The 139,394-nt window shown below is 40.0% G+C and overlaps 2 long non-coding RNA genes across 2 annotated transcripts; one reads left to right on the plus strand and one right to left on the minus strand.

Moving 5' to 3' along the window:
* Nucleotides 1-24,318: 24,318 nt before the first annotated feature.
* Nucleotides 24,319-114,267, minus strand: LOC136013770 (uncharacterized). The gene is made up of 5 exons (XR_010612364.1): nucleotides 113,868-114,267; nucleotides 33,107-33,237; nucleotides 31,389-31,606; nucleotides 30,205-30,317; nucleotides 24,319-25,551 (listed from the first exon to the last, which is right to left on the minus strand). It is a non-coding gene; the product is annotated as an uncharacterized LOC136013770 (long non-coding RNA).
* Nucleotides 114,268-125,363: 11,096 nt separating this feature from the next.
* LOC136012762 (uncharacterized) lies at nucleotides 125,364-126,946 on the plus strand. The gene is made up of 2 exons (XR_010611945.1): nucleotides 125,364-125,956; nucleotides 126,435-126,946. It is a non-coding gene; the product is annotated as an uncharacterized LOC136012762 (long non-coding RNA).
* The last annotated feature ends 12,448 nt before the right edge of the window (nucleotides 126,947-139,394 follow it).

The following is a 139,394-nucleotide window of genomic DNA, read 5'->3' on the forward strand; positions in this document are numbered from 1 at the left end:
AGAGGCCAAAGCTAAAGCTCACTGAATTCTTTTCCATCATTTAGGACTTCACCCTTTCTAAAGCAGTATGTTCTTAGAGAATGCTTTTTGGAGCAATCCGGGGACTGCAATAAGAATGAGGCAGCGTGGACTACCCTCACTTTCATTAAGCATGGATTCAGACTTAGCTGTATTTTCCGTTCAAGACTACTCACAAGATCAACCTATTTAATATGAAAATATGTTCCTATTAAAACCAGTATAGGAGCTAATTTCCTGGATGTCAGAGCTGCAACTGAATTGTGAACATTTTCTAAATTATCCTGTCAGATGAGCATCTCTAAATTGTGGGTAATCTGTGTGCATGATTTAAGCCTGAAAAACAAGGTAATAACAAACATTTAAATTTAAGCTAAATTTGCATGTACCCCAGATCAGTAAACAACAGCTGATAACTGATTCTCAGTTGCATACCCATATACACAGATTCATTTTAAGAAAAGCAGATATCACTAAATAACTCATTTTTAAGCAAAACTCATTTTAAGCTAAAGCAATTTAATGTGCCTACGTTTTAAGCTATTTAAGTCATTAAGGCTATTGAAACTTTTCTAATTGAGACAAAACCTACACTACACCCTGACCTTGTATGCACCTGTTTTTTTTACAGATGTTGAGCTGTTTGGCCATGTGGTATCTGTGCACTGAGTATATTAATTATTCCCATTTTACGCAGCTGTTCTGTGAAGATGAAGAATGTCTAACCGAATTCAACAAATGTCATTCAAGCACCATGACTGTGGTGTCTACTTCCAAATTCCTGCTTCCCCTTGTCAATTGTCAGTATTTAAATAACTTTCAGCACTTGGACTGTTGGTTTACGTGATCAAAAACAAGATCTAAAAAGACACCTTCTGGATACCAAGCATAGGATATATCATATCAAGTGGATATCTCTGTCTAAACCTGTCACTAGGGTTCACTTCCCAGGCAGTGAAGAGAAACAGTCACTGTTAAGGTTTGGTTCTTCTAATTTAAGGCATCTGTATTACGATAAGATCCATATCACCCATTATTTTTCTTGTATAATTACTCAGGTATTGAAAGCTTTATGCCTGTACAAGGAATCTTAGACAAGCTGACCATAACAGCAATATGAAAATTGAGGTTCACACATCTCCAGAAGAGACTAAACTGCTGTGTGCACTCACACCCACGAGTATACAACTAGTCATGAATTCAGTACAAAGCATATTAATTTGTGCTATTTTCATTCAAAAGGTGAAAGGAAGTAATACCAGTTCCCAGCTTTCATGAGAGATATATGATTGCAGCATTTTCCTGAACATGCGAGAGAACTTGGTTCTGTGTTGGCTTTAGCTAAGAAGGCTGCAATGTTATTATCCACGCCACCAAGGACCTGAAATAGCCATTCTTTCTATGTCTTCTGCTGAAATCATAGAACTGTAGAATACTTTGGGTTGGGAGACAGTCTGCATTTTCCTCTGAAGTTCTCAAACTGTCCTGAGGAACTGCCAACTGATTGTCAAGCACTCACTGTGTAGGTTGCCAGAATGGAACAAATGGCTGCTATGTTGCAGGATCTGGGCAAGGAAGGCATGCCTCTGTTGAGAAAAGTGAGTAAGCTACGTGAATAACAATAACCCTTGTTAATGCATTTTACAACAGCTCTCAAAAATCCCTTGTCAAGATCTATGTCCAGTGGGCTGTGCTGTGGGGTGCAGTCTGGTGGGATCCTGCTCCAAGGAGAATGAGAACAACGTTCAAAACAAAACTGAGCTAGCAGGTTCCTTGATACAGCTAAGTAAAGAGTGAAAAATATTTACCTGTTATCCAATGAAATCCAAGGAAAAATATAATTGATCATAAGAATCTGAAGTAGCAGTCTGCCCCTTCTGAGAGAGCAGGTATCTCAAAGGCAGTTACTAACTCGATACCTTTCTCTCTTACAGGGTGATTGCATAAACTAAGGATTAATGTGATGATTGGAGGAGGGCTGAATTTACTGCTTAACCAGTCCTTTTTTAAACCTCAGTCTGGCTGCATGCCAGACAAGGAATCATTAACATAAAATTTACTGGGGAAAAAAAAAGTAGTATCTGCCAGCTGCTCTCTCTGGTTCATGTCTAGGTCAAAACGAAGAGAAATAGGGAAGACTACAAAAAAAATATGTCAAAATCCATGTTTCTCCAGTGCTCTGCACTCTCTCCTTGTATCTGTGTTCCTGAAACATGGAGACTCTTTAATTTCAGAAATATTAAAAATGAATGTTCCTGAATTATGCTTTGCATGGAGTATGTCAAATAAAAGCCAAACAGTTTAAGGTTTGTTTATTTTTTTTGTTAACACAGACTCTCACAGGATTCCAGAGGTTAATAAATGCATTAACATGCAGAGATTAGAAGCTGATGGCAAATAAAGCTTTAGTAAAATGAGCTTAGGAAGTAACAGCATTAAAAATCAATGGTTCCTTCAACAGAAACTAATGGAATCACTGAAATTATTCTGCCATTACAAGGTTTCTTATCTTAACCAATTAAGGACAAAATAAGCAAATTAGATTATTAACAGAGGCCAACAGATTTCTGTAACTATAAGAAGATTTTTTTCTACAGATATAGTGGGAGAGAATAGAACCACTTTGATGCAGAGGAATGCAGCTGAACCATTTCTTAAAACCTTTGTAGAGCATCTCAAAACTGTCACTTCTGTTCACATAAGGAGAGAGGAAGCTAATTTTTAGACCCTGTTGATGTGAAAATTATGCAGATTTGGGGTCATCTGAATGCTAGAATTAGTTTTCAAAAACATAAAATTATTTCATAGCAAAATTACAGAAATATTTGCTAGTTTATTGTGTCTTATATCCTTGTCAACAGAACAGCAAATATGGTGAAAGGTACTTCCTTGTTGTCTTCAACAAATGAGATTTACCATCTTTGTGAGACTTTTGACTACACAAAAGAGATTCTGAACAAATATTATTTGTTTTTCATTATTATCATTGCTAGTAGGAACTGGAGGAAAACAAGCTAAAAATAGGGATCAACTAAATGCAGATCAATGAACAGTTCAAGAACCTGAGAGTAATGGAACAGAATGGGTGAAGACAGGAGAAAGTGTAAGGGAAGGAAATATAACTTCAAATAGTAGATTTTAAGGAGTTTTCTATCATTATAGGATGGAATGAAGTTTTTGCAATGTTTTTACAAGACATTTCATTCTTTTAACATCAGAAAGATGACATCAGCACCTCTTGTTTTTTCCCTTGAGAGAAGGATAAGTGGCTGGTCTTCTCAAATTAAATGGATAATTTTTCAGTTACAAACTCTCTACATCTGGTTGCCAAGATTAAAGAGGGAATTTTACTCTTCTAAAGCTTAAATAATGTCTCTTCCTTTTTCTCAGTTTCTTTTTTATGTGTTAAAGCATAAAAATCAGCTTTTTATAAAAAAAAAAAAAATCAATGAGATTTTAAGTCTTTTGCCATGTAATTAGTTGCAAAGCTTGGGCAGAAAAGGCAGGATCTCAAAGATGTACTATGATTCACTAGTGCAACCCACCCAACCATGCTGTAAAACTACCGACAGATCCTTCTTTTCCATACATGCAGAGAAACCCTTCTTGAAGCCATAAATTCACTTTCATTCACAAAATTAAAGATATATATCTGTAAGTCAATTTCAATATATCTAAAGACTAGGATCATTCTGAGTACCTAAGATGAAATGTATAAATTCAAGCTAAACAATTTCTCAAGTCTTTACAATGTTCCTAACTATGTGTCAAATGTTATTTATTCCCTTCATTTCCAGACACCTTAGTCATCTTGCTGAAAAGAGCGAAAACAAAAGCAAGCTCTTCTTGTCCTGTATTGAGTCTGAAGTTTCAAAGTTTGGTTAGTTTTTCTTGCAAGTGCACTCTGAGATTGCAATCCCCATTTTTACATGCTTAATTTTGAGGTGAAGGAGGACTGTGGTTAATTACGTGCCACATTCTCAACAAGTACCTCAGATAAGCCCAGAAAGCAAACTGTATGCTGGGCTGCATCAAGAGGAGCATGGCCAGCAGGTCGAGGGAGATGATCCTCCCCCTCTACTCCACTCTCATGAGACCCCACCGCCAGTACTGCATTCAGCTCTGGAGCACCCAGTGCAAGAAGGACGTGGACTTGGTCGAGCAAGTCCGAAGAAAGGCCATAAAGATGATCCTGGGGCTAGAGCATCTGTCCTGCAGAGGCAGGCTGAGATGGCATTGTTCAAACTGGAGAACAAGCTCCATGGAGATCTTGTAGCAACCTTCCAGTCCTGACAAGGGAGCTTACAAAAAATCTGGAGGGACTTTTGGAAGGGCCTGTAGGGATAGAACAATGGGGAATGGTTTTAAACTGAAAAAGGGGATATTTAGATTAGACATTAGGAAGAAATTGTTTACTATGAAGGTGGCAAGACACAAGAACAGGCTGGCCAGAGAAGCTGTGGCTGCCCCATCCCTGGCAGTGTCCAAGGCCAGGTTGGGCGGGGCTTGGAGCAACCTGGTCTAGTGGAAGGTGTCCCTGCCCATGACAGGGGCTTGGAACTAGATGATGTTTAAGGTCCCTTCCAACCCAAACCATTCTATGATTCTATGTAGCACACAACCTTGTCCAGACTGCAAGGGATCCTAACCTGGGCATCTGTCTTTGTCTTATGAAGACCAGACAGCATGTCTGTTTGGCATCTTTTATAGCTCTGATACCGTATTACTAAACAAAAAGCTGGAGAAGCCGGCTCTGACTACTTTTCTTTGTCGTATCACTACTAACAACCCAGGCACAATACGTTCCGTATTGTGTACACAGTATAACCATACTCAGGACAAAGGAAAAACAAAAAGGCAAATTACTTCAGTTCTTCAGCCCTGACTTATGGATACTTTATACTATAGAACAACAGATGGAAAAAACACCCACCTCAGATTTCATTAAATGCAAAAGCTACAACACTAAACTATCAAGCGCAAAACTTTTCTATACATTAATGGATCGTGATAGCCATTCTGGCCTCTCAAAAGTATTATTATTCATAACCTGAAATTCATACTTATGCATGAATAAGAGTATGTTAGAGATCCATGCCCAAAAGCAATCCAGGAGGTTCCTCAATTGTGTGGAAGACAACTTCCTTCTGCAAGTAATAGAGGAGCCAACAAGGAGAGGTGCCATGCTTGACCTCATGCTCACGAACAGGGAAGGGCTTGCTGAGAATGTGATGTGCCAGGTCAGCCTTGGATGCAGCACTCACGAGATGGTCGAATTTGAGATCCCCAGGAGAGTGAGAAGAGCGTGCAGCAAGCTCACTGCCCTGGACTTCAAGAGAGCAGACTTTGGCCTCTTCAGGAGCCTGCTTAATAAGGATCCATGGGATATAGCCCTGGTGGGCAGGGGGGCCCAAGACTGTTGATTGATATTCAAGGATCACCTGCTACAAACTCAGGAGTGCTGCATCCCAACTAGGACTGCTCCAGGAGGGCCAGGAGACCTTGGATGGATAAGGAGCTGCTGAGGAAAATTCAAATGAAAAAAGAGGCTTATAAAAAGTAAAAGCAAGGACAGGTGGCCTGGGAAGAATACAGGGATGTGGTCAGGGAAGCAAGGGACCAGGTTAGGGAGCCTAAGGCCCAGTTAGAATTAAACTTGGCAAGGGATGTTAAGGATAACAGGAAGGGATTCTATAGGTATGTAGCGAATAAAAGACAGACTAGGGAAAATGCAGGCCCCCTCCGGAAGCTATCAGGAGAACCAGCTACCCTGGATTTGGAGAAGGCTGAGGTTCTGAAAGACTTCTTTGCCTCAGTCTTCACTGGCAAATGCTCTGACCTATGTCTAGGAAGGCAGACGCAGGGACTGTGAGATTGAAGACCTTGGGCCCACTGTAGGAGAGGATCTGGTTCGAGACCATCTTAAGAACTTGAACATACACAAGTCCATGGGACCTGATGAAATCCATCCGTGGGTCCTGAAGGAGCTGGCGAATGAAGTTGCTAAGCCACTGGCCATCGTATTTGAAAAATCATGGCAGTCAGGTGAAGTTCCCGACGACTGGAAAAAGGGAAATATAACCCCCATTTTCAAGAAGTGGAAAATGGAAGACCCGGGGAATTACAGACCAGTCAGTCTCACCTCTGTGCCTGGCAAAATCTTGGAGCACATTCTCCTGGAAGGCATGCTAAGGCACATGAAAAACAACAAGGGGCTTGGTGACAGCCAGCATGGCTTCACTAAGGGGAAATCCTGCCTGACCAATTTGGTGGCCTTCTATGATGAACTGATATACAGAGGTAGAGCAGCTGACGTCATCTACCTGGACTTGTGCAAAGCATTCGACACTGTCCCACACGACATCCTTCTCTTTAAATTGGAGAGACATCAATTTGATGGATGGACCACTCAGTGGATAAAGAACTGGCTGGATGGCTGCACACAAAGAGTTGTGGTCAATGGCTTAATGTCCAGCTGGAGACACGAGTAACGAGTGGTGTCCCTCAGGGATCGGTGTTAGGACCAGTCTTGTTCAACATCTTTGTCGCTGACATGGACAGTGGGATTGAGTGCGCCCTCAGCAAGTTTGCCAATGACACCAAGCTGTGTGTTCCGGTTGATACGCTGGAGGGAAGGAATGCCATCCAGAGGGACCTTGACACGCTTGTGAGGTGGGCTGATGCCAGCCTTATGCAGTTCAGTCATGCCAAGTGCAAGGTCCTACACCTGGGTCGGAGCAGTCCCAGGCACAGCTACAGGTTGGGCAGAGAACAGATTCACAGCAGCCCTGAGGAGAAGGACTTCAGGGTGTTGGTTGATGAGAAAATGAGCTGGCTTCAGTGTGCACTCACAGCCCAGAAAGCCAACCGTATCCTGGGCTGCATCAAAAGGAGCGTGACCAGCAGGTCGAAGGAGGTGATCCTGCTCCTTTGCTCTCCTGAGATCTCACTTGGTGTATTGTGTGCAGTTCTGGTGTCCTCAACATAAAAAGGCCATGGAACTGTTGGAACAAGTCCAGAGGAGGGCCACGAGGATGATCAGGGGACTGGAGCACCTCCCGTATGAAGACAGGCTGAGGAAGTTGGGGCTGCTCAGCCTGGAGAAGAGCAGGCTGCGTGGGGACCTCATAGCAGCCTTCCAGTATCTGAAGGGGTCCTATAGGGATGCTGGGGAGGGACTCTTCATTAGGGACTGTAGTGACAGGACAAGGGGTAACGGGTTAAAACTTAAACAGGGGAAGTTTAGATTGGATATAAGGAGGAAATTCTTTCCTGTTGTTAGGGTAGTGAGGCACTGGAACGGGTTGCCCAGGGAGGTTGTGAGTGCTCCATCCCTGGCAGTGTTCAAGGCCAGGTTGGATGAAGCCTTGTGTGGGATGGTTTAGTGTGAGGTGTACCTGCCCATGGCAGGGGGGTTGCAACTAGATGATCTTCAGGTCCTTTCCAACCCTAGCTATTCTATGATTCTATGAAAAGACAGCATGCTAAAATACCATTTTTAGTAAAACAGCAACATATTACGATCTCTGAGGCTGGCTTTTAAAACATATTTTAAGGGAGCCAATTTTCATATTTTGTGTTTGAAGTTAGAAATCTTCATTTAGTCATGATTATTTAAGTATTTAAATGTACACTTAGGCCCATTAGTTTTATAGCTAAGGGCTAGTTTATAGCAAGCACAAACAACCATGATACTTGAATCAAAACCACCAAAGGGTGATTTCTAGTTTAAAAGTGACAATGATAGAGTACAGTGGAAGAATATAAAGGAATGTAATGCAGCTTTCTTTAAAAATGCACATAATTTTATCATATTTCATAATATAACATATGTCCAGCTACTCTTGCTGAAGTGCATTTTTCCTTTTGCCATGTCAGTTTTGATTTGGGAGTGCTCCTACGTAATTTCTTAAGTTATCCTAGTGGGAAATTTATTTGGGAAGAGAATCAGGAAGGATTCAAGAGAATTCAGCTTAAACTGGGTTACACTTATAGCATATGCACTGTTTTTTTCTAATGTGCCTCACACATGAATACGCAGAATTACAAAAATTGTTTTTTTTTTCAAAACAACTAAAATAAAATGTGAACGGTACACTATAGAAAAACAGATCCCTTACAAATGGATACGAGAATGTCAGACATAGGAGTAGATATGAAGGAATGCAATTTACACATTTGTATTGCAAACTAAAATTTTCTTTATTTTTTCATCTTATATAAATTTATCCATCTAAAAATACATTTTTCTGTAAATTATCATTTAGATTATTCACAATTAATATAGTGAGACATTACCTCAAGAATGATTCAGCCCATCATAGCTCTGATGCCAAAAATAAATGGACTAAATCACTTTTCAGATGTTTATCCCTCTCCAATGACTACAGAGTGTCTAGATGACTGATTTAGACTTGTAACTTTTAGATAGCTAGAGTTACACTAAATATTTTTACTCACACTAGAATGATTCACTGGGGAATAGAACCCATTGAGGTAACTCTAAATTAAAAGAAAGCTGCTATATGAAGTGATTATAGATAACTGCCTGGATACCTATACTTATCTGAAGTAAGACAGCTGAAAATAAATGTTAAGGGGGAAAAAAATAAAAGGGGTAAAAATATTCAACTTTCTGCAGGAAAGTTATGAGGTATTTTTTTGAGTTTTATATTAATCTTAATAAAATCAATGGCAGCACCTTTTCCCGAGGATCAGTAGTTTTATTTCCCAAAGGAGACTGTGGAACAATACCTGGTGTGAAATCTCATAAATGCAAATTTTAAGATAGCTTTAGATTTCATTATCTGATATCTTAACAGATCAGATCTCATCTTTCTACCAGCAAACCCAGTCCTTTAATTCACATGCAGATTCCAGCTAAGCCCCACATACCAAACTGGGGATGTAGCTACAGGTACACACCGTCCTTGAAACAGGAGCTCAGGATCTGTCCCTATCAATGTTAGGGCCCTGGGGTCATTCACAGGCTTCATCGTCCCTTCCCAGCCCTCACTGGGGCCTCTGCACCCTGCCCATGGCCCAGGACCCCATTTTGGCTCATCCCGGATCTGTGAGTCCGTGCTCCAGCAACCCCACAGGAGCATGGGTCTACAACCCTGTCCCTTGTCCTGCTTCCTGAATGGGCTTCAATCTGTGCCATAGCTTTGTCTCTTGCCTACCCTCCTTTTGCTTCAGACAGCAGCCTGTGGCTGGACTCTGGACCTGGTGTACCACCCAACATCCCAGGGGCTGTCAATGCGCTCTTCTGCCACCACCTATGCATGGCACCCCTTCAGTGCAGGCACTGCCCATGCTGGGGTCACCCTCAGCACCCAGCTTATATTCCAGCTTGTGGAGCAGCCTGACTCCTGTGGTTCCCAGAAAATCACCAAGAAGGGCGGAAGGACAGGAGCAGATCTTAAAGATCAAATCTTGCTCCTTTGAGGGACAGAGCTCTGCGTTCTACAAACAAAACATGGATTGTCCTAGCCGAAAGAAACAATGTTTTCCCTTCATCTGACAGGCATATTACAGAGAAACCCAGTGCAAAATTCAGTGCAAAAGCATTCAGAGGGAAGAAACAAAAGGTTTGTTTTAACTTTGATGGGATACCTATGCTGACATAGCGAAATTGGGAAGAGTGCAAATACTGCACTTTGTAGCTCAGACCTACGAGCCCATGACAGAGACATAGACAAAAAGAAGTTTTGCAGAAATGCAAAATAATTTCAGAAGAATATGCTGAACCACTAAACTTTTTATAAAATGATTATCAATTTTTTATTATTATCTGATTTTTATCAATTTTATGATGGCTGATCTCCTGCTTACACTAAATTCTTATACATACACATACGTATATATACATATTCAAGTAGGCTACTGCACATGTCTAGTAGGGAAAAAAAAACAATTACTCAGGTACACTGACCACAAATAGCAAAACTGGCAGCAAACAAGACAAGACTCCAAAGTACAAGTATCGTATAAAGATTTGCCTTCGTTGAAACTATATACAGACCGGTAGCCATCAGGCTCAAGAACTCTTCGAGACGAGAATTTATTTAAATGATCTGAAGGTGAAAATTCTACCATTTAAAGAAAAAAAAAAAACCAATACCTCTTTGTAAAGTGTGTGGCATAAAAAACAAAGTACTCCATGCAAAAAGTCCCAGAAAAACTCATTAAAGTTTTCATTTTTAGCGTCAAAAAAAATGTAACACAACACATATCGTGTAATACAATAACCAAAATAAATGTAAAATATAGAATCCAAAATAAATGTAAAATATAGAATCCAAAATAAAAACTGTTTGCAAAATAAGAAAAGAAAAAAAAAAGTTAACATTATTTGTTCAGCTTCTTCCCTTCTTGAAACAGACATGTTCCAGTTGAAAGTTTCAGTTCCAACAAAGCTTCAGTTTCCAGTAAAATGACAGCTTTATCAAAAATTTTCAATTACCTTTTGGTGATACAGCTGTAATACTGCTTGGCACCTACTCAAAGGTGGAGGAACTGTTTTTATCCAGTGCAGTTCCATATGGCCATACAATCTGTCCTGCAACCCCTCTTTTGGAAGGACCTTGGGGTGTTCTTTGACAGCTGCTGAACGAGTCAGCAGTGTGCCTAACTGGCCAAGTAGACCAACAGCATTCTGGCCTGTATCAGCAACAGTGTGGCCAGCAGGACCAGGGCAGTGATCATCCCCTGTACTCAGCACTGGTGAAGCTGCACCTTGAATCCTTTGTTCAGTTCTGGGCCTCTCACTACAAGACACTGAGGTGCTGGAGCACGTCCAGAGAAGAGCAGCAAAGCTGGTGAAGGGTCTGAAGCACAAGTCTGATGAGGAACAGCTGAGGGACCTGGGGTTGTTTGGAGAACAGAAGGCTCAGGGGGGACCTTACTGCTCTCTGCAACAAACTGAAAGGAGGTTGTAGTGAGGTGGGTGTTGATCTCTTCTTCCAAGTAACAAGTGATAGGACAAGAGAAAACGGCCTCAAGCTGCACCAGAGAGATCAGACTGGATATTAGGAGAAATGTTTTCACCAAAAGGATTGTCAAGCATTGGAACATGCTGCCCAAGGAAGTTGTGCTGTCCCCATCCCTGGAGGTATTTAAATGATGTGTAGATGTGGTGTTTAGGGACAGGGTTTAGTGGTGGACTTGGCAGTATTAGGTTAACAGTTGGACTCAGTGATCTTAAATGTCTTTTCCAGCCTAAATGATTCTATGAATTTGTTTACCAATAGCAATTAAACAATTAAATGTCTCTCCTCAATAAATAAGACAGGAGAACTAGTAACAACTGACACAGAGAAGGCTGAGGTACTCAACAATTTTTTGCCTCAGTCTTCAATGGAGATCTCTTTTCCCACAAGGACCCCAAAGAGTTGCAGTCAGTGGTTCAGTGTAAAGTAGAAACTTAAAAATTGGTATTCCTTAAGCATTCATACTGGAACTAATGCTATACAGTATCTTCATCACCAAGCTGAGTGGTGTAATTGATTTGCTTGAGGAAAAGAATTCCATCCCAAGAGACCATGAGAGGCTTGAGGAGTGATCCATGTCAACCTCATGAAGTTCAACAAGGACTAGTGCCGTAGCACCTCCGCTATGAAGAAAGGCTGAGACGGTTGGGCTTGTTCAACCTGGAGAAGAAAAGGCTCCAAGGACACCTTATAGTACTTTTAATACTTAAAGGGGTCTGATAAGAAAGATGAGGATAGACATTTTACGAGGGCCTGTAGTGACAGGACAAGGGGAAACAGTTGTAAACTGAAAAAGTATGGATTTAGATTGGACATGAGGAAGAATTTTTTTACAATGAGGGTGGTGAGACACTGGCACAGGTTGCCCAGACAAGCTGTGGTTGCCCCATCATTGGAAGTGTTCTAGGACAGGCTGGATGAGGTTTTCAGCAACCTGATCCAGTGAATGATGTCCCTGCCCACAGCAGAGGGGTTAAACTAGGCAATCTTTAACATCCCTTCCAGCCCAAACCGTTTTATGATTCTGTGACTGGTTTTAAAGAGTCAGTCCAGTATTTGTAGATTCAAAATACTTTCTCAGCAAGAATGGGTGGGACTTGATCTGCACACATTAAGACAGAGCACAGTGAATGTGCCTATTGTGACTTTGCAATAATTCAAACATTAAAACTAAAGGGCTAATAGTGTTCCTATGGTACTTGCTGTATTTTGTTCTTTGTGATCCAGAATTAAAATGGAATACTTCTGTCAATTATACATTGACAGTAAAAAGATGCATTGAAATTGGCTTAAGTGTAATCCCAGCAGTTTAGGTCAGAGAATTAGATGTGACCTCTCTGACTAAATAAAAAAATAAAAATAAAAATAAATAAAAAAATAAAAAAAAAAACACCAAAAAGGATTAAGTCATATTAATGTTAGAAAAATATCTTCATACATCCAGCTTAAATGGCAGCATATTGTGCAGCTAGAAAAAATAGCTAAACCTCAGAGGAATCAGCCACATACATCATCTATATCTATAAATGAAACTTCTGTAAGAACATGCTTGCTTTTACCTGATGACTCCCTATCCTTTTCCCCGGTGATCTGAATGCTTTCCAAACTCTGCCACTGAACTTCATTAAAACAAAGCCCACAGTGCACAACCTAGCCCTCATTTTAGCACAATAAAGATGTAAAATGTATTATGTATGCACAAGGCAATCTAAATAAATCATAACTTAAATGTCTGCAATCTCCAAGTTAAATAACCTAATTTACTTGGAAACAGTGTGTACAACTGAAACATAAATTAGATAAATCCAGAATCAGGGATAGAAAAAGAATCATTTTAGTTTATTTGAGCAAATAGTTCTGCCCTTAAATCAAAAGAAATCAGACTAAACTTCACCCTTCGGCCTTTTTGTTTCCAAAATTACTTCATGTTTCTCTGATTCCTTTTCTGTCTAACTAAAACTTATTTCAGCATTTATTTCCTCAGATAAAACTCATCACAAGGCAAGTATACTTCCTGAAAGCCTTCATATTTGCTTCTCATATATCATGTCCTACCAGTAATTCCATCAAATTTTCATATACGTCTTCTTATCTGCCAGCCATCTAAAACCAAGACTAATGGGTCCAAAGAACTTGTTTACTTGAATTCTGTATTTTCTCACTGAAGACCCAGTTAAATCACATTCATTAACTTCAAAATGTCTTGCAGCAGATCCTCAGTGATACATAAGATATACAGATCTGGTTTCCCTTTTTCACATCCGATTTCTTTTTCTTCATCTGTTCCTTTGGCTAGCTCTCAGTGTTACCTTCTCATGTTTCCCAACCTTTTTCCCAAATCATACACTTGTTGTGTTCTCCCATTCACTGTCATCTATCTCCATCATTTTCTTTACAGCACTTTCTTCCCACCTGTGTTTCAAACTGTGTTGACATGCCATACCTTGCAGCTATTCCTCCTGATGCTGTCACTGTCCTCAGCTCCCCTCTGAAATCTGTTGCCCTTCCCAGAACACAGTGAACAACAGATCAGAAGTCATGCAAAATGAACAGGAGCCGACAGCATTTGAGTGTAATCATAAAGTGTGGGGTGAGGTGCACTCACATTTGAAGCAGCGTCCGGATTTCCACCCAGGTCTATGCTACAGTACTGTTCACTGATAATCCAAGAGCATGTTCACTTCTATTCTGAGGTGCTGGGCAGAAAGTTAAAGTTGGTACTTCAGGTTTCTAGTAACATAAAACACGGTAACACCTAATCTGAATACTAAAATCTATTGCTAAATTTTGTATAGTTCAAATATTAAGAAAGAATATTGATAATCTTCCATAAATGAGGGAAGGATAGCATAGGTTATTGGTTTAAGTATGAAATCTAAGTATTTTATACTAACACTACTGTCTTTCCTTTTCTTTCTCAGTAAAAAAACAAAAATACTATGCATATTAAATTCAGCATCTGCCTCACTAAGATTTCACAGTAATTTTACACATTTCAATTATACACAAGGCTTGAAATCCCCATTGTGAAAATAAAAAGTTAAAAATATGTAAGTACTGACACTGCATATTTAAGCAAAATAAAAATGGAATCATAGCAAAATACTGTGTTTCTGGCTACAGAAATGCCTTTTCACTCCTGTACAGAAGGATAAAAAGGCAAAGTTTACCATCGGATGTATCACTCTTCATTTGGTTCTAAAAATCTTTCTCTACTGTTTTCAGTTAGGAGCACTGATATATTATTTCAAGCCCACTAAAAGGAAAACAAAAAAGGTGGCTTAGAGCTAAACCATGCCACACTGACCCTATCAGCTTGGTCCAGTGCCATGAAAGTGAAAAATTCACATGGCTGCTGTCAAAATGGTGGACACTGAACTGAACCCCATCCCTGGTTTTGACCAGCAACACTGCACTTCCATGTCAACAGATTCTATCCAAAAACCTGGCGTAATTTGCTGTAGGGGGGTCATCTCAAAGTAGAAACATTCTTTAGCTGAGTAACACTTTGGTTGCATGGCAAAGGAGACATTGCTGGACCATCCCCAAGATAGTCACCATATCCACTGACAATACAGTCTATCTATCTCCATCATTTTCCTGACAGCACTTTCTTCCCACCAGTGTTTCAAACTTTCACAGTGATTTTGGTTTTGCCAAATAATGGGGTTTTTTGTTTCCTAAAAAGTGTGCATGGAGCCTGTGATACTAACACAGCTGGATAGCTCTGCAGAGCACAGACAGGGCCACATCCAGAATAAAGACTCATGAAAAAAATTACTTGTAACAGAGAGAAGAAAATGAAAATCACCATGGAACTAATGTGTAATGGTGTAACCTAACTTCTGGGATACAGAAGATTCATAGCTGGTTCTGGCCATGTTAATCCTGAGATTAGTATTCTAAGGTCCCTATACAACCAATGGAAAGAGATTACATTTCACTACATGTAAGGTGACAGGGGAGTTTGGTTATAGGGACCTAATGGAGCTCACCAGGTGCCTGGTTTTCTTCAGTGATTTGACTAAAAGCCACTATCACCATGTATCATCCCCAGAAATAGCCAGTGTTGTGACTGCGTTACACACCTTGAAATGGCAGCTGAGAAGAGCTATTCTGTCACATAATTTAGATACATCCTGTGAAATCTAGGGTGGACAGCTCAAACCAACTAGCTTATATATTCTTGTGCAGAAACTGAGTCCTTCTATAGGCAAACCAGACTTCTCTAGGTGACGACTTTTCTTCTTTCATGAGTAAAACCTGTTGGGTATGAATAAGGGGTTATAAGAAACAAAAAAGGGTAGGCACAGCTGTCAGTGCAGTCATATAGATGTTAAGACTCTCTTGAGCACAGAAGTTGTTTGAAAAGATGGCAAAATCAGCATCCTCCACATTTTACATAATAGCCTAGATTACTGGCCCAAGAACTGCAAGATCTTGGCTTAGGATCCCAAAGTCCATGCTCAAGAGGAAGGCCCTAACCACAGACTCCAGAGATTTCCAGGAAGAGATGACACTGCTTTCAGAATTGGGTCACTGTGTCGTAATGAAGGAAGAAAGCAGGCAAGAGGGAACCATAGTTGGCTCTCACCTTGATGGAGTACAGCTAATACCACCTTCTGGTCTTTAATATACAATTTATACACAAGTTGTGACTTGTCACACAGCATTTACAGCTCAGAACAGCAATTTTTATATTCAGCTCATTCCTGAGAGAAACCCTGGGTAGGTAAGGTTTCTGATACTGATAGTTCAGTTTCACAGTTGTAAACATGCTGCTTTTTTATGGTTAAACTGTTGAAAGTTTCCTTTCAACATACAAAGCATTAATTCCTATTAATTTTTTGGAGAAGCAGCTTTTTGCTTTTTTCTTTTGTTTTTGTTTTAGGTGACCTGTTTCACACTGCTGCATCATTAGTTATACCGCAATTTAAGCAAACAGTCTCAACTGACTTTTCTTATTTTAGAAACCAACAATAGTATCAGGTGACATTATTTATAAATTAAGCATCCAACTGTTTACAGACACTGTCTGTTAAACTACAAATAATGCAAATAAACATACCCTAGAAGTTCTTCTATTTCTAAATATTATTATGAAGTAACTAAAATATTTTAACCAACGTATTTTCCAGCACAACATATTTTCCTGAATTTTCCAAAACACTCAGAAGGGTTTGTAAAAAATGCCTTCTTCAATAAACATTTCCTAAAACTTTCCATATCAGGTAAAACCAGGACATTTTGTGAACAATGAAGGGCACACAAAAAGGGAGGAGAAGAGACAAGTTTCTTGTCTCAGTGTTCCGTAGTTTTAGAAAATTCTGTGCTATACATTATTCATCTCTGAGATCCCACTGAAGTAATGTCATTGCCTGGCCATCTAGTAAGCCATTGCTCATGGAAATTTGCTTCCCAACTACATCTGAAAGGCAGCAATTAACAGTTGCTTTACCATAACTCAGACTTAAAAGTTCTTATCAAGTACTACATACAAAATAGGTACGTATTCAAATATTCAATTCTGCCACATCATAAAATAAATTGCACAAACTACTTCAACTAAACAGAGACTGCAGAACTGCACTCTAGCAACTGCAATTGGACCAGTAAGTCAATTGTACAGATTTATGGGCCAGGAGGACATATTCTTTATAAAGCTCCACGTCTTTCTTGCATGGGAGTTGCTTTCAACTAGGCAAAACATTCTCTTCAGTAAAACAGACAGTTATAAATAAATATATGGATACTTTACATGCAGCTTGTATATAAGTAGGTTTTTTCACTTCTAATAAAGGTTGCAAACAACCCAGGTGTAGCAGATGCAAAAATTTAGCATGACACTGAATGCAAGTTTTCCACTCTCCACGTCTTGTCTACCATGCATGGTAGAATACTCGATATAAGCATTTAAATACACTTTTGATGGCAATGCCTGTATTTTAAGGCATGTAATCAAGGCACAGACAACACACATATGACACTATCACCATGGAGAAAAGATCCCAGCAGTCATGAAACTTGCTGAAAATATCTGTATGAGTGTATCAAGAAATGCCTAGGACACAGACTGACCATACACCTTGCTAGCTCTTTTCCAATGTCAGAAGCAGTTCAAGGACAGCAGAAGACAATGACTGCTCCATTAGGAGTTTTAGGTGTAGCCACCATGCTTTGGCATGGTCTTTGGTGTGTGGTTACCACAATGTGCCATGCCATTTGCATCTGACCTCAGAGCTAGACAAAGAGGCCCTGGACTCACTTATTTGCTAGTACAGAGGAGTCACTGTTTCTCCCTCCCTTCAGCCTTCAAGCAAATACTGGAATTAGAATTTGCTCATCTGTTGCAGACTACTTTGCTTGTCAAAGAAGGCTTGCCTGGTCTGCTTCTGTACCATGACTTCCACGGATGAGTGGTTTTCAATCACTGTTAGGCAGAAATTATATCTCTGAATACAACTGTGCTATGTGCAGCCACCTGACAAGAAGTTTCAGCAACATGAAAGCATTACTAGCCTGGGATCTACAGAAAATGTCTGTCTCCTGCTGCTGAGATGAAGTAATTGGCCCATCAGGGTATGCCTGCCATCAGGGAGAGTCTGCTGATACGCTTGATGGCTTCCATTCTCCCCTCTGCCTCTTTATTTACTCCCAGCTCTTTATCCCAATCCTCCCTCTCTTATCTCAGTTTCCAAACCCAGCATGTCACCCTGAAGTTGCTTCTACTTCAGAGTTGTTTCAGGCCAGTGCTTACCCAAAAGTTGTTTCAGGCCAGTGCTTACCCGAAGAAACGGAACAGCTAGATTTCTCCCATCTCTGCACCAGGATGGAAGGAGACTGAAGGACCACATCTGGACATCTCAAAACTACCAAACATGTTTTGAACCTAGCAGGAGGCTTCAAAAGGGAACAGAAAATTTTTCTTTTGTCCAAATCAGTTTGTGTTTCCTCAAAGTGGAAAAGAAAGACCTAATTTTATATTAATTATGAACTCTAAGTTTTTAAAAGAAAAATACCTCAGCTGGTTTTAGCATTTGGAAGCTCCCCAAAGATTACCAGATTACTTATTTACAAAACTTAAACTAATTTGTGTCTGCAAGGAGAAATATGATTAAAGCAGAAAGCAGCATTAAGTCTTCTTAAGAGCTATTTGCAGAACAAACATATGGGGTGCAAGAGACTACTTGTTTGAAAGTGCCTACAAACCATAAATACAATTTTTCATGAATCATGTTTAGAATTCTTCAGATTTCATTACTTGTAAGTATTACTCTTAGGCACCAAACTTATTTTTCTGTGTTAGGCCTTGCGGCAAAAAAATAGAACTCTATACAAACATACAGATTTGACATCAAGGATTCTTTCCCACTCCAAACGTGGTAACAGATAAAGTCAGAATCTTACTGCACTTTTGTTTCTGTAACATAAAAATATCCCAGGCACTAATTTCATACTCTCATGGGCTGCATTTTCACTCTACTGTGGCAGCTCTGTAGGTGCATGCAGAAGCAAAAGCCCTCGACAGCTCTCAGAATTCAGGAGGAGGTGCAGACCTTAAGAGAAATTCTGAGAGAAAGCAGTGGGTATCTGCTCATGGTACATGTCTCTTCTTATATTCGAACTACATCCAGCCACATATAAGCTTATCACAGGGCTGGGAGCAGTAGTGTATCATCTGCCCTGTAGCTAACCTCTGAACAGATTAAAAAATGGACATCATGTTACAGGGACATTCATGACTGTCTTGACCTTATAGACAACGCTAGCAAGTCTTGAATCACCAGAAGGTATATTTAACAGCTTGCAAGAAAGAATGGTTGAACTCCATATGAATACTCATGTCATCAAATTGGGGACACAGAAAACTTGGATAGCTAGAAGATATAATGATACAGGTATCCCTGCTCAATCAATGTTAACAATCTTTGCCGGGAGCACAGCAACATTTTTGCCCTGGAGACAGAAGTTGCAGTTCTAAAACACTTGGTCATCATGTGTTAAGACTGATGTCCACAGAGTTCATGTATAAACAGCTACAGTCATCAGTGAGGTTTTAAAATATGATAAAACAGAGTGTATCATGAGCCCCTCTTAATGAAGATCCTGCAACAGACCTGGGGACAACAGGTCCAGTGGGAACACTGCTTTAGCAGGTCTTTGCTGCAGATGTCACAAGTTTTATGGGCCATGTCGTATGCCCAAGACTGCTCCATGCCCATGGGCAATACTGGAACCATCAGCGTTGTAGGGCAGGCATGAAGGAAGCATTCTGGAGTACCATCCTCATTGGGCTGTACTCTTCCTACAAGAGTGACTGAACACAGCAGCACAGCCATGAGAGGCTTTTCTTTTTTAGTAGACTTATCACCATCTCAATTTAAATTTATAGGAGAGCTGCTGTTGATTTCAATTGAACAGACAACTTCAGACACACAAATGCAAGTCAGAGAACTATTCTGTCAGGAACACATACAGAGAAATCAATAAGGCAGTGGTGTGGAATGGGCAAAAACACTGGACTGAATTTTGACCAAATTAAAATCATGTAAGTGCATAGGCACTGCAAAGCATATCAGTGGATTTCTTTTGAGTTATCTCCAAGAGCACATGAGAAATAAATATAGTGACCCATGTCTCCACCAAATTCCATTTAACTAGGCAAATCTTGCATTTAGCAGCATTATACTCAACAGAAGAAGAAACATGGTGAGGGAGGTGACTACGAGGGACGTGGTGACTTAAATCACTATGCATCCTCCCTTAAGGGTGCATAAAAGACTCTAGTCAGGGCAGATTATTATCACATACCTTGGCTATATATATATATATAAATATATATATTGAACAAAAAACCCTCTTCCCTCTGCTCCTGAGTAAATTACTTCTCATGAAAATTCAGCATAAATTCAAGCATCTAATTTCAAAAATCTTCAGAACAGGGTTCCACTTTCAGCCTTTTTGTTACTGGAGGCATTTGCATGAAAACAGGAGCTTTGTTTCCAGGAGTTTATATGTTTGTGTCTCATTTTAAGCCATCATCTTCTAGGTATAACTGCATAATCACAAACACTGTATTTCTGTTTTACAAAAGAATAAACTGCAAGAACAGATAAACTCTTAAAAGTGGCAAGGGGACACAGGGACAGGGTTGCTGCAGGGGTGGCTTCTATGAGAAGCTACTAGAATCTTCTCCCATGCCAGACAGAATCAGTGACAGCTGGCTGCAAGATGGACCCACTGCTGGCCAAGGTGGCAGCACCTCTGTGATAACGCATTTAGGAAGGAGTAAAAAAGGTTGTACCGCAGCTGTGAGGGAAGATCGAGAAGGTGTGGGGAAAATAACACTACAGGCACCAAGGTCTGGGTAGAAGGAGGGGAGGAGGTGCTTCAGGCACAGGAGCAGGGATTCCTCTACAGCCCATGGTGAGGCAGCTGTGCCCCTGCAGCCCATGGAGAACTGCAGTGGAGCACATATCCCCCTGCAGCCTGGGGAGAACCCTGTACTGGAGCAAGGGGACATGCTCTGGAGGATTCTGCAGCCCATGGAGAGCCCATGCCAGAGCAGACTCCTGGCAGAAGCTGCAGCCCATGGAGAGGAGATGATGCAGCTGCAGATTTCCTGGTAGGACTCATGGCCCACAGCAGACCCTGTTGGAGCAGTCCATTCCTGAAGGGCTGCACCTTGTGGAAAGGTTCCATGCTGGAGCAGTTCATTAAGAACTGCAGCCTGTGGAAAGGACCCATACTGGAGAAGTTCATGAGGACTCTATCCCATGGGAGGAACTCCACAGTAGAGCAAGGGAACAGCATGAAGGAAAAGGAAAGGCAGAGACAAAGTGTTAGGAAGTGACTACAACCCGCATTCCTCATCCCTTATGTCACACAAAGGGAGGAGGCAGGAGATTCAGGGGTAAAGTTGAGCCCAGAAAGAAGAGAGTGGTGGGGGAAATTTGTGGGGTTTTGTTGGGTTTGGGTTTTTTTTTCTTTGTTCTTATTTCTCACTGTCCTGAACTGTTACAAGTGACTGGCAACATACTAATTTCCCCGATCTGAGTTTGTTTTGGCTGTGAGATCAATTGCTGAGTGATCTCCCTGTCCTTGCTGTGATCCACAAGCTTTTTGTCACATTTTTCTCCTCCTGTCCTGTTTGTGGAGAGGGAGTGACAGAGTGACTTTGTGGGTACCTGATGTCATTTAAAACTCAAAAAACAGAAACCTCACTACTAAAAAATTATTGGAGTTTTTCATTCTTAAAGAACAAAGTAAAATCTATGAAATCTAAACAATAGAATGGGTATTGTGGGTACAACCTTACAGGCTGTAGTTTCTACTTGTTCAAGATAAAATGGTAACTCTGGAAATAGGCCTAATCTTCTTTATCACTCTTAATTTATTTGTGGATAATAATTCTCCTGCAATAAAAATACAGAAAAACACTTCTACATTTTGCCATCTTTTCAAACGCGATTTATAAGAAATCCTTCAGCCTGGCTATGAAATGTGCATTTCAGACTATTTGCTTGCTTGTTATACTCCCAGTACCTAAATATACCTGTTATGCTTAATTTAGCAACCTGAATTTCATAAAAGATTAGATATTCCTGGTTCAGAATGTTTCCAGGAATAAATTGTAAAGGTTAGCATCATCCTACACTCATAAGAATTTCATCATTGCACATTATGAGTAATTTTAGTATTTGCCCAAATTAAGGAGGGGTGGTTGGCAGCAGAGACATCTGAGGGAGAAGGAAGAGGCTCTCAAAGAATTTCATCCCTTTCTCTGCGTGTAGTTTTGCAGAAGTTGTGACCACCTCACTTTTACAGGCAGATGGCAGGATGTTCAAAAGATGCCTAAATCACTGATGTTAAATACATGATCAATCGCTGGCTATATTTAGACAACTCAGGACCTTAGGATTTTCTTAGGAAGTTAGTTGAAGTGGGGCTTAAATATTCTTTACATGTTCAGGGAGTGAGGATCTCCCAGTGTCAATCCTGTTTTTGGGAAACGTGTTTGCAGCTCATTAGCTACCCTGACTGTATCCAAACAGGGACCTTTCACTACTGATTACCTTGACTGCTTTGAAACATTTTGTAACCCCTACCCTCCTTCCATCCTGCCTATGAATTCAGAAAATATTTTATATAAGGATACCTTGATTCTAGATTTCTGCTTGCATTGTGTGCAGTTTGCGTTAACATTTCTCTGAGGTATTAAAACCTACAGGGTATAGTTATAGCTACTGATCTTATTGCCTCCTGTGACACTCGCAGCACTTCAGTAACTTAACTAAATTCTTGCAAAGTCTCTGAAGGCTAATAAACATTTTCTCATTCTTAGGATTTATTTGTTTACACTACTTTAAATTGCTAGATATCATAAAAGATAACCCTTCATCCTCCATGCCATCGTGCCCTTTCTGAATGAGAACTGCCATAAAATAAAACACTGCAGCATTTCAAATCTTTATGACACTGTCTGGCTGACTGTTCTTTCAACAGCTTGCTGGTTTCCTAATGATCCCTCTTTCTGTTTTATTTCTTCAATGCCATTTATTTTCAGGTTGATATTATCTGCCAAGGACATACAGTCTCTCTCAATATGCCTCCTTTCATTAAGTGAATAAAATGAAATGATAACACCTTCCACTAGACCAGGTTGTTCCAAGTCCCATTCAACCTGGCCTTCAACACTTCCCGGGCTGGGGCATCCACAGCTTCTCTAGGCAACCTGTTCCAGTGCCTTACCACCCTCACACTAAAAAATGTCTTCCTAATATCTGTTTGAAATCTACCCTCTTTCAGTTTAAAGCCCTTTGTCCTATCACTAACTTCTCTTATAGTAAGCCCCTCTTTATCTTTCTTGTAGTCTCCCTTTAAGTACTGAAAAGCTGCCCTAACTGAGGTCTCCCTGTAGTTCTCCAAACTGAACCACGCAAACTCTCTCAGCCTGTCCTAATAAAGGAGGTGCTCCAGCCTTCTGATCATCTTCATGGCTCTCCCTTATAATAAATATATTTTTAAATACAAAAGCACTTCCCCTGAGTAACAGGCAGGCAAACTCCCATTTCGCCAAAACATTTTTCCAAGTATTATTGCCCAAGGAATTCAGATGTTCAACCACTTATGAACATGTGTAATATTTCCTTTACAGCAGAGAAATTCAATATAGACTATGATCCATATTCTTATCTAATATCTGTAGACAATAGTGGGACACATCAGTCTTACTAAACTGAATCTACAGTTTGCAAGAGAAATGCATCTCTGACTTGAAAATTCAGTATGCTAACTAGCCAAACCTGGGATATTTGAAGGAAATTATTAGCATACTAAGAAACCATCTAGAAATGTTATTCTGTCTTTAAAGGATATAAGTAAGGCCAGGTTTATAGGAAGAAATAACCTCTTACATTAGACCAACTGACATAGGAAAACAGATACATAAGCTCTTCTTTAAATCCTGAAATTTGTATGCTTGGAAACATGTCAATGATTTCCAGCTACATCAGCTGGTTTACTGAAGTTTATTACCTTTTCAAGACAAAATGAAGTATAGGTCAGAGATTGATGACATCTCAAATGACAGCATTATATAATTATGCAAGTGTGGCCTGCATTTATAGTTTTTCTATATATATATGCATAACCATATATATATAGTTTTTCTATATATATATGCATAACCAACCAGCTTCCTGAACTATACTCCTGCAATCACTTATGCCTCTGTTCAACATTCAACACAGAAGTATCGTCAACAATGGCAAGAGCACGGAAAAGAAATGTTTTTGCATTGGAAATGCTACAATGCCCTTAAAGAAAGATTCTTCTAATTCTTTTCCTCTGGTATGAGTGGGAAGAGAAAGTTCCTTTCTATGACTGTATTATCTTGTAATACATACCAAAATGAGGCCCTGATTTCCTTCGGAATGTACTGGGTGGCAGAAACAGGTATGCAAATTACACATGCTTTACAGGATGCCATTTACTTTGAATGTCTGACCTCTAATTTCCAAAAACAGTCCGTTCAATTAAGTGATGTTATTATTGTACTCCTCATTAGAACCATGCTCCTAAAATAATGACTGTTCACAGAGCCCCATCTGTTCTATTTGACTTCTTGCTTTTAAATACTATTGGGTCTATCAGTTGTTCACAGAAATACATGATTCATTTTGGCATACTGTACTAAGGAAAGGTGAAGCCCCCTTTGTAAGCACATAAGAAATTTCAGCAGCCAACTTCAATCTTTTTTTTTTCTGATAAAAAAAAAAACACAGCAGTAGCAACAGTATCAGGAGGATATTTTAAAATACAAAAAGAAGTCTTTATTTTAGAATAATGTGACAGGTCCAAGTTTAACTTTAACATGCTGTCAGTTATAGAAAACTACATACAAATTTTTACTTCACTGTTTCTGTGTCCTACATTTCTTCCTTTCTTTTTTTTTTTTTTTTTATCCTACTGTTTTTCTTCTGAGAAAAATCAGAAATTATGTCTGGGAGAACTTTTATTGGGAAAATTCTTTGAGTTTTCTTCCAGTATTAGGCAAAATCTGAAAAAAAAAAATATTATTATTTATGCATAACCTCAACAATTTGATTGAAATCATGCACATTTTATTTCTGACACTTCTAGTAAAAATAACTCTTACACCAAAATGAAAATGTTCTTTTCTTCCTTTCTTGTCAGTTTAACATGAAACATCATTTAAAGATTCTGGTATATTTCCTCATAAGAACGTAAGTATAGAAACATCCATGATCTTTGAAAAGCCAGGTTCTAAATGTACCAAGAGCTTCACGGATATCCTCATTTCCCCACTTGTGAAAGGAAAGTCTGCATTCATTATGGAGGGACTCTCCTTTTCAGAGGCTACAGGCTCTTAAAAAGAACTCATGACCAAACTACAATCTGATTGAGATAAACACTAACAAAAAATGTAGTTTAATGTTTTTCTTAAGTGATTTGAAACGACATGTTTTGCATCAATTCACAAGTCATATGTTTCAGACTGGTATCAAATTGAGAAGAAAAATTTTCTAGCCACTGTCATGGTGGGAAGTTGCAATTTGCTTAACATTTGTGTGTGTGTGTGTGTATATGTAGAAACTTCATTTTCTACTAAACTACATTCCTGACTACCTGCATTAATGAAACCATAAATTAGCATAATATTGTAATGCTGGCAACAGCCACATGAATCCACAAAATATCGCCTCCGTTATTGGTGCAGAATCCTTTAATGTGTAACATTTCCATTAGATTTTTCCCTTCCCGCTACTGAATCATCACCTAAGAAAGAAATGGAGTCACCAAGAGCAAAACTTAGCAAAGTGACCTCATGTACAACAGCATATGCACATCACATTTATTTGGTCTCTGAGTCTTACATAAGGTAAGAAAACAAGGATTTCCTAGCACCATAAAGCATTCATAATGAACGGATTTCATTTCGACCAAGTTACTCGTTATGTTGCAAGCAGCAGATGGCAGAACCAGTACTTCAGAGGTATATTTTCATATTTTTCATGTTCTGTGTGATGAGAAAGATAATAGAAGTCACGGTTACATGTTGGGTAAATAGGAAAACAAGGAGACACCAACACCAAAACTATTAATTTTCTTACTGGATTGCATATTAATTACCTTCTTCATTTTCAGTGCAGATTTTGCTGTACCGCAAATTTACCTTTCTTCAGAACCTCTAATTGTAGCCAAACTTACAAGCTCTTAAAAACTATGTCTCTGTAGTAATTTCTGACTGAATTTCTGGAACTCAATTTTAGAGGCTAATCTCAATCAAACTCCCACACCCGCAATAGTTGAGATATAAGTAAAATTGTAACTAATCCACTTTATTTTAGAGATTAGAAGAGGTTTTTGCTGTTTTTAAATGTTCTGTGGAAGTTATTACTGTATGAACTAAACTGCCAAGGCAAATCTCAACTCTTCCACATACCCATATAACCCCAATGGTATCAGTGCCTGTAAACTCACAGAAGTCTGCCCTTTCCCTGCCCATGGCAGGGGGGTGAAACTAGATGATCTCAAGGTCCTTTCCAACCCAAACCATTCTATGTTTCTATGACTCTTCTTTACTAGAAAACCTTTGGAGTGGTTGATCTGTAGGACTAAGACAGGCAGACCTTGAGTTCCTGTATCTAGGAAGAAATAGCAGAGAGACTACACAACAGAAATATTCTGAAGAAGACAAGAGCCAGTGTTAAGAGTTTTCCTTAAGCAAAGGAAGCATAGTGGGACACACATACAGACAATTCAATAACCCAATGAGTAGATGAAGAGCTTAGCCAAACCATCAATAAATTTAGCAAATACCCAGCCACCAAAAATGTTCGTGAAGTCTGAAGTACAGTCTGAAGAATGCTACCCCATTCCCTTGAAAAGGTGTTATATCATCATCAGTCTAATCAAGATTTATAGTTCATGTTGGATTACTCTAGGGTTTATATTTTTATTCTCTGACTTCTAGTAGAGGCTCACTTTACTGGAATAATAATTCATCACTTAAAATGGGAGGCTGAGCTGTAGGACCATAGGGGTCTTCTGTATGTATCCCACCTAAGTATTTTGAAATGTCATCTAATGACACACATGACTGAAAGCATTGTACATCTTGGCAGCCTCCTTAGTAACAACTCACTCTTCTTCTGTACTCACAGGAATATCTCATCAGTGTCTTTTCATGTTCATGGAAAAATACCATTTTCATTCTTCTGAATGGAGATATTTATAGCCTCGATCTGACAAAACCCACCATTTTGTCTCAGTTCTAGTCACTGGTTTTGCAATTTCATCAACAATTAAGATGGATTCAAAGTAAAATCATGTACATTAAAACAGAACATGGCTTATAGCGAGACATCACAGAATTTCTCAGAAACAATTTCTCACATTACTTTGGAAGTTGAATATGAACTGAACAGTGTTGTTTAGGAAGATTCTCAACATCAAAGATATATATGCATCATAACTCAGTTTCTTCCAGTCTGTTTTTCGATTTGGTTCCAAAGGCCAGTGCCCACATGCTCCTCAGTAACAGACTGCATCACTTTCCAGCAATGATTCACCAACTGCATATGTAACTCAGACTTGCTAATATCTCATTCTTACAGTTGCAGCAGATATTTGTGTCTCTTTCTCCTTTCCTTAGAGGGAGAATAAAGGCCTTTTCCTCTATTTTCTGCCCAATTTCTCAGAATATCATTAAAATAGAACATTTTTTCCTTTCAAGGGCAGAAGAAAAAAAAAGGATATTTTTGCATATTTTCTCCAGATGAAGGAGAATTCGTGCTCTGCCTCCACTTCTAAATGAGTTAATATGAATTGCTGGAAGTCCTGAAAAATAACTAGGTCTAAATTTTTTAAAGTTGCCTGATAAAGTGCCCAGGTAGCTTACCCAAGGCACCAAGAGATCCTGCTGTGTTCATAGCATAAGCAGCTGAAAAAGACTTGTGAGGGCTACAAGATATCCTATTCTAAAAGACAGGAGGGAAGGCAATGGCAATCCATCATGACCCACTGGTTTGAAGATTTGATAATATTTGACACTGAGATTATGATGCTACAAGGGGATATTATCAAATATTTGGAAGAGTGTGATTTACCACAGCCCTACAGCATCCCCGCCCAGTGCTCATTTGCACTGCTTAACTGCATCCCATGACATCTTTGCTCATAAGTCATGAGAGTCAAATAAAAGTTCGGGAGACATCGAACATGGTGAGATTAGAGAAACTTGAAGCAGCTGTGATGTACCAAATACTGAGTAGTACTGCATATTTGACAGATTATGAAACTCTGTTCATTTACAGCCAAATTTCTGTTGCATTTCCTTCTCCTCAAGATTTACATCCTTATTTGCATGTTGATGCACTCTGAGTCAGAGCAGAGAGTCACTAAACAGATATGGAATTACAGCCCCTTTAAAATAAGACCATGAAGTGCACTGTACACCTGCTTATATAATCTTTAAAGATAATGCTGCAGGCTGTACTCAGAATAAGATTCTGTTTACTTATGTATTAAATAGTCTTCAAACATGGCAATGTGATAATGCAAAGGCCAGTTCAAGCACTTTCTAATCTGATTCTCCCCTTTTCAGTAAGAATCATGAAACTGAGATTTGGTCCTCCAATGGGTTATGTATTCCTTGTCTGAACATTCAAAGCACTGTGCCAAAGCCAAATTTAAGAGGCCAGGTAGCACTTCATGAAGAGAAATTACATAAAATGCAGCTAAATAAAAAAAAAGGTCTTGACAAGGATATGTGTCTTTTGGGAGAATATTGGATACATGGCAAGGACAAGAAAATGAGATGTTAGGAAAGATTTTCTTTATTGTTTTCCTCTATAGGATAAACTCTGAAGGTGTATCAAGAGTATTTCATTTCTGCTTTTGAAATGAAGCGGCATGGTGGGGGAGGAATGGTGGATTATATCTTGGCTAACTGTAAAAATGGCTTCCAAAACAAACGGACTGCCTCAAATGCCAATCTGATAAATACACTGAAATTACTTTTTAGTTTAAACTTTTCAATGCTAATGTATTCCCCTTTCTCCTCTCACAGATCAATTGCATGTCTCATTTTTCTCTACTATTTAATTAGATTTGGGCTTTGCAGCCTGCACAGAAGAAAAAGCAAGATAGCTAAACTGGTCTGGCAGAACAGAAGAGTCATTCAGTGCAGCTGTGTCAAGAGTCTGGACTTTCATTCCTTGTCAGATTTTCTTTCTGTGTACTTGTACAGACAGGGAGGTTGCCCTCTACATGCTAAATTCGCTGTAGTAGAAGACAAAGCTGACTGCAGCCACAGCAGAACAAGAGTTCCCAAGTGTTTTGAAGTGGAAGTTTCTGTTTGTAGAGAAGAGAGTATATTCGTGGAATTCTCTTGGGATTCTCAAGATACGGAAATAACAGCAAAATATAGTATAGCCTTCTGAAGGCAGGTAAATCTTTTTAAAGGGAAAACACTTACAGCCGCTGTAAGAATATGGTGATGGATAAATCTTTCCAGACAGTAGATAAATCTGATGAATAATTAACCTACAGTCACTTTTGACCAAAAAAGAAGATAGATAGTTTCTTTGGCACTGTGATAGAAAATAAGCCAAATTCAGAAGACAGAAATAGAATAAGAGTTGTCAGGGCTTTTAAAAGAAACTTGGGTACTTATTCAGAGAGAGTAAACATCTCTGAGCTTCTGGGAAATAAAAAGCACAGTCTTAGAAGACATTTACCGTTCACTCTGAAATGACCCACCCACATAACACAACCAATAGCAGCCCGGATAAATCAACAGATAAGCACTTCTTTCCCATCCCATCAGGAAAACGTTTCTGTCGCTGGGTATCAGGTCCATAACATTCTCAGACACTGTTTTTGGTTTCTGTCAATAAGATCTTAAACAAGATAAACTTATTCTATATGCCTGGGAAATAGCTGCGTTTAAGTTTTCTGATGAATGCTTTTATCAAGTTACATGTAAACAAAGGTTCAGTTTCACCCCCAGGAGAGAAAAATTCTGCACATTCGGGTGCTGGGAGCTGTCAAGAAGGTAGATTAGGTGCAGCACACAAAATGAATTTTTGAAGACATCACCAGCTAATGGCAAATATTAATCACTAGAAAAACCTACAACCTGCTTCAAAGAATCATGTTAATCCTTCTCTGCTGACAACCTCATTGGCTCAGAAAAGACAAAATCATAGCCTAACCATGAAGCAATGCCAAAAATTCTCTGATGGTGTTATGGAAGGCCACCCCTACCATCCATCCTTAATACACATTTCCAAGTATGACCTTAGTGGTAAGAATTCTGTGGACTGCAAGACAGTGACCCCGAGTTGTTAGGTTTGATTTTCTTTACTTGTGTGGCCATGGTGCTCTTATCTCGCCTCAGCACTGTTGGCGCAAATTGATGGAGACCAGTCCCTCTAGGCATATAAATCTTGGATTGCTTCTGGAGATGCTTCTAGTGAGTTTTCCACTGAGTGTGCTGGAACAGATGTACAAAGGACCAATCCTATAAATAAGCTGACATACTTAGCTGTGTAATTAATTCACTACAGAACACTGTTATTTGACAAAAGCCCTGTTGGGATAGCTGCTTCAGGCTGTATAACTTTCAAAATAATGGCTTTTGTGCATTTTCTGCAACTGTACGTACCTTTTTGCTGCTCGTGATTCAGACATACGTCAAATGCGATGCCTAAAAGGCTTTTCTGTTGACAATGACAAGTTGATTAATCGAGTCTTGTTGATTTTTCAGTCCTTCAAGTTCTGCCTCAGGAAAAAAAATAAAAAAATCAAGTTTAATCTTTCAATTATGGATGCTTGCTCTCTAAATGTCACAGCAATTTCTCTCCCGCAGCAAGCCATCACTTTAGAACACACTGCAAACTGATTTGAAACCAGATAAAAATCCTGAAATTTGTATGTATTTTTTCTCCACTTTCTATATTTTTTCACATTTTAGATTTTTCTACCATGACCTAGAAATTCCTTCTGTATCTTCTGGAATTCATATAGTACTGCCACACTTAGTAACAGGCCACAGGCAGGTTTGCTGTTCCTTAGGACTGAGGTTTGTCAAGCTTTCTTTGTCTGAAATTGTTTTGACCTGTCAGCCACTTTGTTCTAGTTTGTTTAAAGGTAGCAGGTTTTTTTTTTCTAATGAACAGGCAGCTAAGCCTAATTTATTTTACTTTTGTTAATTTCTGTATGGAAGTATCATAATTTTATAATGACAGTAATAACAGGTAGTTATTCTGTGCAGAATGAAATATTTATGACACTAAGACAATGATGGTCTGTAGAGGAATATGGGCCTGGGATGGCAGCAGGGGCCTCGAATAAGGGACATGATGCACTGCAAGGGGCTACAGGCACATGATGACAAGAAACTGTGTGCAGGCTTGCACTGGAGATCTAGAAACTGGAAGGCTGAAAACAACTTGGCAAGAGTCAATTAAAGAAAAGCAGACATGAAGCTAGGCAAAAACCATTTCAGTGTTAAGAAAGAGAAGAAAAAACATCTATCTAACATATATAAAACCCCAAAATACAGAGAAAATTCGGATAAAAGGTGAACTTGAAGACCAAAGAGCAAGGTGTAGTGCTTCTTAGCAAGTAAATAAACAAGATCCCAAATGGCCCCTAGAGTAAACAAGAAACTATAACTATGATCATACTTCTCCCAACCAAGGGTTTGGGATGCTGGGAACTGACTATACAAATATCACCCTCCCATACCCATAAATCGTGTTAGGATTCAGAAAAGCATTGGAAGTGTGACCACACCACCAGTATAAAGTCAAACAAGAAACCCTCAACCAGTCGGCGACACCATACCTGATGTGCTAGGTCCAGTGCTGGGCTCCTCAGTACAAAAGGTACAAGGACCAAAAAACAGGACTGAGTCCAGCAAATAAGCAAATAAGCTGGAGCATCGATCCCATCAGGAAAGACTGAGATAGCTGGGACTGTTCAGCATGAAGAAGGCTCAGCAGGATCTTAGCAATCTGTACAAATACCTCACAGCAGAACCAGAACCTTCTCAGCAGTGCCCACTGACAGGACAAGAGACAACAAGCACAAACTGAAATATAGAAAATTGCACTTTAACATAAGAAAAAAACTTCTTCACAGTGACAGAAGAGAAACACTGAAACAGGTTGCTCAGAGGAGTCTCTATCCTTACAGATGTGCAAAACCAAGCCGGACAGGGCCCTGAGCAACCTGCTACAGTTCACCCTGCTTTGAGCAGGGTGGTGAACTAGCTAATCTTCAGGTATGTTTTGCTACCTCAGCCATTCCATGATTTTGTAATTCTGTGTGCATCTATATTACTATGTATAGGTATAGTGTGTGTGAAAATTTTATCTCTTTTTTATTACATTTTGACTTTAAGAGTTACATCTGGACTAATAGTTATTCATTGATGAAAAAACTAATTTAAGATTTCAAATATACTAACAATAAATTAGTTTACACAAGGTGTGTTTCTTTTCTATCCATAGCAAGATTTTGAGCATAATACTCTCTGCTCTCAAAAAGTTCTATCAACACATACTAAAGTGCATATGTAGTGCATGTGTAGTGCAGTCAATGTCTAGGCAGCGCGTTCACTCATTTTGTCAAGTACTGTACAAACCACTGCTTCAATTCTATAGAGTTATTAAACATTTTTTTTTTAAGGGTTACATTTTAAATTTTCTTGAAGGTCAGCCCAGTCATATAGATTGTTCCAACTGTAACAGAATTTGACTAGCTGGTTAAGAGGTTTTAGGAAAGTTCAATACCCTTAATTCATAACTAAACAGAAATCACAGTGATTCTCAGGTTACAGGAGTAACTGGAGCATACTTTGTAAGATTTCTGTTGCATGCATAGTAGCCACAGCTTCCGGACTGCTTGGGATTTTTTTGTGGGAGGCTTGTTTTGTTGGTTGTTCCTCTGTCTGGGAGGTTGCTTGGTTTTATTTACTGGACCTGAAACATGTTAGTTTCCATTTTATATTTTACAGATTTTATTTTGTTGCTGACTTTCTCTATTAGCAGTAATACTCCCCTAGTTTAATATAGATTATTATGAATCAGCTTTGAGTTGATCTGATTTTTACCCCTGGCCAGAAGTATGGATGACACTGAAAGATCTCGTAGGATCCGCAATAAAAGTGTAAATGCAAAAGAAAATGAGAACTTGTTAGTGCTACAGAAAGAACAGAGACCTCACTGAACCGAAGAAATAAAACATTTACAAAGCCTCAGAAAGAGCGACATTTTTACTTATAACTATCGCATTGCAGGGAATAGGTATCAAAAGCATCCACCCAATTTCTTTTTCAGATTTACAGGGAAACCAAATGGACTTGTAGCACAGCAAATATCAGAAGATTGTGATTATGGATGGAAATCCATGATCAACGGTATTTTGTTGCAAACTACCATTAACCTCAAAGTAATCATCACATATAATTCCTGAGCCATACTGACTAATATAAATCCCTTGGCAGAAAAAAAGTAAGAGACAAGGTCAATGAGGATGAAAGAATAGCTCCAAATACTTACACATCTTGGAAATAATTGTTTCACTGCGAAGCTCAGCTGAACTGACCACAGTTGGTAATTTCTGATTCAAGAAGTCATGTCATCATTTTGCCAACCTCTGCTTGTGTTGAAGATTCCAAATTTAGATATGCCTGTGAACAAGGAACATAAAGGTCAGGGAATTATTTACCAGTGTCAGAGCTTTTTTTAGCGTTTCATGCATGTATTTTAGATTACAGTTCATATTTTCTATTCAGTATACACATATAAATGTACGAAACATATACAAAAGCTTGTAGAAGAAATATGACGCTGTGTAACTCAGCACTGATTATGAGCCCTAGTGCTGAACTATATACCAAAAATCTGTCTTACAAAGGAGAAATCACAACATTTTCCTGGGATTAAGTGAGCCAAGACCCATCTGGTCTTAAATACAGCAAGACAGTAAAATTTGCTGCTTATATTGTCATGGAAGTAAAAGCAGCTGCAGTGGAAAATAAAGGTAGAATATTTGAGACAGAGAAACTAATTTGGTTGTACAGTGTTTGAGTGCTGCCGCTGAGTCTTCTGAAAATAAAATCAATATTCATGCAGAAGCAATTTCTGACTCTGTCAGTCAGCTTCACCCTGGATAAAGCCAAGCAACATTCAGAATATTTGCTATTGTTTCTGTCAAAATGAAAAAACAACATTGAGACACAGAATTAATTCTTGCATTTAGTGAAATATTACACAAGTATAGCTACTAGCAGCAACAGGCAAAGATATCAGCTTTGGTTTCTTTCACTATTGGGATTTTTGTCACATCTCATCAAAGGGTCCACAATGTCCTTGGCTCCTCTGGTCTTCTGCTATAGCTTTCATGCTGGCCCTCCACATGCTCTGATCAACTGTTAACTGCTGTTTCTAACTGCAGAAATAGTTTATCCCATCATCTGTCTTCCTGGTAATCAAAGAGGATCCTACTTGTGACATTACTATAATAGATTAAAAGATAATCTAAGAAGAAAATAATTTTACTGACCTGCAAATTCTTCTAGCTTTTCAGCATGGGAATTATCCCTAATTCAACTGTTTTACATACAATATAGCAAGAGTAATTAAGCTTTAAGAAAACTAAGACTCAACCAACATGACAACTGCACGACCACATACTGATCAGGGTGTCTCCATAGAGCTGGCCAAATAGAAAGAGATCCAGCAGTTTCTGTTTTCCTTTAAGTCCCCGAGTTATGCAACTTTGTCCACTGAGGCTAATGCCTACAAAAGTAAACGTCCAGGGCTGTTCTCTGGCACATCTAACTAACACAAACCAGCCCACATCATATATTAAACATCTAAACTCTTCAAAATAAGATGACCTCAGTATACAGACTATTTCAAATGGCTCCTAGTCTGGTTTAATACTGGAAACTGGTACAGTTAACAGTACACACAATAGAGATCTAAGTGTACAGGATTATTACCTGGCATTTCTTCACTAATACAGTTAATGACAATAAGAACTATCGATTACTGTTAGAAGATACCGAACTGAACTGATTGGGCATAACACAATAGCCCAGGGCTTGGAGCAGGAAAGTCAGGGGCTAGACTGCCTAAAGGTATTTTGAGGGTTTTTTTTTTCAGTGGGGATAGCAGTTTCTCTTCCTGTTGATGGTAGTACATAATACCATAAAGAATACAAAATCTGAGGTTAGTAAAACTTAGCATTAGCCTGCATTTTTCACAGTGATGAAAAGTGATAAACCTACATACGCTGAGCTGTTTATTTCATACAGATAGGAGAGAAACCAAGTTTCAACCCTTTTAAGAGATGTGTAAAAAATTACACAAATTATAACGAAGATTCAGAGTTTCGCACCTTAATTTAGAGAGTCTCAGACTTGTTTAATGCCAGTGAAAGTGAAACTAACTGAAACTGAGAAGTTGGCTTCAAATTTGTAATGAGACTTCACTGCAATGTTAGGTACACTATAGCTTCTAGGTGTGTACATTGTGAATCAGACACTTTCAGACATGTGGGGTAAGCAAAACTGAGCTGAGTATTTTTATGAGTTCTTCTTGTATGTTGGGTCCCTAAGTGCTTTCTGAACATAAGGACCCTTAGGAAATGAGTTATTTTTAACTCCTTTCCTAATTCCTCTCTGCACACTTACTGAGCTCAACACATCAAAAAAAATTAGCCAGACTAACAGATAACAAAAATAAGCAAACCAAAAACCCCACAGATCCATGAACTGTCTACACTTCACCCCTACGGAAGTCCTTTTATGGCTAATGTGCCTGATACTTTTCATTTTCTGACGGTGAAGTGTTTATCTCTTCTCACCTTGTCCTGGGTTCAGCAGTAGCAGTCATTTTTCTCCTTCTTAGTAGCTGGTGCAGTGCTGTGGTTTTGACTTTCAGCCTGGGAACAGCACTGATAACACCGATGTTTTTAGTTACTGCTCAGTAATGTTTACTCTGACCAAGGACTTCCTGATTCCCACGCTCTGCCAGGGAGGAAGGGAAGCCAGAAGGAAGCAGACACAGGACACCCGACCCAAACTAGCCAAAGAGGTATTCCATACCATATCATGTCATGCCCACTATATAAACTGGGGGCAGTTACCCAGAAGTGCTAGATCACTGCTCAGTTGGGCTGGATATTGGTCAGTGGGTGGTGAGCAGTTGTATTCTCTTCCCTTGTTATTTTCCTTATCATTATCATTATTAGTGGTAGCAGTAGTGGTTTGTGTTATACCTTAGTTACTGGACTGTTCTTATCTCAACTCATGGGAGTTACATTCTCTTCCCCAGCCCTCCAGGAGCAGGGGGAGAGGAAAGTGGGGAGTGAGAGAGCTGCGTGGCTAAGCTTAAACCATGACACACCTCACCCCAGGTGTCAGCATTCTTAAAAAGTTGGTAGAACCTCAGGGTCCTGGATCAATTAACAACCTATGCTGAAGGCTTTTACCATTGTGTTTCTTCAGATGACCAAAAACTGCATCTGGAGCCCTCTGAGAATTACTTCTATTGTGGCAGGTATTAAACAAGATTCTTCCCCATGTCAAGTGAGCACCCTAGAAAGAGGGGAGTCATTCCTCCCAGGGCCATTGTATGAGCGTATCTTGATCCAATACTTAAGTCTCTAGGCTTCCTTTAAAAGAGATTCAAAATAGTAAGTCGTGATTGGAGACAGGCTCCTTTGGCAAATGTGCTTAGTTTCTTGGAAATAAGGAAAATTATTACAACCACAAACATTTCCTCTCTGCTCTTCCATGTCTAATTAGAAAGTGTTTCAGTAAGTGAAGTAAGGGTCACATGCTTATGCATTTTAATTCCTGAGAGCTTATCAGGCAAGGGTACAATGTTCCTAAAAGCTAGGTTTTGCTATCGTTAAGTTCCTCTGAGGTTCTTAACCTTTGTGCCTGAAAGGTGCCTGCTTCATGACACATCTTTGTGGAGACTCTCTGGGTGTCAGCAGAACTTGCCCCAGCAAGTCTGGCAAACCATGGCTTCAGAGGGAAGCTCCATCCTGTGCCTCTCTTCAGGTTTGCGGTATCAAGTTTGTAACAAGTGTTTCCAGAATGAAAAGTAACGATTCTTACTATATGAAGCTTATTAGAGACTGAAAACAAAAATCAAAATATCAATTTTTAGTACAGTGGAGTACAAACCATGGCTTGCTTCAGTTCAAGAGCACACCTGAGTTATCCATTTGCAGTGGACAAACTGCAAATTTCTGATGCAGTATTGACTGATATAATTAAGTACATTTTGGAGCACTTTCCAATATTTCAGTCTTAGATGAGCTTTACTGACTTTTCTTAAGTATTCAAAAAAAATTACTGAAAACCTGAATTAGTACAAAAAAAAAAAAATGCAAGCATTTCCTATCAGATGATTACTAACACTGTGACAGGTATATTAAGCTGAGATAATTCCTGTTTCTAATCCAAGAGGTAGGATTTTTTTTTTTCATGTATGTTTTTATATATAATAATTACCATGTACACGAAAGAGGATACAAGGGGATAACAGGTTTCTTCCTTTTGGGAACATTTGTGAGTCATAATAAAAAAGGAGTTATTTTTGCACACATACATAAAAATGCCACTTATTATGTACATTTAGTCTGCCTAGCAATAACTTACCTCTGTTATTCAAAAACACTTCAAAAGGCAGCCCCCAGCTACATGCTGCAGGATGCAGTTGTATGACTTTCCTATCACTCATATAAAAATAAGTAATTAAGATGGAGTGATCATGAATCAAGTGTATGAGCAAATTATTATCCATATAAACTGTCTTAATATAGCCTTATTTATGCAGAAAGTCTACCTAATTACCATAGCAATTGAGATTTCTGAGTTGGCACAAACGTTCAAAATAAAGCAGAGAGAAAATTAATGTTTAATTGTAGCTACCAGTTACTGTCCATCGTTCCAAAGTCTCTGGGCATATACAAAAGTTCCAAAGTCTTACAAAAGGCTTTATTTTTTTGTAAGAACACAAAGGAAGTCAAGCTCAGAGAAAAAGAAAAACCTTCTTTGTTCTGCTAATCCACAATTCAAGGACTTCCAAGTCTCTGTTTGGTTTTATCTTGTCTTTGGAGTGGAGCTGTGCTTTAAACTTTTCAAGTCCTCTTCCACAGGATTACTGTGTTTTTTTACTAAGAATTCCAAACTAACTTCTAACCTTTTGTATTTACTTGTCAAACATTATAACTTCAGAAGCTAGGACTTTATAACATTATGAAACAATAACTTAAGCAACTAGGACCATGTAAAAAAAAACCTAAATTTCACTGATTTTAAAAATTAGCGGGTTTATTTTAAATATTATCAGATATTTTATAAAGTAGGATTTGGAAATAATTTTGGTTTAGTATGTTATAAAAGATGTTTAGTTGTTTTTTATTTAATTAACTCATTACAATTGACAATAATCAGTGGTTGTGCCAAAACTCTTCAGACTAGCATGAGATCAAAGTAGGAATCAAAATTTTATTCCTGGCAAGATCTTGGCTGTTTAATATTAATGTTTCCCAGATGCACAAAGTTGATAAAAATGGCTACTGAGCTGTGCTGCTGAGCAGTAATCTCAGGCCTGTACTTTCAGAGGACTCAGAAACTGCATTTTTCCCCCAGCCTGGTCATGCAGATTTGCAGTGAGCACCATGCTAAGGACATGGTGGCCCATCACTTCATTTTAGAACAGTGCCAAGAGTGCACACAGTGCTTGAAGGAGGCAGAGGTTTAAACCCCTTCTTTTTGAGATCCATAGCTCTGTTCCACCAGGAGGAAAGCCCAACTCATACACCCATGAGCTATTCTTAATTAGGGTATTTTTCCATACCCCTCTCATATGTTCCACCCTGGCAGAGCTGTTGGTTGATTTCTCAAGTATCTGTCCAAGGCGCCCTCATGCTCCCCACGCTCATACCAATGGCTGCACTTGGCAGATCAAAAGTCCATCTGGGGCAGGAGCCTGCTTTCCATGGTAGCCACAAATGGATACCATGGGAAAAGTAACATTAAAATGTACAGTACTTCTTTCTAATGCGTTCCCATTTCTGACTATTTTTGACATTCTAAAATGAATGCAGGCATTTGCCACCTTTCAGATCGTAGTCAGGACATTCACTCTTCTGGCTTTAGATCTCTTTAAGTAAAATTACATATTTTTTTTTTAAATATGTCTTACAGAACCAAGCCATTAAGACATGGCTCAGTGGGTTCCTCTTTGCTAGTCTGATACATACATTTCCATGCTGCAATGGAAAATGGAAGGAAGGAGTAATTATTCCTCTCAACAAATGAGTATCTTGAAGTACATTAATAATTACTGATCCATTTCATATTTTACTTACAGCAGGTAAATTAGAAAGGCAAATCACTAGAAAGCCTCCTCTATAATCAAGAATAATATTATCTGTTGACAGTGTCTATTGTTATAAAAACCACCATCATTGAACAACTAGAGCTCTAGTGACAAATTATATTTATATTGTTATTGATCACATTTATTATTAACTATGACAACAGTAATATTATTAGTGTTAATCACAGCTATTTTTATGCATTTACATGGTGCTTTGCAAACACATACTTAAACAGCCGGAACAATATTTATGCCTTTCATATATCCACTAATATTTAATATAATCAGTCCAGTATCTACTCTAAAGAACTCATGAAGCAAGACAAAACAGGCACAGCATAGTAATTCAGACAAAAGATGATCTGAGGAATTGATCGGAGAATTGAAAATTAGTCAGAATTTCTGAAAGAACTGTGAGATTCAATAGAGAACAGGAGGAAAAGACAGATGCTCAGCAAAAGTAAAAATAAAAAGGGTAGAGCAAAGAAAATGGTAGAAGCAATGAAGCAACAATACCAAAGCAGGAATAAAAGAAGGAGAAAAAAAAAAAAAAAGGAAAAAAAAGTATAGGCTCTTTTTTTCTTCATATTCTGCAGCAAAATTAATGTGATTTGCCATACCAGCTAGCCAGTAACTAATTACTGCCACTGTCAGTGTAAACACTTAGCCCTAGCAAATTATGAGTACTTTTAGTTCATTCATTCCTCAGTGTATTCGCTGTAAGTTGAATACCCACAGACAGAAAAGCTGATGACATGCAGCAGCTTATAATTGCTGATTAGTTGTCCATATCTTGCGTGTATGTCTGCCCTTTCAGATGCTTCGGGTGACCCTTCATGCTGTAAATGACCCTGCACCATGAACTGTGTGGCCACACAAAACTGTCAATCAATTTGTTCAGTCGATATTTTGCTGAGATATCTCCTACTGATCCCTCTACTGCAGACAGGTTCTTAAATTGCTTATATAACCAGGGACCAAACACAGCATCTTTTTAAATAAAGAGTTTGTTTAAGTTCGGAACATGCTGTAGAATAGAATAGTTCCTATGCAATTTTACATTTCTCCCCTACAGTATCACATCGGCATAAAGTATGTCATATTGGAAGGGATTCCTACAGGCCATTCCCCTCCTGCTCAAAGCAGGGCAACTTAAACAGGTGGCTCAGGGCCATGTTCAATGAGGCTTTTGAGGATTTCCATAGATGGAGACTCCATAACGTCTCTATGCAACCTACTCCACATTCACAATAATAAATTTTCCTTCGATCTAATAAGATTTTTTCAGTGTTCCAACTTGCGTCCATTGCCCCTTCTGCTGTGCATCTCCGAGAAGAGTCAGACCCTATACTCTCTGTTCCCTTCATTAGGAAGTTATATGCAACAATAAGATCTCCCTTTAGCCTGTTCTCTAGGCTGAACCAGATCCTGCTCTCCTCCTTGTACTCCAAGTGCTGCAGTCCCCTGACCAGCTTGATGACCTCAGTATGTCAATGTCCTTCTTGTACTCGAAAGCCCAGAATCGGACCATGTACTGAAATGTAGTTTCAGGAGCACTGAACAGCTGGAAATAATCTAATCACTTGCCTTGACCTGCTGCCTACCCTCTTGCTGCTCAATATGAGGCTGGCTGCCTTTGCTGCAAGGGCACACTCATGAGCTATCTTAAACTTCCTGTCTACGGGGACCCTTAGGTCCTTTTCTACAAAACAGTTTTACTCCCCAGCTGCTCAGATGCAGCCTTGCATTGGCTGACTTTCCTGAAGTTCAAGTTGGCTCATGCCTCTAGCCCATAGAGAGCCTTCTGAAGAGCAGCCCTGCCCACAAGTTTATAAACTGCTCCTCCTGGTTTGGTACCACACACAAGGTTGTTGAGCATGTCTCTGCCTCTAGAAAAGAGTGCTCCGTGGTCCTGGGAGATACTTGTCCTGCTTGTTCTTAAAGGCAGAGAAGAATGGAGGAGATGCCACAGTTCCTAAGGCAATGTCTCTAGTGTTTTGGTATTTTTTCTCTGGTTTATTATTTCTTGCTCACTTTTGCTTACACTCATCTCTGCAGAACTGCACTCTATTTTTAAGGCTTCTTCTCCAGCACTGAAATTATCTGAATTCTAATCTTGTCATCCAGTGCACTGCAGATCCTACCCAGGCTTCTATCTCTATAAATGAAATAAGCAGTCTCCATACTCCACCATCCAGACCATAAGGAAAGTTTTGAATAGAAGTAAGTCTGGAAAAAAATCTTTTCAAAACAGCCTCAATATACCTTTACATTTTACTTAGATCCATTATAAATTAAACTCCTGTTAAATATTTCAAATCTATTTTGCATGCATTCAGTAATTATGACAAGATGCTTTTTTTTCCAGGAGAATGTCACAACAGACAGTGCCCACAGCATTACTGAATTCAAAATAGAATCTATCCATTCCCTTTCCCTTACTCGAAAAGCCTGTTATGTTGCTGTGGAATAATATTGTTTTGATTTGGTAATATTAACTTTTGACAGATTTCTCCTGAGTGTTACTTACCCTTTCAATTGTCTTCCAGATGTCTTGATATAACTTGATATGCGTTTTTTACAGAATTTTAAATAGTGTAAGTTTAACTGATAGGCTTGTCATTCTTAGCTTCTTATTTTGAGCACTAGCACTACATTTACCACATTTCTTTTCTTTCTCCATAACTTCTCAGATATTAGTATTAAAGATTCTAAAACTGCGTCAGCAATTATTTGTTTTGGGATAGACTGCATTCTCAAAGGGATTCTTTATACAGTGCTCTACAGCTTGTTATGCTTTGATATTATATACATCAACACTGTTCAGGGAACTTTAAGCTTTATATCTTCTTCTTTATGTCAGATTAATACCATTGCTTTATCTCAATTTTTATCAATGAAAGCTAGAACAAGACCATCGTGGTAAGTCAAGAAAATTTCTATTGAATACAGTAGAGTTATATGGACCTGAACAACTGGACTTCATTTCAACCTTGCAAGCTGACTCCTGTCACACATAAAAAAACCATTTGAATGTAAAGCAACAAAACATGATTTTATTCCAGCAGCTTAATTGCACCTATTCAAAATCTGAGTACTGCATGAAAAACATAGATGATTTACACTTTCAGAAAACTGAAAGTACATTCTATAACAGAAATTGTTCAATTTTTAGGCCTCCTACACAATGATTAGATAAATTGGTCTCTCAACAGTTAGCAAATGTCTGAGAGAAAATAGAAAACAAGTAATCATCCAAAACTCACCACAGAATTGGCTAAGCACTTCAAGGCAGCCATTTCATACTGTTTTGAATTGAAAACTACACTGCCACGAGTAGAGTTCATAAGCAGGAAAGAAGTATTTCTAACGTACAATTTTCATGCCATTAAAAAAAACAGTGGGGTATTAAGAATGTTTAAGGGAATATTTCAGCTTAATTTTCCTTTTAAGCACTGTAGTTAGAAATGAAATATCCGAAATAATAAATGGTATCATTAGCACACTGTACACTGCCATCATTGCCAAGGACTTTCATGTCTGTGTAAATGTAAGTCAAGAAAAACAATTACTTTAGGTGTCTCCAAAGTTAAAGAAAAAAAACCCAAAAAACTGTCAGAGGGGGAAAAAAAAAGAAAAAGTAAAAAAAAAAAAAAATCAAAATACATCATTTCACCTACCAAATTCCCAGGCCTGTCCAAGGCATCTTTCATTTGCTATGCTCACAAGATTCAATATTCTGGTGCAACTCTTGAAAACTTCTGAATTGAAAGTAACATCTACATAGTGCCAGCAATGCTACCTTTCCCATCTGGTTGTAGAAATACGGACCATAAAGTGTAAGCTTAAACCAGTCAACCTTAGTGGCACAGATGAAAGCACGGTTTGATCCACAGGATACTGATGACTATGTACTATGAACTGAGTAGCATGACCTAGATTATGGCCTTTGGAAGGCCACGGTTAAGCATTTGCACTTCATGTAAGGAGATACCTGAATTTTAGAAACACCAAGTAGAGATATCAAAAATCCTGCAGGTGCAACATCTAGCAATAGAACCATAGAACAGTCTGGGTTGAAAGGGGACCTTTAAAGGTTATTTAGTCCAACCCCACATACAACTAAAAGGAACATCTCCAGTTAGATCAGGTTACTCAGAAGTCCCATGAAACCTGACTTCCAGGGATGGGGCACCTACCAACTTTCTGGGCAACCTGCTGCAGTGTTTCATCACCTTAACTGTAAAGAATTCCTTCCTTATATCTACTCCGTATCTGCTCTCTTTTACTTTAAAACCATTACTCCTTATCCTACCACAACAGACCCCATTAAAGAGGCTGTCCCCATTGTTCTTATAAGCCTCCTTTAAGTATTGAAAAGCCACAGTAAGGTCTCCTCAGAACCTACTCTTCTCCAGACTGAGCTACTCCAAATTTATCAGCCTGTCTCCACAGTATCTTCAGGCACTCCAGCCTTCTGATCATTTTTGTTGGAGCAAGGACCTCTGGACTAGCTCCAACAGGTCCGTATCTTTCCTGTACTGAGGACACCAGAACTGTACATAATACTCCAAGTAAGGTCTCACGAGAGCAGGGAAGAGGGGCAGGATAACCTCCTTCAACCTGCTGGTCAAGCTCCTTTTGATGCAGCCCAGGATACGGTTGGCTTTCTGGGCTGTAAGCGCTCGCTGCTGGGTTATGCCCATCTTCTCATCCACTAGTACCTCCAAGTCCCTCTCCTGAGGGCTGCTCTCAAGCCCTTCACCCCCAGCCTGTGCTGATACTAGGGATTGCCCCAAACCAGGTGCAGAACCTTGCACTTGGCCTTGTTAAACACTATGAGGTTCATACGGGCCCACTTCTCAAGCTTGTCCAGGTCCCAGGTTTTATATATAACAGAGTATGTTCAAAAATTTAAACAAAAGCTTAAAAATTTTAGATGTTAAACACTCATTTGAAGAGGTATTCTTAACTCCATTAACTCTTAGATTTTACAAATTTCAAAGGTCACCCATCCCTGACACTCTAAAGATCAACAGATCTTGGCTGAGTTATAAATTCACAAAGGTTGTATACTTATGAGCCCTTTAGCTCTTCTATGAAGGGTTAGCATGAGCTATTGTAACCAGTAATACAGTGAAGCAACAAAAAACGTGCTCTCAGGTCTAGTTTTTTTCCTTTCTCATTTTTACTGTACATTTTTACTGTAAAAACTCTTAAAAGTTCCCCAGCTGAGAAGTAATTCCATTCCCCCTCTGCCCCATCAAAATCCCTAGCATGTATATGTCTCTATATATATATATATATACATTCAACTTTTCTAATTTGTGTTTTTGCCTAAATTGTGATAGCATCATAGTGAAGATTGAAACGAGAGTCATAGAGAAGTAGATAAACTTATTTGTCAGGCAAAAATAGTTCCTAGAGTGACATGTGTGTCACAAAATGGCACAAAAATATTGTATAGCCCTTATACCTTTAGAGAAGAGATTCAGAGCAGCCATGCAAAGAAGGACTTGGGGGTGCTGGTCGATGAGAAAATGAACATGAGCCGGCAGTGTGCTCTTGAAGCCCAGAAAGCCAACCGTATCCTGTGTTGGATCAAAAGGAGCGTGACCAGCAGGTCGAAGGAAGTGATCCTGCCACTCTACTCTGCTCTCCTGAGACCTCACCTGGAGTATTGTGTGCAGTTCTGGTGTCCTCAACATAAAAAGGCCATGGAACTGTTGGAACAAGTCCAGAGGAGGGCCACGAGGATGATCAGGGGATTGGAGCACCTCCCGTATGAAGATGAGTTGAGAAAGTTGGGGCTGTTCAGCCTGGAGAAGAGAAGGCTGCATGGAGACCTCATAGCAGCCTTCCAGTATCTGAAGGGGGTCTATAGGGCTGCTGGGGAGGAACTCTTCATTAGGGACTGTAGTGATAGGACAAGGGGTAATGGGTTAAAACTTACACAGGGGAAGTTTAGATTGGCTATAAGGAGGAAATCCTTTCCTGTTAGGGTGGTGAGGCACTGGAATCGGTTGCCCAAGAAAGTTGTGAATGCTCCATCTCTGGCAGTGTTCAAGGCCAGGTTGGTGACATGGTTTAGTGTGAGGTGTCCCTAGCCATGGCAGGGGGGTTGGAACTTGATGATCTTAATGTCCTTTCCAACCCTAAATATTCTATGATGAAATGATTCTAACTCCCCAGCATCCAAATGCTAAATTGATAATAATAATCTTCCAAGAACCTTTCTGTCTAGCACAAGTCATTATTTTTACCAAGCCAACAACAGATAAGCTAACAACATGGGAATGTTCCAAGCCTGAGTGTGAGCAAAAAAGTAAAGACAGTCATTCATCCATCTACCAGGATTAAATCACTATAGCAATGAAATAGTACTGTTATTTTTAGATAACCACTACAAAAATTTTGCTCTAACCATATTGAGGTAAGAGTTCAATTTCATGTTCAGACACTTAGAGGTATGTACATACCATCCATCTGTTTCTATGGTGTCTAGGCCTCCATTATGGAAAGTGAAAAGAGAACTCTCAAGAGCTCAGCCTAAAGAAGACATATACATCTGCCCAGCTGAACAGCTGGTTTAGCTCCACTAAGTGCATTAATTAGAATACAGAACCACAGAACCATAGAATCATAGTATGGTTTGGGTCAGAAGGATCCTTAAAGATCACCTAGCTTCAACTCCCCCGCCATAGTGGGGGTTGGAGCTGCCTTAACTGTATGGTATTTTATATACATAGCTCACATACAGATACCTGTACTGCCAAGACCTTATATTCGGGAGTCTCAGCCTGGACTTTAACCCCTTTTGTCTTCTCTAGCTAATTTTTTTCAAGCAAGAACCAAACACCAACTTCTTAGCACTCTCCTACATAAAAATGCTACAGTATGAAAACCATCCAACATTTAAGCAACAGATTAGAGTAGGATTCGCCTCTCTTAGCTTTCAATTTATGTTATTTAGACATCAAGAGATGAGCTGTTCACCCTATGTTGTTTTGGTACTCTTACACCACTATTCACTTGATCTGCGTTAGACAGCCACTTTAGGATGACGTTAATTATGCCCTGAGCGTATTTATTTCTTTACATTAACTATATGAGAGTTTAGTCTACCTCACTCAAATCTGTGCACCCATAAGAGGGGTCTGTCAATCATAAATATGAACTGGCAAAGCCATGCTGTAAACATTTCCTTGGTTTTCTGAAGGCAAAAAAGCTTTGAAAGCAAGGTCATACAAAGAACCCAAAAAAGGGTTAACTGTAGTATTGTCTGATTCATAGTGGAAAATAGATAATCCACAGCAGATTTAACCTAGGAGATCATTTCCCTACAAGTGCTTAAGCATAGACCCAGAGGAATAGTACTGTGAAATGCTGAACAAGACATGGTAAGTCATGCTTTGTATCCTTGATGAGAGCTTTCAACCACAGTCCTTTAGTTAAGCAGCCATCAATCTGAAACTAAAAACCTTCATTAAGAAACACTGCACCACAAATCTAACAAAGGAAGGGCAATACTCTCCCAGCTAAGAAAAATGCAAGAAAGCAAGCACAGGAAAATCCCAGTCAACAAATCTTAGACAACACCCTGGAGCTGCTGAAGAGCCTTACAGAAACTAAGTGCCCTCTGTGAGAGCTGTTACCTTGTTTATTGTCAGCTCTGAGCCTCTTCTAACTTAATGTACTTCTTCTGGGATGAGGTGGGGGGGAAGAATGTGCAAACAGAAAGCAACATTGCTTCCAAGTCTTACAACTACTTTATTTTTTAGACAATCATAGAGAAAAAAAAACTGCTTGAAAGCTACAGCATCAGGCAGGCACGGTTTCACCAGGAAGAGTGCAGAAAGAAGTCATCTGGAAAGCTGATCAGGTACTTGCCTACAAGTGGGAAAGCTGTTGGACCCTACTTTTTGCTGTGCCTGCCTTGCAGTGGGCGCTGTTGTTAACAGGCATCAAAGATAAACTTCACAGCATCCTGACTCTCTTCCCAGGCCAAACTCCAAATATGGATCATAGTGAAGCCTGGAAGCAATTCTGGCAACAAGTTTAAAATTATCCAGACAGGCTGCCAGCAGCTGTGTACTGCCAGCCTATACAGCATGCCCGTTACTTTTTCTTCTCCATCTTTGACATACACCTTACGCTGAGTACTGCAGGAAGGAACATACTTATTTAACATTGTCTGGGTAGCTGCCAGAGTTTTTGTAGGGAAGCAAACAGAACAAACACTATGATTCACCATGCATGGTGGACAGCAACAGCACTAAATGGACATTTAATGATTTTTGCTTGAACGTGCAACAAAATAGCTGGATTCCTGGTAGAACACATGATCAAATTCTACTTTGCTGTGCACTTTATGTCCTTGATATGTCTTTGTCTTTTATGTCTTTGATTCTTGCCACATAAGCATGTGCAACGTATTGTTTTAAAAGACTTAATGCATCATGAGAGCAAAATTGTGAGCCACAGACATGTTTGGGAAGAGAATGTGAAGATGTGTAAGCGTTATTTTTCAACCCACATCTTGCACCTCCCCTTAGGCTGCTGAGTTGTGTGCCATTTAACAAAGGAGCAACAATTCTGAAACAGTGTCAATTGTATGAAGAGGGAAAAATAACTACCTTTGATAGATTACTGTAGGATCTCAAAGACTTACTCCATGTGTATTTTCTCCTGTTCCAGTGCAATTTGTTTGACCTTAGGCTTTTCTGAACAAAAGCAGGAAATTCGATCTGAAAGATTCCTATGTCTTACAAATACATGGTCTTCTCAGCAAAAAACATCACATTTCCTAAGATACAGGCTTGAGTTTTGTTCTTGATTGATCCAGTCTTTAACTGTGACATGATCATCTACTCCATTCTGGAAAAAGAATAAGTAACTGCTTTTGCAAGAACAGCAAAGCAATCACAAATGGTTGAGACAATTTCCTTTAAAATGTATTTCAATTTAAATTTGAAATACTTTTATGTAAGTATATTCATATGCATCATCAGCAGCATATTTCTTGGGACTAATATGTTAGATTAATAATGGATTTCCCCAAGTTTTCAAGGAGAAATTCATCTTCTTTCTATTTTACCTGAGCAAGCAATTCAGACATATGATCCCTTTTACATTTCTATTCTAATCTGTATTTAGTTATGTCTTTGAACTCAGGCATTAGTGTCAGAAAAATGTAGTCAAAGTGACCATACTTTGAAGCTGAAGACATGTAACATTGTTTATAAATGTCACAGGGCTGTCCAGTCATTTCTAGATGATACAAGTAGAAAGAGTATTGGCTAATACAGATCTTCTTTTTTGAATATCTTTAGATAATAGTCACATGTTTTCAAGACAAAGTGGAACATCACATACTTTCCTCTGTACAAATCACTACGAATTATATAAGGTTTTCCCTGAGAATAATTATACACACACACACAAAAAAAAAAAATCCTTGTAATAGCTTTCTGGAAAATCTAGTTCAATCTCTGTAATATTTATTACCTTGGTTGATATGGAATTGTATTTCTCAAGAGTACCCTATGACTACTATATCTCATCCACTGACACTTTACAGGGAGTTTAAAAGGATATAGGAAATAGCAGATGAAATGATAAATGCAAAATGAAGCCCATGGATAAAAAACAATTCTAAATTACATGCAGATTGATGAGCTTTGAATTAGCTACCACTGAGGAAAAAGAAGAAAAAAACAAACCTTTGAACTAGGATAGATAATCTAAGAAAATTATCAGTAGCTGTCAGAATGCAAAATGCTAGAAATTATTAGAAAATGAATTGATAACACAGCTGAGGACAAAATATTTCACCATCCAATTCCGTGGTGCACCTGCACCTTGCAAACCATGTGCAGTTCTAGTTCTCCCATTTCAGGAAGGAATATAGTAGCATTAGAAGATTCATGAAGAAAGCACACTTTGTCAAAATGTAACTGTGATGGGTTGCTGCAGACAGCAGCCAAGCACCCACCCAGTCACTCACTCACCACCCTCAGCATGATGAGGGAGAAAATCCCAAGGGCAAAAGCTGAGAAATCATGGGCCAAGATAAAGCCAGTTGAATGAATGAAGCAAAGCTATGTGCACAAGCAAAGCAAGGAATTTGGCTACAAGCAGGCAGGTGTTCAGCCATCTCCAAGAAAGCAGAACCTCTGCAGCTGGTTACTCAGAAAGACAAACAACATAACCATGAACAATCCCCTTCTTTCTCATCTCCTTCTTACCACAAGCTTTTATTGCTGAGTATGACACATACGGCATGGAATATGCTTTTGGTCTACTAATGTCAGCTGTCCAGTCTGTATGTTACGCCCTCAACTCCTTTTCCACCCCCAGATACTCACTGTAACTTGAGAAGCAGAAGCATCTAAACCTGTGTAAGCACTGCTCAGCAAAGCTAAAGTGTTGGCATGTTAGCAATACCATTTTGATCATAAATCCAAACACAGCTATGAAGAAAATCTATCCCAGCCAGATCCAATAAAAAAAGGCTTCAGTATACAAAATGACCAAATAAACTAGGCCATCAAGTTTAATGATCAACTAGATTATTCAAAACAGGTAAAGAAGGGCTATTTGGAATTAGTTGCCACAGGTTGTTATGGATTTCAAACTTGACATTTAATCACAAAACAATTAAAAAAAAAAAGATCACTGAAGAAATATAAATCCAATAGCAGTCAGTAAATGCAAAAGTAACTTGACCAGGTACAGATTTCCCTATAGTGGCAGATCTGTGGAGGCAAAAGGAATATACCTGTCGTGGTTTAAACCCAGCCAGTAACCCAGCACTATGCGGCCACTCACTCGCTCCACCCCTCCCCTCACCTCTGGGCAGGATAAGGAGAAGAACTGAAAGAATGTAAACCCCAGAGGTTGAGATGAGAACAGTCCAATAACTAAAGTATAATATAAAACTACTACTGCTACCATCAATAATAATAAGGGAAATAATAAGGGGAGAGAACATAAAATTAGAAAGAGAAAGGAAAAAAAAAAACCACCACAAGTGATGCACAATACAACTCACAACTCACCAACCAATTCCCAGCCTGACCTGAGAAGCAATCTGGCCCTTCCAGGTGATTCCCCCCAGGTTATATATTGGGCATGCCGTGCTGTGGTATGGAATACCTCTTTGCTAGTTTGGGTCAGGTGTCTTGTCTCTGCCTCCGCCCAGCTTCCCGTGCCCCTCTTCACCAGCAGAACATGAAACACTGAAAAGTCCTTGATCAGGGTAAGCACTACTGAGCAACAACTAAAACATCAGTGTGCCTCCAGCATTGTCCTAGGACTAATCTGAAAACAAAGTGGAAAAATGACTACTACAGCTGAACCCAGGACAACACCTGAGAAGAGCTCTCACATAATGTCCATATTCATATATGGACAGCAGGTATCTGCTTTTGACTACTTTCGTATATAAGGCCCTTCTCACTTCTGCATACTGAAGACGTTTCCTTTGAAAACGTAAAAGAAGAACAATTTTTTAAAAGTGGTGAGAGATCCATTGTAAAGACCTTTTAAAATAGACTAGGCTGTTTTCCTTCTCACTTATTTATCCAATTAGTCTGTAAACTGAAGCAGGAACAAGAGAAAACATGTTCATGCCATTCACCTACTAACTTATTCCTTTTCCTCTCTCTCCCTTTCTCTGTGGAAATATCAGCTTGCTATCATTTTTATTTTCACAGTTACCTGGAGCTAATAAGAATTATGCTCTTGCAAAGCCTAGATGAGAAAGGGCACATGAGCTGCCTTTATAGCAGCATATGACATTGATGCAGTGGACTGCAAACAACATTGAAAAGTTTGAAGTGAATGAACTGAAAAATATCTTAGATTTATTTCTGATCTAGTGATTTCAGCAGTTACATATAACAGGGACAAACCAAATAAAGGTCTTGGTCCTACAAAAGTCAACATTAATCAATTCATGAAAGTCATATGATCTGTATTAACCAGGACATCAGACAGTGACTTCTGACCTTAAAATATATAAAGCTTGTGGTCTTTTTTTATGAATTAATTCGTTGTGATTGTTTTGTCCCACAGTCTGTTTCACCATAGATCTAATTACAGCTACATTCCATAAATACAGTTAATACATTCCCTATTGACTGAATTTTTAGCTGCCTGAAGTCCATCTACACTGACCTTGTTATTGGTGGCACAGATTGAACCCTGGTTACTGGAACAAGTCTGCACACTGGCTTATATCAATGCTCCTTTTGTATAATGCAACCCCTAGCAATAAACTACTCTTTCTTCCACACCCAGGTTTCTAGTGGTCAGTTCACTGCTTGGAAACCATGACTGAGTTAACATGTACACTGTGCAGATTATTGACAGAGCTATGATCATGAAGTAAAACAAGAAGCAAACCAATTCAACAGTATATCTGCACCTAGTGCAATGCCATTCCTGCCCAGGCTAAGAATACCGTGATTGATTTTAATAAAAGTAGATTATCTGATTGCTAGTGGTCATTTGACAGGTCTGAACAATACTGACATTTGAACACTAGCTTATTGGTTCAAACACAGCCTTGAAAAATAATGACCAAAAAAGACTGAGTGTATGTTCTTTTTAAGACAGTATGCTAACTGCAGTGAAGTGGGGCTACCAATCCAGTTCCCTGTAAGAAATGCTAGTATCCCAAAAATCAACACTGCACATCATGCCTCTTCTACTAGATTCAAAATGCAAGTGAAAAATTAAGCATTTAATCTAGCTGTTTCCCATATCCAGATCAGTCACAGAATATATGCTAAATAAAACCCAGCCAATAATAGCAATTACCTTAACCTTAGTGTAGGAAACCCCCTCTGTTTTGTTGCTGTCAAGGTTGCGCTTTCCAAAAACATTAAATATCTCCTTAAAGCATTAGGTGTGAACACAATCATAATGCAAATACTGAATTATTTTTAGCACTTCATATATTTCTATGTTGCACCTGTATTTAACTGTTATCTAGGCCAATGCAGAGTAAATCTTACATAACTAATGCACTCTGCTAATTTCCAATTAGTATTAGTGTTTTAACATATAGATCCATAGAAATAAAGGTCAAGAGGGATCTTTTAGGTCACTTTAACTCTCTGCATATGACTGATGATTATATTTCAGCTGGTCCTTTTCTTAACCATAAAGAAGGTTGCATGTGACTACAGCGTATTTTCTTGAAGTGTCTTCATCTGAAGGTACAAAAAGGTGAAAATTTCAGTATTTCCATTGGTAGAGTATCAATCTACTCCTTGTTTCATAAATTGACTATTAACAGTTCATATCTTACTTAATCTGAGTTTGTCTGGTTTCACCTCCAATGACTGTTTCTTGCTGTGCCAGTTTTCACTTGTTTGTGAAGTCTTTTATACCAGTCTACTCTCCTTTTCTGGGTATTTATGCCTCATAATCACATAATTTACTCACATTCCTTTTAAAAAAGCCAAATAAGCTGATTTTCTCAAGTGTTCCACTAATTTTTATTATTTCTGGCTCTCCAATTACTTGACACCTTTTTGAACTCTCCAAAATTATCCTGCACCTTTTCAAAAATACATGCACTAATATCATCTCACTATCCTAATTAAGGTCTCAGCAGGTGCACCTATACACTGCATTACAGAAAGGAGAGCCAGGGAATGAGCTTGAACCACAGTCATCCACCCTGATGGTTAATTACTTTCCTGTCTATGCTTTCTACTGCTCCAACCAGCCCTCTCCAGGACAAATCTGCTGCAGAAAAGGTCCTAAACATTATAGATGTGAATGATCAGCCCACCTTGACCCCAAGGGACAAGCATACTCACTGGCCCTCTTTCATTCATCTACCTCAGACAGAGGCATTAAAACCATGGACAAAAGTAAAAAAAACCCAATTCAGAGCATTCCAGGTTTATTGGCTTTTCTCTCCATAGCTTCATAATGGGAGCTCAAATTCAGTTTTTTATTTATTACTAGGAGACCTTTTAAAAGGTTATATTAGAAACCTTTCTAAGATGTAGTCCACCAATTTTGGCTGAACTCTGCATCTGTCATTTTGAAAGGGCTACATTTGTATGCAGCTCTACTGAGGTACATATTGATGGAAAGGCCACAGATAACAATCTACAACTATCACATTTCTGAGTTTTGAGCATTATTTTTTACTCTGGCAGCTGATTCTGCAAAGTTTATTATTGTGGAGCATTTTTAGTTCTTTTCAAATTATTGATGGAAATGTTGAAATGCCAGTCCTATTATTAATGCTAATGAAGTAATTAAACCAGTCCCTTTCAGTGATCTTTCCCCACTGACTACGGTTTACTCAACCTCAGAATCCACATAAGGTGTATTTTGGTGATTCTGGATAATGATGTTTATTTAATCAGTATGCCAGTAATACTAAGTAAATAGTTACAGACAGTCCTAACTATATTCTATCTATGTAGCTACAGATTTCAATCAAGTACATTCACCTGCTGGAACACGAAACAGCGAGACCTAATTCCCACATCATCATGTGGGCTTAATAACTATTTCCCCTCTTTAATGTCTTACTCACTGTTTCAGAAGCTAAATATTTTATCCATTAACTGTACCATGCAAGTATTTCACATGAAAATAAAACTCTTAATCTTCCTCTCTCCTTTGTATCTGAAAATCCTGACCACTGGATGATTGCTATGCTCTTCATCATAGGGACACTAGCGTTTGCTGAGCTTCAGTGTGATGGCTGGAAAGCATCCATAGCCTCCTACTGGAAAGGATATAATCCCCTCAGGTACTACAAAGAAATTAATCAGTCCCTTGTTCTCTTGATGTGTGCTCTCACCACAGATTTTGGTAGAGCAGCAGAATGCTACTGTTCCTGCCACCAAAAAGGTGGGGGGGTTAGGGAAATTTATGAGCTTTCTGTTATCATCATGTACCTGTGGCTCTTCGGTGGACAAAATTATCTTCCTGCATTGTTACTGAGATATGCAGCAGATGGCATTTGGGGTTTGTCCCTGTCCTTGGTGTTCAGTGGCTCTCTCAGGACAGCATTCCTATTACTAAGCTGACTTCAGGCTACAACCTGTTCAAGGGGTTAGCTGTGTGGATTTCTATCCAAAGCAACTCTTGAGGGTGAGCCATGTTATCATGGGATGTGGGAGGAACTCTGTAGGACCATGTCCATAACAGCTAGGCATTCCAGAGGTAAACTTGAAGGCCCACAGCCCTGTGGGATCTTGCACAGTGAGCCTTTGCAACTTCTTTTTGTAAAAACAGGATGCATACAACTAAAGCTATGTTTGGACTAGGAAAAATTCAGCCCCAGCAATATTCTGTATCATCCTGACAAGTCAGTGCCTTCCACTAACATGATCTCTTCCAGCCTTTTCAAACGAAATTAACTAATTCATCAAAAGCTCAGTTTTGACAGTACAACTGTTTGTATAATGCAAGCTTCTGCTATTGACCAAAGATCACGTTCTTGATGACAATCACTGTGCTGGCAGATGCTTTTATAACAGTTACAGAATAAATCATATACAGTGTGAAGTGCTCTGATAAGTGTATTCTGGGCCTAAATATCTGTATTGCTATTGAAAGAGTACTTGGCCTCGAAAAGCATTTGAGCATTGTCAAAAATTTACCTGGTATCTCATGACTGAGTAAACAATGAAAAACTGTTAACTTTACATTTTCATTTTAATAACTTGCTAGAATACTCCAATTGATTTTTCTTGATTGATTTTCAGCCTTAGCTCAACAGGCACTCCTACCTGCAAAAAAAAGCCAGGGTTTCATATATCTCCTGCCCCACAGGCACTTGATAATGATCCAGCTGGTGATTTACAGCTATGCAAAATGTAAGTAAAAAGGTAGTCACAATACTTGCTGTTTGTACCTACATTAGCTACCATACCTAACCGCATCAGATATAAGCAATAAAGAATCAGATCCCAAGCATCATGCACTTTCTTTCTGTAAGGCAGGAAAAACAGGTTGTCTCACATGTTCTCCCAAATTTGGGAAATCTTATCTTCATTCTAATTACTCTAAACTTCCTGGGAGTTAACTAACCCCACAGAATTTTGTGGTTTCACGTAACAGAAATCATTGACTGGTTTTCCCTCAAGGATGTTCTTATAACCTCAGCTTTATTAGCATTTGATCCTAGTTATTTAATGGACCTAGCATGTGTTACACATAGAGGAACAGACCTCTAAGCCAACACTCACTTTACTGATTCTATAAAAGTAAAGAAGGAAAGAACGTGACTTATCATATAGGCCCAGCAGACAGTATAAACACAAGATCACATCAAGCCAACATATTCTCTTTACTACTGGAAAAAGCTATAGGCAAGCATCTGGGAGACATTAAAGGATAAGCACTTTATTAGTGCATAGTGCTATGTATACATTTCATGGCCTTACCACTTTATGACGTGATCAAACAAAATGTCACAAGCAGAGCAGAGATGAGCTAGTTTGGTAGCTGGCCAAAATAACTCCAAGGAGCCCATAGCTACTGCGAAAAGCATTGTTAGCAATTCACGGCATTGTATTTTCCTTCAAGCAAGCATTGTAACGTAATAAAAGGGGTGACTGCTTGCAAATTACCATCAGTATATGAAGCAAAAATTGGTTTCTGAGAACTTATTCAAAGCATGAGGCTTATTTTAGCACTATCTTTGCTAATATTTCTGCCTATGCAAGTTTTCATGACTTTCCAAGCAGGCATCAGTTCACATTGTTTCTGATCAAACTATTCATGTGTAACAGCCAGTTGCCCTTCATGCTCCAGCACTTCAATGTTTTTCTTGCAGTGAGGGGCCCAAAACTGAACACAGTATTTGAGATGTGGCCTCACCAGTGCTGAGTACAGGGCAATGATCACTGTCCTGGCCCTGCTAGCTATGCAATTTTTGATACAAACGAGAATGATGTTGGCCTTCTTGGCCACCTGGGCACAGAGTTGTTTGCATTTTTTTTAACAATAGTCTTGAAATTTCCTAGCCAACTCACCAGTTGCATTTGGAAAAAGCTTCTATCTTTGAACAATAAAATTAGGAAGACAAACTAGAAAGAATTATTAATCAGTATACAACGTAAAAGACTAAACCAAGCCGATGTAGCAAAGAATCAACCTGAGAGAAGCTGTGACAAAGAAGAAAATGAAACCATGTACGTGCCCTGTATCCTGACTAAAAATCAAGAGGAACCAAATCTTTCAATTTTATGTGAGCATTTGAATTGTATTCAAAGCATTAAGGACAAGCTATTTGCATTTGTCTATGATAAGGCAGAAATGGGATTTATCAACAAGTCACAGAAAGAACAAATTAGTGTGTCATCATGTAATACAGACGGCCATGCCCTCCAATAACAACTTGTGCCCAGATAATACAAGCAGAAAACAGTGCATGAAGAGAACTAAGTTCTGTGGAATACTAGTAATAAGGATTTTATTATTAGAAGATATTAAAATACACAGAAAACAGAACTTTGGCTGTACATTAGTGACATGATATCAAAAGCTGTATCTGTAAGATGAAACTGTATAAAAGACCTGAGATGGTTGCTGAGTATTAAAAATAACAAGTATCCTAAAGGCAGAAAAAATACAATTTGAGAAGGAAACTGTGATTAAATGAAAGTAAACAAGCTGGAAGAAAGCAGAAAGGTCTTTCTATAATTTGATTCAGTTTGTAAGTATATCCTGAATAAATGGGATGGTTACATAAGACTGACAAAAGGTACCATTAAACCTACTACCAATAGACTGCTCAGCTACCATATAATCAAAGTGTGTTAAAGGATTCTTTTTGATAACAATGCCATTAAAAGATATCATAAGACTCAGCTATTATTGTCTTTAACAGAACCACAAGTAACATGAGGTGAAATATGCTCTGCGAGATCAACGTGTTGCTCATCATTGCTGAGGTTTGCTTTGTAATGTTGCTTTTAAACAGACAATTTATAGTCATAAAGAAATACCACATAATGAGAAAGCTTTGATTTATGCTCCAAATAGTTGACAGATCACATAGAATTAAGCCAGTCTTCATCTCTCAGCTCTTTTTTTCATCTTCTGTTAATATGTCAGTGAATAGACTAATAAAAATATCCTAATTCAAATGCAGTTCAAATCCAAAATATAGAGCCTTCACAAGCTGTCATTTAGTTCTAGTAACCACATTAAGCACTGTATCAAATTAGTCTTGCTGCTTACAAACTCTAGAAGAAAGTAAAAAAAAAACCAACAATTCATTACAAGGTACTTTCAACAGTATTGTTTTGAGTTAATTGTGAAAATGAATCCATAGCAATTAGCAATGAAGTGTTAAAGAATTACAAGAATTTCATCCAAATTACGTTTGCAAATAGATACAAAGCTGAAGATATTGAAACCAAAATACAGCAAATAATGTGATAATGGGAGATCGTGCAAGATAAATGACTCTCAAGAACAGTGGTTGATAAGTAACTGATTTTCAGTTTTATAATCAAAGAGTTAGCTTGAATAGAAACAATAAAATCTCTTTATTAAAATGTAGATGTTAGATTTCAGTGGAATACAATAGGGGTATTATTATATTGGGGCTGCATTTTGAAACATGGCAAAATAAAACTATTGGTCTACTTTAATTAGCTCTGAACTGCAGTAGAGGTGTACTTTCCATATTAGCTATAACCTTCTTTGAATTGAACAGGAACTTAAATTTCTAGCTGAGATGTTGATTTACTATTTAGATAATAAATCATAGGTGAACTGTATCCTCTATTTTCATCAGACAGAGTTAGATCTAGTAGGATGAACTGCACCTCACTTCTACTTTAAGATGGGATGAACCGCCCTGTGGAGGTACCCTGTTTTAATTATATGGAAAGATGGCAACTGAGATCTCACAAGTGACTCTATAAACATTTCCCTTTTAGACTGTACATATTCCCCCATTAAGACAAGCGTTACAGTCATTTTTTTTGCTTCAGGCAACAATGTAATTACTACTGACATGAATTAATTTTGTACATAAGAGAAACTGAGCACAACCTTTTGCATAATGTTCCAAAAAGCAGGAATACAGGCATTTATCTGAACAGTAGGTCCAAACATTGAGAAGCAAGGAATGATCCTGGACTGTGATGTTGCATATACTGGCTGAATTCTTGGTGACTAGGTAACTGTGCAAAAGACTGGAACTATCATATCAGTATCTTTAAACGTAGAATTTGGGGGGGAAAATGTAAGACTGTTGACATTTATCAGAGAATCCAATCCGATCTCCCTCCCCCCCCAAATTTCTAGGTGAAGAAGCACAGGGAGGGAAGCTTCAGAGATGGTCTTGAATGCCCACAGCTCATCACCTTCTACAGACACAGAATCCCCAGCTGCGAGAGACAGGAATGCCATTTCCAAATAGTGGTGAGAGGAACCTTGAAGTTAAGGCCTTTTGTGCGAGAACTCAGGAGACAAGGTACATCCCATAATGTCAGCCACTTCCTTTCCTAGCAAGACCAACACAACTTACTGTTACCTCAGACAATTCTCCTGCAACTCATCTCACTGACAGAGCTCCTGTACAAAAATCAGTAGAGCTATGATGCTTGTGGCCATTTAAAAGCCGCTTAACTGAGTGTACTCTATCACAGTGTTGTTCAGGTCATTTGAGCAGGGCATACAAGGCAGACAACAGTGGTTAGACTGCTTGGACACTATAAAAGGCTACATCAAAAAAATCCTTTCATTCATGTATTTTTGAGGACAGCATCCCTATAGCAACAACATTCGGCCTTAATCATCACAGAAACTTTAGTTTCCCACAAAATGAATGTGTATTGATGTAGTTGTTAGAGCTGTGAAGTCTTCAAAAAGCTATAGAAGACCATAAAGCATTCAGTGTTTGAAATATATCTACACCACATATTACCCCTTTCATAACTAGTTACTCTCAAGAACTGCTGCGCTGCAATTTTGCATTTAGAAAATTCAGCACTTTGTTATAAGTGATATTTGAGTGACAAGTTTCATTTGACATTTTACAGAGAGCTTTCTAGCCAAATCCAGTTTACCATTTATCAGCTATACCAATGATACTAATAATGGTCAGGGAAAGGTGTTGCAAAGGAGGAAGAAATAAAAACCACACTTGTTTGTGGAGGAATTATGTATCATCTCAACAGCTGGTACCATTACAACATTACGTAACTTACTGCAGAATAGCTATCTGTTTTTTTTTTAAGCATTCAGCATAAAATGAATCACACTGGTATAGTTTATCTTCTTCCTTAGAATGCAGAGGAGTAAAGAGCAATGATACTCCCATCTAGCTTTTAGGTACTCAAAAGTAGCTGGAGTGAGCACAGCCTTAGTGAAATTTCTCCAGATTTAAAACAAAAAAGTGTCATTGCTTTTTATCATATTTTGTTCACTTTTCTTTAAAAACCACTGGCCATATTTCATTAATTTTACAAGTGCTACACTACAGAAGAGTTCATTATCTGCTGACTATTCTCTCCAGCTGTCTGCAGGAAGATATCTCTCACCTAATCTTTGCTGTCTAAACAGTATAAGCTGGTGTAAGTAATTCTTTAAGCAACATGGAAGAGACAGGTATCTTCAGACTATGATTAGTCTCTGGGATAAGCAGAATCAACACCTACCTTTGCCCATGTGCAACAGATGAATTTTTTACTTACAAATTACTCTGAACCTAAGCAATCCCATCATGTCTGTACCTTTGCCACCTATGCCTATAGCGCATACCTACTCACCAGGTATACTTATTTTACATTCCTACCAGAAAACCATTTGTAGGGGGAAAAACAAACAAGGAACAAAACCCCCAAAGCCCCAACATTCCATTTCTGTAAAGTTCACTCTGATGAAGTTTTTAAGCCTTTGATAGGATTAAATTAATTTAAAATAAAAAAGATTTGAAAAATAAGCTGCCCATACTAAAATTTGCTGTCTGTTGCTGTCTTTTTTACAAGGATTGGTTTAGATTTAGTGTGGGAGAGGGAGCTAAGTATTTTTTCTACTGAATATAACTGAATAGGAATCATAGATACAACATCTGCCTCCTCTAAAGTCTTTTTAATACAAAGAAGACAGCCTTGTTTAAGATTCACTTTAAAGCACTTTTCAAAAGTATGCCTTTAAATAATGGTGGTCTCTCTCAGTGGTACAAATTTAAGCTCAAATTTGCAAATGTGACCATCTGTATCTTTATGCAAACATGTTTAAGTGCATCTTAATTTCAAAAAACTTTCATCTGTTAATGCCAGTTCCCATCTGGAATTTGGTTACTAGAGATTTTTATTGAGTTGTTCATGAAGCCGAGAGATTTCAGTAAGCAAGAGACGCTTCTGCAGCTCTCAGTGCATTAACACTGATTCTGCAGAAACAACCCTTGCAATTTCTCTGACTTTTAGAAGATTCTTTATCAGAATATCACGGAATGGCAGCCTTTCACTAGAGTCCCTCATCCCTCAGGGATCTCTGTGGTATGACAAATCACATTCTGTTTTGATGGCATGATGTTATTTTGGCTTCTTGTTTTTCTGTTGGGACTACTGATAAAAACTACCGATAGACATAGGGTTAACACCAGATGCAAAAAAGGCATACAGATTAAAAGCAGAACTAACAGTTCCACTTGTCAGCTGCTATAAATCACTTTCTACCTGTTGGTGTCACACCCTTTTTAACTTTGGCACAAAATAAAGCTTCATTTATTTTTCCACTTGGGGATTTTTTTTCCCAAAGCCATCACATTCTTGAACAAGTCAGTTGATAATTCAGTTAAAGAAGACATACAGTACTGTAGCTTAAATATCTGCTGCAATGACATATTCATGTGAAAAAACTTACATGCATCAAAAAAACCCACAGTTTAAGCTTTCTGCACTTTTTTCCCATTCAGATCATAGAAGCATCTATCTCCCATTTTTGATGCTGAAGCTTAGAGGATTTAAAATAACAAGGGAAAATAAAATGCCTTTATCTTTCTGGCTCTGAACTTCATTGTTAAAGATAATGGAACTCTTTTCTCCACAGAGGTTACTATCTATAGTTCAGCTCTTGCTAACTGTGCCTGCTGCAGTACATGGTATGCGATTTTCAATGAAATACCTTATCTAAGTACACTAGTCTGCCTGCCCAGAAAGTCTAGAAAATTACTAGTGTCTAGTGAAGTTATTTACATTGGCTATTCTGACCTTCACATCATCAAAATATTTAAATCCTAAAGCCAGCATCCTGCTTTACTCAAACTCCCACTGAAGCCAGCCAGTTGCACCTTAAATGCAGGAGCAGATTTCCACAGATGTGCACTGAAGAACTGGAACAGAAGGAAAAGGTTTATTCATTCATCTGAAATGATATCCCATGATATGTGGCACTCGAGTACTCAGTGATAACTTTCAAAACATGGAACAGTCTTGAAGAAGGGTTCAAAATATTAGCTAGTTGAAAGCTGTCACAGTTCCTAGAGTTCCTATTGTCATACCTTGACCATAGCATTGTCATACCATATTGACATAGTTCCTATTGTCAACCTTAACAATTAAGTAAAATTCACAATAGCTCTAAAACAACCAATTCTGAAAATAATGAATCCTTGTTACTACTCAAGACTGTAGAAGATACCAATAGGTTCAAATATGTAAGGACTGAAATAAAAATATATATATATTTTAACACATCTATTTCTGTCTAACCAATGAATCAACACGCAGATTCACACAATAAACATACATGCGTACCATAAAACCGAAGCATGAGCTTTATCTCTTAGAAGGTTCAGTAATTAAAAAGAAAAAAAACAACCCTGAAGTAGCACCCTCCAGTGAAACTCCTGTAAGCTCTTCATGCAAGACATTATTGGTGATATAATGGGTGGTCTGTAATGCAAGAAGAACAGTACAGAAATGTGAATGGACTTTGCTGTTGACTTCTAATTCAAAGGATCTGTGAAAATTCTTTGGGATATGTGAAAATTCTTTGGGAAAAGGGGGGAGGGGGGGATCTAAAATGGGAAAGACTAGAGAATGGTTACCTAATGAAGTTCATCAGCATAGACAATGCTTATTTATCCCAGCAAGGTTGCACTTGCTTTTGCTGCACCCGTAAAGTTTTGGCAAAGTGCTTTACACAACAGTTATTCTTTGAAGAGAATAATTTTGAAGTGTCCTTTCTATTCAGTAACAAAGCAGCAACTTCTGTTAAAATTGTAGAAAATGTATCTAATAAATCATCAGATGAACAAAAAAAACATAGACTATGTTCAGTGTATACTATGTTCAATTACTGCCAACAAATTTTTCTATCTAAAAAGGAAAGTACCAAAACTTGAGTTCATTCTTCTTTCACTAGAAATTTTTATGGTATTTTGTAATAGCAGATATCAGATGAACACTCCTGGGGATATGTGAGCAATTGTCAAAGAGATCTTCAAGAAAAATCCCCTAACACAGACTTTTTTTACCACTCCATAGGGAAGTGCAAGTTGGCTATCAAAATACTAAAACTGAACCTTGTGTGCACATTCTGCATCACCTGCAATATCTGAATTTTTCACCTATTGGCTAGAAACTATGAGTCATTTTAATTTCAAAAGATAGGCAACACTCAGCAAATTACTGTTGCCCACTAGATTAGATGAACAGTCACACCTTTGTTTTGGTTGGTTTGGTTTTTTTTCCCATAAAGCAGAAGTGTAACTTTGCTGCCAGGCACTTATTGGCAGAACACAGTTTTTCAGTTTTGCTAGAACTAGTAACCAAGTCACTGTCCAGAACACAAATAATAGAAACTACACTGTCTGGCCAAGCAGTAAGTAGTATTTTGTACTTCACAAAAAATAAACTAAAATGAAACAAATAAAATATTGGAATATATATATGTATATATGGGAGGAAGGGGAGAGAAAGCACAACGATCTGACATTTCGGCAAATGTGAACATTCTCTTTAAAACAAAATACCTTTCAGAATACAGAGGGAAAATTATATTATTAGACAATCTCTTCTCCTTTAGCTGTACATAACTGTACGTATTTTAACGACTAGCGACCACTTCCTTGTAGACTCACGGGTATCTGCCTTTTGCAGCACCTCTAGTTACCGCTAGGGAGCGTAGGCGAGCGCTGTTTGAGCGATAATGTGATTTAGCTCTGTGTCAAAGTCCTACTCACTAGTAGAAAGCCATTGCTGAATCTCAGGCTCTCACGAGCCTAGATAGCTGTGCTAATGACATTAAATACAGTGTACTCTGGGTTCATGCTATCAGGTTAAGAGGTCCCACTAGAGTCTGCTCAATTCGACTGTGTGTTGTACTGTCTGTTTTTCCCCTCTGACCAGCTTGAGTAACTCACCCATGTATCAGCTGTGATTAGTGAGGAAAATCCCTGATCTTACTGGCTTGATGTTAGCCCCTGCTGCTAACTGCTTTCTTTGCTATTCCTTCTCATGTCTGATTTCCCAACCATGTGTGTGTGGCCCAGGCCTTATGAACCAAATTATGTGCACACTTTCAGAGTGTTTTATTTTTTAACAGCAGTATAGTAATGAAGGGGGGTCAGGGAGGCCTCCTAAGCAAATCTTTTCTTTCCTTTCAGAAAAAAACAAATCAAAACCAAGCTTTCCTGGCCTCAAATTTCTCACATATGGACAACAAATCTGTGCCACCAGGTATAATGTTTCTACCATTACACACGGAGAGTAGTTGGCTTGTCTGTATTTCTGCAGTATAATAATAAATCTGTCGTGTTTTAACTCCAGTTGGCAACTAAGTACAATGTAGCCACTCGCTCACTCCTTCCCTACCCCAGTGGCATGGGGAGGAGAATTGGAAAAAAGGTAAAAACCTGTGGGTTGAGATAAGAACAGTTTAATAATTGAAATAAATTAAAATATAGTAACAATACAAATAAAGAGAGAAGAATGAAACAAAAACAAAATATAACAAGTGATGCACAATATAACTGCTCACCACCTGCTCACTGATACCCAGCCCTTCCCCAGGTAGCCATCAACCCCTCCCAGATATTTCCCCCCGTACTGAGCATGTCATTCTATGGTATGGAATATGCCTTTGGCTAGTTTGGGTCAGGTGTTCTGTCTCTTTCCCTCCTGGCTTCTTGTGCCACTCCTCACTGGCAGATCAAGAGAAATTGAAAAGTCCTTGACCAGGGTAAGTGCTACTGAGCAACACCAAAGTATCGGTGCGTTATCAGCATTGCTGTCAGACTAAAGCCAAAACACAGCACTGCACCAGCTACTAAGAAGAAAATTAACACTATCCCAGCTGAAACCAGGACAGAATTGTACATTTTCACCATCTTTTAAAATAATTGGCTTTAACAGGTGTTTCAAGACCCACGAATCAGTATTTCAGTGTGCCTCTTGGACCATAACAGCCAGTTTTCCTAGCAAAGCCTGAAAGATCTTAGAGGTTTCCATCTCAATGGAAAAGATCAACCTTTCTCCTTACGCTTCAACCTGCCAGGTTTACCCAGGATTATTCTTGTACCCTGTGGAGAAAAATGCAGACGATTGTCTGCATTAGAAAACTGATGTTTTCTATGAAGTGAAATTAACAGATATCAGAAGGTGTTCAGCTGACTTTAGCTCTCAGTTGGCTGGAGATATGCAAGTACTTTCCTGATCCAAAATTCAGAATGCACCCCACCATGGAAATACAGTTATGATGAAAGCCAAATTTTGGTTTATAACCACTGATTCTTGCTGGGTAGCCATTCTTTTCTCACTGCTGTCTTAAGAATAAGCATGTGAATTTAAAGTGAAGCCAATTTAGTTTACAAAAACAAACTGTAGGCAATATAAAGCAATATAAAAAACATGCACAAAATATTATATCAGTTTCTTGCATGAAGGACGAGTAACCTAGTGACTAAAGCAATGAAGCCATATACTGTTGGTGAATGATGGCAAAAGCAGAATGAAATTCATCATACAGAATCATACTTCCCAGATGGCACAACAGAAAATAATATTCTTTTCTTCACTGAATCTACCTAGATACTCCATGAACACAGTTGGTTTGCTTTTGTCTTGGCTTATGTACATTTTCGTCTTGGTTTATGTTCATTATGTGTACAAAAATATTGTGCATTAAGTCTTTTTTCTTTTTCTCATCTCCTCCCTATCAGAACAGCTGTGAAAAAAAATATTTTACTGCTTGGCAACTTCATAAGCAAGGTTATAATTGACTATGCCTGCTACACAGAAATTTGTAGTGAGGGGTAAAATCAGCAACAGGGAAAAAATCGGACTTGTGGCAGGAAGTGTGCTTTCAGGTCATAGCAACAGAAGCTAAAGGAGTACCCTGCAGCATCCACTCTGATTCCCAGAACAAACTTAGGTAGTCTGTTTCAGTCCAAATTATTATCAATAGGGCGAGGCCTCTAAACTGAAGAACTGCTTTTGTCCTGTGTGGTAAAACAGGGAAAAAGAGACACACTCTGACAGCATGCTTTGAAGATACCTGCTGCACAGTAGGAAAATGCCCTCTGAATCCTGTCATGCACTCACACTTTCACACAGACCATGCCTCTGAATGTCACCTGCCTTGAAAGGTAACCCCTGCCTTCAATATTTACCCTACTCAGTTCCATCTGGGGCTGTGCTTTGTGCAATTTTTCAGGGTGAGGGTACTATGGATTGCCAAAATGAGTTGAAGTTGGGCCCTGAAGTCTCTCTTTTTTTTTTCTTTTTTTTTTTTTAATAGACAAATGGAATTGAATCAATGATTAAGAAACAATTTTAATGCCAGTTGCCCACTGGAAACGTGCTTGGCTACTTTTCAACACTGGAAGAAATCATTGTGGCAAAGACTGCAGCTAGACGGAGACCCAAGTTGACATGATGAAGCTGTTTTATCAGCTTAGCCACCAGCTTTAGGAGTACTATCCCAAAATGGGTGAGACAAATATCTAGCTGCACATTTGGTGTGCATCTTTCCCTCTCCTTCATCTGTCAAAGCACAAGCAAGCAGACCTTCTAAAACACTCTGATGAAAGCTTAAATAACTACTTTCCTGAAGCCGTTGGCAACCTTTCAATGAATTGTACAGACAAGCAACTGCACAGGTTTTGTTGCCCCCTTACACAATGTGCCACTGGAATATTGTTTCTTTCTTCCTCTACAATAAAACCAAGTGCCATTCATGACTGCAAGTGGAAAAATATCAGCAATAAAAAACTGACTCCAGGGTTTCCTGCCATCTCAGCTATAAATCTGAATAAATCCATAATTGTACATCTAAGAAAACCATACTTCCTTATATTTTAATGGAGTTACTATGATTGTGTCCAATGGGCTACATATAAGTTTGAAAAATCACGTTATAAATCTGGTAACTCATGATGTGTCGTTTCAGAGTAAGAAAAATATACAGGCAGATACCAATCTCTATATGCCCTTTACTCTTTTCCTTCAAACTTCCAATTTTTGCTTCCTTCTTTCTCACTGAACTTCTGTTAGAGAATACATTCACTAAAGTTTGTAAGCTAGTGACTCAACATTCATTCAGTCAGGCAGAAACTTCTCCAAATAGCAATATAATACTATTTAATTTTGTGTTCTGCTTTGGATTTATGAATAACCAAATAAATAGATAAATAAGGCAGACTTGTGCAGAAATTTTACCTCCTGCAAACACTATTTGCTTATCTGCCACATCCTGCAAAAAAGACTGAAAAAAAAAAAAAATTAATCAAAAACGGCAGAGGGAGGAATTGCTGAGAAGAAAAGTTTGAGTTCCAAATTAGACTAGGGCTTTGAGCAACACTGTCTTTTCAGAGCTGATCTTTGTTTACATGGATTACAGAGGGGTTTGGTGTCCTGGATGCCTCAACAAAAGACATACAATCATTGTCTATCCTTTCCTATGTTATACAAAAACATACTGATACTTAGCTCAGGGAGTTTTACTCTAAAAAAGTTCCAGCAGACAAGATAAATCACTGAGATTTCTGTTCTTATTCAAATCCAAGCTGTCTGAGATTATTACCGAGAAGTAAGAACTTCTACCTCCCCACAGAAGTATCTTTGAAACTTTCTGGACAGCAAAGAGGCCTCAGAATGTGTAAAGGAAGTGCAATCAGCATTATTCCTCTCTCATGTCCACTGTTTCTGTTACTTGTCTCTGGGTGGCCAGAGCCAGGCTATAACAAGTTCTCACCTGAAGAGCAGATATAAGTAGTTTCACCATCTCCATTTTTCCAAATTTGCAGAATATTCTCTACAGAGCTGAAGTAAGACCATCACACCTTACCATGGAAACAATAAATTGAGACTAAACAAAATTTATTGTTCAGTTAAAGTTCTACCAACATCAGCTACAGATTCAAGATGTCACACGGATTCATCACTATGCTGCTGAATTTTAAACTTTATGGCAAATGAGCCAAAATGCACAATCACTCATCTAAACAGGGAAGGCTCTCAACCTTGAGAAGTTACCTTGGATGGCATCCCATCATGACTGCAGGCCTGCTGCTCTGAGGAGGACCAGCTCCAAAACTGCTCTCTGCCAGGACTCCATTTATACCCTAGCCAAACCTGATCTGTGGTCAAATACGGTCACATAGGCACCCAAGGGCTCAGGACCCCAACTTCCTCACCTGTGTACCTGCTGATTGCCACTATGTCCCTAAGTGACACATTTAAAGGTGTCTTAAAAACCTCCAGGCATGGGGACTCCACCACTTCCCAGGGCTCAGGACCCCAACTTCCTCACCTGTGTACCTGCTGATTGCCACTATGTCCATAAGTGAAACATTTAAAGGCGTCTTAAAAACCTCCAGGCATGGGGACTCCACCACTTCCCAGTAAAGCCAGTTCCAATGTTTGATTATCTTTCCAGTGAAAAAAATTTTCCTAATATTCAATGTAAACCTCCCTTGGCACAACTTGGGGCCATTTCCTCTGATCACAGAATCATAGAACAATAGAATGGTTTGGACTGGAAGGGACTTTAAAGCTCATTTAGTTCCAACCCCCCTGCCATGGGCAGGGACACCTTCCACTGGACCAGGTTGCTCAAAGCCCCATCCAACCTGGCCTTGAACACTGCCAGGGATGGGGCATCCAAAGCTTCTCTGGGCAACCCATTCCAGTGCCTCACCACCCCCACAGGGAACAATCATTCTATTGTTTGTTACTTGGGAGAAGAGACTGACACCCACCTTGCTACAACCTACTTTCAAGTAGTTGTAGAGAACAATAAGGTCTGCCCTGAGCATCCTTTTATACAGGCTAAACAACCCCCAGCTCCTCAGATGCCCTTCATAAGATTTCTGTTGGCCTTCTTGGCCACCTGGGCACACTGCTGGCTCGTGTTGGCTGTCAACCAACACCTGTAACTTCTCCATTTCTTTTCCTCAGCTGTCTCAGATTTTAAAGAAAAGGAAAGGGGAGGGAGTTTTCTATGACTGAGTTTTGCTATTGCAGTTGAAAATGTTTAAAAAAATGGGACTCCTAGGAAGATAAGAAAAACATAATGTTCACAGCCCTTGCAAGAACATAATTACAGTTCCTCTCTGCTACTCTAAATTATGCACACCTTCCACTTCATGGCTGCAGATCAGACCAGAAAAAGGAATATTTTAAAGTGACAGGGGCGGAAGATGCTCCTGTTCCACGTACGTTTGCTTTCTTCCTTACCTGTTGATTGTCACTGTTGCTGGAAACACTAAACCAGCCAGGAGATTGAAGCTTGTCTGTGCCAGATTTTAAGCTTAAGCTATTTCTTTCCTGAGTTTTAATCTGAGATGTGTTTAATACTGTTCATCTACCTCCATTTTATTGTATCAACTTAGGTTGTCAATGGTTTGCTAGTTCGAGTTTTTTAAACAACTATACTCAAAGAGCCCCACAGAGAGCAGCATACCTTTTATAGTTCATGGATAGCTCTCTCCAAGAAGAGAGGAACTTTTTTAATGCATTGGCTCAGCAATATCTTCTGTTGCTGAACAACAAAACAACTTTCTTGAATCTCTTACCCTGAGGCAAGGACAAAAAGCTAGAAAGGCTGTGGGATTCAGGTGTCACTGTGCCAGCAAAGCTTAGCAGAGCACACGGTGACTAATGAAATGCTCCTTTACGCAAGGAGGATTTCAAGCCACATGAAACATTTCTTCTTTTGTTACAAAAGCTTATCAGGTTCCAGAGGCTTTAACACATCCACATGGAAAATTCAATTTACATTGAGGACTGTAATCAATTATGTAAAAAAAAGATTCTGAAACAGTGAAAACATATCCAAGTGAACAATATCCTACACAGAACAATGCAGGAAACTAAGTATCCATGGAGCTGCTGGGGCAGAGCTGAAGGTCAAGACTCCTTTGCTATTGTGGGTATTTACACTGTTTACATAATGCGTGATTAATCCAGGTGTGATTCCCAAACTAACAGCAGAGAAAACTGGGGGCTAACTGAAAGTTAGGTGTTTGAAACAGAATGATAAAAGCTCATCATTACATTCAAGATCTTGATCATAGTTAATCCATTAATAAGCTATACTGCAGTAACAGAAAAATAAAATTTATCAACATTTTATTCTGGTCTCTTCATTGGGCTAACAGTACCAAAGAGACTGACTGAGTCCTACTGTTGAAAACCAGAAAATAAGTTGTAGTGAAACTGCACACAACAGAGAACTTGGAAAATAACAATGAAGTTAACAGCAGAAAAACAACCTAAATCCAGTACATTAATTTACTATTAATTGATTAACTGTTAAAATAGATGGGTATTTTTGAAATATTGTTAAGGAGAATGAAAAGAATTGTAAGAGGATTTCATGCCACAATAAGAATTGCAAATGGAGAGAAGATACAGCATTTTATCTTATAAGGAGGCCAGAACAGAGTATTGATAGACATTTAAATCATCTCCAAGAAGATCAATACATATTATGAGAGATGCATAGCTCATCATTCCTCTTGAACAACAGGAGTCATGAAATACAGAATAGATAGGTGTAAACATTGAAATACTATGCTTTGAGGGCATAAATATGCCTCCTGTAAGAGAAGAGGTCCCCATTTTAACAAATGGGGTATCAAAAGTAAATCTATTCACTGCAGCAAGTCCATTGTAAGTAAACTATTTTAAATGAGGAGAGGAAGCTAGTAGACCTCATCTAAACAGGTGGTGGACCACCAAAATAGAGTCCAGATCAGCATATATGATTATTTCACTTAATTAGTATAAATCTGAATCAAACACCAATCGCTGGAATAAAATAGGACATTAGAGCGATACTAATCTTAAGTATGCTATAGTTATTCCTTGCTAAACCTCAGAAGAATCACTTGCACTGCATCAGGTACAGCCTAACCTCCAAAGGCTTACAGCTTTACAACTGCATATGAGCATTTACAAGGATATGTGCAAACAAGTTATTCAGAATTCATGTACATTTTTGAAATTGTACCAACCATTATGGTTCCTGCTTTTGACCATTACATAAAGATTGAAATAATAAAATCAAGCAGCCAAAAAATAACCCACCATCAAATCCTGGCGTGGGAGCCAGTTACATGCTTCAACAAAGTATGCAGTATTTTCAATCTCTTAGAAAGGCTTAATAAGATAAGGGATCATAAAGCCAAACTGACGCTACCTTGGTGAGGTCAAGTTGCCATAGCAACGCAAACTGGCATAAAGTATCTGAATGCTCTTGGTCAAGGAGAAAAGTCTATGCCACCTTCCATAGCTGGGTTTCCAGCCATGAGAGGGACATCTTCTACAGGTTCTATATGGCAGCATTGAGTATGTGCCAATAAAAGCTCCAGGCTCCTGGGAAAGCTCTCCCTGATCTGGAAGGTGGTGAGGCAGAGCAGTACAGGGCTGAGCCAGCAGCCTTGCTGGAAAGGAATTGAATTAGGACAGAGGCTCAGAAACTGATTCTTTAGCCCCATTTCCAATACCCAAAGCACATGAAGTAGGAGCTGTAACCATGCCAGCCAACAGTGACACAACCTCTTTGACTCATGGAGGACAAGCATCTCCAGGAAACAATTCACTCGTACATAGAGCTGAACTGCTCTCTAAACTCATCTCTCTCACACTCTTCTCCTCCTCAGCCTCTGGGAGACACAACATCATTTGAACAAAGATACCTAGCTGAGGTGGGATAAACATGGACCTTAGATTTCATTATCAAGTCTGGGAAAACCCCACCACACTGTTTATACCCAGTCTTAGAGGAAAGAGGCCATTCTTCATCATTTTCAAAAAATCCTGTTTGCTCTAAGTACGCACTGAGCGGTGCTGGCCCACTAGTGCAGCAGGCAAAGTACCCTCATGTGACTACCAAGCAGCAGCTACCACCAGCACCAATTAAAACCAAAATAAACTAAAAATCCTAATGTGCTTGTTATTTAATCAGCAGCCATACACCTTGACATGATTGTGTATCACTGATCAACAAATGAATATTAGTTTTGCCCTGAAGAAAGCAATGAAATGGGACATAAAATTGATATTGAATGCCAGTGAATATGAGTAAGACTTTAATGTTTTCAACTCCTTAGAGGGGAAAAAGAAAAAAATCAATTTCTGTATAAAAGTTTGATACTTTCATGCAAAGCTCATTCCCACAAAACCCATCCAAAAATTTTAATCTAAGAACAAACACCACCAATAACTTTTTCATCTAAACTGGCCTAAAATCCTATTAGAGACTTTTTTCTAAATTCATTCTTGTAACTTTAGTTTAGCAAAGAGCTAACAGCCCTGTGATCAGATGACCCATAACTGAATTAATGAATTAGTAATGAATTAATATTTAATTTCTTCCATGCACTGCCCAAATACAAAACATGCAGGCACGGGTTTGAGGTTGACTTGAATCAAAAAGCTTACAGATAGGGAGCCAATTTACACAGAAAAAAAATGGTCTTGGCAGACTGAGAGTGTGCCCTGCAGTACAGCCTTCCACTATGTGCCGACAAGGAGAGGTGCCATGCTTGACCTCATGCTCACCAACAGGGAAGGGATCATTGGAAATGTGACGCTCCAGGGCAGCCTTGGCTGCAGCGATCATGAGATGGTTGAATTCGAGATCCTCAGGACAGTGAGAAGAGTGTGCAGCAAGCTCACTGCCCTGGACTTCAAAACAGCAGGCTTTGCCTCTTCAGGAACCTGCTTAGTAAGGTTCCATGGGATATAGCCCTGGAGGGCAGGGGGGGCCCAAGACTGTTGGCTGATATTCAAGGGTCACCTGCTACAAGCTCAGGAGTGCTGCATCCCAAATAGGAGGAAGTGCAGCAGGAGGGCCAGGAGACCTCCTTCTACAGATAAGGAGCTGCTGAGAAAAATTCAAAGGAAAAAAGAGGCCTATAAAAGGCGGAAGCAAGGACAGGTGGCCTGGGAGGAATACAGGGAAGTTGTCTGTGAAGCTAGGGACAAGGTTAGGAAAGCTTAGGCCCAGTTAGAATTAAACTTGGCAAGGGATGTTAAGGATAACAGGAAGGGATTCTATAGGTACATTGCAAATAAAAGGCAGACTAGGGACAACGTGGACCCTCTCCGGAAGCTATCAGGAGAACCAGCTACCCTGGATTTGGAGAAGGCTGAAGTTCTTAATGACTTCTTTGCCTTAGTCTTCACTGGCAAATGCTCTGACCACACCACCTATGTCTTGGAAGGCAGATACAGGGACTGTGAGAATGAAGACCTTGGGCCCACTGTAGGATCTGGTTCGAGACAATCTTAGGAACCTGAACGTAAACAAGTCTATGGGAACTGATGAAATCCACCCGCGGGTTCTGAAGGAGCTGGCAAATGAAGTTGCTAAGCCACTGGCCATTGCATCTGAAAAATCATGGCAGTCAGGTGAAGTTCCCGACGACTGGGAAAAGGGAAATATAACCCCCTTTTTCAAGAAGGGGAAAATGGAAGACCCAGGGAATTACAGACCAGTCAGTCTCACCTCTGTGCCTGGCAAAATCTTGGAGCACATTCTCCTGGAAGGCATGCTAAGGCACATGAAAAACAACAAGGTGCTTGGTGACAGCCAGCATGGCTTCACTAAGGGGAAAACCTGCCTGACCAATTTGGTGGCCTTCTGTGATGGGGCTACAGAATTGATGGACAGGGGTAAAGCAGCTGACGTCATCTATCTGGACTTGTGCAAAGCATTCAACACTGTCCCAAACGACATCTTTCTCTCTAAATTGGAGAGACATCAATTTGATGGATGGACCACTCGGTGGATAAAGAACTGTCTGGATGGCCACATGCAAAGAGTTGCAGTCAATGGCTCAACGTCCGGCTGGAGACTGGTAACAAATAGTGTCCCTCAGGGATTGGTGTCAGTGACATGGACAGTGGGATTGAGTGTGCCCTCAGCAAGTTTGCCGATGACACCAAGCTGTGTGGTCCGGTTGATATGCTGGAGGGAAGGGATGCCATCCAGAGGGACCTTGACACGCTTGTGAGGTGGGCTGATGCCAACCTCATGAAGTTTAACCATGCCAAGTGCAAGGTCCTACACCTGGGTCAGAGCAATCCTACGCACAGCTACAGGATGGGCAGAAAAGAGATTGAGAGCAGCCCTGCGGAGAAGGACTTGGGGGTGTTGGTCGATGAGAAACTGAACATGAGCCGGCAGTGTGCGCTCGCAGCCCAGAAAGCCAACCGTATCCTGGGCTGCATCAAAAGGAGCGTGACCAGCAGGTCGAAGGAGGTGATCCTGCCCCTCTACTCTGCTCTTGTGAGACCTCACCTGGAGTATTGTGTGCGGTTCTGGTGTCCTCAACACCACGAGGATGATCAGGGGACTGGAGCACCTCCCGTATGAAGACAGGCTGAGGAAGTTGGGGCTGTTCAGCCTGGAGAAGAGAAGGCTGCGTGGAGACCTCATAGCAGCCTTCCAGTACCTGAAGGGGCCTACAGGGATGCTGGGGAGGAACTCTTCGTTAGGGACTATAGTGATAGGGCAAGGGATAATGGGTTAAAACTTAAACAGGGGAAGTTTAGATTGGATATAAGGAAGAAGTTCTTTAGTGTAAGGGTGGTGAGGCACTGGAATGGGTTGCCCAGGGAAGCTGTGAATGCTCCATGCCTAGCAGTGTTCAGGGCCAGGTTGGACAGAGCCTTGGGTGGCATGGCTTAGTGTGAGGTGTCCCTGTCCATGGGAGGGGGTGTGGAACTAGATGATGTTAAGGTCCTTTCCAACTCTAGCTATTCTGATTCTATCCCTCTGCTCTGTCTTTTGTTTGCACTGCATCCATCCAATGTATATCTGTCCTTCTCTCTAGCTTATGTATGCACAACACACTTATCATCTTTGTATCTGAGCTCCTCAGATCAGGAACATTTTCCCCCAGGGTATCCAATCCAGCAAAGTCAGACAAGTAATGTAACTTCTGAATCACTGTAATTAAAAAAGGCGCCCGTTGACTGTGACTACTGGCATGAAGGGAATAGCAAATAGATGTAAGGCAATAGAGACCTACAAGGGGAACTGAACAGAAAAGATAAGGAAGCCAGTGAAATCTGCCTCCCATAAACAGAAGGAGGGAGACACCAGGCCCTGGAGGCTGAAGTGTTCAGTTTTGGAGTCAGAAAGACAGAGACAAAGAGCATTTCTCAGAGATGCTGCCTTGGGAAATCTGTGTTGAATCTACTCAAAGGCCTTTGAAAATTGAAGAAAATGTTTTAAAACCTTCATTATTTTCTTCACAGAACAGCTGCCAACAGTTGTCAACTGAAGCTTTACAGATCCATTTCTGTCCAGTTTCTGTTAAGCCCCATGCTGCAGCAGGACTTAAGGCCAAATGGACTATTCTTGTCTTCTTCCTTTCTTTCCCAATTATAAACAAGCATGAAAAATCACTAGGAAAATACATTTATAATTTACGTATCTGATGGATGTGACACTCTGTGTTTCCCTATTATCTGAGAACACTGGTAGCTTATCATCTCATTCTGCAGCTAAAAAATGCACCAAGGAATCAAAAAAAGACTTGTAAAAAGAAAACAGAGGAAACACTAGCGCACAATAAGGTTTTAAAAAAAACAAGATACCAATCCTCTTACATGATTAAAAATCTGGTCAGTTGTAGTGACAAAGTACCTGTCCTTCAAGAAAAATCTTTTGGAGATCAATGGTTTTATAAACTCTTTGCAGAACAGTGTGGCACAACTTACTGAGCCGGGCTGCTATACCCCAATTTTTACTTAAACTGCTGGTTACAATGTACTTTCAAGGAAGGATCTGATCTGATCACTTCCTACTTGATTGATTACAGAATTTAAATGTGCCATTTAAAGTTCTTTTGTTTGCTCCCCTGCAAATTTGCTCAGGAGGGAAGATTTGATTTTTGGTTTAGAAGGTTTTTCAGTAATAACTTTTTTTACAGAACACTTTTTCCCTGAAAAATGTGAGTCCTTTCACACCTCCTCTTCCTGCCCCAAATTCTTCTGTGTAAAAATAGTGAAATAACTGTTCCATACAGCTATGACATTTGAAGACATGCTTAAGGAACTAATATCTACAACAGAAGGAATGCCTTGTAATTCTTACTTTTTCAAGCCTAATATATCCAACAGGCTGAACTGGTGGCAAAGAGGCAGACTTCGTATTTGTAGCAACAGAGCTGCCCATCGTATATTAGATTGAAACTGATCATTACTCATCTATTAAAGTCAGTATATAATCTGTTCACTACTTGCCCCTGGATATCTAAATACATCAGAATCCTTTCCTGGTAAGACAGCAATGAGCACAGTGACAGTTACAAACCCAGTGACTAACCTAAACTTAATAAACACCTTCCCCTCAGCTATCAAGGTAGCAGGAGATAACAGAATGAGCCACATGCTTCATTAGTGAGGAATAGCAACCAACACCTGTTTTTTTCCGGATGAAATGTCATCATAAAACAAGAAAAACCTCAGTGCATACAGACAGTAGCAAACACAGCAAAAAACTTGACAGTACATAATTTTCCTCATACTGCTGATCCCCTGAATTTGTGAATGCACTCGAAGAACTGATTTAACCTGACACTGTTCTCAATTTGCGTGTGTTGGAAGTCAAAGTATGAAGTCATGTTTCAAATGCAGTTCTACATGGATATTTCCTTGGTTTAACATTATTGAAGTTGTGATAAACTAGGTAAGATTCATATGGACATGCAACATGCTTTATTAGGAATGAAAAAATACATCACTGGGTGGAGAACTTCTTCATAGAAGCACCTCTTCTTCTAGGTGCACCTCCTGATCTAACATAAAACATTACTTGTCCTTGCAAAAGTTCACTTCCTGCCAGGTGGATACCACTGCTCCCTGGTCAAGCTGGTAGGGCTTTAGTGCCCTTTGCAACATCCTGCTGCGCAAACTGCTGCGCCATGCCCTTGCTGATGCCTGACAAGTCTGTTTGCCCACCCTGTTGGCAGCACTCCCGGTCGCCAGCACACCCTAAGGGATTACTTTATACATGGAGGAGGCTTGGTTGCTGTTGCTCCTGCCCCACCTAGGTCCCCTCTGTGGTCTCCTGCCAGTTCTCTCATCTCTCTGTGAGGTTCCCCTCTCTGTGAGGAAACCCTCCTGTAACAAGTGACAGGACAAGAGGTAATGGCCACAAGCTTCTCCGGGGGGGGATGCTTTAGACTGGATATTAGGAAAAATTTCTTCACAGAGAGGGTGATGAGGTGTTGGAACAGGCTGCCCAGGGAAATGGTGGAGTCACGGTCCTTGAAAGTGTTCAAAAACATGTAGGTGAGGCCCGCAGTGACTTGATTTAGTGGTGGTCTTGGCAGCCCTGAGGTAATGGCTGGACTTGATGATCTTAAAAGTCTTTCCCAACCTAGCTGATTCTAGATTCTGTGTGCACCGCACTGGAGCACTCTGCTGAGGATTGTTCTGGCACCAGAGCCACTCATCTCTAACAGGGAGCTGAGGGACTAATTGTTACACAAATTTTATATTCATATAAATATGTATGAATATGTAAGCATTCATATATGAATTCATACGTGAATTATATTAATTTCAGAAAGTACTTCTTCTGAAATGTAAGAATGTTGGGTCTGAGTAAAATTGATGTAGATTTTTATAAATTAAACTGCTCAACAAGTCCTGTTTCATCTGTTGCAAACTATAAATTCAAACTGATGCCTCATCATAGATTATAGAACCAAGTAATGTAGGATGGCACATCTACCTACTGTCCTTCTATTACACGCTTTGATCTTTGCATTACCTGGAAGTTATGCAAGCTACAGACAGCTGAAAAATTCTTCTAAATCCTCTGGGACATGGATGCTTGAGTGCACAACTAATTCAACTCAAACCTGAAACTTCTATGTTAAATCTGCTACATTTTTTACTGACTCAGTTAAAATTTTCCACAGATTTCACCCTGTTTGAGCCAATCATCCCTTCCATGAAGGGCTAAATACAGGATAGTCCTGCAGATCCCTCCATATGGGAAGACAACTTTCAATTAGTAGGGTTCTAAGCCAGATGTGGTGCTGGCCTTTTAGCACGGAGATGACCCCGTTTGCTCATGCTACAGAATCACTAGGTGCCTGTGTTTTACCACTGTACTCACCATATGGGACTTTGGTTCTCTGTAAGAATGACAGAAAAAAAGATTATCCATCTATTATTCAGGTCAGATACACCTCAATAACTGCCTTCTCTTCTTTTTAATTTCCAAGAGAATATTGTATAAAGGCTTTGCCTGTGTACAGAATGAAAGGGGAAAACGAAAAAATCTTAACATGCTGAAAATCTCTGAAGTGAGGGGCAAGGTTGTTGTTTGCTGGCTCTTCTCAACTGCCCATTGGACTAACAACGTATTACCCAAATCTGTGTGCAAGTGGATCTTCAAATATTAGTCCACAGGCACTCCTCTGTTCCATGTTGATTGCATTTGATTGTTTTTACATGCTTTAGGCCAAAAATACAAACTCCTTCCCCACTAAGCGCTGTGTAGTTCTAAGCAGATGTTGCTTTAACCCTGTTTCTAACACAGAAACTAATAGAAACTTCCCAGAATTCCTGTGTTTTGCCTTATGGCTAACTTAAATGACTGCAATATAAATCTCCATGTAAGCTTTTTTCTGAGCTTAGTTATTCATTATTGTTTTTTCTTACAGGAACCTTGTTTTCCCTCTCCTAACTCCCTTTACTACACAGTAACTTCAACTCATCGTCTACCCCTGCCAATAAACCCCACCTGACTACATAGATTATCAGACTGAGTCAGAGATTTCTGCTTTTCTAGCATCTTGTAACAAACCAAAATCCCATCGTCCTATTATACAGATCATTAACTCACATTTCTCACTCTTCAGCTGTATAAATTTGGCATCATCGGAATCTGGCATTACCAAGTGCAATCAGCATTCTGATAATTAAATAGTATCTCCAGTGACTGAAGATACCAGCATGGAAGGACAAGAATAACATGTTATTGGCAGACATCCTACCAACTAGCAATCTCTTCAGAGTCTTCATTTTCATAACATTTTCCTTCCTCTTTTTCTAGCTCAAAATGCTAGCCAATATAAAGAGTGATGGAAGTAACTTCCAGAGAGGTATTTGATAAAAGAATAAAGGAACTGGTGGCTCCTCAGGAAAATATGCAGTTATGAATTACACAGAAAGGTGATATTCGTACCGTCAATAAGATTTATGATCTAATCTCTTTTTGTAGTTAGACTCCAAACAAATACAAAGTGAGGTTTCCAAAGAAAAAATACTCTTCTCTAATTTTGCCTTAAAGAAGTGAACTGTACTGTGATAGGGAGTCATGACTGCTTACAACGGAGCACAGCAGTGCTGACAGTGGTGCTCGCAAGGGTCCACTGATGTGAAGAAAGCAGATAGACCTTGATGTAATTTATAAAGCATGTGTAAAACCAAATTGATTATTTTTATTTTCACCTTACACATGTTTTACAGGGGGCATTCTTTTCTACTATCTAAAACTCAAAAAAGTAAAGTCACATCATGCATGTAAGTAGGAGACAGGGTTTACAGAGTTCTTAATACTACTTATGGATTAATGCTGCACAAGAAAATCAGAGTACAGGTAAGGTTCTTCCATGAAATTAGCACAATGGATCAATATATTGACCGCTTTTAATACTACCTAATCTACAATGTCAGACAAAAATCAAGACAGATTGGTGAGATTTCAAAAATGACTGACAGGGAAGTGACATAACCAGAAAAAATAACACGCTGGATAAGATGTAGTAACTTGTGTAATGTTATGATTTAAACTGAGTTAAAGCCATCTGTCATTTGCCCTCCCAGCCACAAACCCCAACATTCCATAAAGTGAGAAACAGGAATTGCTTAATAGTCCAGAACCCCTTAATAATGAACTCAGCAAGCCACGATGTAATTCACCCATAAGAAAGGCAGAACAGTTTGAAATGGGTTGTTAATTAAAAGAAAGCACTTGAAGATATGTGCACTGAATCTCACCAGCATTTAGTGATAAGAAAACTCTTAAAGAGATGTGACTCAACTGATAATGTCACAACTGAACTTACAAATAAACCTTTGGTACAAACACAGTGTAGGAGACAACAGAACTCTTCTAAAAAAGCTTAAAACTGCAGCAGCCAATGACAAACTTAAATTGAAAACAAATAAGGATAATTGGAAAGGGTATGTTCCTAACTACTAAAAAAAGAAGCTTAGGATTGATCTAAGGAATCCACAGACTCCCACATATATATGGAAACAGTCAAACAAGGTTTGCAAGTGCCATTCCTCAGAAGTACCACTAATACCTAAATGTTGCACGTTCAAGCTTTATCTGGTTGATGTCTCTATATATATCACCTCAACCATTCTGTGATTCCATTAAATGACACAATTACCCCCCCAAAAATTGAAGAAGGTACAAGAAGTTCACTAATAAAGAGATAAACACCTCTGTTAATACTTTTACTTCATTTGGTACATCCCTGCCAGCCTGTATGTGTCTGTTTCTACACTACTAAATTTAGTAAGTTTCCATATGTACATAAGGCTGTCCTATTGAAAACACATTACTGCTAACTTTCTTCAACATATTATACATCTTGAGGCTGCATGACCATGTTTTTTTAGCCTTGTTACCATTTTTTATGTGACTTGCAGAGCTCTGTTCACCATCCCCCCTACACTATTTACAGCACTGACTGCTCCTGAAGATTTCCCAAGTGATGAGGTAATTTTCAGAGCGAACATGCTCAAGTGGTCAATCTGTCTGCTGAGGCAGACATAGATAAATCAAAGACTCAAGGCCAGTATCAATACACTTATGTAAACAAACAAAAAACGGTATTAGAGCCTGACAGGTACTTCTCAGGTAAGCTACATATTCATTTTCATTGCAAGTTGAGGACCACTGAGTAGAAACTCACTAAAGACAACATGACAGATGACAGCTCATCACAGAAAATTAAGAGAAGGGGAAACCTAACAGAGTTCCAGTGTCACTGGAAGAAATTGCTAGCACAATACAAATTTACAGCTATTTTTCCAGTCAAGAATCTAGACTTACCAGCATTGGGCAGAGAATTCAAACTGATTCCAGCTCTGGAATCACCTGAAGTGCATGAGAGGGAGAGATGGGGAGAAAGTCCCTCAAAACATCAGAGAGCTGTTATTCTAGCTTCATCCTCTCGGACTGGTTGATAATAATCTTTATTGTAACTAAGAGAGCAGAGGGATATTAGGACTTCAGCAGAGCTCACAGAACATCCTACCCATATGAAAAGCAGCTACTGCCTCTGTACAAGATTATAGAGAAATAGGAAAGCTGCATTTAACAGGAGTGTCACTGAAGTGGCAGTGACTTTTTGTTTGTTTTTAACCAGTAAGGATCTGTGGTCACACAGCTCACGTGTTCCACAAGAAAGCCTGTTCCACAAGATATGCCTTCTGTACAGGGCTAGTCTGTATCTCCCCATCTTCCCTGAAAGCAGATTGGACCCGGGCAAAGAGGGCAGAATAAGCCCACAGCAGAGCAGCATGGACAATCAGGAATGAAGCTGTTGAGTGTGTTTTCAGCATTTCTTTTTTTTTTTTTTTATCAAAATGGATGTACTCATGTGTGGACTGGCAGCTGCTGAAAATATAAAATACCTATCCAGCTTGAAGGGGGTCAGACAAGTACGGGGGAGTGAATGCTTCCCATGTTTTTCTTCAACCTGTCTCAAATCTGTTATGATGGGACCACTCCAGGAGGATGTTGAAGCCATTCACTTTCAGAATTGCTCAGAGAATATCACTTTTCTCTGCCCTGTAGGTGCAAGAACTTCAACAAACACACTCAGTAACAACTGTGGAAGCAGTTTTATGATGCGGGTATCTGTCCCCTGGGTAAAGGACTGAAGCTACCAACTCAATTTGCATGGACTACCACGTGGTCTTCAGTAGTAATAAATTAAGGTGACTACAGCCAGCTAAAGGTTTGATGTTCCTCCTACAAAACCCCTGAGCAACACAGACAGTATATACCCTTTGAGACTCTAAATCAAACCTGTAACATTTTGTGAACATAGGTCATGGCATTTTGTGCTTATGTTGTGTTGGAAAAAGAAAAGACAGCAGCCTTTAGAAGGTGTTTGGGGGTGGGGAACATGTCAACCGGTATGTTAAAATTTGGCTGAGCGTAACACATTATTCTTAATATGCATTCGCAACACACTGTAATGACCAAGAATGCTGAAGATACTGAATGTAAACTATTGCTAATGTATTTTACAGACCCACACCACGGAGCACATTTGGTAATGCTTCAAGTCTCAGCTGACAGACTGACAGATACCAATTGACAGAACACACTATAGTGAAATTCTAAACATTGCTATTATCTATCATCAAGTATAGATGCATGATCATAGGAGGACACATTTCCATGTGAAAGATTAGTCATAGGAAGCGGTGCATTACTAAGTTTCTGTAATGCTGACTTTATGGAAAATTAAGGATGATGAAGGTACAGCAAAAGCTTTCACTGCTGCTTTATAAAATGTTCCTTTAAGAGATGCAAGCACAAATTAAAAGAAAAATACTGATACTAACTAATAAACTGAAATAGCTGATTTACATAATCCATTTCTATCTGGAAAATCAATCAGATGAAAGCAGAAAAGTCAAAGGCATTTCTATACCTCAGCTCTTAAAAGTACACGGACCATTTTAAATTACAAGGAACTGATTCTAGGGCCCTATGGCTCCTCCTGCTGAAACATACTGACAAAGTAAAAGCTTGAATTCATGAATATGAATAGGAATAAGACAGTCCTTTAAAATTGAAAACTTTAAGGTATTCAGATACATGCACCTCTGTATATGTATGTATGTATGCATATCTGAACAAAAATCCTGAGAACAAACTCACCATGGTTCTTACCAAAACACAGGACAAAATTCTTCAATGTTTGATTAAACGTAACATTCATCAGGTAGCATGCCAGCATGAGGTGCTAAAAAATGTCTGTAAGAACTGTTATTCTCTTCACATATTTTACATGCCATGTGACTCTTCTTCCTTTCTAGATGACTCATATTCATATATGTTAACAAATGCTGAGAAACAAATGCCACAAGAATGAATAAAAAGGCTACTTCATGAAGGATAACGTTAGAGGTAAAATAAATAGATTCAGGCATGAACAGAACATACAGTTCTCAAAAACATTCCCACAGGAATGTCACAAATACAGATAAACCAAAGGCTTTTTGATTTGCAGGAGAATGAACCTCTAACAATGGAAAATTCGGATAAAACTAAATATATAGAAATTGCTTTAATAGCTATTTCAGCAGATTGAAAAAATCTTAATTACTAGACACAAAAAAAAAAAAAAGGAATTTGAATTAAAGTATCATTGCATTATCAATCAAATTATATTACCAGAATGTAAATCAAAATAAGCCATAGATTTTTTATTATTTGCCACACTTAATTAAAAATCATTCTGTGATCCACACTTGTATAATTCCCTAGGTCTCCTGTGGCTCCCAGTGACAGTCTACAGCTACAATAGGGAATCAGTTCACACAACAGTGCATACTGATGAAGCAACACATGCAGCATTCTCGGCCAGCACAGGAGAGAACACAAAAAATGTCGCTGCTTTAATTGTACAGATCACTGGGAATTTTAACAGGATTTTTCTTCCCCCTGTACTATTAATACATACTTTGGTGTTCAGCTGCACAGCAGGCCACATCAATGTGTTAATTCCTGATGCAAGTTTAATCACTTCTCGTTGACAAAAGGCCAAAAGCTCCTAAGTTGCTTGCACTGCTATATTTATTATTGCTTTTCCTCCTGTCTTCTCTTTTCAGAGCACGGTTTAGCATAGTCTAAACCTCTGTAAGTTATGGGGGAATTACAGATCTTGATTTAAAGAAAGAATATTCCTTGAATAATCCTGGGGAAAAAAAATAATAAACCAAGAAAAAAAAAAAAAGAAAGAAAAAGAGAGACATAGATAGACATGTACAGCACTCTGTAAAAGTCAACAATGAACTTACTATCTGATTAAGAGATGATTCACTTACTACACCTCTGAAACGTATGGCTGTATGCACTTCCATTTCCGGAAGTTTCTTACAATAAGGTGGCATCTTGTTTTTCATATATAAAGTACCACAAAAAATCCCCAAATGCCTATCAACAAATACTTCAGCTAAATGACCTTTTTTGATTTCCAGCTACAGCATCTCCTCACTCAGATGCTGGACATAAAGCAGTTTAAGAAGATGGAATTTAAATACACCAAAACCAAAACTCTATAAAGGGGAATACAGTTCTTCCTGCAATTTCATGGCAAAACATCTGATGTTCTAATTTATCATTCAAATCAAACAGATCAGTTCTGACCTCTTCCTAAAGTGTGCACAATCCAGCTTATTTAATACCTTTTTATGTGAAGGCAAGAGACAACAGAAATGCATCTCTATCACTAGCTAGATGTTGAAAGATGCAAAACAAACACGCTGCTTAGGGAAGATAATGTTTTCACAGATTCATTCCCCATGGAAGTTTTGCTTAAGACATAACAGTGGAGCAAATGCAGCAGAGCAGAAGGGAAGTAAATGCAGGTGACTCCACACACAGCTTCTGTCTACCTGCACTCAACAGATCTGCCACATACAGGCACAAGGGCCACCTTGCACTGTGTTAAGCCAAATTAGGAATGGTCACATCCTCCAACCACCCTGGCTCAAGACTAATCCTGTCCAGCCGCCGGAGCCAGCCCAGTACCCTGGGGACCTGGGGTCTCTGGGCAGGCTGAAGGACACGGTTTCTGATGTCCTGTTTGCAGGTTCAGCCAGCAGTGAGGCTCAGCATGTATCCCAGGCACACAGACAGGACACAGCCGTGGTTAGTCACACAAACCAGGCGCTGCCTCCAGCAGCACCTGCATTCAGGACTTACACCAGACACAGCACAGCAGGCCACATCCCCTCCTCTTCGTGGGCTGGCAGACAGAAGGTCACTAGTGCAGTTCACACACCACACTGCCCAGGTTCATAAGCACACCCACATTCATGGGTCCCACAAAAAAACAGCATGGACCCTCTGCTTGTCCAACACGCCTGCAGAGGTTCCAGCCCTCCCTTACAGGTTCCTGACTCACCAGGTGCAAGTCCATTGGCCCAGCTGGGTGCTCGCAGCACAATGCAACACTCACACACTTGTCCCACAGCACCCCATATTCCTGAGTCCCTCCCTAATATGAGCACAGACCCTCCACCTATCTGATACTCCTGTCCAGACCTGGGGCCTCTGCCTCCCTGGCTGGTCCAGCTTGGAGCTTGCTAATGACTCCACACACACTGAGCACACTGCTGGCTCGTTCAGCTGGCTGCCGACAAACACCCCCAGGTCCTTTTCCACCCTGGAAAAGGGCTGGCTGCCGCTTTCCAGCTGCGTTGACAATAGCAGTGACCAGAAACACCAAAATGCCAAAACAGCACTAATGAAACAATAAATAGAAAGTGCAAGGGACTTAGTATTTTGCATAACTTGGTAAAGAAATTGAAACAACATACAGGTGCGGCTGATAACCTCTAAGTCGTATTTTGCAACTACTACATTTTTTGTATCACAAAGTTACAAGGCACTTTTCCAACAATTCTTTCTCTTGACAGGACAGCTTTTTCAGTGGGACACTCCAGCCTAACATTATCAAGTTTTTAGGTATTTAGAGAAAAGCTATAATTACCAAAGAAGTTACATGCATCTTCTGCCAACATCACCAGGCAATTGCAGAATTATTGCCACCTTGAACCGAGGTGTGCACCTCATCTCAAACTTTTATTTCTAAGTGTCATTGATCAGCTCATCCTAATAACATATCCCAGCCAAAAAAAAACCCTGCCTGTGGGATTGAGTGTTTTTTTGGTTTTCTACCAATTGCCCAGTGACTATAAAGGGCAGTAAGAAAACTAAAGCTGAAGAGTAAAAATGTGGCAATAAAAATAGCACATATGGTATCTGCAGTATCAGACAGCCCAGCTAAATTATAGCATGGTGTTGAAAGTTAGAACAAGGCTCAACTGTACTTGCCTAAACTTTTTCTCCTACACAGATTAATAGAGAATAATCAGTTCAGTGTACTGCTCTTTCAATAGACAATGTACAATGAATAGATAGTAATTAAACTTGAAATTTCTAAATTGTCATTGTGTTATGATTCCCCTTTTTTTTTAAATTACACTATAATCTATGATTAAAAAGATAAAGGAGTCAGTATTGAGATTAGGATATCAAAGTACCAGAGCAACAATCAAGGAGGGCTCTGCTTTCAAATAAAGTGCAGCAACAAAAAACACACAGGGTTTTGCTGAGAGCAGAGAATACAGTTATACACCAATAAAGTACTTCAAATGTGTACCAATAAGATGATCCACTTCTAGGCAGTACAGCAGAACCAGATGAAGGACTCAGACATGAAGTCATGAGTTACTACAGAAGAAGGTAAAAGATAGGCTTTGGTCATTTATTAAACTACTAGTGGACTCACATCCTGTAACCAGCAGCCTGGGTACAATAATTAATGTATTTGATAGCTTCCCATTCACTGTCACAGCCAATATCCCATGTACTCTCTTGTGCACACGTATTTATGACTAATTTTTGCTAACACTCTTCGATGTTCAGGTTAGTTTTCCAGTTTCCTCATATTCCCTTTATTTACCTTTTAGGAAAAGGTAAGCTTCTACAGAATTATTTGGAATGGAAACCTGAATGGAAGAAGTCCAAATTTCCCCTGAGCAGATTAACTCATTGTGCAGACCTGGGAGAAGCCAGTGGCAATGCTTCTAATTTAAGTATCTAAAACTAGACAGCTCAATCCAACTCAGACTGGCCTACAACACCTGTACATTATTTATTTTTGAAATGATAAATGACAAATTCCACTATCAGTTTCTCCGTTCAGAGATGATTCTGCTCTGGGAAGGAAGTAATTGGCTTTGAATCACAGCAAAATAACCTGGTCTCTAACAGGGCTGAACTAGCAGCTGGCTCATTTCTCCTTCAGCTGCCCAAGAGATTTCATCCAGCAGCTGATAGACCCAAGGCCTGCAATCTGATATGAACAGATTTGGACAGACAGAGCTGATTGAAATTGATTGCTGGCCACCAAGCATGGCGAATTTTGTGTGAATAGTCTATAGGGAAGTTATGTGTGAGAGCATGTGTGTGTTTATACAAAGATTGCAGCAGTAGAAAGGAGTGTTAAAATTGTACCAAAAGACGAGTTGCTAACTTAGAATTGTTGAATGGTTTGGGATGGAAGGAACCTTAAAGATCATTTAATTCCAACCTCCCTGCCAGAGCCAGGGACACCTTGCACTAGGTCAGGCTGCTCAAAGCCCCATCCAATCTGGCCTTGAACACTTCAGGGATGGGGCAGCCACAGCTTCTCTGGGCAACCTGTGCCAGTGACCCACCACCCTCATAGTGAAGATTTTTTTCCTAATATCTAAATCTACCCTCTTTCAGCTTAAAGTCATTTCCCCTCATCCTATCATTATATGCCCTTCTAAAAAGTCTACCCAAGATTTTTGTTGAGCTGGTTTAAACTGCAGTTATCAGAACGAACCTTCCTTTTACCTCCACTGTGTGGCCCCATAGAGTAGAGCTACTTGCTAGTGAGGGTTACTGATGCTAACAGTCTAGGTAGGTTCAAAACTGACAGGACATCATAGGGAAACACAACACAACACCCAGGGCTGTTAAATGTAAAATCCATCCATAAGTCCTTTGGTCAGGAGTAAGTGGAATTTGGGAGAATATTATAAAAAATACCAAATGCTGACTTTCTTCATGTACTTTTCATTAGGCTATTGTTGGGTAGCAGATACTCACCCTGTCAAAGTAGCGACATTTTGTATTTCTTGTCATATTCTTACATACCCTTACCAGACACAGAGCTCTCCCTCACTTCCTAGAAAATCTGTCACTCTCTCTCTCTAGAGTGAAACTAGGTAAGAATGGTAGAGAACTAGGAATATTCTCAAGAAAAGTTTTGCTTCATTGAGGTACTCCAAAGAGAACAGAAGATGAAGCATTTGTTTCCTTCCTTCGGCATGGAGGAAATGGAAAGAAAATTTCCCATGAAGCAAGCAAACAGATCAGCAGAAATATTTAGTCTGTATCTCTTAGACTACTTTCAGAAACTGAGTGAAGATACAAATACAAGTCTATGGATTCAGGACTAGCTACATAACTTGTTCAGTTCCCTGTTAAGTTATGTTCTTCATATGGTCATCTAAAATGTTTTAAGTAAAAGCTCAGACATCCCAAAAAACTATCAAAAATACCAAGAGATTCACACATCTGTTAGCCTTCTTATATAGCTCAATAAAACATAAGCACATCCCTTCATCTTTTTCTATTCAGCAAGCATTCTACTATACACGTGTTTTAGAGATTTTCAAAGTAAGGGTGGTGGTTGAATCAGAGTTCAAATGGCCATACCACTTTATAAATCAGAGTTTTAAAGAAGCTCTGAGATTCAGAAGAGTATAAAAGAGGCACCATTGCTATAACAAAGTCCACTGTGCTGTGTAACACAGGCCACAGATATTAAATCCTGCTTTGGATTCAGTAACAGTGGTTGAAACACAACTTATCAAAAGGTTTTAGCAAGAAAAAATTAAAAAGAAAATGGGGCCAATGTACTAAACATTTCAAACCTGCTTGGAAATGACAGCTTCTTAAAGACACAGAAGACAACATACCTCCAAAAAAAGGCTAGAACATAAAAGAAACCAAAACTGGAAAACTGTCAAGATACTGTGTTCGATCACACAGAAGGCAATAAAGCATACTAACTATGCTAGACCTAGATATTTCATTTTAAATTATAATTCTAAATTGGAAATGTTAGTTTCCTTCCAAAGGCAACCAGAATACCCAAAGCATCTGGCTGCTTTGAATAATACATGAAGAGGGGAAAAAGGAATAATTTTAACCTCCTTAGGAAAAGAAGCAGGATTTTTGTTAGAATTCTAAACTTTATAGCCTCATTTCAGAAAAATAAAAATGCCTTGAGACACATAAAATATTCCTAAGCTAAAGCAATATATATTAAACAATTCATTCTTGTTTTATTCAGACATGATTTATACACTGTATATGACTAAGATAAACTAAACACCTGTTCATCAATGGGGTTAAGAGAATTGAAATTTGTTGTTATAACATTACTTTTAATCAAGATTCATTTTTATAAAAGCCTGATATCATGAAGATTTGAATGTGTGCTGCAGTTTGTGTACTCTGGGCAGCCTTCTTCTCTTAAATGGGAATAGTCACAAACGATGAAACTGAGCAGTTGCATAAGTCTCTGCATACAATTACAGTTTAATACATCTGGGGAAAATAATTTAACTGTTAGCCTCTGGGTGAAAAAAGAACCTGAAAGGCACTGATCCCAAAAGAGATCTGGAGATTTTAATTGGGAATGAGTTAGATTAATATGCAATGTGACAGGAAAACAAAAAAGGCAATGCAATTCTAAATTGGGTGTCATGTCACAGAAGTAGGAAGGAAATAATCCTCTCTGTTTTAGTCAGATAAGATAAATAGCAGCTATAATTAGTAAAAAATACATATAATTACATTATTGAAAACTAAAACACTGAATATTTATTAGAAAAAAAATACCCTGATAACGGGAACTATTAAACTGTGGCATAATCATTTGGAGAAAAAAAGTCAAGAACAGAGGAGCACTTTGGAATTTTAAACCCCATCACAAAAAGTACTCCCAGGACAAGCCTTTATAGGCTAGAAAGGCAAAGTATATAGCTCCCTTTTCATATTTCCATCACCTATCATTCCATAAGCTTCCAGCTGTGGGAATAGCACTAGAGACTCCTAGCCAGTTTTTGATGCAGTGGCTCACACAAGACATACACATTGTACCTGAGAGTATTCACCCTCCACAGGCAAGACACCAAATATGTCTCATGCCTGAGTCTAACTGTGCTGAATTATGTCACAACTAAATATTAATGATTACTTACATTAACCATAATTTAATTACCTAAATGATCACTGTAAATTTGTGTCTCAAATAAGCGACTTTTTCTCCCAAAGACAGATGTCCTTTGTGGTACCTGTCATTGCTTTGTTTGTTACAACCTGTCTTTCCTTGCCAGTTTAACTGAGTAATAGTACCTGCCTGTCGGAGAATCTGCCTCATTAGTTAAAGAATTCTGAATCCAACTGTCTTAAATAGACATGGAATTACAGCTCCTTCAAGACTGTAGCAGTGCAGAGGACTCAGGTTTGCAATACTTTGTGAGGGCTATGACTTCAACCAATTTAACAATTCAGGCCAGAATTTTCTATGTGCTGTGAATAGAATTTTAATGTTTGAAACCATGAAATACACTAGAAGCATGAAGAAAAGTCTGTCACAGTTTCTAAGCCCAGACTTTCCATTTGTCTTCCATATGGAATCATTAACTCTTCCCACTCAGGAGCTGCTGGAGGCCAAAACAGTTCCTTTTAAGAGGGTTTCTGGCATTTACTGGTAGAGAAAACAAGACTAACAAAGAACCTGGCCCACCTCTAGTATGAAGTGACAACCAGTTTCCCCTTGATTCAGGAAAGCATAATGGGCAAGGAAACCACCTGATTTAACCGCAAAAGTAAGAAACCTGGGGAGGGAAAAGAGCAGATGTCAACTGGTCAGGCTGGAGGAAGATAAACTGGCAGCTTAACAAGAGAACACAACTGGCTGGAAGAGGCTGGATAAGAAAGCTATGACTAGGAAAACAGAATACTGAGGCAAGATGAATCTGCCTCAGTGGAGGTGGTTAAGCATACCCTGAAGCCCAGAGTGCACTGCCATGACTGCCATGCTAAACAACTTTCAGCAAGAGGCAGGCTGTGTTGGCCCAGCACTAGTGGAAAAAACATACAACAGTGGAGTAGTTCATTCACATGAATGTAAATATTTCTTCTGCCCTTTGTAATGGTGGAAACAAGCATGCCACAGAGCAAAAGTAAGAAAGGATGGCTTTGACTTCTCATACAGGTTAATTATTCCTATACAAAGAGGTTTCAGTAGGAAAGCATGCTATCTTCAGACCTGTGATTGTGCAAAAGGGATGAAGCATATTCCCCTGGGTGCCCAAAGAGAAAAACCACAGTATGCAACAACAGCATTCCGGAGGGGACCAAGGCAGGATAAATGCAAGGTCTGGGCAGGGTAGTCCTGAAAGAAGAACCAGATCAGGACCTTCAGGCCCTACTAGGAATGCTCTTGTTCGGCCCTGTAAAGCTTTCTTTAACATCCTGTATTTCCTAATTCATGTGGTTTGCTCAATAAACTATATCAATTGGTTACATCATCTAACAAGCACTACATAGAGCAGATATCATGTATAGAACCACTGCAGATACGATTTAGAAGTGCTTTAAAATTATACAAACTCACACTACCTGCAATGGATTTCTACATCACCACACTGAATAAAAATACACAGTTAGTAGGATCCTTTATATTGTGAACACAGCAAATTTCTTTTACCTCTCTACAAGGACGCGATCAATCTGCCTATGAAACCAGGAAGAGGCATGGTCTTCAGCAGTCCTTGGATCAGAGACCTCCACAAAAATAGAAAAAGGGCTACATAACTGTACTTCAAATAGAAAAGTAATTTAACTGCTTTCTGGTTTATGGGAACATACACTGCCTTTAGTCCCAGGAAACACAAACTAGACCCTATGATTTAGCATGCAGCCTCCCAACCCATCTCAACACCCCAAAAAATGAACCTCAATTAATAACTTTCCCAACTGCAGTACTCATTAGTAATAGCAAAGTGATCACTGCTTTAATATCACACATAAAGAAGCAAAAGCTTTATTTTTTGTTCTGCTGTTCAAAAATGGAAGTTTAATAAAGTGAGTTCCCTTATTCTTTACGTTTTATGATTTGTGATTCTTCTGCTTGTCAACTCTTTTTGAAGTCTCCTTATTCCACAAAAATAGCTCGTGACACAATCGTAAGACAAGAAAGTCTCTAAGGATTGCAGAGCTATGTTAGTGGATGTATGAATGAACTACCCTCTCCAAGCAGGAGGTTTAAATATGCTTGGCACCAAGAGATCCATCCCCAAACGTAAGCTTGCACATAAGGATTTTTTTTTCTTTCAAAAAAGGAGCCTCGCATGCTCAGTCTGAAGCTCTCTCTTAGAGGCTGGCAAATCCCATAGCCCGATAGATGCAAGGATGCTGCACCTATGTGACCCCATCTTCAGCCGGTAGTGAGATTGAGCATTCATTCCCAGTAAGCACACATGCACATTATATACCATATGTAAATACATAAATCCATATTAGCACACATCAACACAGAGAGAAGGCACGCAGCACTCACACAGACAGCCTGATCTCTGTTCCTCCTTTCCAGATGATCAAGACTGAAGCCTGTCAGTAGAATGTAACACCATAGATGTCCATACACACAGCTGCAAATACATACACCTGTTACATGATCATGGCCAATATGGATCACTCCAGCAGCTGGCCTAGATGCTCAGTCTATCCAACAGGCAGTCCCTGATCTCCTTCTCTCTCCAGCTGTAGGCAGGGAGATCTATGATTCCCCTGGAGGTTCACGTTCCCACTCCAGCTGCTGGTACTACTTCCCCTACTCACTGACTAGTCCACTTTTAAGTTGAGGGATGTTCACATACACACACGCTCAGGATGCAAAGCTAACCCACGGAGATGGTAAAAATAGGGTTTAATACAAAGATATGGCACATTGTGGTAATTCAGCACAAGACTCCGTCAGGCAAGTGTATGGACCAGCAACCTGACTACACTCAACCAGGTCCTTTAACCCCTTCTTCTGTTTTCCCACACTACTCCTCCCCAGTCCATGTGCAAGTCCCACACACTGCCACAACTGCCTTAAAACAGCCCACAGTAAGTTTTACACAATCATCAAAATGCTCTTCCACCTGCATCCCACGATGGGTCTTATTAACCCTGAAAACAATAACAGACAATTAAAGAATAAAGGACAATTCCTAAGCTTTACATAACTCCCCTTTGTGCAGCTAACATATAATCAATTACTTTTTTTAAAGAAACTGGAAGCCTAACATAATATAGTAACTAGTATCAGCGAGGAAAAGGGGAAAAAAAGGAGGGAAAATAAAGTTTTGCATTTGCTTATGCAAAAATCATTACATTAATATTAGCAATTCTTTGAGATGGATGAGACAGTGGCTCCAAAGCATGTATTGAAACACCTAATGCAAAGAGTTAAACAATTTCCCCACTGAGAGCTAATTACAGACACTTCAGCATGCAGCCACAAGGATTAAATGTCTGCTTTAGCCACAGAGAAATTAGCAGAGCAACTGTCCACACCAGAACATAAAATTCCCCTTTTTGCAAAAAGTATCTATCTTGAAAATCTGAAATAATCTTTAAGCATCCTCTCATGAACATCATGTTCAACTATACTAAAGCAGGTGTGTAACTGGTTGTTATATCGGGAGCTACTTCTTTACACCCGAATGGTGGAATGGAGAACGTGTTTTCTTCCTGGAAAGTATCTGGGCCTTTCCAAACAGAATTAGGTTTGCCTCAAAACACGAGGCTTGTCTGAACCTGCAGGTAGTATAGATTACTGCAGCTTGGTTTAAGTGAACTCACTGATTTGCAATTTGATCTGTTTTGCAATTTGTTTCGTTTTGCAATTTGTTTCTTAGTAAATCAGCTGGATTTTGATGTAAGATCTTTACTTCAATTTATGACTCTGAGTTATTACCTTCAACTGATGATGTGAAAGATAGCTTATAGCCACAGCAGAGAGTAACTAAAAGTCTTTATCTGGACCCCTCTTGCCATTATCAGAACTTTCCCTGGAAAACAGCCTTGGGTTTTTTAACTCATTCACCTTTAATCTCTTCCTTTCCTCAGCACACAGACTTTTTTCTCTTTTCAGACACACAGCAGAGCCCCCAAGATCTCAGCTATTTCTCCAGAAGATATTGCAGTGATTAACTTCACAGCCACTGCTCTTCTCTCTCCTTAACCCATGAGATTGAATACATTAGATAAATAATAACCAAACTTCACGTTGCAAAGCAACAAGGCACAAGATTTCATACCCACAGCTACCTAAACCATTCATGCTGGGTACTCAGGCAAATGAGGCCATTTAGCATTGAATGGAAAGAGGGATGAACTATTAGCAGAAATTATCAGTGCTCAATCATTATTATTTTTTTTCACCCTCTCCTGAAAGCTGAGTTTTCTGAGCATGTATCATACTCCATAGTGTTAAAGAGGAAGGAGAGACAAAGCTCCCTCAGTCCATCATCGGAGCCCTCCTAGGAAATCAGCCTCCAAGTCAGTCAAGTGAAACGCATCAGACACATACTAGACTATCGATGCTGAGCGGCCTATAAGTCCAAAAGATCTTACAGGATCTCCTACAGGTACATAAAACAATAACAAAGAATAATATTAAAAACAAGTTATGAAAAGTTATCATTAAGGAAGATATACTAGAATTTTAAGACAAAATCATAACAGTTCACATACAGTCCTCAAATAGAAGCCTACCAAATAACTGTATATGTACAGTAAATGTCACAGTATCTCTTTATTTTGAGGTAATTAAAAAAAAAAAAATCATGTCTCTTCAGTATTTTCCAAGCAATGTTGCTTTTCAAATAGTAAAGAGGTTCTTAAATTCTGTTTTAAATTTTTGTATCTTCAATTTCAGATTTAAATTTGTTTCATTAAAAGATCTGCAAAATTTTTTAGAACAGAATTATTTTAGAACACTTTGACCATAATATGAAGGGAAATATACACCCTTCTATATGTAAGTGTATATAAATACATATACACACACGGTACTTAGAAAACATACACTTAGATATGTGTTTGTGTATATATATTTATGCAAATTGTTATATATGTCTACACACATATATGTATACACACACACATATATACACACAAGGATCTCTGTGGTTCACATCATTCAAAATTTCCTCTTCCCTTATGGAAAGAATCTATCAGAAGCTCCATGAAACCGAATTATGAGACAACATTTTTAAAGAAAACCAAGAGAACCCTCAACTATTAAAGCAATAAAGCTCTGTTTCCTGAAAAATACTGAATCATCTTTCATCATCGCAATGGAAGTTTTAATCTACTATGGTTTTCTCTGAATTTGCAATAAAGAGTAGTAGCACTGCCTTTTCCAAAGACAGCTAACAAAGCTTATCTGGAGTATTCATTGTTTTAATATTATTTTCCAGACACTGGGGACAGAAGATGGCATCCATGGAAGAGCTGCGTCCATTTTTAGATCATAGAAAATAGCTTCCAGCAATGTACACCATGGCTCTGTAACTCCAGAAAGGAACACGTAAGGGAACACAGCTTTTCTTTCAGCCCAGCACAAGGACATGGAACTGTTGGAACAAGTCCAGAGGAGGGCCACGAGGATGATCAGGGGAATGGAGCACCTCCCATATGAAGAGAAGCTGAGAAAGTTGGGGCTGTTCAGCCTGGAGAAGAGAAGGCTGCATGGAGACCTCATAGCAGCCTTCCAGTATCTGAAGGGGGCCTATAGGGATGCTGGGGAGGGACTCTTCATCAGGGACTGTAGTGACAGGACAAGGGGTAATGGGTTAAAACTTAAACAGGGGAAGTTTAGATTGGATATAAGGAGGAAATTCTTTCCTGTTAGGGTGGTGAGGCACTGGAATCGGTTGTCCAGGGAGGTTGTGAGTGCTCCATCCCTGGCAGTGTTCAAGGCCAGGTTGGATGAAGCCTTGGGTGGGATGATTGAGGTGTCCCTGCCTATGGCAGGGGGGTTGGAACTAGATGATCTTAATGTCCTTTCCAACCCTAACTATTCTATGATTCTATGATTCTGCAGACAATTTCAGAGAAAATCAGAGTTGCCTCAGTTGCTCATTTTATTCTTTTTCAATTCTTAAGACATCACGTTCACGTAACTTCAGAAAAGTCTTTAGAGACCTTTGATACTTCCAGAATCACAGTTTGAGAATCACTGCTTCCAACCATGATTTTCTCCTTGGCACTCTGCTCCTATGATGTTCTGAAATGCACTACGTTGTTTGGAGGGTATAGCACAAGACTGAGTGACAAAAAGGATTAGGAAGAAAAAAAAAAAGTGAGATGTGACTTTGAGTTGGGAGGTTGAAGCAAGAGGAAAAGACAGCTAGATTTGAAGAGCCTTGATTTTTTTACCTGCACATCAACAAGCTTTCAACAGTAAGAGAGGAAATATTGTCTGTTCAGATGGACTATTGACTAACAGCTAAGGTAATCTGTGAGAGTGGCAAATACGATTCCCATGAAATGGAGGAGAGATTTTCAGGTAAACTAAATGCCTTCAGATCATTATAACCTTCTCCTGTTTCTGCACTGCAATGTTTTAAAAGCAGAACCTTTACAGGAAGAAAGTTAAGTGTCTGGAGTGCAGTCCTACTTTGGCAATTGGTAGGTACTAACTAGAGCAAAAATCAGGACTAAGACATTTCTAGGCATTTTTTAAATTAAAGCACTGGCCAAAAATCAAAACCCTTTCACATCATGCAGCTGATGAATGGATTACAAGTTTTCATTTCAATTCTTAAATTTCACTGCAGCTTGCATAAAGAATTGTGGTTTTTCTTTGCATCTCAGCCCTTGGGACTCTCCCACATGAGTAAACCACAGCATTCATCAGAACTCTGCACTGAAATGCACATCAAGACAGGGAACCAGGAAAGATAAAAGCTAACCATACTGTCAACAAGTTTAGGTAGTGACTTTTTGTCACCTTTCAGTGACATCAGATATTACATATCTGAGTGTCCACTGAAACTGCCTATAGTTTCTTCACACACTCATATATATCAATGTGTTGGCAACCCATATGCTCTGTGGCAGCTGACCGGTGTTTTGCAATTCTGCTGCCATGACAATGCTGGCATTTAATGCAATCAATACAATTCTGTATGCAACCTTGATCTAGCTTCAGAAAGGCATATAATTGGATTATCTATCGAATTGTAACCTCACAACAAGCACATGGGGCTTCCTGTATTTCACACAGTCAAGCACAGGTGAAATATTAAAGCATGTTATTGAAAACAGTAAATTCTATTAATAAGTCAATGTTTAATATGTTTCAGCATGGCTTGAATCTCCCCAAGTCTGTAACCTTAATCTTTCTAATTTAGTAGCAGAGTAGCTCTGAGGATATGAACAAAGGAAACAAATTACTGGAGAGAATGCAATCTAAGAACAGTCCTCTTTTTCCTACTCTCTCATCCCCACCTCCAAAAATTTGAGTTTTATCTTCCATGTATCTTGCTAAGGACTGAATAGCTCATTAATTACCAAGTAACAAAAAGAACAGTCCCAGACATTTAGCCTTTGGCACATAAATAAAAATTAGGAACTATGTCAGCACTACCAGCTTTTGTGGATTTGTTGGACTAGTAGGACAAAGCAAAGCGCCTAAACTTTAACTTGCTTTAACAAGCAACGAACTTTAAGAAGCTTGGCAGTCAAATTATTTATGAACTATTCCTGTCTCCTGGACTGTGTACAATGACCCACAAGCAAAACTTTTATCTTTATTCAGTATTGCTACCTTTGTTTTGGGCGGGGGGAAAAAATGAGATCTACTCTCTGATGAAGGGCAGTAGGAAGTGCCATGCTATTCCATAGGGACACTGATCTTAATAGTAATACATACATGAGCTAATTCATAGGACTAGACTTTCCCCAAGTACTTTAACTAGTGCATATCCAACTAGGAGAAAGGCAGTAACAATGGAACTCCTACAAATATGTTAAAAGAAAGGCCATCCTCAAAGCATTTTTGTACCCTGAGCAGCTGAGATAAAAAAGAAAAAAAAAAAACAAAAGGCTCAGAGCCCTTGGTCTGGAGAGGAAGAAGGAGAGCAGACCAGAAGATGACAGCCAAACGCAAAACACCTTCCTTCTCTTTTGCAAATTTGTTCCCTTCTAAAAGTTTATTAAGTTTTGAGAACCTCATTCTCAGACAGTTGGCTGCACAATGTATTGTACAAGGAACCCAGATACCTGTTTTGGGACTGTGAGTAGTTATGTGTGCATCTAGTCCAATGTCCTTTCTTTTCAAGACATGGGGTTCAGGGGAAGAAAGGGGATTGTGCTCTTCTTTTAAGCTTCACACTGTGACTCAGCACACAGCTGGCACTGTCACAACACCTCATGCTGACAAGGCTCAATACCACAGCACACCACAACCAGAGAACTACCTGATTAGGTTTACCTCTATCTTAGCCCATAGCCAGCTTGGGGTTTCTACATTTATTCTGCCACAAAAGCAAGAGCAGTTAACATTGCAATGTGCATTCGATTTCTGGGTTATGGCAGGAGCCTGCAGATGAATAACTGTAGCTTTTGGAATATCCCAGGAAGTACTGCTGTGAAATAGTCAAGCAGGCAATTGGACAAGAAATGCAACAAAAGACTGAAATTCCAGGATGACATTCAAATCTACTCCATTATTATGTTGCTTATAACAAAGCCCATGGCTCTGCTGTTGTTAACAGTCTTCCCAGCTATTCCAGTGCATGTTTTGATTTTCAGGGATTTGCTGGACACAGAGATTCACTCTAGGCAGAGTGAAAACACTAGACTAAAATCTGGCCAAAGGGAAAAAGCATTGTTTACAGCTGATAAGATTCACAGCTGGACCAACTCTGCTTTAACAATGTCAGAAATAAATGGAGAAGTAAGCATGTCTTCCTATAAAAAGAAACACTGATAAGAACAAAACTCCTTAACCTGGTTTTTATACCATCAGAACCTATTAAGCAATAAAATATTGGTGAACAACTCTTGACAGAGCTTTCCAACATGATGGCATGCATTTTCATACTCATCCTAAACTCAGAATTGAAGCGCAGGAGTGCAGAGTACTTTCACATCTGCACCCACATAGTAAGACTCTGCCAGCACCCTAGGTTGGATTCAGTTATAGACCTTGAAAGCACACTTTGACCACCTCTAAGAATCTGTTGCCAGGTCCTCTGAAGCAGAAACAATCAAGGTAAAATGGCAGGTCCTGAGCTGTGAACAGAGATCCAAATACTGACAAGCTTTGGATATGGTCACACTTCCATTCACATATTGTTACTGGTATGTATGAAATCAGACTTATCCCTCCCTCAACCCCCCACCCCTCCCCCTTGGCTCACTTCAATTAAGTGACGTCAACTCTTGGGGCATACACAGAACCGTTCAAGCTCTTGGAAGTACACATTTTTAGTCCATTAGTACATGAACGAGCATGTCCCCAAATATTCGGATTGTAGTCTATTCCTGCAATACTTAAAAAGAGAAGCCAAACCAAAGCTTTTATATAGAGAGTGGCAAATCCTCTTGGACAAGTGCAGCAGTATTAGAGCACCACAGTCATCCTGTGAGATCTGAAACCTGTGCACCTATTTACAACATCTTTTCAGCTCACCTCCAAATTCTAACCTGAAATCTCTGGTTACTGCAGAGATCTGCAAACAGTGGGAGGTTTCATGTATCATGTTAATACTTTTGGCACAGCAGCAGGAGATACTAATTGCCTCAGCAAAATTCCTTCATTTATGTTTCTACTTCACTGAAGAATTTGCAATTATTTTTAAATATTTGCTGGTGGGCCTTTTAAAATATATTTTTAAAGCTAAGATTTTGTGAAGCTCAGAAACTGTAAACTGAACTGTCTGTTCATTACTGTTTTCTGTGTTAACACTCCACTGTCACTACAATGTCTCTAATGGAAGGGAATCCCGATACTTTTATTGCCACATGAATTTTAACAGGGTTTCCAGACCACACAGATGCTCTTTCTCCAACTCTGAAATGGGTCAACATGAGCTGTTGCACTTTAGTGGCCTATTAGGATGAAACAGAAATTACAAAGCACACAGGGTATACAAACAAAAAAAGTGCTCTAATGTCCTCAGATGATACTCATGAGACAAGCCACGGTGCTACAATTTCCTTCTATTTAATACATAATCTTAATATCTCCATGCTCAGTCTTTTACACTGCTCATGTTCTTTTATGCTGCTGTCTCTAAGTGAAGAACGTTAAACATTCTGATACCTTTACTGTACCTCACTGTGCATATTTTCCTTTGACAAGGCAAATTAGAAGTAAATAATATCAATAGTGCATTAAGAAGGATCAAGAAAAATTCATTCACATCAACTCACAAAATATCCCTTGGCTAAGAAGTAGACTGGTAAATTTTTACCAGCAACAACCACCATTCTATGACTCTGATTTTCCTCACAGCTGAAAACTCCCAGTACAAGCAGAGATTTTTTACATTATGGTTTGAAGCCCCTTTCAAGTAATACACAATGAACCTAAAAAGGATAATTCGTTTAAAATCCTAGAATAAACCTCAACATTTGCAGTGGGTTACGGAAAGGGAAAGGCTGCAGAAAGCTGCTTTGGGAAGCAAGAAGATGTACCGTTAATAGCTTAAAATTGTCAGAGTGGTTAACAAGATGCCTTTGAAAGCTTTTTCTGGATACCGACAGGCAAATTGTAGTAGTGAATTTCCATGGGAAAGAACCATGATTTAGAGTCAACAGCCCCAGAAGAATTCCTTTTCCATCAGCTGGCAGTCAGTAAGAATGTACCGCGCTCAGGTGATTATTGCTGTCTTAAAGACAAGACCAGCATGCTACATAACGCAAATGGACTCTCTTGAGGAAGCTGATAGTTGCATCCAATTTAACATGAGACTTCTGAAATACTCTGCAACTGATGCAGGGGAAAAAACAATCATAAATTCAAAAGTAACTAGCTATATTAGCTAAATTACAAGGTAAGCCAGGATAAAATCCAGTCTGAAAACAGAATAATGTATTTGTAAAGAAAATACAGAAATGGCAGAGAACTAACATTAAGAGCAGCTGAAAAGTTACAATAATCACTAAAGTTCATTTACAATTACTAAAATTTCCTAACATGTCTTGCCACATCTATCTCATTTCAGATGAAATGGAGGGCTGCAGAAAGCTATTCTCTTGCTACACACAAAACAGACCACTAACTTGCCTTCAAACACTTTCCTGCAAAACCACTTGAACTTTCTCTTCAGAGTGTCATTCTAAAGCACTTGACTCATCAAGACTCAATAACCACCTGAAGTCTCAACAGAAACTTAAAATCATTCATAAATTGAGCAATGATTTTATTTAACCCTAAATGAAATTAAAAGCAATATAACTGACAAAGAGCAAAGCAGCTGGATTCAAGTGTAGTCACCTTCCCCTTAGAGCACTTCTAAGTAGCTGGGTTGTACTGGAGGCATCTATTAGAAGTTGAAGTACAGTGTAGGGAACAATTCCACAATACTTGTCATTACCTTTCTAAAGATATAATCAGTTAAGAAGCAGTGAAGATATTTAGCCAACCTCACTCAGAAATCAACACAAAATTAAAATATAATGAGCAACACTACATTCTGAGCTGTATTTATCACGTCATTTGTTTGGTAACAGTACTGAGGTCAGTGATTAAAAATACACAGAGGGAAGTGCAGGAATAAGTCCCTCACTCCCCACATCTCTAAACCCATTTCTTCTCCTGCAAGGGAGCAGTTCTGCATTGTAGAAAGAAAGACTGTAAATTAGTTAGGGTTGGAAAGGACCTTAAGATCATCTAGTCTTAACCCCCCTGTCATGGGCAGGGACACCTCACACTAAACCATGTCACCCAAGGCTCTGTCCAACCCAGCCTTGAACACAACCAGGGATGGAGCATTCACAGCTTCCTTGGGCAAACCATTCCAGTGCCTCACCACCCTTACGGTAAAGAACTTTTTTCTTATATCCAATCTAAACTTCCCCTGTTAAAGTCTTAACCCGTTACCCCTTGTCCTATCACTACAGTCCCTAATGAAGAGTCCCTCCCCAGCATCATAATAAGCCCCCTTCAGATACTGGAAGGCTGCTATGAGGTCTCCACACAGCCTTCTCTTCTCCAGGTTGCCACGCTGCAAGCAAATGACAGCCCTAAAACTGAGATAGCCATTGAAAAGGAGGATTACTTCAAGTGCTGGGGAGCCCTCCAGTGGGACAGAGTTATTATAGCGATTTCTCCACTGCCTCTGGCTCGAACTTGGAACGAAGTACACTGTCATTTGCTGAGCAGATGAACTCCCTGCAGAGACAATGTTATTTGGAACAATAAACATGTTGTTCCAAATCACAAGGGGAATTGCCCAGCACATGTAGAAAACAGCATCAAAAATAATGAAACAAAACCACCTGCTTTCTTTAAACCTGTGAGCCTGCCCATGAGGAATGCAAGCTCTTTGGTTAGAGTGTGTCTTTGAGTTCATAAGAGCCAAGTTGAAGTCCCTGCTCTACCATGGGGTTAAGCAAACCACTGTGTGATCTACTGTGGGGTCAGGCCAGGACATCCCGTCTCTGCTTAAGGGTGGAAACCAGCTGTACAGGAGAGTTCATTCAAGGCAGTTGAAGCCAGACTGCCATGTGTGTAACTATGTAAATAGAATCATAGAATCAACTAGACTGGAAAAGACTTTTAAGATCATCTGGTCCAACCGTTAACCCAGGACTGACAAGTTCACCACTAAACCATGTCACTGAGGGCCTCATTTACATGGGTTTTGAACACTTCCAGTGACAGTGATTCCACCACTCCCCTAGGGAGCATGTTCCAATGCCTGACCACACTATCGGTAAAGACATTTTTCCTAATATCTAATCTAAACCTCCCCTTGGCAGAGCTTGAGGCCATTAGCTCTTTTCCCATAGCTTGTTACTGAGAAGAAGAGGTCAGCTGCTATAAAAGTTTCAAAGAGTAACAGCAGCTCTCCTCTGGTTCATCTGTGAGTCCACACCTCACTTCTCAGTTACTCCTGCTGCATTTCTCAGTAAAGGTCATTAAGCATAATCACCCAGAACAGTATCACAGAAGATAAAAAAAATTTACTGATAAAAGTGCCTGTGGATTAATGCCAATATTGATCAGCGTTGATCAGAGCATGTATCAGATGCTATTTCTCTTGTCTGAGCACTTTATGAAGCCTAAGTCGAGGTCCTAAGCCGAAAGAGAGGTCCCCATCAAGAAGGGAGATTTCCAGAAGAGCAAGAGATACCAAAAGACTGTATCAGTCAGCTGGCATTACCAGGGAAATTGACAGCGTTCGTAGCAGAAGGGAAGAGCCTCCTCTGAGGGTATTTCATCACAAAGCAAATTTGATACTTCTGGCAGCTCAATCTCTTCCCACTCAACTTTGATTTTGCTTCACACTGACTTTGGGAAGGGGGCCTGTGTCTAAATATCCAAGGACAAACTCTGTCAAATAAATAGAATTTGAGATTGTTCACTTTTTACATGTTTGGAAGCACGCTGTTTTCATAAAATAGACTATGCAGTAGAATCAAGCTAGAATTTTTTGTGCTCCATTTCTTCTGCTATTCCACAGATTTGCTTATGACCCAAAGTTCTTCAGTCACTTCAGAATATAAACCTTTCCAGTAGTGTACACCACCCAACTTACAGTTCTCATGCAGACATCCTCTTGACATCAATGCAAGTACAAGTAAAAGCAAGCAAGCAGCAACAAAAATAAACCTCTAGTGTCTCAGTTTAAATTGAACAGTGTACAATGTTGAAAAGCATATTAAATTATTCCTGAATGCTGCATTTCTAAAATGCACAAATTATGAAGAAACTAAGCCCGGCTCAATCATTTGTAATTTTTTGTGAAGCACTGGAACAGTTGTTAAATTCTAATAGCAATTCTGGCATTTCAAAAAGAAGGAAAGACTAATTACTAAGTAGTCAAGGAAAAATATGGTTTTGTTCTGCATTTCCATTCGCTTCCATTTAGCAAGAACTAGATTTGATTGTATTAAAATATTTCACTAAGCCTTGAATTTTAAAAGGTTGGAACAAGCTGCTCACTGTTTAAATGCTCACAATATAGGAAGAATAAAAAAATAGCATAATAGTATAATTACAGAAAGAAGCTTTCCTTTCACTGATGCAGAACAAAATCAAACTAGTGAAAAATGAATGGTTGCATCATCACTGTAACAATTTACTAATACTGAACTAGAATAAATAAATAATCTTATTTATATAATTAATCTATTCCAAGCTAAACCAAACCCCAAGGAAATATAAAAATATAATTGATGGAGTTGGGAGAGGAAAGAGCCTTATTTCACTGTACAACGTGAACTTTCTATTTCTTATCATATTCTCACCACATGCATGCAACAACACTCCTGCCCACAGCTTTAATTTACAGAATAATTAACAGCTATTAATGGGTATGCTACATAGCTTCACACTGTTATTCTAATAAAGGACTACTCTAATACAGAGCAAACCTATAACAGAAGATTACGCTCTAATATAAAAGTTCTTGTAACAGAAATTAAGGTAAATATATGCATTATTTGAAGGAGAGAAGGAGAGATATGAACAGACTATCTAATTTTTAAATTAATATCACAGTAAGAAGTGTCTGATTAGGTTTAAAGAGTGACCCCGCTGAAGAGGAAGGGAACTAGGCAGCTCAGCAGGAAACAAGCCTGCATACCTACCTGCAGGCTCTGTACCCATGGGGCAAACCCCATCATTCAACTGGAGATGAAACATCAAAAATCTTTAACTCCATTAAGCTACTGAACACACCTTCCTTATGGGTTGAGATCAAGGAAGGGAGATGTGGCGTAGACTGCTTTGGCCCTTTAAGAACCAGCCTGGCATTCCAATGTTTTTCCTTCCAACCTTCAGCAGTACCAGGTGAAATAATGCTGTGACACGTTCGTGAATGGTATTTTGGCTTTACCTGTTGTGGGCTCTGTACACAGACATGTCCTGCCCCTTCAAAACTTCATTACCAGAAGGAAGTAGTTCACTACACACTTCAGGTTCAGGATGTCTGCCTGCTGCAAACATAGGGAACAATCCACACCAAAACATTCCTTACACTAAATGGAGGAAATCACAGGCCTGATTCAGGTATGTATTTAAGTTTTATAAATTGTTTAAGTGAAAATAATCATTTAAATATGATCTTGCTTTGAAAAAAAAAAAAAGGTTTACAGAAGCCAATTTTTCTTATCAAAAAAAACCCATCACTTTTTGACAAATAAAGTATTGCCAGACTTTGCATCATTTAAAGTTGAATTTGACTGAAAGTTTGCAGCATCATTTTTTAAAATGTTTTCCAGACAGCAAAGATAAAAATAATTATGCTTTTATATATATATATATTTAAAACATACTTCTGTTTTAAACATAACACAACATGCAAAAAGCACAGCACTGGATTGGAAACTGAAGATGGCAGTCATATGACAAAGCAGAGAGCTCCCCATCCAGGAGTCTGATCAGGACTGTTAATGGGAGCTAACTCACAGTCTGAACAGTTACATCATATACTGTCTTAATATTTCATCAATTTATTAATACTAAATTGCACTCCTGTTAGTAGGAGCATTTTGGAAATGCTGGTACATTCAGCGAATGAACTGGCCTCTGAAACTGCTTTCTCCTCTTGAATATGCCAAGTTTCCAACTTTTATTTTCTGAACACCGTAATACAATAATATGCTACAGTGATTCTAATAACAATTTAATTCAGATCAGGGTCAGGCAGGAGCAGGAGAGAGGCTGCAGGGAATCGAGTTCTGGGAGTGCATGAGGCCATGATTAGGGTTTAACTCATGTGGAAAGAGCTTGAAGTTGATCTGTATTCTTATTTTATTCATGACCTGCTCTGACCCCAACAGAAAGATGTGGTCAAAAAGTTCACTTGGAGTCCTCTCATTTCAAAATCAGCACCAAAACAAGAAAGGAATGCATAACCTTAGAGACTGTCAGTTGGTTAAAGTGCTTTTGCTATATTCACATCAGTGGAGTGATGCTAATTTACACCAGCTGAGAATCTGCCCTGATGTGTTTCATTTAGACTTGAAGTCCTTTAAAAAACATAGCAAGTTCACCTAGTAATTTCCCCAAAAATTTTCAGATCATCCCTACCTACTTCTGAGCTCTTTGAAGCAGAACAGGAATAATACAATTTTGCTGCATGGATAGATATTTATTCTTCCTAATTTGCAAAGAGTTATATAAACAAAGTAATGATTCCATCTACTGTGATATCTCATAAATGAATGTAACAGCAGAATCAGTGCTGTTGCCAGCTATTCAACAATCAGATATCATCCTTACTAACTACATGTTAATATGCTTAATTAAGGACTAGAAAGCAGATAAAAGCTCAAGTTCATGTCAGGTTTCCAACCCAAAGATCACAGACAAACATCTGCATCCCAGGGGACAAAGAAATTAATCAAAAGATAGCAAGCCACACACCAGAAAAACTATTATAAGACAGAGAGTGGTATGATATATGCAAAACCAGCTTAAAAATAGTAAGAAAGCATTCTACTAGTAGTACATCCAGAAAATGTATTTTCCTATTGAAGGGCAAAGAGGCAAGAAGAGGATAACAAAATAATTGTAAGTTTAGAGACTTATACAAGCTCAGTCTCAGTGAGACTGACACATAGAATTCTCTTTATGACATAAAATACAAGTAGTTTGAAATTTTCAGAAGAAAATAGTTAATTATCTTAGGCCTAGAGATGACTGATTTAGGCAATGAACATACTGAAAAGCTTTCTGCTGCAACAAAATATGATTTTGCATTTTTATCACCTGAGTTGAAGAATGGCATTTTACTGCTTAAATCACATCGCCCGTAAAACAAAGAATCAACAGTGTATCAAACGCAGGAAAAATCTCTCATACAGACTGAAATGTATTTAAACTACAAAAGATCGTGGAGAGAGGTAAGAAATGCCACACACTGCTCCATACCCTTCTGTAACTCCCCTGGGTATAGACTAGAAGGACGTCTTGAATCAAGGCCAGTGTCTCCTAACGGAGTCAAGCTATTGCACCTTTAGTAAATGTATCCAAAGCCTACACCCTTCTGAAGGTTACTAATGGTCTTCCAGTTTCTCACTTAACTCTACCCATGGAAAAATTAACACATCTGGCTCCTCTTCCACCATTCTCCTTTAACTCTTGTTTCCTGGCAATTTACCCTGGATATATTTTTATCGCGTAGTCAGACCTTCTCTTCCTACACTTGACAAGCCTTTTTCTTTTAACTTCTGATGGAAAGATTGGCTCGCCGTTTTCTGATCATCCTAGTGTTACTTTCCCACAGCTTTTTGCATTTTAAAATCATTTGAAGTCAAGGAGGTTATATGAGAGTATATCTGTAGTAGAAAGAAATAGGAGATGCTCTTTGGGATAGACTTAACAGTACCTGTGTGCCCTAGACTATATTTGCTGCTCATACGGGGGAGAATAACACTGGGTTAATAACTTGGCCTCTCTAGTCTCATTGCTTTCCTTTGTTTCCTCTCAAACTGCTTTATTATTAATTGCAAAGAGCAAATCATTGTAGAATAGAAATGCAGAAACTCGACTGTGCCAAAAACCCTCTCCCTAACCTCAAGGACATTTTGCTATTAGCAAATGCCTCATATAAAACTAAAAATAAATGCATGGACTCAGCTTACAAGATTTTCTTTCTACAGCTTCTCCACACTGTCAAACAACAACCACCAGACAAGGGCAACAGAGGCTATAGTGCTCTATTTCCTCTCCCCAAAGGTTATAATTGCTTATACATTAGCTATGTTCAAGAATTTATAGTGTAGAGTGATAAACTCATTCTTACATTATTTTTGCCTAGTTTCTTAATTTTTCCAAATATTCTTAAGATTTAAATGGAAATGCATACCAATAAATGTAATTTTATATTTCATCGGACTGATCCTGACTTACACTTTTATATTGAATCATAGAACTCTTAAGGTTGGAAAGGACCTTAAAATCATATATTTCCAAATCGACTGCCATCAGCAGAGATATATGTGGAAACACACGTGAAATAGCCTCAAATGTCACAGTCAAGTCTCAAGTCTCCTTATTTTTCTTGTCTTTTAGAAGACTGAACTAAATTTTCTAGGAAACACCCGAAAGACTTGAATCAGCTTTGTTGCTAATTTGGATTCCACTGCTAGAACAAAATTTACCGTGTAATAAAGGCAATTTCAACAGCAGAGGCAAAACATGGCAAGAAGATTTTACTGAATTCTTTTGTATTTTCACAGACTGAAGGACTCAGGTTTTAACTAGTCTCAGGCTGAATCTTTCCTATTTGTTCCTACCAACGAGTGACAGTACAGCCTACATTCATCCAGCTAAGAAATAAAAACATTTTTTCGGTTACCTCACCACATAGTTGCAAATAAAAGATTCAGTAAGACAAAAACACTAACTGGCATATTAGTGGCAATGACTGAGGAGAAAGGGGCTACTTACATTGACTTAAACAGCCCCACTATGCAACAGGTAACAGCCCTGGACATAGAAAAATGCTGCGGTTGGTTTTTTTTCCCAGTTGAAGAAACTTGCTAACTTAAATAGTGGTAGTACAGCCTGAAAAGGACAGCTCTCAGTCAACAGAGGCATCTTCATTTCTTCTTAGTGAGTATTTCAGAATCATTATATTAACGTAAGTTGAAAGGGACCTCAGGAGGTCATCTGGTCTGACTATGCAACAGGAAAAGCTTTGCCATCAGGTAAGGTAGGTAGCTCAGGGCCTTACAGAACCACAGAATAGTTACAGTTGGAAAGGACCTGAAGATCATCTAGTTCCAACACCCCTGCCATGGGCAGGGACACCTCACACTAAACCATGCCACACAAGGCTCTGTCCAGCCTGGCCCTGAACACCACCAGGGATGGAGCATTCACAACTTCCCTGGACAACCCATTCCAGTGCCTCACCACCCTAACAGTAAAAAACTTCCTTATATCCAATCTAAACTTCCCCTGTTTAAGTTTGAACCCATTACCACTTGTCTTATCAATTCAGAGTATTTTCAGGCATCTTCCACAAGTTTTTGAGGCAACCTGTTCCACTGCCTTCTCTACGATGTTTTCTTTTCCCCTAACATCTAATTAGGATTTTCCTTGAGGCAGCTTTCTGCCATTGTCCCGCTTCCTTTACCTGCATTCCAATTAAGAGGCTGGCTCTGTTTCCTCCATAGAAAGAAAAAAAAAAAAATCCTTCTCCAATTAGATAGCTGAAGAAATCACTTTAAGCCCAGAAACAGATGGAGAGAAAGGTAAACATCACTATTTTAACAGTTGTGACACTTCAGAACATTGAAAGATTCTGTTATAGCAGAACTGAGAAAGACATGTTCAACACATGAATGAAAGCATGTGCTGGTGACTGCTAAGTTAACATCAGTAAGATTAACCTTCTCAGGAATGGGAAATACTCTGTTGAGATACGAGGCCCTGTAAAATGTGCTTTATAAATGAGTTTTCTGGTTTAGTCCTGCTACCTTGCTCTCTGTCAGCTCCAAAATGATATTCCCATCACATGAGAAGTGGGAAACAATGAAAAAGATTTAAGTGATTCAGCGAACTTTGGCATGCACATTATTGAGATAAAACTCATACTCTTGTTTCAGGCAAGCTTTAACAAATTGAAAATTTTTCCCCTGAAAGAACAGTGATTGGATATTGATTTAGAAAAGGTAAAGGGTTACTATTAAACTACAACAGAATCAGATTACAACAATGTGGAATCTCATTGTATGATGAAATGTAGCCATCCTATAAACACTACTCAGCATAGGAAGAAAAAGCCAATTGCACAGCTCCTTTTAGCTCACAGGAAGCAAAGTACAGGTAGAAAAGTCATCAGGCATTGCAGAACAGGCAAAATCCACCCCTCGAGTGAGCTACCTGTGCTCTTTCTCATTCTCCAGATGGATTTTATTTAGCCTATTTCATTCTTTCAAACATGTCTTTATTTTTCTCTTGCTCAGATGACACAGGAGAAAAATATTTTTTATTCCTTTCAAACAAGCATTATTCTAAAGCTTCCGCTGTACAAAGAGTAACAAGATTCAGTGTGTTTTGTGTGGGTGGCTTGAATAGCTCCTCTCTGTCTATGCCTACAGATGGTTGGTTAAACTCAAACTGTTAAAGTACCCTTAAATTACAGTGGCAATTAGGTTTTAAGGAAATAGGCAAATTGAGCTGAAGTAACACAAGAAAATCTACAGGAATTTCACTTCATTTTCCTATTTGGTTTCAGCTCACCTGTCTCTTTAATATCCTCCTCTCCCTTTGGATACCTCAGTACTTCAAAAGAGGCAAGTGTCAACATGGCACACGTGTTAACAGTTGTCCCCATCTCAAACTTAACCCTAATTTTAAAACAACATCCCAGAGCTAACTCTGCCTTACCCTAACATGATTCCATCTTAACCCTGCAAAGCTTACAGAATCCACCAATACATCAAGCTCTTCAGATTCTGGTACCTCTAAACTTAACCCCAACCCTGACTACTAAACTATCACACTGGCTCCTGCTCAGTCCAGGTCTAGTCAGAGGTCACATGTATCCTATTTTAGCATTCCGAGTAGACAAAACTTCAGGACACCATGATCCCAGGAGGGAGTGAGTGCCTCAGCTGGACTGGTCCTTTCCTACTGTTCATGTAATAGCTGCACTTCCCCCTTCCTCTATCCTAGAGAGAAGCCTCTCTCCTTCCCCTGCTTAAAATCAAACAAAGTGTATATATACATCCATCTTTTGCAGAAGCTGACAGCTGTGTGCACATGTAAGCATGTACACAAAGATGAAGCTACATTTCTGGGTAGTGATTCACAGCGCTGAAGTCAAATGGCACCGACTGCCTGACAACTATGCTACGCAGGTGCTTGTGGAGGAGAGGGTCTTTCTCACGCCGATCCCTCCTGTTATCATTCCCACCACAAAACCTTATTCTAAGACACTTGGTAGGTCTCCTCCTAGCAACCTAGTGACTAGGTTTTTCAACCTATCAAATCCTAATCACTTTTCCTTCTTCTTTATTCTGTAATTTTGCTACCCACTTTCCTCTCTTCTGCGTTGTTTTTCAAATGATTTCCCTTTACCTACCCTAATCAGAACCGATCTATTGATTTATCAACTCTAATGATTGATGCACCCCTTGTTTCCTTTATTGTTGATCCTTCCTCATTATCTCATTAGTTATCCTTATCCCATCATTCCTCCTTCAGTACAGCCAGAGGAGCCAGTATCCATTTTTCTTCTCCCTAAACCTTCGTGGCTGTAACTATCTTATAGAATCATGTAATTTTTCATCAGACTCAATTATCCCACTAGTCACACCTTTTTTCCAGATTATGTACGGCCATGTTAAACAGTACGGATCCATTTGCTAACACTTTATCAGTGACATTTCACATTTTGGAAAACTGATTATTTCTGTTCTTCATTGCATAATCTTTTAACCTCTCACAAAAGTAACTTCATTTTATCTAATAGCAGCTTAGGTTTTTGAAGCAGCTCTCAGTTAGCAATCAGGTAAAAAGTTTGCCTGAACTCCATGCACACTGTACAACAGGATGATCTTTATTTATGCATTTGTTGATTTTTTTTTAAGTTACAGATTTAGAAAACATGATTCATAAACATTACAGAGAAGAACCAGTTTAGATTTTGTAGACGGAGGTTAAGGCTGGGGAAAAGAATGATGACAAGCAGAAGAAAGAACGTGAAAAGAGATTTATTGACAAAGTTTTTGAAGACTAACGATGAATAACAATGAATAATGCAAGACCTGCTGTCATACAGATGTTGACTTCCTGTTGACCCTGGGGCAGGTAGAGATGCTCAGGTTAAGTACAGGGGTATGGCTATCCAGGTCTTGAGACAGAAGAGTCTGGAAAACTAGCTTTAATGTTGACTATTTGTTGTAGTCCTCTGTTATCCACAGCAGTAGCATAAGGGTCAGAGGTGGCAAAAAATGATTTTCGGTTATTTATGAGGCAGACCATGTTTGCTGGACTATGGCTTTAACGCTAATCTTAAGCAGAAACTCAGTAATGCTTTTGAATAGGTGGAACTGGAGATCTGTTATTTGTGGGATATACACATCAGAGAATAGAGAACATATGAATGGCATATTGATAGTTTCTGCCTTAATCCTAGCCAAGAAAACGTAAGACTGTTAGCCTGTGATGTTAGGCTTATTATAAGACTGGAATGGAAGAGTTAAATTTCCTAGTGAATCATGCACAGCACACAGACCTAAAATTACTTACACAGCCAACAGGAACAATTAACTCTGGGACACACCAGGTCATCTGGTCATAGCAGTTGTACTTAAGGAATAGTTAGCAACTTGCTGCAAGGTTCTTCAGAGAACTGCAGAATTAGGATATAAGATTACAAAATTAGGATATTCAGATGTGGCTAGGATTTGTGCTTGTACCAGCAGAGGGAAAGCTAAACTTCCTGCTTATCATCTATTTGGGCCAGGGAGCAGTCAGGAGTCTGTGTAACTAGAGAGGTGTTCTAGCCAGAAATCTAGCCACAATCAAGTGAAACTGAGATTAGAAATTGGGCCACTGGGAGAAAAAAAAAAAAAGGTTAGATCCTACAAGACCAATATCACTAGGATGAAAGAAGGTGCTGGCAGAAACAAGGCTAGGATTATTGATGTCCTCATCTACAGGGTAGCAGGTATTTCAAGTATGATCAGTCTAGGGGTTAATCTGAATGAAGATGAGGGATACGGACTAAACAGCTGTGTTTTACTGACCTGTGCAGACCTTGAAGATGCTGCCAGGGAGAGAGAATGGCTGAAATGACTCCTGAGGCAGGAAAGGCACAACAGACCCTAGTGTTAAGCCCTGGGATCAAAATTAAGTGTATATTTAACCTCCAAGACATTTGGAGGTCTGTGGTAGCTCTCAACAAATTTCACAGGGGTCAGAATGAGCCTGAGAGCAGTGTATGGGCTGTTTCAAAGCTAATCTAGCTAACTCCCGATTTCCAGCCTACATATATTCATACCTAATTTATATTAATTTATTGTTGCATTCAGTTAATGATCCAGTGATATAGAAGTCACAATACCCATCTTTAAATTATTATGCAATTAAAATCGGCTTCTCACTCAAATAACCTCGTTGAACTCTTTAAACCAGATGGAGGGTCTGCATGGGTCTTACAGTCTGGGAAGGTTATTTCCCAGCTGAGCCAGACAGCCCTGCACAAGGATATCACACGCTGGTCACTGTCAAAGGCTGCAGGCAAAGGCTCATATCCAGCAGCACAGTTTCTGCCCTTTCTCTGACAGACCTCATCCCACATGTAATAAAACAAGTATATGAAGGGACCTTTCTTTGTAGAGCAAGGCAAAGCATACTGAAAAGAGGAAAGTTCAACAGTTACTGAATCTGAGCCTTCTCTTAGCCCAGTAGTCAATCCCTTTGACATCATTCAGCTAAGTAGGTCTTTCTTAGAAACAAACAAATAAGAAAAAAAAAAAACAACAACAACAAAAACAAAAAAAAAACCCACAACCAAAAAAATGTTTCTACAGTTCTTTTGAATTCCAAATAGAAAAAAGCAAGTGATGAGTGCCTGCCATCAGGAACAGCTTCTGGGACAGTTAATTAAGCTGCTCTCTGAGAAATGGAATAAAGACCAGAACAGCTGGAAGGTAACTAACTACACCAGTCTTTACCTAAACATGAGAGATTGAACCAGAGTCTGCCCATGAGGCCGACTCCTTGCTGACAAACTTTTTCTTTCTTAAATTGTTAATTTAAAAATGTAAAGTATTTACCCACCTATATTCTCCTCAGTACCTATTATCAGTTGTGTCTATTTATGTTATACAGCAACTCCAGGTTATTTCCCTGGATTTTTAAAGCATCGTGTACCCTATTATATGTATCCCAGAGGTTTCTTCCCTCACCTCAAAGAAAACAGAAGCCTGCACTCCCTTCTATGTTTGGACACGCCATGTTGCTTAACGGGAAGCATCGCATAAGTATTTAAAGCTATACTGCAACATGCAAGTAGGACATGCAGCTTTGCAGACCACACATTTTTCCTCACAGTATTGATTAAAACCTGACAAAAACAATTGTACATTTTCAGGTTCACTTCGATCAATAACTTGTGTCCCCTCTTGCCTGGTGGGTGAGGGGAGAGCTGATATTTTACCTCACTGTACAGTTCACTAGAGACACCACAAGCCTTCCAGAGGTTGAAACACCAAGCAATCATTAATTTTTCTGCAAACTTCCATAAAACTGTGTCAAGAACAGAAGTCTTGGCAAGTTCTTATTCTTATAAGAGACCCGAAGTAGAGGGAGAAAAGGAAAGAAAACAAAGATAAGCAGGCTCACCGCCCTGTGGATCCAGCGACATCTTCTTGGTTAGCGACCTGAAATCCCTTCTCTTTCAGCCGAGGCTCCCCCTGTGCCAGGCTAACACCGCCCAGCTAGAGTGCGGCCACTTCCCTTTCCATCGAGCCGGGATCTCTCGAACCCCTCCCGCAGGCGCAGACTCATTCCAATGCCTGCACACGCACCGTGAGCTGCTCTGGAACGTTCCTGGCGGGGCAGGGTCTGTGGTGAGGCCCAGCCACGGTGACTGCACTGTGATGTGCAGTGCGGTGCGGTGCCGGCAGTCGTGGTGTCTGTGCCACTGTTTCCAGGCTTTTTGTTGCTGAGCCCGTTGTTGCCCAGGCCATTGGTCTTCGCTGCCTCAGGGCAGACACCACAGGAAAACCATTCCCTACCTTCATGGAGCCCATCCCTGCTCTGCCCCTGACCAACAACACGCTGCTCACTACCAACAAGTGCTCAGCCTCCTTCAGCTCCTTCTCTCCTTTGAGTTGTAAGACACACACAAAGAGGGTCTCCTGCCCATCACAACATCAGAAGCGCTAATGTCCTGATGTGCTGGCACCACCTGGCCACAGAACACTTCAAAATGAATGTGATCTTTTCTCCATTTTGACTAATTCAAAAAGTATACTTAGCAGTGGAAAAGAAACATCACCCACAAGTGTATTCAGAGTTCATCCACAGTCACATTTGACAGAGCCAGCATAATCCCTTATGTCAAAAAAAAAAAGACTGCTATCTCAAGTTTTGCTTACAGATGCCCATACACTGTGAGGATAGAAGGCATGGACCCAGAGGTAGAGTGCAAGCTGGATGGTTTATTGCAAAGGTTACACAATATTTATATGTTTCCAAGCAACTAGCCAAGCACATCTGTGTTTGCCTTGTCGTGGTTTAAACCCAACCACAAACCTCGTTCACTCACTCCCCCCACTTCTTGCCCTCCCCCTGCTCCTGGAGGGACAGAGAGGAGAATCGAAAAGAATGCAACTCCCACAGGCTGAGATAAGAACAGTTTAGTAACTAAGGTATAACACAAATCACTACTGCTACCACCAATAATAATAGTGCTAAAGGAAATAACAAGAGGAAAGAATACAACACCTCAGCACCAGCTGACCAATAACTTGCCCCGCTCCCCCCAGCCAAGCACCGACCAATACCTCGTCCAACCCTGCAGTCCCAACCCTTCTGGGTAATTCTCCATTACATCCTGGGCATGACGTGCTGTGGTATGGAATACCTCTTTGGTCAGTTTGGGTCAGTTGTCCTGTCTCTGCTTCCTCCCAGCCTCCCCTCCTCCCTGGCAGAGCATGAGGCTCACAAAGTCCTTGGTCAGACTAAAACATTTGAGCAGCAACTGAAAATATCAGCTTTATCAGCACTGTTCCCAGGCCAAAAGATCAAAGCACAGCACTGTACTAGCTCCTAAGAAGGAGAAAAATAACTGCTGCTGCTCAACCCAGGACAGTTGTGGTTACATCAGGTGAAAGGTCCATATGATTTTCTTATCGACATCCTCTTTCCAGTTCCAACGTCCTTGTTCCTTGCCAGTTCCAACATCTTCCAAGTACCAGTCAGGGACAGGTCACTCTTAATTTCCTGCTGTAGTTCCTTCTTCCCATGGTCTCTGACAGTTGATACATTCCAACCCCCACAGTTCCCCCTTCTTGTTTTTGCAATGCCGTATACACGTCTTTCAAAAGCTTGGGATAACATTCGCTGAGTACATTATAACAAGCAAGGTACAACGCATATGATGGCGAAGACAGCAAGCAAAAAGATTAATCCTGCCTTAACCAAAGTTAATAGCCACCCAGTTATACCCCAACCAGAGAAAGGTGATGATAACCAATCTGTATCATCTTCCCTTAACTTCATCACACTGTCTTTGAATTTACAGATACTTTCATGTATGGATTCCGAACGGTCTGACAAATTCACGCAACACATCCCTCCCAGAATTTCACACCCATGTCCATGTGCTAAGAGGAGAAAATCGATTGCTGCACTATTTTGCAAAGTCGCATGTCTAATAGAGTCAACATCAGTGAGCAACGCAGAGAGAGCGGATGCTGTAGCATTAGTTTATTTAGCAAGCCAACATTCTAACTTATTCAATGTTGCTAAAGCTTGAGCGCTAGCTACTCTGGGAGCTAAAAATGAAGCAGCTATTATTCTGCCTCATTTATTAAAATCTACTTTGTCATCACAGCTCGGTTGAAAATCATGCATTGACCTTCAAGAACACAATACTTTTTTATTTATTATCATAGTGTTATTAGGGATAAACATGCCTAAGGTCCCTACTGCACACGGGCCGCCCTTTATATGGGACGACACCCCCTGCTGGGCCTGATTTTGTGGCAACTGAGGCACGGACTCTGTTTCTGGCTACAAACGAAATCCTTTATTGAGAGAGCTTGCAGGTTTTTATAGTATTCTGCCTAGTGGTTGGTAGTGGTTAGTTCCTTTGGTACTTTTTGATCACAACGCAATCTTATTGATCACGCACTCTTTCAGCCAATCACATTACTGTCCACACACCTTTGCTTGAGTAATTATTTCTAAACATAGTTCTTTGCTATCACTACTCATTACAATCTCACTTCACTTCCCCTTGACTACACATTCTTTATCTTGTCTTAAGCATCCTCCTTTTTCCAAATTTACAGTCCTCAGAAATTATCTTGATACTCTTTCTTCAGTTCCACCCGATGTTCTTTCTCCAGTTCTTCCTGACTTGTCCCTTTCACTTCTTCCAAGGTTTGTGGCTAATAAGAGTCCAGATGTCCAGGCTCTCGTCCAGGTCTACTGGCACAGCTTGTGCAACATTTCACACATCTCCCCCTTCTTTATAAACTAACAAAACATTGTTAATAGACTTAGCAATCACACGATTTATACAAGCAATTAAACAAGGAGCTGTGATTAAAATATATAAAAAGATTTTCACACAGGCTACTGCAATTTTAATAATGTCTTTCAACCATGCACTGATGCCCCATCCTGACAGCACTTTCTAGCCAGTTCGAGCTACTATCCACTCGCAGCTTCTAAACTCCGTCCTTTAGGTTTTGAATTGCCTCATGGACAGACTCAGAATTATCATGTAGGTTCATGCAACACATCTCATCAAAGTCTTTACAACCATGTAAAGAGCTAATAGCAAAAAATCTACGGCAGCCCTATTTTGAAGCGTAGCACGCTTGACTGAATCGATATCTGTTAACAGACCATTGCTGTGGGTGAAAAACCTCCGGGGCAGAGGCAAGGCCTCCCCCCGCCTCTCACCGGGAGGAGTGGACCCCCTGCCGCCCCGCAGCTCGCATCTTGGCGGGCGCAGCGCCAGCCCGTGCCCGCCGGAGCACACAAAGGCGAGGGGCGGGCGAGTATCACAGCCCGCGGGCAGACAGTGCGGGGAGCCCGCCGGAGCCCGCTGCCGCCGCCGCCGGGCGAGTGAGTGAGGCCGCGGCAACGGGGAGGTGGCGGCGGCGCGCCCGTGCTGTGCAGCTCCGTACCCCACCGCTGCCACCAGCTGCAGCCCCTCGGTCGGAGGGGAGCGGCCGCCGCAGCCTCCATCCGGCTCCCGGGGCAGCGCCGGTTTCCTCCCCACCGTCCGGCCCGCGGTTCGCCTCGTGACGGACGGGATGCGGAGCATCCAGGTTTCGGGGCAGGTTTACACCACCTTGATTTTCTGCGTCGTTTTTAATGTTGTTCCACATATCATGCGGGTTAGGGGGGGTAGAGGTCGGGGTCTCTGTCAGGGTCGATTGGTCTGGGATCAAAAGGGTCATCTTTGCCTGGCTCATCTGCTGCCGCAGCCTGCCCTCGGATATCTTCCCACAGATGGATATGCTCAGGAGGGTGTGTGAGCACCGGCAAAGCTTGTGTCTCATGACAGTCAGTGCCAGGATCAGGCGAGAATAGATTTGGCTCAGTTTCTGGGTCTACTGGCCATAGGTCGAGAGGATTCGGTGTGTTGTTTGTTGGGACAGGAGGGGCTGACGGTGCCAATGCCTCCTGTGCTGCCCCGTCAAGCGCCTCATAGACTGAGTGCCATGCAGCCAGCAATTTGGGTGCTGCCGCGTCATCCCTTGTGGCTGGGTCCCAAAGAGACCTCAATCTTGTCCCATACCCCCTTCTGATAAATATAAGATGATGTCGCCTCAGGAGCATGGGTCAAGGCGCTATCTTCATTCACGGTAACCCCCTTCTTCGCTAGGAATTTTACCAGTACTCTGTACACCTACTTGTGCTCAGGGGATACTGAACTTCCCATGTTCCCGTTCTCAGCCGCTTTCCTCAGTCAGAGGTATCGGTTAATTGCTGCAGCCTTTCGGAGTTCAGCTGGGCGTCCTCACCAGTCACCGAGTCACGGCTCTCTGTCAAGTCCCTGTTTGGGCGCCATGTGTGAAGATGGAAGGCACGGACCCAGAGGTAGAGTGCAAGCTGGATGGTTTATTGCAAAGGTTACACAATATTTATATGCTTCCAAACAATTAGCCAAGTACATCTGTGTTTGCCTTGTGGTTACATCACGTGAAAGGTCCATCTGATTTTCTTATCGACATCCTCTTTCCAGTTCCAACGTCCTTGTTCCTTGCCAGTTCCAACATCTTCCAAGTACCAGTCAGGAATGGGTCACTCTTAATTGCTTGCTGTAGTTCCTCCTTCCCATGGTCTCTGACAGTTACGATACATTCCAAACCCCACACATGCACAACTCGCCTGCTTAATGCCTCTCAGCCTGCCTCAGGATTTTAACTGCCAGGCATCTGTCCCCATGCTCTCACAAAAGCCCCAAGATTGAGCTGTTCTTGAAGAAACAGCTGCCTGGACTTCATTGACTATTTCAGAGCTTAAACTCCTGCTACACTGGGTCGTGTCACTATGGAGGCTCACAGCTCCTTCCCTGGTTTCTGAGGTAGGAACAAAAGCATGCCCAGCCTATGGCAGGAATAGCTTCTAAACTGCTGGCTTTCCTTGCGAAAGAAGGAGGTATCTCTGAACTTGCTTCCAACAACCATGTGGGATAAAAATGCTTAGCTGGGGCTGGAGAAATAGATGAGGAGGTCTCAATGTGCAGATTCCCTTTTCTACAAGTAAAATGCTTTAGGGTCTGGACTCTACTTCAGGTAGGCTGCTGCCAAGGTACACTTGCAGCTCAATTGCTGCCATCTCTAGGCCTGGCATGCAGTTTTAACAATCCCATTTCCAGGCTCCCCTTGGGAGCACCCAGGAGAATTGCTCTACAGTCTCTTGCTTTGTTGTTTCTTCAGAGAAAAGTCATCTCTGGTTTCAGCTATGGGGTTCAAGAACCCTGTCTCCTTAGCAACTCCCATAGGGCTAAAACCTGAGACAACTATCTCCTGCTTAATCAACTCCAGCCTTCACAAAGGCTTCTTAATTTAAACCAAACGTTAATAGTTATGTAATCTTAAGCATCTCATGCTTCTCATTAGTTAATGATGTATCCCCAGATGAGTAATCCATTCCAGGGCTAGTTTAGAGATATCACAGCAGGAAGATTTTAAATTATCCACTGCTTGAACACTCCCCCATCTGCATCAGGTTCCTGTGCCCTTGTACCCACTCCAGGTCTCTCTTTCCCAAGAGCTGTAAGGCAGACAAGAACTGCTGCTATAGTTGTTACAGAGTTCAAGAGCAGCTACTATTCCTGTCACCAGACACTTCTTATTCACTACCCCAGCCATTTTGATTGCATTTTCCTCTGCATGAATTGATTCCATTTCCTGTTAAGCACTTCAGCAAGAAGAGTTCCAAGATTCTGTTTTTTCTACTCAAACAAAGAGAGGGATGGGGGGAGGAGAGAAGAATAAAAAGCCCTCCAGGATTTCCAGAGCTGGTTGCTCAGGACAGTGTCCAGACAGTTTCGAGTATCTCCAAGGATGGAGATCCACGACTTCGGAGCTGTGCCAGTTTTCAGTCACCCTCGCAGAAAAAGTGTTCTGTGATGTTCAGAGGGAGCATCCTGTGTTTCAGTCTGTGCCCATTCACTCTGGCCCTGACACTAGGTACCACTGAAAAAAAGCCTGGCTCTGACCTCTTTGTACCCTCCACTCAGGTATCTATATACATTGATAAGATCACCCATGAGCCTTCTGCAGGCTTAACAGTCCCAGCTTTTTCAGCCTTTCCTCATATGTGAGAGATGCTCCAGTGCATCAGTTTCTTTGCCTTTATCTGGACTCTCTCCAGTATGTCCATGTTTGTCTTGTACTGGTGAGCCCGCAACTGGACCCAGCACTCCAGGTATGGCCTCATCAGGGCTGAACACAGCGGAAAGATCACCTCTATTGACCTGGTGGCAAGGTTTTGCCTAATGTAGTCCAGGATACCATCAGCCTTCTTTGCAGCAAGGGCACATTGCTTTGCTTCACATGACACAACAACGCACTCCGTATCTCCCTTTTCGACTGTCAGCCTCCTTTTTCTCAAAGATTACTTTATTCAGAGCGTTCCTCACCTAACATGGAGAACTCTGAGACTTCTAAATTGAAAATAAGCACGTCTGGGCTGACTGCAGCCAGCTGTACCTATTTATGACAGTCAAAAGAGCCATTCACCTTTCCAAGGCTCATACAATAGGTTCACATACTTTGTTCCATAACCCTAATTCCCTTCTGTCGTACATGTGAGGAATAGACCTGTGACAATCTCCTCCCTGGCATCACCCCATTCTTAGTAAAGGGCTGTATTTTCTGTGCAGTTCAACAAGAATGCGCCTTCCTCTTCACATAAATATGGAGTCTGCACATAGCAAAAGGGGCCAGGGTAGACAGCGAGCAAAGCAGAAGAAAAGAATAAAGGATGGCAAACAAGCAGGTCCAATGACAGCACCAGGGACCTTGACTCCTCTCACCACAGAACTTAAGGTCATAATCCTCACTTTATTCATACAAGAAAGTGAGACTGTCTCTCTCTCACACTCACACTGTCTTTCACACTGTTTCTTTTTTCATAATGCTCTCAGAAACATCTCCCTTTACTCAATCACCCTTACTGTAAGTCTCTTTAAATTGTAATTGCATCATCTCCCAGTTCTGGGGGGCTCCTTTTCCTCAGGAATTACTCCTATTTGATAAAATTCTTTCTATATTTGTGTTCCTGTATTTTATTTTCTGTCAAATTAGACTATGAATTTATAAGTACTGTGATCTGTGTGCACATTACATTGGGAATTTGGATCTTAGCCCAGGCACTTGCCACTCTCAACCTTAGAGATCGCAAATGTCTAGGCACTATTTTGAACTAATTTCCAGTCAGTTTCTTCTTTTCCCCACTCTCTCTGTGTGCATATGACCCTTAGTCATACAGAAAAGCCCTACACATAATGAAACATTGCACTGCTGAAATCACCAGCACTGCATTAAACCCAGGTAGTTTCAAACTAATATAGCTGCATGGAGAAAATGCAAGATGACTGCCCTGTTTTCATGGAACATACACATTATTTGGTTTTTCCTTTCTGTATTTGCATCGAGCACAGCAGCAGGGTGAACAGCTTTGATGCGATGCATATGGTCTTGTCCTCCCTGTGGTTGCCTCTATCAAGAAAAGACAATGTGTGCAAAGTGCTTCTTTAGAGGATGTGATACAGAGCAGCAACTGAACCGTTAATGTGTAGGAGCACTAGTGAGCTGAAAAAACATCTTCTGGCATGTCCCCTCCTGTTCTTGAGAAGGGAGCGCAGAAATTATTCCCCTGGGCTTGCTGACATTTTGAGCCAAAGAGAGAAAGTAATCATTAGTGGTGATAAGCATCATGCTGCCTGGGCAAAAGAAAAAAAGTCATGTACACTTTTGGTATGTTAAGCAGCAGGGTGATCAAAGTGCATCTGTACATCCTAACTTTCTTTTCGAACCAAAGAACACTATATAGCGTGTTCCCCAGACTAGCAAGTACTGCCGTGCGCAGATTTATACATCTGTTTGTTGCCTTGATCCTGAGATGACTGTGTTTCTGAAAAGAAACCAAATTACCTGGTAGGGGAGAACCCTGGTAAGAAATAGAGGAGCTGAAGTTGAGCTCCATCATATGGCTGCTATGGCCACTTCATAGAGCAGAAGACTATGCCTATAGCTGAAGAGGGTATGTTGCCGGAGGTACTAATTAAACGTGGAAACGCATAGCAATTTGTTATAGTCATATTAATACAATCACCTTAGCCAGTCTTTTCTCTGGATTACTCAGTTCTATTTGCATGACTTGGCTCTGACTTCAAAATTTATTAAATTTTCTCCCTTTGAATGCAGACAGACAAGGTAAATTAAATACGAGGTAAGGCTTTCCCTGCAATATAAAAGAAAACTTAAACAGAGATGAAAACAAGAGAGACAATCAGAAAAGCAGTCCTTTGCTGTTGAACTTCACTGTATTTCATAAAGCAATAAAAATACAGATTAATAGATTCCTTGTGCAATAAAAATGAAAATAGTACAGCTATATTTCCTCCTTGCAACCCATTTTACCGGAAACTTCAGCACTGTTTTTCTAGAAGTACCTTTTCTCTAAGGACAGAAAGAGAAGGGGTGTAGAGAAAGGCAAATTATCCAAACTGTATATCTCTCCTGGAACTAATAATACCAAAGAAAGGAAAACGGTCTTGGAGTGATAGTTCTCTATTGCTAGAAAAGACAGAGATCTTAAATACTGGGTAGATAAAACAAGTAGCAAATACATTGGACTACACTTCCTTTACATCACTTCACAAAAAGAGTGAGTGGGTTTGGTTTTGTTTGCTTGTTTTTTTTAATGGAAAATAAAACGTTTTATGGAAACATAGTGACCACTCAAACTGAGACCCAAAAGCAGTATTAAACACCTTAGCTGGACGACAAAAAGGCATTCCATTGCAGGTACTTATTCACCACTTTTTCCATCATTGCCTGCAACTACAGCCTTGCCTTTCATAGTAAGGTACATCACTAAATAAGAGGTTAAACCAGGATGGAAAGCCAGTTAGCCTCCACTGCTTCATCTCCGCTTTTAGGCTAACAACTGGCTCAGTGACATGAACATGGGGAGTGGGAAGCAGAAAATTCACCAAAATTGTAAGACCTGCATCGTGAACACTCACCAGAACATTCTGCCCCAAACCAGAAATAACCAGGGAATGCTCAGCCTCCAGGTGCAAACCAACTGTGAGTATAGTCTGTACCAACAGCAGCAGTCATGAACCACCATATACTTCCAGTGTGCCTGGCTGGACAGTCAATGGAATCCACTCTGCTACAGTTTCTTCTACCTGGAAATTCATAGAACTCTCTTAAAAATCTGAGCGTTTCACTCAGTCAGTATCAGGTTATGATAAGTTTATGTGAAAAAATCCAAGGTCTCCTCCCTGAACTTAGAACCCTCCAACCAATCACCTCCACGTGAATGCTTTAAGGATTGTTTGTTTCCTGGAAGATATAAAATGCTGGCTCACACTCTTAGTTTTACTTCCCTGGGATGGGAGGCAGGGAGGAAGAAGGGATGGGCCTCAAGGTAGCCATGCAAGCATGCTCTGTAACTAAGTGATTAAAACTCACATTTGCAAACAAACTGTTAAATTTTGCTTACTAAATGCAGTTCAGTTAACAGGCATCTACTTGTTAGTGACAACAAGGGATATACATTTCCTTGAAAACAAAAGGTTGAAATCAAAACCAATTAAGGCGGACAACTACTGTATTTTAAGTGATGCAAAGAGGACAATGACTATGTTTTACATAAACCATAAGCACAGACCACAAGGATTTGGGAGAAGCTTTCTTACACAGTAACAGATACAAGCCTGCTAAGGTCACAGATTGAACCATGAGCATCAGTGGTTAAAATAAACACAGTACCATTTTAGCCAGCATGGACAGTGTCCTGGGTTCAGCAGTAGCGGTCATTTTTCTCCTTCTTAGGAGCTAGTGCAGTGCTGTGTTTTGATCTTTTGGCCTGGGAACAGTGCTGATAACACTGATGTTTTCAGTTGCTGCTCAAATGTTTGGTCTGGCCAAGGACTTTCTGAGCCTCATGCTCTGCCAGGGAGGAGGGGAGGCCAGGAGGAAGCAGAGACAGGACACCTGACCCAAACTGACCAAAGAGGTATTCCATACCACAGCACGTCATGCCCAGGATGTAACGGAGAGTTACCTGGAAGGGCTGGGGGACTGCAGGGTTGGAGGAGGTATTGGTCAGTGCTCGGCTGGGGGGAGTGGGGCGAGTTATTGGTCGGCTGGTGTTGAGGTGTTGTATTCTTTCCTCTTGTTATTTCCTTTATCATTATTATTATTGGTGGTAGCAGTAGTGATTTGTGTTATACCTTAGTTACTAAACTGTTCTTATCTCAACCCGTGGGAGTTGCATTCCTTTCGATTCTCCTCTCCGTCCCTCCAGGAGGAGGGAGAGGGCAAGAAGCGGGGGGAGTGAGTGAACAAGGTTTGTGGTTGGGTTTAAACCACGACAGTTCTTTCTGGCGCCCAGCGTGGGGCACCAAGGGTTGAGATAATGACGGAGATGATCGGATTAATAGTCACTTGTCACAATGCTGATTTATTGGCTCTCAAAGTTGTTTCTCTTGCTCTCACAGTTTCAGAATGTAGTACATTACTTAGGGCTGGTATTTGCGGTGTTAGTGTTTATCAGACTGAGGGCTTGGGCTAAGGTTCTTGTTTCACTGTACTTTATGGCAATGACTTGTAATACGGACGGGCTCTGGCAGCAGGGAGGCATGGACGTGGCCGTGGACTTGTACCCGGCCGTCCCGCTGCTCTTCACCGCCCTGGCCCTTGTCCTCGCCTCCGTCTTTGTGAGGCTGCGGGAAGCCGAGGGGGAGCGGCCCCGGGAGCCGGCGGCGGCCGAAGCGGCCCGGGAGAGCGGCCCCGGGGACCAGGCGGCGGCGGGAGCGGGGCCCGAGCCCGGGAGGAAGGCGGCTGCTGAGCAGCGGGAGGAGGCGGCCGAGGAGCCGAGCCCCGTGGAGGAGCCGAGCCCAGGGGCCGAGCCCAGCCCCGCGGCGGCCGAGAGCGCCCCCCGGCAGCCGCCCGCCGAGCCCCAGGAGGATGCAGGAGCCCAGGCAGCATTTCCCAGCAAGGCAGAGGAGGAAGAGCTGCACTCGGGAAGAGAGAAGCTGGTGGTGGGAGAGCCGGCAGGCACAGCAGCTGCACCAGCCCCAGGGACAAGCACAGCAGCGTCATTGGAGAGTTCTGAAGGGTTCGAATGGCCTCTGGGTACCCTTGGGACCTGCCTGCTGGTTGTGATGGGGATCAGCATGTTGGCACACACACAGAGGGTGTTCTACCCACGACCATTTTGTCTGATCTCAGAAGTTAAGCAGAGTCAGGTTTGCTTCTTGTCTGGGGTTAGACCACAATATAGGAGGACCAAGAGATCTTCCCCAAGGCTGGACAGCCATGAGTGGCAGGGTGTGTGGGACAGTATGAGCGAGTATCTGGTCCACTGGGCCCGTCCAGTGCTTTGGAAGCGTCGGAGATGGAAGGCAGCTCTATGGAGTCCCCAGCAACAAGCTGCAGAAACTGCTGAAGGGGACAGTGAATTATTTTGAGCCTGGTGGGCCCATGGCACCTCAGGCCATCAGGGCAGAGATGCAACACAGAGATGGACTCATGACCGAGGGGTGGACTTAGCAATGGACACTACTGACCAGGTTATTCACGAGTGTGAACACTGCACACAGCCTCTCCTGCCCTGAGAGACTGTTACAAGAGATGGAGCCTGACATCATGGACCAGATGGACACAGCAGCTTTATAGGGACTGGTCCATGCACTGAGATAAGAGTGACGGTATACTGAAAATGTGGGATCTGAGCATGACATGAATGATATGGAATAAGGGGTGGATACTGTCCTGGGATCAGCAGTAGCAGTTATTTTTCTCCTTCTTAGGGGCTGGTGCAGAGCTGTGTTTTTGACTTTTGGCCTGGGAACAGTGCTGATAACGCCGATGTTTTCAGTTGCTGCTCGAATGTTTGGTCTGGCCAAGGACTTTCTGAGCCTCATGCTCTGCCAGGGAGGAGGGAAAGCTGGGAGGAAGCAGAGACAGGACACCTGACCCAAACTGACCAAAGAGGTATTCCATACCACAGCACATCATGCCCAGGATGTAATGGGGAGTTACCTGGAAGGGCTGGGGGACTGCAGGGTTGGACGAGGTATTGGTCGGTGCTCGGCTGGGGGGAGTGGGGTGAGTTATTGGTCGGCTGGTGTTGAGGTGTTGTATTCTTTCCTCTTGTTATTTCCTTTATCATTATTATTATTGGTGGTAGCAGTAGTGATTTGTGTTATACCTTAGTTACTAAACTGTTCTTATCTCAACCCGTGGGAGTTGCATTCTTTTCCATTCTCCTCTCCATCCCTCCAGGAGGAGGGGGGAGGGCAAGAAGGGGGGGGGGGGGGAGCAGGGTGTGAGTGAACGAGGTTTGTGGTTGGGTTTAAACCATGACAACAGAGGTATGACACATTGCATTTATTAATGAAGACAAACATAACTGATACCAGAAGTTAATCCAGTTGGATTTTTCTTATGTTTTTGTACCTTCCATTTCAAGGAAGTTCGCTCCAGAAGTCAGATGCTTTTACAGAAAGCCATTACAGAAATGAGGAAAAAGGAAATTGCTGTTGCCAGTCACGTTCATCTCTATCTTTATAAGTAGCATCTGCCTGAAATTACCTCTAATGAACAAGCTGTATTCTTAAATTTCTGAACAATCTGAAAAACTTTGATTTAGACATTTTTTCATTCAGAACTGGAGGGATTCAGTTTGAAAGATTGCCTGGATATTTCTCAAGGTAATTATCAGAGAATAACAAAACTCTTTCAAGAGGTGCTAAAAATCCAAGTAATCAACATAAGCACTTTGAAGAACATCCATCCGAGACAGCAACTTAGGTATTCTTAATGTGAATATCACTGAAGAATTAAGATCCCATTTTTACTGACTCCAGAAAGTCAGTTAATTCCCCTTCCTTCGAAGATGGAAAACTGCAGAACACTGTGTTGAGGCATGTGAGGCAAAAAATATGTATTTGCTTGAATAAAAGTGCATTCTGTCCAAATAAACATGATTGCCTCTTTCTTCTATGCCTGAAAACAGAATCATAGAATCACAGGGTAGTTAGGGTTGGAAAGGATCTTAAGATCATCTAGTTCCAACCCCCTTGCCATGGACAGGGACACCTCACACTAAACCATCTCACCCAAGGCTTCGTCCAACCTGGCCTAGAACACCACCAGTGACGGAGCATTCACAACTTCCTTGGGCAACCCATTCCTGTGCCTCACCACCCTCACAGTAAAGAATTTCCTCCTTATATCCAATCTAAACTTCCCCTGTTTAAGTTTTAACCAATTACCCCCTGTCCTGTCACTACAGTCCCTGAAAAAGAGTCCCTCCCCAGCATCATAATAAGCCCCCTTCAGATACTGGAAGGCTGGTATCAGGTCTCCACAGCCCCAACTTCCTCAGCCTATCTTCATACGGGAGGTGCTCCAGTCCCCTGATCATCCTCGTGGCCCTCCTCTGGACTTGCTCCAGCAGTTCCATGTCTTTTTTATGTTGAGGACACCAGAACTGCACACAATACTCCAGGTGAGGTCTCACAAGAGCAGAGTAGAGGGGCAGGATCACCTCCTTCGACCTGCTGGTCACGCTCCTTTTGATGCAGCCCAGGATACGGTTGGCTTTCTGGGCTGCGAGCGCACACTGCCGGCTCATGTTCATTTTCTCATCGACCAGCACCCCCAAGTCCTTCTCCGCAGGGCTGCTCTGAATCTCTTCTTTGCCCAATCTGTAGCCGTGCCTGGGATTGCTCCGACCCAGGTGTAGGACCTTGCACTTGTCATGGTTGAACTTCATAAGGTTGGCATCAGCCCACCTCACAAGCGTGTCAAGGTCCCTCTGGATGGCATCCCTTCCCTCCAGCATATCAACCGGACCACACAGCTTGATGTCATCGGCAAACTTGCTGAGGGCACACTCAATCCCACTGTCCATGTCACTGACACCAATCCCTGAGGGACACCATTCATTACCAGTCTCCAGCCGGACGTTGAGCCATTGATCGCAACTCTTTGCGTGTGGCCATCCAGCCAGTTCTTTATGCAGTGAGTGATCCGCCTATCAAATTGATATCTCTCCAATTTAGAGACAAGGATGTTGTGTGGGACAAACGCTTTGCACAAGTCCAGGTAGGTGATGTCAACTGCTCTACCCCTGTCCATTGGTTCCGTAGCCCCATCATAGAAGGCCACCAAACTGGTCAGGCAGGATTTCCCCTTAGTGAAGCCATGCTGGCTGTCACCAAGCACCTTGTTGTTTTTCATGTGCCTTAGCATGCCATCCAGGAGAATCTGCTCCAAGATCCTGCCAGGCACAGAGGTGAGACTGACTGGTCTGTAATTCCCCGGGTCTTCCATTTTCCACTTCTTGAAAATGGGGGTTATATTTCCCTTTTTCCAGTCGTCGGGAACTTCACCTGACTGCCATGATTTTCCAAATATGATGGCCAGTGGCTTAGCAACTTCATTTGCCAGCTCCTTCAGGACCTGTGGATGGATTTCATCAGGTTCCATGGGCTTGTGCGCGTTCAGGTTCTTAAGACAGTCTCGAACCAGATCCTCTCCTACAGTGCGCCCAAGGTCTTCATTCTCACAGTCCCTGCATCTGCCTTTCAAGACTTGGGTGCTGTTCATAGCCTTTGGAGTGAAGACCGAGGCAAAGAAGTCATTCAGAACCTCAGCCTTCTCCAAATCCTGTGTAGCCAGTTCTCCCGATAGGTTCTGGAGAGGGCTCATGTTGTCCCTAGTCTGCTTTTTGTTTGCTACGTACCTGTAGAATCCCTTCCCATTATCCTTAACATCCCTAGCCAAGTTTAATTCTAACTGGGCCTTAGCTTTCTTAACCTGGTCCCTAGCTTCCTGGACAACATCCCTGTACTCTACCCAGGCCGCCTGTCCTTGCTTCCACCTTTTCTAAGCCTTTTTTTTCCCTCGAAGTTTCCTCAGCAGCTCCTTATCCATCCCAGGAGGTCTCCTGGCCCTCCTGCTGCACTTCCTTCTAGCTGGGACGCAGCACTCTTGAGCTTGTAGCAGGTGATCCATGAATATCAACCAACAGTCTTGGGCTCCCCTGCCCTCTAGGGCTATATCCCATGGAACCTTACTCAGCAGGCTCCTGAAGAGACTGAAGTCTGCTCTCTTGCAGTCCAGGGCAGTGAGCTTGCTGCACGCTCTTCTCACTGTCCTGAGGATCTCAAATTTGACCATCTCGTGATCACTGCATCCAAGGCTGCCCTGGAGCATCACATTCTCAACGAACCCTTCCCTGTTGGTGAGCACAAGGTCAAGCATGGCACCTCTCCTTGTCGGCTCTTCTATTACTTGCAGAAACATGGGCTACCTAAGCTGTCACATTAATATGACTCAGCTATGAAGGGCAAAGGGATTTTTCTCCTTACATGCAGATTCAGTGGTATTCATTATGCAGCATTCAAGTGCTGTCACCCAAGGAATTTTAGGTCTGGATCCTTCAAAGGGATCCAGGATCACAATAATTTTTCATGTTTCCAATGTAACAGTGAATGATTAAGCAATTAAGAATTGTAGCTTTGCTGAAGATGCTTCCAAATAACTAGACATTAACCGCATGAGGAAAATAAGTTATGCAACCTTATAAAAGACTTTGCCATTATCCTAGCCCATCTGTTTCAGGTGTGTTAACAGGAACAGGCAAGATTCCTTTCCAGTTCCTGGAAACCATACTTTTTGGCAGCAGGCAATGCATACAGAAATACATATGTTTAGTCTTCTTAGATATTTATAATTATCCTAGTCTTTAATACATACTGACAGAGAATGGTTACTGATAACTAGAATGAACACCATTTCTCAACTTCCTATGTATCTGAGGCAGAAAAACAAAGGAATTTTGGTTTAGATGAAGCACTTCTGAATTACGTCTTTAAAAAGAAATTCTCAGACAGTGCTTCTCCTATGAAGACTAATTTTGAATATTATTTTGTAAGTAGAGATAAAATATTTCTGTATTTTATAAGCTGATATAGTGAATCTGTCAGCACTGATAATCAGTGACACTTTTTCACTGTGTTTTGAGCACAACAGACAGAAAGCTCATTTCAAATGCTTTATTAGAACACAAAAGCCACAAAGGCAAGGAGGAGCCACAAGACGACAATGCAGGAAACTGGCTTTTAGGGGCTGGGGGAAGAGTGAGGATTGTTTATTTTAGGAAAAAAGTTATATATTTTTTACTGCATTATAAGAATGCGAGCAGAAGTAGTCATACCCACCATCTGGAGCAGGGTATCTTCTAACACTGAAGCTGGTGAGCCAGCCTGTTTCAAAACATTGCCCAACAAGATCTCAAGAGCAGGTCCTTACACTGCTTATATGGCAGAGGACATGGACATACGATACAAGGACAGGAATAAAAATCATTCTACTTTGACTATCCTGGTACAGTCATAGTGTTTATATTACTGTAATCTGTTTCCATAAAGGGAAAGGGAATGACTGTTTAAATGATCAGTCTTGCAGTAGGAGGATTTCTACCAGCATAATTAGCTCAGGAAGGAAAAAGTACACTCTTACATGATCTAGTTATTAGGCAGAGAACATATTTCAATGTATTTTAGGCCCAGGTTTACCTGTACTAAGATATTTATGAAGAACTATGTTCTATAAATAGTTCTTTAAATAGTACGCACTGCTAGGCTCCGAGTTACGCATTTCTCTAATAATGTAAATATTAAATGACAGGCTTTAGGTGAATGAACAATGATCTTAATCAGCCACGCTCAATGGATCACAGCATTATAATTTGATCTTGTTCATTACGTATTACTTGGCATTAGATAAATTGGAAGTACTTTCTGAATTTGCCAAGCACAGCTGAGGTCCCTCCTCCATAACTCCTTCAATTAATCACATATAGATGGTGACTTGTATATCGTATTTTGGGTTATTTATCTTCACTGCATATCATAGTTTATAATAAATGAGTTCACAGTATAAATCTTCATGCAAAGGAAAGTTTTAAATATGCTAACAACTTTCATATTTTGTACATTCAAGTAAGCAGCTAGAGGAACTGGACCAAAAAAAGGCTCAATAAATGTAGACTCTTAAAATTTATTCTCACATAAATCCTCAGGTGATGCTTTAATTCTGCAGTCCACACGCAAATATAGTGGAAGAGACATAATTAAAGTGATGGGATAATCTAATAGAAAATAACATATTCCAGTCTATCAAATTACTCTGTTATCAGCACAGTCTATTCCAAGTTTTATGGGATAAACAGATATATGTTACAGCTCATGCTAGTAACTACTAGCAATAAAACATACTCATTGAGAGCAGGTCCTGGAGGAAACAAGCATTTATTTTTCATTAAATGGGCACTTCAAGATATGCCTACCCTTATGATTTGTACATTTCCAAGTTTCCTTGGAGGCAGTTTGAAGACTCTGCCAGGAGCTCCCTGTTCCTCAGGTCCTGCTGCTGGAAACAGACACATCAGTTCAGCTTCTCTGTTGCCAAGTCCATACTCATCAGACTTCGCTGATCTTGTGCCCAAGGCTAGCCCTGCTCCTGACACACATTTCTATTCCACATCAGAAACACAAGTAGCTAACAGAGATTTCACTCTGACAGCATTAGCCTGTTTTGCTTCTGGGTCCTAACGTATCACACAACATATCACTGTCAGGAAATGGTTTCCCTGCCCTATTTCAAAGCATTCCAAACAGCATCTTTAAGATAAAAAAGTCACTTCATAATGGTAATATCAACAACATAATAAGCAACCTCTTCTTCCCCAGGCTCAGTTACTATTGTCTGAGTGTGTGAATCAGGTGTGCTCAACTCTCTGCCTGTCTATATTCAGGGTTAACAACCAGTCAGGCCTACACCTTGTCAAGAAACGTCAGCAGGTTGACACTAAAGTCAGTATCTGCTAACAGAGCATTGTTTGATTCTATTGAGTAACAGTCACTCAGCATACAAGGAGTATGAGTCAAACTATTTTAGAAACAGAGCAAATTCACAGTAGCAGCACTAGATCAACCAGGCTTAGAGACTGTACAATGCGAGTCATTCTTTCTATCACAACTGCATCCTTATATTTGCTTTTAAAAAAATATTCAAAAATAGCCTATTTTTGGATCTTCCTAGCATTTTATAAAGTGTCATGAATTGGTGGGTTAGGGTCACTCAAAGAATCAAAAGTATTAGCAAAAGTGGTTTTAATATGAATATATAAAAGTGCAAATTAACAAAGTTCAGTGGTACACTTAACTGTACTACTTACTACATTGATGAAACATACAAAGGAAAACAAAGTTAGAATTTATTTAGAATGACTTAGAGAGATCAACAATGCAAAAAGGGAGAGCCACCCACTGAGTCACAAAGTTCAGAGTGGATTCCCTTGCTTTCTAAACTCCTGATGGAGCTTAAGTGCAGCTAAACCCCATCTTAGTCCCAACTTGGTCAGTAGTTTACATCTAAAGCATTACATACATAATCAATCAGGAATGGCCAAAATATCACTGTCCAAGGTATTAGCAAAGGTGACTTTAATAGGATGTATAAGTACCAGTTCACCACAGATGGGATTACATTCAAAGGATCTTAATTTTGGAATTCTATCTATGAACACTGTACATTCTACCCATTAGCAGCTGCATTTCAGGATGCTAAGTTCTTTGCAGATGGTGTGCTTTGACAAAATTGTTAGAATATCATAATTCAAGTATTTATTTTTTCCACCTATCTCATTCTTATTCAAGTATGCATAACTGCAGTTTGCAACACATTAATACAACATTTATCCCAAAGAACTATTGAAACAAACAACGTCCCAGCTTCTTCCATATTTTCCAAGTACAGAGTACAGCTTCTCACATTAAGTTAGAAGGAACTCTTAAACCAACATCAGTATCTTAACCTATCTATCAGTTTTCATATAAGACTCCCAACTCTGAGATTCTGAGACACAGTGCCAGTGGCAACTACAGCCAGGTTCCTCATGGAGTACAGAGACTGAATGCAGTGCTGGACTAAGTTGTTTTCAAATACAGTTATCCTATATCAGGAATTGTTCAGCTCTTTAATATCTAGGAAAAAAAGGCAGATTCCAGAGCCACAGAGTGCAAAGGTTCTCAGCTGGTCCACATGGCAAGTTTTCACATTTCACAACTCCTGCAACTTTATTTTTACAGATGTGGTAGGCATCAGCTTCTCGTTTTAAATTTGGTCACATTTTCAGTGATTTATGTACAGCTGAATGATTTTCTTATTTTCCTTTTAAAAATGAGAGTTCACAGTTAAAGCAATTAAGTAAAATGGAGTAGCACACACTGAATTGTGTTGTCATTTCTGCAGCTGTACTACACTGAAACTCAGCTCTTTAATGCTGATTAATGTCAGCATGACATAGAATCATAGAATAGTTAGGGTTGGAAAGGACCTCGAGATCATCTAGTCCCAACCCCCCTGCTACAGGCAGGGACACCTCAATCATCCCACCCAAGGCTTCATCCAGCCTGGCCTTGAACACTGCCAGGGATGGAGCACTCACAACCTCCCTGGGCAACTGATTCCAGTGCCTCACCACCCTAAGAGGAAAGAATTTCCTCCTTATATCCAATCTAAACTTCCCCTGTTTAAGTTTTAACCCATTACCCCTTGTCCTGTCACTACAGTCCCTGATGAAGAGTCCCTCCCCAGCATCCCTATAGGCCCCCTTCAGATACTGGAAGGCTGCTATGAGGTCTCCACGCAGCCTTCTCTTCTCCAGGCTGAACAGCCCCAACTTTCTCAGCCAATCTTCATACGGGAGGTGCTCCAGTCCCCTGATCATCCTCGTGGCCCTCCTCTGGACTTGTTCCAACAGTTCCATGTCCTTTTTATGTTGAGGACACCAGAACTGCACACAATACACCAAGTGAGGTCTCACAAGAGCAGAGTAGAGGGGCAGGATCACCTCCTTCGACGTGCTGGTCATGCTTCTTTTGATGCAGCCCAGGATACGGTTGGCTTTCTGGGCTGCGAGCGCACACTGCCAGCTCATGTTAATTTTCTCATCGACCAGCACCCCCAAGTCCTTCTCCACAGGGCTGCTCTAAATCTCTTCTCTGCCCAGTCTGTAGCTGTGACAGGGATTGCTCCAACCCAGGTGTAGGACCTTGCACTTGTCATGGTTGAACTTCATAAGGTTGGCATCAGCCCACCTCACAAGCGTGTCAAGGTCCCTCTGGATGGCATTCCTTCCCTCCAGCATATCAACCAGACCACACAGCTTGGTGTCATCGGCAAACTTGCTGAGGGCACACTCAATCCCACTGTCCATGTCAGCGACAAAGATGTTAAACAAGACCGGTCACAACACTGATCCCTGAGGGACACCACTTGTTACTGGTCTCCAGCTGGACATTGACCCATTGATCGCAACTCTTTACATGTGGCCATCCAGCCAGTTCTTTATGCAGTGAGTGATCCGCCTATCAAATTGATATCTCTCCAATTTAGAGACAAGGATGTTGTGTGGGACAGTGTCAAATGCTTCGCACAAGTCCAGGTAGGTGATGTCAACTGCTTTACCCCTGTCCATCGGTTCCATAGCCCCATCATAGAAGGCCACCAAATTGGTCAGGCAGGATTTCCCCTTAGTGAAGCCATGCTGGCTGTCACCAAGCACCTTGTTGTTTTTCATGTGCCTTAGCATGCCTTCCAGGAGAATCTGCTCCAAGATTTTACCAGGCACAGAGGTGAGACTGACCGGTCTGTAACTCCCCGGGTCTTCCATTTTCCACTTCTTGAAAATGGGGGTTATATTTCCCTTTTTCCAGTCGTCGGGAACTTCACCTGACTGCCATGATTTTTCAAATACGATGGCCAGTGGCTTAGCAACTTCATTCGCCAGCTCCTTCAGGACCCGAGGATGGATTCCATCAGGTCCCATGGACTTGTGCGCGTTCAGGTTTTGAAGACGGTCTCGAACCAGATCCTCTCGTACAGTGGGCCCAAGGTCTTCATTCTCACAATCCCTGCGTCTGCCTTCTAAGACCTGGGTGGTGCAGTCAGAGCCTTTGCCAGTGAAGACCGAGGCAAAGAAGTCATTCAGAACCTCAGCCTTCTCCAAATCCTGCATAGCCAGTTCTCCCGAAAGCTTCCTCAGGGGCTCATGTTGTCCCTAGTCTGTTTTTTGTTTGCTACGCATCTGTAGAATCCCTTCCTGTTATCCTTAACATCCCTGGCTAGATTTAATTCTAACTGGGCCTTAGCCTTCCTAACCTGGTCCCTAGCTTCCCAGACAACATCCCTGTACTCTACCCAGGCCATATGTCTCAACTTCACCAGGTACAATGTTAACTCAAGTTCTGATACACATTTTAATCCAACCAATTGCAGTAAAACAGCCACACTGTATCTGGCCATCAAGAATATCTGTTACTGGGGGCATTTGACCATAATATACCTAAAGAGACTGATACAGCAGGAGTAGTGAAATGCTGGAGTACATAATTTGTCTTATTCCATCAATTAAACTCAGATGAAACATTTTTAATTAGTAGGGGCAGAGGGGAATCAACTTATCAAATTTTCAGGTTTAAAAAAATCAGTTTTGAAGAAAGATATTTTACTTACTCAAATAGCACACGGAACACTGGCTTTGCATATGCTATTCTTGTCTCCCAGTACAAACCCCCCACTATTTGTGGCATATCAAAATGATACAGCATTCCTTATTTATTCTGCTTTTTACTTTTATTATTCTAAACAAACCAAGATCCTTTGCTAATAGCTACAGAATAATCAGCACAAATGGATGGTTGAGACTTAAATTTGTGCACGAGCATGCAATATTACAACTGTTTTAGCAGAGGCATAACATTATAAGAAAATATAATTGGGTTAAGACTATTTTGACTATAAAACAAATATAAAATATTATGTTCCTTAGCCTTTGCAGTTTAGAAATATATGGTATAAAATCAAAGCAAAGCATCCAAGATCCCACGCCATACTAAAGTGCCTGAAAATGACATGAGTATCTATCTTCTGCACAATACTTACCTATGCATCCTTTTTAAGATTACAAGGCACTATGACTGCAAACATTTTCCTCAGAAGCAGCTGCAGAATCTTTTTTTAGGCCACCTATAGTTCTCTGTTGCTATATACAATTAATCATTTGAGCACATGTAAGATTTATTTTTAATGTATACTAGATTCTGGTTTCAGTCATACCACCATCATTTCCAGATTATAATTAGGTCCATCAAGAGCCCATGTGTTTGTATGGAAACTGACTTTTTATGGTCTCTCAATTTCATGGGAAAATTAAGTATTGATGCAATTTCTTTACTTTTTAAATTGTTCGGAACCATTCTCAAAACCTCAAAACAAAATAGTAATGTAAAGCCAGAACAGGCCAACATAAAGAATTACATGCAGTAAATATCAGAAAAACAAAAAAAGTAATTATGAGTCTCTTCCGTTGAAGAATACCACAAATACACAGTTTTTCACATGCATGTCACGTTATGGGAAGGTCAGTGGCAACATGTTTGGAGTACCTTCCATAGTTTAGCTGCTCTCCTACAAAAAAATAAAAAAAAAAAAAAAAAAAAAAAGCAAATCCAAAAAACAAGAGAACACCTCAACAGTCTTTTCTGTATTAAGTACCCTCCAACCATACTGCTAGAAAGGGACTGCTTATCCTAAACTGCCAGATTCTTTCTGCTACCTGGCTTACATCAGAACAACCATTAGCTAGTTTTGCTGTTTAGGACTTCTCTTGTGAAGATCTCTTCAGATTTATCTAAAACTAAATCTTTATCTTCCATTAACCTTTTACTCATTCTGTATGTAATGCCAAGTGCATCTGAGGGATAAGATTTGTCCTTCCCGTGACATCACCCGTTCACCACCCAATGAAAATATGAGTTGTTAATAATGCTTTGGAAGGCCAGATTTCCAACAGGTTATCTGCATAAGGCTCAAGTCATTACAGAGAGATTCTGCAGAGACAGTTCCAGCAGTGTGTCTTGGTAGAGGCAACCTTGACAAGTGATCCTCAAAATGCTTTGTACAGTTGTTACCAAAGACTTATTAACACCTGTTTGTGACAAAAGGAAAAGTTGCATTAGTATATATATAAAACATATATGAATATCTATCAAATGATGCTAGTCCAAGGAAGAATTTTAAATAAAACCATGACAACGTCAATCAGATTTTTTTATAAAACTCTGGAAACATGCAAGGTTAAACCAGAACATTTCCACACTTTATATTGAGATATAAAATAATTTTGAAACAAAGGAAAAAGAATATATTCAGTGTCAAGATTGCCACCTTGGCATATAACTTTTAGAATAATTTAAACCAGAAATTCCAGGTTGTGTTTTTGTTTTTGTTGTGGGGTTGTTTTTTTTTTTTATTGTTTCTTTTAGGTAAAAATGTTATATACAAGTCCATGGCAAGGAAAACATCTCCTTAGAATTGAATGCCTAAATTCAAGAGAGAAAATTCTCATAAACTGTATCTATAACCTTACTAAAAGGCCACAGACCAAGCATCTACTGATTCACAGGTCCAACTGGCTCATGTCCAGCTTGCAAAGTGCAAAGTTTCTTTGTGACATGCTTGTCTTAGAAACAGCTGGTCAAGAACACTCCAGAACAGAGTCAAAAATCAGGCTAGAAAATAAATAGCTTGGATGATCAGGATCCAGTGCTCCTTTATCAGCCTTTTTTGCTTAACTACACAGATGGTGCCCCACAGAATTCAGGAGCTTGCTTTTGCTGTTGGTTTTGAGAAATTTGAAGTTAACTTTCTTATCAAAGACCAACCTAGTCATGGTAACTTTTTCTGAACGTAAAAGGTAAGTAATGTTGTTCTTTTGTATGTAAACTTTACTATATTGTAACTCACAAATAATTATAATTGTGGTATTGATGTATTATGCAAATCAATAAAATAATTTAAATATATAGATAGTTTATCATCATGTTGTTTCCAGATATAGGAATCAATGAGCATGAATATATTAATTTTTGCTTTTCAGGACAGGTTGGCACAAATGGTTTTTATCTACTCAATCACTGGTTCTTCACATCCTAACAAGGCAGAGCATTTAAAAGAAGTATTTTTTTCAGTGAAAACCAAAACAGGAAAGAATCATAAAACACACAAAGACAACATGTCTTTTCAAGAAGACTCTCCACCTGCATGCTTACTCTGGCTTTCCAGTCCCTCAGCACCAGTGAAAAGACCAGGTCGTGGTCTTTACTGTTTTACAAACAAAACCGACAGCCTCAAATATATTTCATTTGCCTACAGACACAACGTGGTAATTTCAGAATACCATAACCACCATAGAGTAATGCTGCACTGTAGCTGTATAAGCTTAGACTTTTCCTAAGTAGGCATTACTTTTTACGGTTCACTAAATCAGATGGCACTTTTCCGATTTTTAAGATTAGTCCACAGCAAGAATGAAAGCTCAAAAGACCATAAAAGTTCCTTTAATTTCAGAAATTACTTTGGTACACTGACTATAGGGTTAATTTAATGCACAGTCTATGTGTAAACAAAAATCAAAACTGCTTCTTAAAAAGATGCCATAGCTGCACTGCTTTCTGAAGCTGAATAGCTGCTTTCAATGGTCTTAGCAATAGCTCTGGAAGTAAAGCATCCAACATCCAATGTATTAGAGCTACAATTTATTTATTTACTGGTACAATTTAGCAGATCTGATCAGGATGATTCATAGTATTTGGAAAGTGATTTCTAACCAAAATCTAATAAACTTCATGAAATTTGTTGTGTGGCAGTTGACAGTTAAGAGCTTCAAAATAGGATAGCTCATGTTTTAAGTTTCCAAATTTTAAAATTATTAGTGGGTTGCATTATAATTCTTAACAAGCTGCTTAGGATCCATTAAGGGAGCAAACCATTTGGCTCCTTACTATTCTGCAAATATTTGTAATGTTTTGACTGCATTCATACAGTAATCCATATTAGGTATTGCAAACACATTCAATTACATCTGCATTATAAAACTTCTTTTCATCCAGATAAACCAGGTTCTATCCAAACAGAGTACTGCATGAGCCTTCAGAGAGAAATTCAGTAGAATTGTACAACTTAATACCATTAATACATATCTCAGGCAAAATTCTGTCTTTACAGAACTACCTCAAAACACACGTGCTATTTCAATGTTACTTATATGATCAGAATAAAGCTTAGAAGGGATTTGCATGGTACAAAGATCTTGAGTGCTTCTGAGTTAAAGAAATAGGGAAATTTCAGGTATTTGTCATAATCACATAAGATTCAAGGATACAGCTTAGAATAAGGAGTAGTTTGACATAAAGATTCTTTCAAGCACCAATGATAATTGAAAAAATCTGAGAATGTGACTCAATAAAAGCAAAGTTTCAAGATACAAGAAATAACCTATTATTCAACAGGT

This window comes from Lathamus discolor, chromosome 4 (genome assembly GCF_037157495.1).
Source record: "Lathamus discolor isolate bLatDis1 chromosome 4, bLatDis1.hap1, whole genome shotgun sequence".
In the NCBI taxonomy this organism is placed as follows: domain Eukaryota; kingdom Metazoa; phylum Chordata; class Aves; order Psittaciformes; family Psittacidae; genus Lathamus; species Lathamus discolor.